This window comes from Vitis vinifera, chromosome 7 (genome assembly GCF_030704535.1).
Source record: "Vitis vinifera cultivar Pinot Noir 40024 chromosome 7, ASM3070453v1".
Lineage (NCBI taxonomy): Eukaryota > Viridiplantae > Streptophyta > Magnoliopsida > Vitales > Vitaceae > Vitis > Vitis vinifera.
Genome location: NC_081811.1, coordinates 4,017,379 through 4,159,166, shown reverse-complemented (window position 1 = coordinate 4,159,166; position 141,788 = coordinate 4,017,379). Strand labels below are relative to the sequence as shown.

The 141,788-nt window shown below is 32.8% G+C and overlaps 15 protein-coding genes and 1 pseudogene across 32 annotated transcripts; 9 read left to right on the top strand and 7 right to left on the bottom strand.

The window, feature by feature from the left end:
* Positions 1–16,322: 16,322 nt before the first annotated feature.
* On the top strand, positions 16,323–19,818 carry LOC100246965 (transcription initiation factor TFIID subunit 13). Of its 10 annotated transcripts, none has more exons than XM_003632360.4 (6): positions 16,323–16,426; positions 17,457–17,601; positions 17,691–17,728; positions 19,208–19,267; positions 19,374–19,448; positions 19,576–19,818. In XM_003632360.4, the coding sequence occupies exons 2-6, from the start codon at positions 17,499–17,501 to the stop codon at positions 19,684–19,686; spliced, it is 387 nt and encodes a 128-aa protein (XP_003632408.1). In that variant the 5' UTR covers positions 16,323–16,426; positions 17,457–17,498; the 3' UTR covers positions 19,687–19,818. The 10 variants fall into 10 exon arrangements, with proteins under 10 accessions (XP_003632408.1, XP_059593877.1, XP_059593879.1 ...); XM_002275250.4 differs by having other exon boundaries at positions 16,335–16,426; positions 17,474–17,601; XM_059737892.1 differs by having other exon boundaries at positions 16,348–16,426; positions 17,469–17,601.
* A 453-nt stretch (positions 19,819–20,271) lies between these two features.
* LOC100252105 (dnaJ protein ERDJ3B) lies at positions 20,272–27,318 on the bottom strand. The gene is made up of 10 exons (XM_002275185.4): positions 26,988–27,318; positions 26,752–26,900; positions 26,515–26,644; positions 24,320–24,431; positions 23,405–23,521; positions 23,143–23,229; positions 21,957–22,016; positions 21,798–21,875; positions 20,792–20,863; positions 20,272–20,713 (listed from the first exon to the last, which is right to left on the bottom strand). Exons 1-10 carry the CDS (start codon positions 27,059–27,061, stop codon positions 20,555–20,557), a joined length of 1,038 nt encoding a protein of 345 aa, XP_002275221.1. The 5' UTR covers positions 27,062–27,318; the 3' UTR covers positions 20,272–20,554.
* A 17,293-nt stretch (positions 27,319–44,611) lies between these two features.
* On the top strand, positions 44,612–47,041 carry MYB12 (R2R3 MYB 12 transcription factor). Its single transcript, NM_001281001.1, is given in 3 exon segments — positions 44,612–44,902; positions 45,640–45,769; positions 46,201–47,041. Coding segments are annotated over 3 exon segments (1,104 nt in total). The 5' UTR covers positions 44,612–44,769.
* An 11,672-nt stretch (positions 47,042–58,713) lies between these two features.
* Positions 58,714–62,321, top strand: LOC104879793 (uncharacterized). 2 transcript variants are annotated; one of them, XM_010653928.2, is made up of 7 exons: positions 58,714–58,847; positions 58,929–59,007; positions 60,130–60,220; positions 60,374–60,464; positions 60,611–60,693; positions 60,812–61,071; positions 61,794–62,321. In XM_010653928.2, the coding sequence occupies exons 1-7, from the start codon at positions 58,748–58,750 to the stop codon at positions 62,077–62,079; spliced, it is 990 nt and encodes a 329-aa protein (XP_010652230.1). In that variant the 5' UTR covers positions 58,714–58,747; the 3' UTR covers positions 62,080–62,321. The 2 variants fall into 2 exon arrangements, with proteins under 2 accessions (XP_010652230.1, XP_010652229.1); XM_010653927.2 differs by having other exon boundaries at positions 60,371–60,464.
* An 890-nt stretch (positions 62,322–63,211) lies between these two features.
* Positions 63,212–65,690, bottom strand: LOC100257226 (uncharacterized). 2 transcript variants are annotated; one of them, XM_002275089.4, is made up of 3 exons: positions 65,154–65,690; positions 64,721–64,818; positions 63,212–64,186 (listed from the first exon to the last, which is right to left on the bottom strand). In XM_002275089.4, the coding sequence occupies exons 1-3, from the start codon at positions 65,277–65,279 to the stop codon at positions 63,637–63,639; spliced, it is 774 nt and encodes a 257-aa protein (XP_002275125.1). In that variant the 5' UTR covers positions 65,280–65,690; the 3' UTR covers positions 63,212–63,636. The 2 variants fall into 2 exon arrangements, with proteins under 2 accessions (XP_002275125.1, XP_019076874.1); XM_019221329.2 differs by having other exon boundaries at positions 65,437–65,595.
* A 3,164-nt stretch (positions 65,691–68,854) lies between these two features.
* On the bottom strand, positions 68,855–70,408 carry LOC100262334 (uncharacterized). The gene has a single exon (XM_002275032.5). The coding sequence runs from the start codon at positions 70,265–70,267 to the stop codon at positions 69,056–69,058; it is 1,212 nt and encodes a 403-aa protein (XP_002275068.1). The 5' UTR covers positions 70,268–70,408; the 3' UTR covers positions 68,855–69,055.
* Positions 70,409–73,164: 2,756 nt separating this feature from the next.
* LOC100267493 (phosphoribosylformylglycinamidine cyclo-ligase, chloroplastic/mitochondrial-like) lies at positions 73,165–78,840 on the top strand. The gene is made up of 9 exons (XM_059737891.1): positions 73,165–73,298; positions 75,154–75,533; positions 76,894–76,988; positions 77,100–77,201; positions 77,313–77,372; positions 77,494–77,666; positions 77,791–77,893; positions 77,995–78,153; positions 78,393–78,840. Exons 2-9 carry the CDS (start codon positions 75,176–75,178, stop codon positions 78,561–78,563), a joined length of 1,221 nt encoding a protein of 406 aa, XP_059593874.1. The 5' UTR covers positions 73,165–73,298; positions 75,154–75,175; the 3' UTR covers positions 78,564–78,840.
* On the bottom strand, positions 78,807–81,172 carry LOC100243543 (uncharacterized). The gene is made up of 2 exons (XM_002269885.4): positions 80,458–81,172; positions 78,807–80,279 (listed from the first exon to the last, which is right to left on the bottom strand). Exons 1-2 carry the CDS (start codon positions 80,661–80,663, stop codon positions 78,986–78,988), a joined length of 1,500 nt encoding a protein of 499 aa, XP_002269921.1. The 5' UTR covers positions 80,664–81,172; the 3' UTR covers positions 78,807–78,985.
* Positions 81,173–81,419: 247 nt separating this feature from the next.
* LOC100248684 (uncharacterized) lies at positions 81,420–90,512 on the top strand. Of its 3 annotated transcripts, XM_002269849.4 has the most exons (22): positions 81,420–81,893; positions 82,574–82,653; positions 83,630–83,716; positions 83,808–83,858; positions 83,955–84,072; positions 84,154–84,210; positions 84,647–84,711; positions 84,893–84,976; positions 85,601–85,651; positions 85,749–85,811; positions 85,926–85,969; positions 86,366–86,435; positions 86,519–86,581; positions 87,130–87,219; positions 87,315–87,353; positions 88,108–88,257; positions 88,384–88,461; positions 88,533–88,618; positions 89,032–89,080; positions 89,184–89,264; positions 89,496–89,589; positions 90,025–90,512. In XM_002269849.4, exons 1-22 carry the CDS (start codon positions 81,776–81,778, stop codon positions 90,087–90,089), a joined length of 1,683 nt encoding a protein of 560 aa, XP_002269885.1. In that variant the 5' UTR covers positions 81,420–81,775; the 3' UTR covers positions 90,090–90,512. The 3 variants fall into 3 exon arrangements, 2 of the variants coding, with proteins under 2 accessions (XP_002269885.1, XP_059593873.1); XR_786203.3 differs by lacking the exons at positions 89,496–89,589; positions 90,025–90,512 and having other exon boundaries at positions 88,873–89,080; positions 89,184–89,258; XM_059737890.1 differs by lacking the exons at positions 89,184–89,264; positions 89,496–89,589; positions 90,025–90,512 and adding an exon at positions 88,873–88,929.
* A 209-nt stretch (positions 90,513–90,721) lies between these two features.
* LOC100245192 (uncharacterized) lies at positions 90,722–91,489 on the bottom strand. Its single transcript, XM_002274788.4, has one exon. It carries the CDS (start codon positions 91,390–91,392, stop codon positions 90,868–90,870), a length of 525 nt encoding a protein of 174 aa, XP_002274824.1. The 5' UTR covers positions 91,393–91,489; the 3' UTR covers positions 90,722–90,867.
* Positions 91,490–96,408: 4,919 nt separating this feature from the next.
* LOC104879792 (uncharacterized) lies at positions 96,409–97,533 on the top strand. The gene has a single exon (XM_010653926.1). The coding sequence runs from the start codon at positions 96,506–96,508 to the stop codon at positions 97,004–97,006; it is 501 nt and encodes a 166-aa protein (XP_010652228.1). The 5' UTR covers positions 96,409–96,505; the 3' UTR covers positions 97,007–97,533.
* Positions 97,534–98,154: 621 nt separating this feature from the next.
* Positions 98,155–98,478, bottom strand: LOC104879791 (uncharacterized). Its single transcript, XM_010653925.3, has one exon. The coding sequence runs from the start codon at positions 98,476–98,478 to the stop codon at positions 98,155–98,157; it is 324 nt and encodes a 107-aa protein (XP_010652227.1).
* A 7,918-nt stretch (positions 98,479–106,396) lies between these two features.
* LOC100264096 (protein FAR1-RELATED SEQUENCE 11) lies at positions 106,397–111,068 on the top strand. Of its 5 annotated transcripts, none has more exons than XM_010653923.3 (5): positions 106,397–106,870; positions 107,074–107,198; positions 107,970–108,977; positions 109,577–110,020; positions 110,103–111,068. In XM_010653923.3, the coding sequence occupies exons 3-5, from the start codon at positions 108,009–108,011 to the stop codon at positions 110,964–110,966; spliced, it is 2,277 nt and encodes a 758-aa protein (XP_010652225.1). In that variant the 5' UTR covers positions 106,397–106,870; positions 107,074–107,198; positions 107,970–108,008; the 3' UTR covers positions 110,967–111,068. The 5 variants fall into 5 exon arrangements, with proteins under 5 accessions (XP_010652225.1, XP_019076814.1, XP_059593872.1 ...); XM_019221269.2 differs by having other exon boundaries at positions 106,404–106,870; positions 107,059–107,198; XM_059737889.1 differs by having other exon boundaries at positions 106,411–106,675.
* Positions 111,069–115,439: 4,371 nt separating this feature from the next.
* LOC100241817 (uncharacterized) lies at positions 115,440–119,519 on the bottom strand (annotated as a pseudogene).
* A 1,216-nt stretch (positions 119,520–120,735) lies between these two features.
* On the top strand, positions 120,736–126,964 carry LOC100255493 (importin subunit alpha). Its single transcript, XM_002274386.5, has 11 exons — positions 120,736–121,078; positions 121,687–121,783; positions 121,883–121,974; positions 122,076–122,207; positions 122,349–122,534; positions 122,630–122,793; positions 122,904–122,982; positions 124,909–125,037; positions 125,293–125,420; positions 125,512–125,886; positions 126,358–126,964. The coding sequence occupies exons 1-10, from the start codon at positions 120,869–120,871 to the stop codon at positions 125,882–125,884; spliced, it is 1,590 nt and encodes a 529-aa protein (XP_002274422.1). The 5' UTR covers positions 120,736–120,868; the 3' UTR covers positions 125,885–125,886; positions 126,358–126,964.
* A 3,640-nt stretch (positions 126,965–130,604) lies between these two features.
* On the top strand, positions 130,605–133,288 carry LOC100854991 (uncharacterized). The gene is made up of 3 exons (XM_003632352.4): positions 130,605–131,346; positions 131,418–131,792; positions 132,658–133,288. Exons 1-3 carry the CDS (start codon positions 130,941–130,943, stop codon positions 133,014–133,016), a joined length of 1,140 nt encoding a protein of 379 aa, XP_003632400.1. The 5' UTR covers positions 130,605–130,940; the 3' UTR covers positions 133,017–133,288.
* The last annotated feature ends 8,500 nt before the right edge of the window (positions 133,289–141,788 follow it).

The window sequence follows — 141,788 nt, the reverse complement described above, 5'->3', positions numbered from 1 at the left end:
CTCGTCTCTTGAAGAGACGAGTTCCCATGTAAAAATAAATAAATTTTTTTTAAAAAAATATATATATCTAAGTAATCATCAGCATTTTGTCTTCCATCAATAATATTTTACAAGCTTTGCAGTTTTTGTTCCAAAAGCAGCAAGCATGTGTCTACATAGCAGCCTGCCAGAAGTCTAAAAAAAAAAATTTTCCTTAAGGGAACTCGTCTCTTCAAGAGACGAGTTACCATGGAAAAAAAAAATATATTTTTAAAAAAATTCCTAAAGGGAACTCGTCTCTTCAGTTCCCTCTTGAAGAGACGAGTTCCCATGGAATTTTTTTTTTTAAATATAATTTTTATTTAAAAAAAATCCCAAATTAAAAAAAAAAAAAAAATTCCTCAAGGGAACTCGTCTCTTCAAGAGACGAGTTCCCATGTAAAAAAATATTTTTTTAAAATATATATATATATATATTAAAAAAAAAAAATTCCTAAAGGGATGAGTTCCCATGGGGAAAAAAATATTTTTTTTTAAATATATTTTTTATTTAAAAAATAATCCCAAATTTAAAAAAAAAAAAAAAGAAATTTGCTAAAGGGAACTCGTCTCTTCAAGAGACGAGTTCCCATGGGAAAATTTTATTTTTTTTAATATATTTTTTATTTTTAAAAAAATCCCAAATTAAAAAAAAAAAAAAAAAAAAAAAAAAAAAAAAAAACAAAACAATTCCTAAGGGAACTCGTCTCTTTATGGAAAATTTTTTTTTTTAAATATATTTTTTATTTAAAAAAATCCCAAATTAAAAAAAAAAAAAAAAAAAATCAATTCCTCAAGGGAACTCGTCTCTTCAAGAGACGAGTTCCCATGGAAAAAAAATATTTTTTTTAAAAAAAATTCCCAAATAAAAGAAAAAAAAAAATTTCCTCAAGGGAACTCGTCTCTTGAAGAGACGAGTTCCTAAAATTAGTTTTTTTTTTAAAAATCTTCAAGACAATTCGTAGAGACGAGTTCCCGTGAAAAAAAAAAAAATCTCAAATTAAAAAAATATATTTTCAATGTCATTGAAGCGGCTTTTTCTGCTTAAAAATAAAATTATTTCAAACAAAAATTAGATTTTTAGGACATGAAATTTTTCAAGGAGGACCTATGTACTTTGTTATCTCAAACAAACCATGGAGGAATTGCTTTTGTTTTTTTTCTTTTTTTTTTTTAATTTTTAAATTTGGGAATTTTTTTTTTAAATAAAAAATATTTTTTTTCCCATGGGAACTCGTCTCTTCAAGAGACGAGTTCCATTCAGCAACTGTTTTTTTTTTTTTTAATAAAAAATATTTTTTTTTTCATGGAACTCGTCTCTTGAAGAGACGAGTTCTCTTGAGTAAATGGGGAATTTTTAAAAATATATATATATATTTTTTTTTTCATGGAACTCGTCTCTTGAAGAGACGAGTTCCCTTTGTTTGAAAGATGATTTTTTTTAAAAAATATATATATTTGTTTTTTCATGGAACTCGTCTCTTCAAGAGACGAGTTCCCTTTGTTTGAAAAGATGATTTTGGTTTTAAAAAAATTTATCCGTTCACCCTCTCTCCTCTCTCCTATCTCTTCTCTCTTATGTGGCAAAAACTACCATATATTTGTAATAACTTCTTCTACTACAATAATTTAAGCATAACTTTTTTAAATTACCGTACTATTAAGAAAAGTCCTACAGCTTGACCTTTTCGGAGGTGTTAATCTACGGTAAAATTATGGGATATTTGATTAAAAGGAATCACCCCAATTTTTGTAAACAAACCCTACACATATATAAATAATTGAAATATTGAAGGGTGTTTATGTCATTTTACTCTTCAAATTTATTAAAGAAATAGATTAATTTTATAATCTTTTCCTCCCTTTTTAATCAATTAATTTTAAAATTATTAGTTATTAATTATTCTATTAAAAAGATATACAATCAAAGCCTTCTATATTGATTTTGGAAATTGGCTAAAAACTTTCATTATTTTCTTATCAAAAATAAATATTTGAAAATTTGCTAAACATTATATTTAATATTTATTTTCGAATTTTTATATCTACCCAAAATTTTGAATTCCTGAATATTTTTTAAAAACTATTCCATTCATGATAAAAGTTAAAAGTGTGGAGTTTTGCTTGATTTAAAATTTATTTATCAAATGAGAAAATTTAGAAAATATAATTGTGTGCAAAGGAAAATAATAAAGTTGTGACTTATTTTATGATTTATATAAACACATTAATTGCTCAGTTATGAGACTTCGATTATTAATAATGTCAATTTTTTGAGTTCGAAAGTTTAAAAAAAAAAATTATTCGATTCATTACTAAATTTAAAAGTATCGATAATCTCACTTGATTTGTAATTTATTTACCTAATAACAAAATTTGGGAAGTATAATTATGTACAAAAGAGAAACATAAGATCACAATCCATGACATTTCCATTTTTGTTTATTGTTTTCTTATAGTGATGAAATCTATTTTAATTTTAAAATTAGTTTTAAAATTTATTAAACTTATAAATAAATTTGATATATCGAGTCTCATTTTATTTTATTTGAAATTTATTTGTATTAATGAAAAACAATAGAATCAGTCTTTTAATCCATGAAGCAATAGTAATTATTTTATTATTTTTTGAGTTCTATGTTATTTTTAAAAATTAATATACTTGTTAATGAATTTAATGTATTAACAATCCATTTAGTAGTAATTTTTTAAAGCATTTTTAGTTATTTTAACATATTAATGAAAAACAATAGAATCAGTCTTTTAATCCATGAAGCAATAGTAATTATTTTATTATTTTTTGAGTTCTATGTTATTTTTAAAAATTAATATACTTGTTAATGAATTTAATGTATTAACAATCCATTTAGTAGTAATTTTTTAAAGCATTTTTAGTTATTTTAACACTTAAAAATTTTTATCTTTTAAATATTGAAAAGGTTATAAATACTTTCTAAAATCATATATAAACAAATTCTAAGAGCGTGTTAGACAATAATTTTAGAAAGTGCTCTTAGTTTTTATAATACTTGAAAAATAAGAATTTTCAATTATTATAAAGGTTAAAAACATTTCATAAAATCATTAACAAATGTTCTATGAATCTATTTGTACAGCAATATATATATATATAAAATTACAAAAAAAGAAAGATTAATTTTTATTTATGAATTTATGATATTAATTGGATCATTATTTGAGTTTCAAAACATCTTTGAAATTTGTTAATGATTCAAATGCATTAAGTCGGGCTTAATTTGAAATTTATCTCTATAGTGAAAAAAATGTGTAAAATATTATGATCGTGTATAAAGAAACAACAAAGCCATTCATAAAGAATTTTGATGAATTTTTAAAGTTAATTAGATCGGTTTTGGGTTATGTGATTTTTTAATACTAATTGCATCGATTTTTTTATTCTTAAGTAATTTTTAAAATTTGAAATTTGATAAATCATATGTATCAAGTCTAGTTTGATTTCAAATTTGTTTTCTTAGTGAAAAATATTGACAAAAAAAGAAAAAGAAAAAAACATTTTATCAAAAAAATTTGTAATGGATAATTTTCAATATTGATGGGTGGAGAGATAATGAAATTACAAAAAAAATAATAATTGTATTATTCTTTATTTCCATTTTATGATTTTTTTAAACTTATTATTATTTTTCTCTAAACCAAAATTACTCATACAAAGCATTATTACCTTTCCTTATTTTCATCCAATTTTATCCTAAAATTTTGATTCTCCATGAAATCTAAACAAAATTGGAAAAAAAAAAAAACATATCCCAATAATTAAAAAAAAAAAAATCAAAGAATAAACTTAAGAGTGATAACTAAATAAAACTACCCAAAATATATAATAAAATGAAATTAAAATTATAAAATAATAAACTCCACGAAATTATCTTAGGAAGATTAAAATGTAATCTAAAATAAATTGTTTTATTTTTATTATTTTATAAAATAAATGGGCAAACATACTAAAAATATGAGTAGGTATACATACGTGAGTAAGAATAAAAAAAGAAAGTGTTTTACATATGAAAATTGTGATTAAAGTACTAAAATATGAGAATTATGCCTTAAATGCAAAATGAAATTAAAATATAAAATCGTAGGGACAATGTGACAGTGTATACAAATACGATTATGATTATAAGATACAAAAATTGTGACTAAAGTATGAAAAAACATAGTTAAGGTACAAAAACATAACAAAAGTATTTAGAATATAACCGATGTACAAAAAATGTAATGAGGGTTCAAACAATTTAAGTACAAAAAGATCCGAGTAAAGTATAAAAAACGTGATTAAGGTATCAAGGTATAGAGAATGTGATTAATATATAAACGTTGTGACCAATATACAAAGAAAGTAACTTTGATACCGAACAATGTGATTAAGGTACAAAAGATGTGACTTAAGTACTATTGGGATATGAAAAATATATGACAAAAATATAAAATTATAAAAATTGTATATGAGCAAAAATAATATGAATTTAACATGAAAAATATGACTATAACAGAAATCGAGGAAGAATGTATATAAAATATAAATAAATAAATAAATGCAAACATTTTTTTTATGTTGTATTAAATAAATAAGTAAGAACATATTAAATTTCGGTTGATATTAAGATAAATTATATTTAATTAATTTTTTTTAATCTTATTTTTCAATTTACCAAATTATATTAATAAAATATTTTTAAAATGACATATGACCAATAAAAAAATTGTACAAATTGTAAACTTGTTTAATTTATAGAATCATACTTATAGTCATTTTTTTTAGAAACATGAAATAAAAGCATTTTTTTTTTTTTACAAAAATGCTCTCTATCAAATTATATTTGTATTTTTTAATAAATGAAAATTATCTAGGTGATATTATACATCATCACTCAATTATACAATTTTAACTCTTTATTGAGCATATACTACTCCTACTACTACTATTATTATTCTTAAAAAAATTTGAAATGATATATCGTTATGTGGACCCCGTATTTTCGCTCGATGCTTTCCCACTCGATAGCAAACTCGCCTTTTTTATTTATTTTGTGAAAAAAAGAATGATTTTTAGAAAAAAGACTTGAAGTCCACACTGATTTTAATTTTTTTTTAAAGGGAAAACAAAATAAGAAAGAAAACCCTGTGTGATTCCTTATTTGGAAAAAATAGGCATGTGAAAAACCGAGTCGGGTTCGGGGGTCAGATTACTTATTGGGAAGGTACGGTAAAAAGATTGTAGCACCCCTCTAAATCCCTAAAAACGGGTCTCTATAAAATAAGGTGAAACAAACATGACAATTAACTAGGAAATCAATAGATACCAAAATGGTCAAATAATAAAAGAATCATATATGAGAATAAGCAAAGTGGGAGTGAGAGTGTATCTTGGCAGCAAGTAATAGTATGCTATCATGGAAAGAAAGTTAGTTCAAATATAAAATTATCACATGCATATCAAAGAGTAAGACAAAGATCAAACAATATTCATTAAACATAGCAATTGACAATCAGAAGAGATCATATGTAGGGCTCCCACCAAAGCCCAATTTATATTGCATGAATTAATCCCACAAATTACATTGTTTTGGAATTATGAAAATTGTCTTTATGCTTATTAAAAAAAAAAATCAAGGAAAACGAAAGATTATTTGAAAATCGAAGAAAATTTGTGAATTAAAAAAATATTTGAATAATGGAGTGGAATTAAAACTATTTGAAAGAAAACTGGAGTTTTGAAATTTATTTGAAAATTGAAGTCTTGAAAATTATTTGAAAATTGGGGTTTTGAAAAATAAATTTAAAAATTGGAATATTGGAAATTAAATTTTGAAAGAAATTGGAAATTTGAAAATTATTTGCCAATTGGAATTTTGAAAATTAAATTTAAGAATTAGAATGTTGAAAATTAAATTTTGAAAGCAATTAGAATTTTGAAAATTATTTAAAGATGAAATTCTTTTAAAATAAAATAATAAATAAATAAATAAATAAATGTGAAAATTGGAATTTTAGAAATTGGAAATTAAATTCGGAAATCGAAAAATAATAATAATAATAAACAAATGTGAAAACTGGAATTTTGGAAATTGGAAATTAAATTTGAAAATCGGAATTTTGAAGAATTATTTAGAGATGAATTTTTAAAAATAAATAAATAGATAAAATAATAATAATAATAATAATAAACAAATGTGAAAACTGAAATTTCGAAAATTGGAAATTAAATTTGGAAATTGGAATTTTGAAGAATTATTTAAAAATGGAATTTAAAAAAAATTGGATAAATAAATAAAATAATAATAATAACAAAAATAATAATGATTAAATAAATAAATATGGAAATTGGAATTTTGGAAATTAATTTTGAAAGAAATTGAAATTTTTTTAAAAAAATTATTTGAAAATTAGAGTTTTGAAAATTAAACTTAAGAATTGGAATTTAAAAAAAAAACTTAAATTTGGGAATTGAAACTTTGGAAAATTATTTGGGAATGGAAGTTATGAAAATTAAATTTAAAAAATAGAGTTTTGGAAAATTAAACTTGAAAATTACAAATATGGAAGTTAATTTTTGATATCAAATCATGAATAATAATAATAATAAAAAAAGGGCAGGTGGTACTTCAGCCTTCTATGTCAACATCATAGTTGTAAAAGTCATACAAGATAGGAATGCCAATTGCCTAATGAAGAAGCGAGAGATGCGCTCCAAGAGAACTGCTAATGATAAAAAGAAGACCTTCAAGGCCTTTCAAAGTTATAAATGCAACCACTAAATTTTTAATTTCTACCTCTGACACTTGGACCTCAACATTAGCTGACATATGTTTAGAGAAAACATCTAACTTTGGGGCCAATGACTTTGCCACAGGCCTACCATCAACACCAGATTCATCAAACTCTTGCCAAATGAAAAGAAAGAAGACAGAAGCAAAGAGAATCCACCCAACGAAAGAAACGAACGCTGTTGATGTACGGACATAGCTCGATTGGTGAAAAGCTTTTGAATCGCGTCTCTCTTTAAATAGCTCACAGTTGGCAAAATCCCAAACAAATGGCACTGGCGCTACTCCTCTGATCCTCACCCCGGTACTCTGTCTTTCCCATCTCCTTTCTTCCCATTGTCTAGTTTTCTTTCCCCCCAGTTTTCCTCCCATCCAGCTAGCTCTTTGGTTTCTTTTTTCTCCCAGCTTCGTTCCCTCATTTTCTCCAGTCCCATCACATTTTCTTTCTCTTCAGTTGCTCCCCGAAAATCTTGCTCTATCCATTTTCTTTTGCAGCCTCCACCTGCTCCCTGCTACCACCATGGCAAGTCACGTCTCAACCACCACGTCCATGCATGCTCGGCTCCTGCGGAAATCGGCCCTCACTCTTCCAAAAATGCTTTCAGCTCTCCCAGGATGGTGAGAAAAAAAAAAACCATTGGTCCTAAGAGAGGTTTACACATTATTATTATTTTTTACTTACCTACTAAAAAATTTGAAACGATATAATAATGATAATTATTATTACTACCTTACTACCACTAGACTATTATTTGTCGTCTATCATTACTACTATAACACCCAAATTTTTTTTAGGGATAAGTTAGGAAAATATTAATAATAAATAATAATAATTAATTAATAATAAAATATAATAAAATAAATAAAAGGAAACTAATTAATTAAACTATTATTGGTTAAAAAGTTGGAAAATAATTTTGTGATGATAGTATCTTTTTGTTATGTTTGGAGGGAGTTAGATTATTAGGGCTAAACTCTTCAAGGCTTCTAAGTGCTTTTAAGGTAAGAGAAATTAATGCAGTTGTTTTTTTTTAGAAACAAATTTTATATACATCATTTGGAAACGTTTTAAGTTATTATTCGTTTTATGCATGGATCAAATATGTTTTGCATGAAAATTATGTTTTAGAACCTTATATTTTGTTTACAATAGAGAAATGTGGAGATATTATGTTTTGAAAATTTGAATAATTGAAATATAAGTGCTTGACTCTGGTTTGTTTGACCTTTGTCAACGAAATATAATAGTTGACTTTTGACTTTTAGCCCTTGTCAATTGGATATAATAGTTGACCTTTACATTTCTTGGTGAGGAATGTAATTGATTTGGACCCCAACCTCTAGGGGTTTGGTTAAAGGTTACTAATACTAGTAGTGTTTGGTTCCATCCACCTTAAAAGAACAATTTGAGGCTTGCCACCTATTTGAAAAGTCCCACATAACTGGACATTATTTGATGTTTGATGAGCAGAGTAAATAAATGATTTGAATGTTTTGACTAAATTTGATATGAAAATGTTTGAATCAGAAATGAAAGTGTACAGTTAAAAGTTTTGAATGTATTGGCAAAACCGACTCAAAGATTTATGAAAAGAATTAGTTATAATATCTCCTATTTTGCAAGTGAACTTGAAATATTTGATCAATGGACTGCATTAATGTTCCTTATTGGGCTTTGAGCTCATTCCTATTTGTTGATTACTTTTCAAGTACTCTTAGGTCGGGGAATGGTAATCATTAGGATTTTGCTTATGATGCTATTTTTGGACCTTGTTAGCTTATAAGTTTATGTTCATTTGGATTATTTGGTTTTTGGAAGCTATTTAGATATTGAACTTTTAATTTTTTTTATGATAGTTTGAAGTTGAGATTTTGGAGATTATGAAAATTTTGTTAGCACTTGAATTGTTTGAGTTTGCAATTTATTTGGATAATGGATTTTGGTTGATGAATGCTTAGTTTTAAAGTTAAATTTTGAAGATTTTAGAATTTTGTTCCGCTACTCTGAACAGGTATTTGGTAATTGGTAACTTCTAGTTACAAGATAATCGTTTGGGTCAGGTTACACTTTAAGCCTTCAGGTTTGAGGTGTGAAGTGATCGTCATGCCCTTAGAGTGGGTATTGAGTTGTAACAAAGTGGTATCAATGCACTAGGTTATGATCTTGATGAGAACTTGTTTAGTTTACCTTTGGGAATAGATGAGTGACACATTAGTTTAAGTTTCTATTTCATTTAGTCTGATTCATTTTATTCCCTACAATTCTGATTTGCTTATTTGGCTTTTTAGTGACTAATTTAGTTATACATGTTGCTTTATAAGACACCATGCCACCAAGGAGACCTACATCTTCCCAAAACAGTTAGGCTAATGATGATATACCTCATCCACATGAGGCTTTGCCTCCTATGAGTATTGAAGGGCTTTATAGATATTTAGGGACTTTGGATGGTTTGGTTGAGCATCAGGCCAGAGTTATTGGAAGTAATGGTTAAGGACAATCCTCATCTACTAGGGATAGCTCATTTGACGACTTTAAGAAGTTGGGTCCCTTTTATTTTTCTGGTACTTCATATCCAATAGAGGCAGAGGCTTGGATTTTGAAAATAGAGAAATTCTTTGATGTCATTGATTGTTTTGAGGAGCAAAAAGCCTCTTATGCAGCATTTATGTTAGACAAATAGGCAGACCATTGGTGGCACATGACTAGGAGGCTTTTGGAGGATCAGGGGCCTATTGTTGGGAATCAGCTTAGGGAGGCTTTTTATAAGAAGTACTTTCCTAACAGTGTTTGACGACAAAAGGTGGGAGAGTTTGTCTATTTGGAACAAAGGAATTTGATTGTGGCCCAGTATGAGGCTAAGTTTACCAAACTATCATGTTTTGCCCCACAGTTGATTGCTACAGAGAAGGAAAAAATATTAAAGTTTCAGGATGGACTGAAGTCTTATCTGAAGAATAAGATATCAATTCTGAAACTTAGTGTTTATTCAGATGTGGTAGACAGAGCCCTTATTGCAGAAAAGGACAATGAAGAGGTTCACCAGTATAGGGAACAACAAAGGAAGAGAAATAGAAATGATGGTGCTCATGTTAACCAAGCATAGAAAAAGTCTATTCCAAGTAGAAATCAGAATAAAAGAAAAGTAACACAAAATTTATATGGGATTTATCCTACTTGTGGTAAGAATCATGGGGGTATGTCATGCTATAGAGAGACATGAGCTTGCTATGGTTGTAGAAAATAGGGACATATGGTTTGGGATTGTCCAGAGAATAAGAAGTTTGTATTTGGGAAGCCTAATAAGGAGAATAAAGATGATAGACAAAAGCTTAGGGCTCAAGGGCAGGTATTTGCTATGACTCATAGAGATGCTCAGGCTACTTCTGATGTGGTGACAGGTACTCTTCGAATACACACCTTATTTGTTAGAGCCTTAATTGATCTTGGTTCAACACATTTTTTTGTTTCCATATCTTTTGTTGGTTTGTTAGGTATCCTGATTGATAGCATGAACTTTGATTTATTTGTTGCTACTCATTTAGGAGATTCTATTGTGGTTAATAAAATACTTAGAGATTGTTGTGTGATGATTGGGTATAGAGAGATGACAGTTGACTTAATACTTCTTGACCTTCAGGATTTTGATATGATTTTGGGGATGGATTGGTTAGCTCCATACCATGCATCTATTGATTGTTTTGGGAAAAGAGTGACATTTAGCATTCTTGGTCAGCCTGATTTTAGTTTTGAGCTGAAGCATGTGGACAAACCACTACGTATGATCTCAGCCTTGTGAGCTAGTTCTTTGCTCAGGAAAGGTTGTCAAGGCTTTTTGGCTTATGTTGTGAATGAGGAAAATGATTTAAAGTTGGAAGACATACCCATTGTAAGGGACTATCTTGATGCCTTTCCAAAGGATCTACCTGGCTTGCCACCAGAGAGAGAAGTGGATTTCACCATTGATTTGGCACCAGGGACAACTCCTATCTCTAAGGCCCCTTACAGGATGGCACCTATGGAGCTTAAGGAGTTGAAGATTCAACTTCAGGAGTTGTTAGATAAGGGCTTCATTAGGCCTAGTGTTTCACCTTGGGGAGCTCCTATTTTATTTGTAAAGAAGAATGATGGATCTATGAAACTCTACATTGATTATAGAGAGTTGAATAAGATGACGGTGAAGAACAAGTATCTCTTTCCTCGGATTGATGATTTGTTTGATCAACTTCAAGGTGCATGTGTGTTCTCTAAGATTAATCTTAGGTCTGGTTATCATCAGTTAAGGGTTAGAAGTGAAGATGTACCCAAGACTACTTTTTGAACTAGATATGGGCATTATGAGTTTTTGGTTATGCCTTTTAGTTTGATTAATGCACCTGCTACTTTTATGGACTTAATGAATAAGGTATTCAAGCCCTATATAGATTAGTTTGTGGTGGTTTTTATTGATGATATTTTGGTGTACTCAAAGAGTAGGGAGGAACATGAGCGCCATTTGAGTAATGTATTGCAAACTCTCAAAGATAAGCAATTGTATGCTAAACTAAAGAATTGTGAGTTGTGGTTAGACAAAGTCTCTTTCATTGGGCATGTGGTGACAAATGATGACATCTTTGTTGACCTTGGAAAGGTAGATGTTGTGTCAAATTGGACGAGACCTAATACTGTGATCGAGATTCGAAGTTTCTTAGGACTGGCTGGTTATTATAGGCAGTTTATTGAGAGGTTCTCTAAGATTGCCCTACCTCTGACCAGGTTGACTAGAAATGGGTTAAGTTTGAGTGGTCTAATGATTGTGAACGTAGTTTCCAAGAGTTAAAAAACAGATTGGTGACAACTCATATTTTGATTATCCCTTCAGGCTCAAGAGGGTTTGTGGTGTATAGTGATGCCTCTTGTCAAGGTTTGGGTTGTGTTCTTATGCAACATGGGAAAGTTGTAGCTTATGTTTCTAGACAGTTGAAGCCTTATGAACGAGATTATCCTACTCATAATTTGGAGTTAGCTGCAGTGGTTTTTGCACTTAAGATCTGGAGACATTTTCTTTTTGTGAAACTTGTGAGATATTCACAGATCATAAGAGTTTGAAGTATTTATTTTCCTAAAAGGAATTGAACATGAGACAGAGGAGGTGGATTGAACTACTTAAAGACTATAACTGCATTATTCAGTATCACCCAGGAAAGGCGAATGCTATGGCTGACGCCTTGAGCAGGAAATCTATTGGTTCCTTAGCAGCTATTAGAGGTTGTCAGAGGCAATTATTGGAAGATTTGAGAAGTTTACAAGTCCATATAAGAGTTTGGACTCGAGAGCTCTTGTGGCGAACTTTAGAGTGCAGCCATATTTGGTTGGAAGAATTAAGACCCTATAAAAGAATGATATGCAATTAGTGCAACTTATGGAGGACGTTAAGAGGGGTAGTAAGCCTGACTTTGTCTAATCAGATGATGGGATTTTGAGATTTGGGATTAGACTTTGTGTCCAGAAAGATGGAGATTTAAGGAGAGAGTTATTAGAGGAAGCTCATTGTTTTAAGTTTGCGATCCACCCAGGAGGGACGAAGATGTATAGAGATTTGAAGCAAAATTATTGGTGGCCAGGTATGAAGTGGGATATTGCAAGATTTGTGGCTCAATGTTTGGTGTGCCAACAGGTGAAAGCTGAACATTAATGACCAGCAGGATTATTACAACCACTTTCTATTCTTGAATGGAAATGGGAACATATTACCATGGACTTTGTGATAGGGTTACCAAGAACCTTATGGGGTAATAATGCTAGTTGAGTAATTGTGGATCGACTAACAAAGTCTGCTCATTTTCTGCCTATGAAAGTCAATTTTTCAATGGATCGTTTGGCTTCTCTTTATATTAAGGAGATTGTGAGAATGCATGGTGTACCTGTTTCTATAGCATTTGACAAAGATCCTCGTTTCTCTTATAGATTTTGGCATAGTTTACAGAAAACATTAGGTATTAAGTTGAGTTTTAGTATTATTTTTCATCCATAGACTGATGGTCAATCAGAGAGGGTAATTAAGGTCTTGGAAGATTTGTTGAGAGCTTGTGATTTGGACCTAAAAGGTAATTGGGATGATTATTTGCCCATAGTGGAGTTTGCCTATAATAATAGTTTTCAAGCTAGCATTGGGATGACACATTTTGAGGCGTTATATGGTAGGAGATATTGATATCCTGTTTGTTGGGATGATGTTGGAGAGAAAAAACTTTTGAGGCCTGAACTTGTGCAGTTGACTGTTGAAAAGGTTTCTTTAATTAAAGAAAGATTGAAAGCAGCATAAAGTAGACAGAAGAGTTATGCTGATAATTGTAGACGAGATTTGGAGTTTAAGGTAGGTGATCATGTTTTCTTAAAAGTTTCACCTATGAAGCCTATAATGAGATTTGGAAGAAAAAAGGAAACTCAGTCCTCGTTTTGTGGGACCATTTGAGGTATTAGAAAGAGCAGACACTTTGGCTTATAAAGTGGCCTTGCCCCCAAATCTATCTAAGATTCATAATGTATTTCATGTTTCAACTTTGAGAAAATATATTTATGATCCTTCTCATGTTGTGGAGTTGGAGCCTATTTAAATTTCTGAGGACTTGACCTATGAAGAGGTACCCGTTCAAATTGTGGATATGATGGATAATTAGGTACTACGACATGCTGTTGTCAAGTTGGTAAAGGTCCAGTGGAGTAATCATAGTATCCGAGAGGCCACTTGGGAGTTAGAAGAAGAGATGAGAGAAAAACATCCTCAATTATTTCAAGACTCATGTATGTTAAGTTTAAAGGACTAAACTTTTGTTGATGAGAGAATGATGTAACGCCCAATTGTTTTTTAGGGATAAGTTAGGAAAATATTAATAATAAAAAAATTAATTAATAAATAATAAAATATAATAAAATAAATAAAGGAAAACTAATTAATTAAATTGTTATTGGTTAAGAAGTTGGAAAATAATTTTGTGATTATAGTATCTTTTTGTTATGTTAGGGGGGAGTTAGATTATTGAAGCTAAACTCTTCAAGGTTTCTAAGTGCTTTTAAGGTAAGAGAAATTAATGCAGTTGTTTTTTTTTGGAAATTTTTTTTTTATATCCATCATTTGGAAACATTTTGAGTTATTATTCGTTTTATGCATGGATCAAATATGTTTTACATGAAAAGTATGTTAGAACCTTATATTTTGTTTACAATAGAGAAATGTGGAGATATTATGTTTTGCAAATTTGAATAATTGAAATAAGTGTTTGACCCTTGTCAATGGGATATAATAGTTGACATTTACATTTCTTGGTAGGGAATGTAATTGAGTTGAACTCCAGCCTCTAGGGGTTTGGTTAGAGGTTACTAGTACTAGTAGTGTTTGGTTCCGTCCACTTTAAAAGAACAATTTGAGGCTAGCCGTCCATTTGAAAAGTCCCACCTAATTGGGCATCATTTGATGTTTGATGACCAGAGTAAATAAATGATTTGAATGTTTTGACTAAATTTGATATGAAAATGATTGAATCAGAAATAAAAGTGTACAATTAAAAGTTTTGAATGTATTGACAAAACTAACTCAAAGGTTTATGAAAATAATTAGTTATAATATCTCCTATTTTGCAAGTGAACTTGAAATATTTGATCCATGGACTGTATTAATGTTCCTTATTGGGCTTTGAGTTCATTCCTATTTGTTGATTACTTTTCAGGTACCTTTAGTTCGGGCGAGGAGTGATGGTTAGGTTGGGAAATGGTCAACATTAAGATTTTGCTTAGGATGCTATTTTTGAACCTTGTTAGCTTTTAGGTTTATGTTCATTTGGATTATTTGGTTTTTGGAAGCTATTTAGATATTGAACTTTTAATTTTTTTTTTTATGATAGTTTGAAGTTGAGATTTTGGAGATTATGAAAATTTTGTTAGCACTTGAATTGTTTGAGTTTGCAATCTATTTGGATAATTGATGCTTAGTTTTAAAGTTAAGTTTTGAAGATTTTAGAATTTTGTTCCGCTACTCTGAATAGGTATTTAATAATTGGTAATTTTCAGTTACAAGATAATTGTTTGGGTCAAGTTACACTTTACGCCTTCGGGTTTGAGGTGTAAAATGACTGTCACGTTTTTAAAAGTGGGTCTTAGGGCGTGACAACTACTATTATTATTTGTCATCGTGGTCGTCAACTACTACTATTATTTGTCATTTACCACTACTATTGCTATTATTTATCTACTACTACTACTACTTCTATTATTTATTTGCTACTACTACTACTATTTGACTTTTAAAGTCAAGATACAGGATATTTTTCATTTTCAAGTCGTCCACTATTACTATTATTTGTCTATTAAAGTCAAGATGCAAGATATTTTTCATTTTCAAGTCTACTACTACTACTATTATTTCTCTTAAGATATTTTTCATTTTCAAGTCGTTTATTACTATTACTACTATTTGTTAAAGCCAAGATATAAGATACTACTACTACTATTATTATTTGTCTGAGATATTTTTCATTTTCAAGTTGGCAATGAATAACATTTAAGTGAAGATGGGACCATACTAAAAATTGAGGATCTTCCTTTTAGGTTGGAAAGGTGTAGACCTTTAACTTGTGAGTTTAATATAGTGTATAAAGTTGGTGGGAATTGAATTCACCAACGCAATTGGGCTTTTATTTGGGCCCTAAAATTTAGGCCTTGGGCCCCACAAATGTGATAGGTCTCACTGATTTATGTACTATCATATCATCATATCCCATAATGTCGTTGGAAATTATGGGTCTAGTTTGGAGGGCCCCCAGTTGATAATATTGAAATTAATACAACATCTTAATGAATGTAATCTCCACTCAACTATTACTACCTTTTTAATTTTAATAATTTTTCAAGTGAAAAAATAGTTGAAATTAGAGAAAAAGAAAAACCTATTTTCACAAATCCAAACTTGTACAAAGCTAAATAGACTTATATGAGTCATGTTTTCATATGTTAAACCACTAATAAATTCATAGGAATAAATTGATCTTTTAGATTATATTTGATTTGGGATAAATTTGAGACAGAGAAAATAAAAGGGAAAAATAAAAATAATAAATTATTTTTATGTATTATTTTTAATTTATTTTAACCCACTTTTATATATATATTATTAAATAATATAATTTTTTAACTAATTTTAATTATATTAAATTATTTTTCGTATGCTTATGTGGTAAAATCAAGTTTAAAAAAGATAATTTTTTGACTTTTTTTTAGTACTTTTTTAGAACCAAATATAGCATTAGGGTCTGAAATTTATTTTCAGTTTGAATTCGATTAGAGCCAATTAAAAATTATAAGCTTCAAGTTCATTTTTTCTTTTTATAAAGTTGAATAAAAGAGATTTCAGATATTCAACCATGAGAAAATTACAATGGCCCAGGGTGCGCATGAGTTAAAATTGGGCTTTAGATTTTCTCTTTTTTAAAGGTGCGATTAGGCCCATTCGGAACTATGTCCCAGTTCGGTCCATAACGGGTGAAGGCCGAAGCCCCTTTAATAAAATATTTCTTAAATATGTAACGACTGGAGTCCCTTGTTGATCCCACCTCTGGCGGCAATTCAGGTAACCATCTTCTTGTCTCTCGATTTTCGATTTCGAAACCCCAACCCTAGCTGCTACTATTTATTTATTTTTTTTTTTTGAATTTGAGAGTTGTAGGTATGTTAATTGAAGTTCTTTTTTTTTTTGCTTTTCCGTGACTGTGGAACTGGATTGTCGGTCGAAAGTGGGAAGATAATCTTTGATTATTTGAATTTTGTTGAATTTAGGGCTTATGTGGATCTGCGATTGCTTATGGTTTTTTAATAAGGATAGGATTTTGTTTAAATTTTCTTAAAATTTAGTTTACGGAGTAACTCTAGGTTTCGCAAATACAAAGACAATTTCTCTGTCCAATGGGTTTGTGGGTATGGCCGTAGGAGTGGGTTCTATGAAATGTGGGAGCGGATGGTATGTGCAGGGTGTTTGATGAAATGAGTGTGAGAATTTGGATTTAATTTTATAGGGTATGTGAGTTGATGCAATTGTGTATGGTTTTGAGTTGGGCCACAGTTCATTGTGAACCGTTCTGGCAAAGTATTTGGGGGATGCAAAGGATTGAAACAGAAACTTACGAGTATAATTGCTAAAGGAAAAGAAGGTGAATAATTCATAGCAATTTTTTTAAAGAAGAATGATTGAGTCATACATGATGATTTTTGTTTCCATATTTAGAAAAAGAACTCCCCTAAAAAAAAGTGTGAATAAACTCTCTATCATTGTGGTCTAAGAGCATAATAGGAATGCAAGAGTGCAAAATTGGAATGCAAGAAGTTTCCAGCATGCAATTAAACTCTGGATTTATATTCTTATGAACTCTTATCATTATAGTTTTCATCGATGTATTAGGCAGGTCTCGATATACAAGGAGTACTATTTTTTTTTTTCACTTTTATGTTATCCCATTTTGGCTGTTGGTTGCTAAATATATACTTCTTGCATACTTGGGTTGTTCCCCCATTGTTTAGCACTTATTAATGTGAACTCTTATTTTTATGTAAAAAATAGATAAATCTGTGGGAACTTATCTTTTATTTAATTTGCGATTGACTAGTTCTTGTCATAGATCAGAAGGGGAAGTTATTGTGAATAGAAGATGAACAGCTCTTCTGCAGGACCCTCCTCAAAACCTAGAGCTGGGTCATCTCAGCCATCAGATTCTTCTTTTAAACGCAAGAGAGGAGTCTTTCAAAAAGACTGTAAGTAAAGACTTTTCTTATGCGGATTTTCTTAGATGCTTGATGTTTACATCCTTTTCTAATTTGTTTATTTTTTTTGTTTGCCACAGTACAACATATGATGTATGGTTTTGGAGATGATGCTAATGTAAGTGGCACTCTCTCTATATAATTTCTTTTTTCTTTTTTTTCCTTTCCTGAAAAATCTTATTCTTTTAGGCTATCCCTGGTTCCTGAAAAGTTTTGAGGAAAGGATAATGCAAAGGAAAAATAGAAAAAAAGAAATAAGTAAGAAAAATAATAAATTTTTTCTCTTCTTTGGTCGTTCATGAAAAAGTTAAGAGTTGAAAATGAACTTTGCCAAATCTTTCCCATATCATTTTAAGGAAAATGAGGAGGAAGCTTTTTTAGAATTTTTCCTCATATTTTCCTTAGTTTTTTTTTTCTCCTTATCTTTTCTGATGGTATCCATACATAAGAAATTTAACCTTTTCTTAATACTCTCCGAAACCAAATATACGCTTAATGAAACAAGTTTCTTGGTTTTAAACATTAATAAACACAATTATTTGGTTTGTTGTATTCTGTAATCATTAGAAGTGTTTTCTTGTAAGTTTTCAATGGTTTATTTATTTATTTAATCAATTCCTTATTCCTAATTTGATTATAATGAGTCAGAATTCAAATTTGAATTACCAACTATTAATATTTAGTGGGATCATTATCATGGCTGGTTTTATCATTTCTTTTCAGATTTAATTTATCAACATTTTGGAGATACAATTTTTGTTGTGCTGAACTGATTTACTTTTTCACGAGTTAACACGGTTTTCTTGTTGCATGATCGTGCTTCTAAGTTCCTCCACAGGCATTTAAATAAACTATGATCTAAAAAATTATATAACAAAGTATTATCATCAGTATGGTCTCTTTGTTTCAAGTGTACATGCTATTGGGAAAGGCCCCCCACCAGCACAAGCCACCACCCTACTCCAAGCTGGCTTCTTGTCCCAGTTTCCTTTGATGCTTAAATACACTAGCATTGTGGACAATTTGTGATGCATTTATTTTAGGTTTACCAAAGAGGAAAGCCTTGCTGATTCTGTGAATTCCACCTTTTTAGTTTGGGAAGTGGGCACACCAGAGTTAACATATTGATCCATGTAGCATTCTTGCTAGAATTACTATTATTTATTCTCCAATATGGACCTCTAGGAATTGATGCAGCATATTTGGAAGGATGGACCCCAAAACAAGGGCTGATGATCTTAGTTTTTCTTGGAAGTAGTTCCCCCCACTCCATTACACACACAAGAACAAAAGCAACTACACTGGATATACATGACACTCGTATCAGTATTTATGTGTTTTCATGAATGCCTTTTCAGACATCATGGACTGCTCTTTTATCTGCCGGTTTTCTGTCAAAACAAAGTTCACATGTATTCCCAATTATATTTCCAGTGCCCCTCATTGCTTAATGACTGTTTACATTAATTAGCTAATTAAGGTGATTGATATGTTGCTGTTTATGTTGTTTAGTTGATCTCTTAAGGTTTATATTCAAATTCCTTGTGTTTAGGTAAGTCTAATTTTATTTGTAAATTCCTTATGTTACATTTATCAGCCACTTCCAGAAACTGTGGCACTGTTGGAGGACATTGTTGTGGAGTATGTTACGGATTTGGTGAGCCAAACATTTCTTTATTTTTCTTGTGTGGCTCTGTACATGCATCTGCCATGAAGGGGAGAAGAATACTATTCATAACCATATATGTAATCTTCTTACACAGGTGCACAAGGCCCAGGAGACTGCATCAAAGAGGGGAAAGCTCTTAACTGAGGACTTCTTATTTTTAATGAGAAAGGTACCTTAGCCAGGGATGTTCTTTGAGAGTTTTACCTTTTCGAGAAATGACATTCATGATGTTGGTAATTGCTTCTGGTTCTAACTTCTCAATAGACCGATAACCCTCCCATTCATTGGCCATGCAGGACTTGCCAAAACTCAATCGATGTACAGAGCTGTTGTCTATGAATGAGGAGTTGAAACAAGCTAGGAAGGCTTTTGACGTAGATGAAGAGAAGTTGGCAACAATGGAGTAGAATCGGAGAAGATTAAGAACTGACATTTTATTTTAGCCTTGAAATCCTGTGGTTTGATGTCTGAGACATACATATTCCAAACCAGTGGCTGTAAAATTCCTTTTAATATTGTAAAAGCCATTTTTAAAGAGAGACCCGCGCTTATCTGAAAAGAATTAAGATTTGCATGAACTTCCTCAAATCCAGCAGGAATAAAATAAGGTGTAACTACCACTGGATAATTGCCTGACACTGATGAATACTATTGTGTTCAGTGGGACATTAATGTTAATACTAGAAATTCCTAGCTGCCCATGGAAGATTGAAGTCATGACACAACCTCTGAATAAAGATGGACCAGTCTTGAGTTTGTGTGGACGAATGATGATCGTGGTTATGCTGGGGGTGTAATCAGTCGAGGTAAACATGAGGTGAATACAACTGGAGTTCTTTGAAAAAATAGGAACAAAATACAACTAAATATTGGCTCTCAAATACGCATAAAAATTTAATGGACTAGTTCAATTATTGGTTTATAGCGAAAATGTAGCATCTTTCTGTGTGTGTATATATATATAGATATATATGATATGACCCAGAAGCACGTAAAGGCTTACAATTTGTTATATAATTAATTGGTAGAACTTGGTAAGGAAACAAATGAGTAACTATACCTCACATGGGTCAAAAATAGTATGCAAAAAGCGCCTACACACAGCAGGATTACAGCGTAGACTTCCCTAAGTAGAACGTGCTACTTCTTTCAAAATAAAAAAGGGTGGAAACTACTTGAAAAAGAAAGGAAAAATCGAAGAGAAAAGAAAAAGCCGCAAGGCAGCCTGAAGGTTTGTATAACCTCATCATGTTACAAGGGGGAAACCTATGTCCACTAACCAAGAATTTCCTGGATTTTTGTCTTCTGTTCTTCTGTCAGTGATGAAGGGAATAGAACCTCAAATGTGACATAGAGATCCCCTTTCTTTGTGCTAAAATGCAATGGCATCCCTTCCCCTTTAAACTTCCTCACTTCCTTAGGCTTAGTGATTCCCTGATCAATGAATAGTCTGGTTAGCACATAATAAGTTCATGTCATGAGAAGGCTGTTTGAAAATTTGTTCATGCTCACCTTTGACCCAATGTTTACGAGATGTTCATCAAGGTGTTTAATGGTTTTCTCAAAGCCAACAAGAGCCTGAACCTGAAAGAAAAAACACAAAGATCCAGAAATCAGCTCTAAAACAAATACACTTAAAATAAGGGGAAGACAAGAGGGTTGGAGAGGTGTAAAGAAACATGTCCATATGGTGTTCCATCATACTAGCTATAATCTGTTCATAATTAGTAGATACATTGGACCAGATATGCAAATAAACTGCATGAAAAAACCAACAATTTGTTTAATGGAAGGACAAAAGACGTCGTAACAAAAATCTCAAGGTATGTTGTTAATCACACTAGCTACAAGCCTACAACTACTAAAACAAAACTAACCCCTCCTTTCCTTTCTTCTTTTTGGCCAAATCACTAATACACTTCAAGTAAAATCCTTGAAGTCAACACCTTGGGGTTGGCTACATCCCTACTTCCCCACCATTCAGCCACAGATAAAAGAGGTTTAAAAGCAAAAGTTTAGATCTCTGTGGTAGGCAAATAGGCCTAGGCCAAAAAACTGCAGAATATGTTCCAGCATATGGTACTCAGTGAGAAAATGTTACTTTTAGAGTATGTAACAAAGACTTGGATATGAGTGTTGGTTCATGCCTAACATTGCAGCCCAAAAGTAAAATTAGTTGTCTGCTCAAAAAAAAAATAAAGCTGTAACAATAGGTGTCTTCAGCACAATATAGTGAAAAAACCTATATATAGTAGCTCAATTATGAACAACTATATATAGCTGTAATAAAAGATGTATTCAACAAGTGCAGAGTATGAATGTTGTCTGCCATTATGAAAAGATGTACATTGAGCTCAATCTAGTGAAAGAAAAGTTCAGCAACCTAACTTGAAGGAATTTGGAGTAAACATGCTGGTCTTGGATACATCACAAATATTGAGTGGCTGTCTAGCAGTGTGAACTCGGGACTACAGTAAACAATGTGCAGAGTATGAAAGTAAATTTAAATGATAGTTACCAGTGTTATAGTAACGGTTGTATGCAAGTCATTGCCTTCCCTTCTGAACTGATCATGGGGGGCTGTCCGAATACGGAACTGCACCAAATGTGGTAGTTGCTGTCAGTGCACAGTTCAAATTAGTAAGCATGGTTACAAAGCCAAAGTTGAAGATCAAACCTTCAGGTCTCCAGGTTCTCCATCTACTATAGGTTCACCATCATCATAGAAAACCACCTCCTGTAAAACGCATGGAAAATCTGATCTAAAAATCCCAAAACTTAAAAGAATAATATACTGGAGAACAGCAAACAAGTAGAGAAAACACTCTGCTTTCTAACGACTTAGAGATTATTATTTAAATACTGTCCAAGAGAAGGAAAAAAGTTAACCAATCATTTCTAGTGTTCAAGAAACACAGAATACCATTATATTTTGTGGGCCAAAGCCATCAATATACCATCTTTAGGCAACATGCCAAATTTGCTTTATTGCAAAATGTGATAACAATCTACAGTTTTCCTTGGTCCTCTGAAGCTTGACTAGTGAGTTTCTGTGTCATTAAAAAAATGCATTTTCCCCTGAATGTTTGGCAGAATAAAAGAACTGCTCTAGGTACATTTTTCAAGTTCCCAAAACCTTTACACTGCTGGCAAAGGAGTGACATATGTTAAGAGTAAAAAAACATCTAGTAGCTCTACATAAAAGTATTGAGTATGACATGAGAAACAGAACTGGGGAGGTGAAATGGGGAATTAGTTTAGAGATTGCTAAAAGCTTGGTAGGAGCTTTGTCAGAAGAGAAAAGTCTTGGAAATGTATAGCAAACCTCAATGGATCACTTTATTGGTAAGGAAACACTGGATTCAGAAGAAGGCCACCTAAAATTTCAAAGATCTGTCTCCCAATTTAAGCTGAATACACAAGTAGTATTCCCATTTATGCAACCATACAAAATAAGCTTTCAGTGTTGAAATGCAAGATAAAAATTAAGACAGAAATGAAATCATTTTGCACCAATATAGTATTGGAGCTTTATAAATCAGAGGATGAGGAGAATCTACATTTTAACTATTCTCCATCTTGAAAACATATCAAAAGCAGAATTCATTAGCCATCACAATCCAAAACTCACAGGCATGTGGAATATGGTCTTTTGTGCAATTTTTTAATGGCACACAAATGAAACAATGGCAAATAACAATGGAATTCATTAACAATCACAGTTCAAAACTCACAGGCATGTAGAATATGATCTTTAGTGCAATTCTGTAATGGCACACAAATGAAACAATGGCAAATAACAATATTGCTACACATGCAGGAAGTTGGACATTGCAATTAAGAATAGAAGGCATAAAGCTTACTTGCCCATCCTGCATCCCTTTCTCAATATCGACAGTGATGAAATACCCCTCCCTTTCATACTTCACATTTGGACATTGCTCACAGACCTGAATGATAATAGTAAAGGATGCAATAGAGTGAGTGCCACAAATATGTACAGTATTGAATAATAATGAGGATGGAAAGGAGGAGCCAAAAAAAGGGCTGCACAATGTTTAATCCTTTTAAAAATAAATAACTCATAAGAATTTCTGTTACAGAACTGCTTGAGAGGTGGAATACCTGCTCTGTCATCTGCTGGAACATCCCTGGACCAATTTGCTTGTGATAGACTTCATTCCGACAGTTACAGCGTCTCTTACCTGGGGCTGGCTTTAAAACATTTTTCTCCCTCCAAACCTAATGAATTAACATAAAAGATCACACAAATGAAGAAATCATAAAATCAATTTCTCTCATGCGAAGATAACAAAAAAACAAGAAGAAACACTGGCCCTAATTAATGTAACTCATAATAGTGTGATTCTATAATCTGCAAGTAGACTTAACAAAGATAAGACGGTAATAAAATATGCAACAAGAAAACATAACCCAACAAGGTTATTTATAGGCTTCAAGTAGATTCCTAAAAATTAATTATTATGATGCAAGTAGTGACTAATACTTGTGAGCTCTTCCAATCCATGCCAAGCTATAGGCCTTAGCAGCAATATAAGCTCACAGTTACAAATAATAAGGCCTTGTTTGGTAACTGTTCTTGAAACTGAAAAATTGTTTTTGACAATAGTTTTTGAAAACTGTTCTTTAATGTTTTATAGAAAAAATGTCTGTTTAGGAATCTAAAATATTTTAAACCTGTTTTTTATGTTTTTAAATATGTTTTAAAAATAAATTTTATATGTAGTGTTTTATTTTTAATCATTATTCATATTTGTATGGTTATTTTTTAAAATAACCTTTAGAAAACAAGTAAAAACTGAAAACAACTAAAATATGTTCTTTAAAAATACTTTGTTTTCTGTTTTAAGAACAAAAAACTGTTGTTTTCTACTTGTCAAACATGTTTTTTTAATTTTTTTTGTTCAATAAAATAGAAAACTGTTTTTAAAAACAGTTACGAACCATGACCTAAATAGTACTTTTTCCTTAGGGAGTTGGTAGAAATTTATAAATTCTCAGTCAAGACATGACTTTTACCTTTAAGGAACCCCCCATGTACAAATCTTCTAGTGTTGCATCCAATTCAACAATTACATCATCACCTCTTACAATTCTCTCTTCCTCCTCGGCTGGACCTCCACCAAAGAAACTAGAAAAACCTTCAGCTTGTTAGCAGCATCCAAGATTATTAAACTAAACTTCACAAGAAGTTGAAACATGTTATCACAACTGTATAAGAAAGTGAGACTGCCAACTAAAATGTTATGGCAGTCAAATAGATATGTGCCTAAAAGCAGAGCTGGACTCATCAATTTCACCACAAAGAAAAAGGGCTAAAAGCAAAAATAAAGCAGGTTTTGATAGGAAAATATAGGGAAAAAGTAAAGTGATAATAGATCAAAATAGAGATATTAAAATAAATGCAAAAAGATAAATAAATAAAATATATATACACACATACACATGGTAAAAGAGACATAAATATGCAAGTTTTAGTAAAAATGTCTTATAAAATGTTGAAACTTCCAAAAAATAAAAGATGACCAATAAAACCTATAAAAAAATAAAAAATGACCCATAAAGACAAATTTTTATCACATTCCCTTCTGCTTTAGAATAATATACTTTGTCTTAGTAATATGGATGCAACGGAGAATAAAGTAGATATAAATTTAAACAAACCATCTCGATCCTTAATTATATAAATATTTTTGTTTTTTAGTCCAAGCATCAGTACCCACTATTGAGACCTTCTAAGTGGAGTCTCCATGGCATAAAAATCTGGTAATTCAAAAGATCCAATGCCTAGACACATACCTATTCCCAACATCCGACATATACACCTAAGCCCATGTTGTATAGGCACCCAGTTACAATAACTATCATTACTGATATAATAGCCACATCAATGGTTTGGAAAAATCCCATGCTGGGACTAGGAATAAGATAATGTTTCTGCAATACAATTAACTTTCTTACATCCATAACCATAGCTACCCAAATCTTTTTTGATAATAACAATTATAGAACAGGAGAAACTGTCCAGTGCTTTTCATGATATCATTTCTATAATATGGTACCATCATCCATTCACGTTGTGTCAGCTTACGATAGGCAGGTTGATTATCAAGACAAGGAAAAAAAATTTAAGTTATTTTATTATAGAAAAATGCTTAATTTTGTTTCCACAACAAAGAGTAAAAATCTCATTAATATTCAAAGCCACTACACTCTTTCCTCTATTGCCTACAACAAATCTCCTACAATGAGTTATCTCTTTCTCCCTTTTTGGAGAATCCCCGACAATGTGTGCCTTAATTTCAAGAAACATAAATTAAACATTTCAAATATTCAATGAGAACTAGTTGTATTGGTTCTTTTTTTTCCTTTCTCCAATAATAGGTGTTAAAAGTCATCAAAATAATTAGATGTGGTGGGTAGAGAAACAAATGAACTAGGAAGATTACTCTCACTAGATAGGTGTAGCAAACAACTATTGCCTACAATGAGAGCTCTTTTTCTCCCTTTTTGGAGAAACTCCAACAATGTGCACCTTAATTTCAAGAAACATAAATTAAACATTTCAAATGAGCAATGAGAACTAGTTGTATTAGTTTTTTTTTTCCTATCTACAATAATAGGTTTTAAGAGTCATTCAAATAATTTGATGCAGTGGATAGAGAAACAAATGAACTAGGAAGATTACTCTCACTAAATAGATGTTGCTAATGACAATTTGCAGGTCATTTTAGATAGAAAAAGGGAAGCTGCTTGGGTTTGAGAATCATCACATAAAAGGGAATCTTAAAGTTTTATTATAATTTGAATTCAACTGATAATGTGGCACATCGTGAGTCAACCATGTGACAGTTATGGAGGCATTAGATACTTTCTCAAGAGGATAGATGATGAATTCCCAAAATTACTTTGACAAGACAAATAACCTGGTTAAACGGATATTTGTAATGCTTTGCAGGAAACTGTTGAAGGAAATACAGACTATTAGAACCAAATATAATCCCATCTTATTAATTTGAAGACCACCTAGGAATTCCCTAATCCTTGGTTTCATTCTTTTAGAAAGGAAACCATCCTCAAGCTTCTTCCTTTTCCTTCCCTCATTCCTTCCAATAACCAAACAAGGCCCTAAGTTTGCCTTTTCACTGCCAAAGAATAACTATTCATCATAATTAAGGTTTCAATAAGCACAAATAGGAGGGACCACCACTTACGAGCTAAATATGTCTTGAATGTTCATTCCACCGCCACCTCTGCCACCACTTGCGGCATGCTGTTTAAGCCCCTCTTCACCGTATCTATCGTAAATATTCCTCTTCTCGTTGTCCGAAAGCACCTCATAAGCTATCAATCAACCAGCCGTATTAAATTAATTCAAACCTCCAAAAAATACAGTCAAATAAACCATCAAACAACCAAGGACTCCAACAAAAAAAAAAATTAAAATTCACCATTGTTAATCTCGGCAAATTTCTTATTAGCCTCCTCATTTCCCTGATTCTTATCGGGATGGTACTTCAACGCCAGCTTCCTGTACGCCCTCTTGATCTGTTCATCCGAAGCACCTTTTGGAACTTGCAAAACATCATAATAGCTCTTTCTGCGACATTTCAAAATCAGCTCATTCAATCATGAATCACACACCAAAATTCATCACAGAAAAGAAAGAGAACCTGTGTTATCTCACCCTGCAATGGAGGTGATGGCAGACGCTAAACCACACAACAGGAAGAGTAGAATCGCTATTCTTCGATTCGCCATGAAGTGGATCAAAAGACGGTGAGAGAGCGAGTCTCTCAATGTAGAAATCTTAGGGTTCGTGATCAGATCTAGGGTATATGTGGAGTCTCTGCGGTTCTCTTAGGGTTAGGGTTGTATCTGTCTCTCTCTCCTCGCTTCTCCGTCTTTCTTCTTCTTCTCCCTCTCCAAACGGTTCGCAACGAGAGCGGTGAAACCAGGCAATAGAGGAGTGAGGCTTAATACGTCATCAACGACTCGGAGTCTAATTCTTCGCTACGTGGTCATCTTAAAACTGACCAATCAGAGGAGGTTTTCTCGTTGTCCTTTCCAATGGTTATGTCCCACGTGTCCTCAGCGTGTAGTCGAGGCAATTGATATTGCCAAGGGAATCTTTGCTATGTACAAGGCAAAAGCAAAAAAGGTCGAGTCATGGGTCTGGGCTTAGAAATGGGCCGTTTTACCAAATTGTTGTGTTTGGGCTGCCGAAGTGCAACGGTTTGGTCCATGGTTGGCGATTAGAAATCCTATCCTTTCTCCTACGTATGAGTGCTTTATCATAGACTAAAAAATATTATTCAAATATTAGAAAATTGTCTTTTTATTCAAGAAATTTGGTGTATCTTAAGTGAATTATATAGTGCATTTTTTGATATATTTTCTTTTATTTTTTTACTTTTAAAACTAAAAGTTTTATACAAAATATAGGAATTTGTATATAAAAAGTAAGTACTACCTTTATGAACTTGAAAACATATTTTAAAATTTAAGAAAGTAAAAAAAATTCATTTTCATAATTTTTAAAAAATTTGAAAAGAATTTTTAAAAAACATAAAATAAGGTCATGTTTGGTAACTATTTTTTAAAACGATTCTGAAAAATAGTTTTTAAAAACTATTCTTTTATGTTTTGTAAAATAAAAGTTTGTTTGAGAACTTGAAATGTTTTTAACTCATTTTAGTATTTTTTAAATATGTTTTAAAAATAATTTTTATATCTAGAGTTTTATTTTTAATCATTATGTTTGTATGATTATTTAAAAGAAATCTTGAGAACATAAAATATAAAACAATTTTCTGAATATCAAAGGTGTTTTTCAATTTTTTTTTTTGTTTTAAAAGACAAAAAACAGTTCTAAAAAATAGTTGCTAAATAAAACCTAATTTTTTATTTTTTTGTAAAAGAGTTCCTGAATTTTGTATAAAAAAATTATTTTAAAAATAAACAACATAATATCCAAGAAGCTGGACTTAATCTTAGCTGTGTTTTAAAGCCAAAATTACTTGAAAGTTACTTGGTTAGACTATGTGGTGGACTGACCGGCCGGTTCTGGTCTGGGTTGGCAGGGGCAAGCCCACTGCATTGGGCTGCTTGAAGCAATACAAGATATGATGGATTAGAGCTTGAACCTGAGGCCGTCAAATGGACGATCGAGGAAAACACCATCAGACAACTAATGCTATATTCTTAATATCTGCAGAATAATAAATAAAATAATATAATTCATTTAAAAAATATATAATAATAAATATATAGAAATATAATAGCATTTCTCTTTCATTTTCAATATATATTTTCAGATTTAAATATCATACTTATTTTATTTAATGGAATTTAAAATATTAATGCATTTTTATTTATCTATAATTTAATTTGATAATTTTAAAATAAAAAAATAAATATTATTAGTTATATATATATATATATATATATATATATATATATATATATATATATATATATATATATATTATAATTATTTTTAATCTTAATAATATAAAAATAATATATTTATACGTTACCACTCTATATTTTAACCAACCATTGTTTAACCATCAAATCTTAATCGTTAATTGATAATTTTTTCGATTCAACCATTGGTTTAGCTTTTAAAATATTATAAAATTCTATAAATATTATTTGTGTCCAAATTAATCTCGGTACATCGAATCGGAACTTTATAATCTTTATTCTCAAATTCAACAACTTCAATTTATATATATTTTCTTTAGAGAAAGTTTGTTGTTCTATTCTTCAATCATATTTGTATGAAAATCCTCTGCAAACCTTGAGGTGGATTTAAATTTGTTAAACCACATTTTTTTTCCTTTCTCTTTTATTTTATCACACTAGGCATTATTAATTTGCTTTCTTTATTTAAATTTCAAATGTTACTTAATAATTTGGAAAAAAATATCAAATAGGGAGGGTAATGTATCACTTACATCCCAACCTTGTCTCGTTTATTTATATCTATTTCAATTCCTATTCAAAAGGAAAAAATAAAGGGAGAATTATCTTTTGAGGGTAGATGGACCCCTAAATTAATAAAAGGTCCATATAACTCCTTAAATTGAGTTGAAGGATATGAAATAGTAATAGACAAATATACCCTTAAGAACACATATAAAATATTTTATAAAATTAAGTTAAATAATTTTTTTTCAATAATTTTTTTTTCAAAAATACTAAATTAAATAAAAGTAGTTTTCAAAAATATTAAATTAAATAATTTTTTTTCAAAAAAATTAAATTAAATTAAAGTATTTAAAAAAAATATTAAATTAATTTTTTTAAAAAAAAATTAAATTAAATAAATTTATTTAAAAAAAATTAAATTAAATAAAAGTATTTTTAAAAATATTAAATTACATAAAAAGTATTTTTTTTAAATATTAAATTAAATAAAAATATTTTTCAAAAATATTAATTTTTTTTCTCAAAATCAACAAATGACATTTTTGAAAATACTGAAGGATGATATCCTTCAACTCAATTTTCATACTTTCATTAGGTCTTAAGCTCAATTTAAAGAGTTATATGGACCTTTTATTAATTTGGGGGGCCATCTACCCCCAAAACATAATTCTCCCAAAAATAAATCTAATGGGATGGGCTTGAGTATAGGAAATTTCTTTATTTAAATTTCAAATGTTACTTTATAATTTGAAAAAATTATCAAATAGGGAGGGTGATGTATCACTTACATCCCAACCTTGTTTCGTTTATTTATATATATTTAAATTCATGTTCAAAAGGAAAAAATAAATCGGATGGGATGGGCTTGAGTATAGGAAATTTTCATAGTCATCTCATCCCCTATTTAAAATTTTGGAACTTTTTTTTTTTTTTTTTAAATTTTAAATTTTATTAAAAATAAATATTTTATTTATTATCCCCACAACCGCTAAAGGTAGCTGGAGCCGGGTTTTTTTCGAGGTTCTTTCTTCTCTACTTCCACTGCCACAGCCTTACTAGATAGGGGCTTTTTTTATAGATTTAGAGGTGAGTAAGGGGGTGGAGCTTGAAGAGCGAAGCGAGCCACGCTAGCCTATAAAGTTTTTCAGCAGCAAGGTACGGTCGGTCAACTATCTGTAAGCACAACTATTGAATCAGTTCTTGGTGGAAGGTTTAATGGAAATGACTCCGGTACTATTGAATCTGCTGGTATAGAATCGCTTGTTAGTGGGATTTGCGAGTGCGTCTTTTGATTAGAGTAGGGGTCACAAGAGAGCAGAGCGTACCGTCCTGCCATAGTGGCAAGTCTGTTTATAGTCGCAACTGTTGTGATGGTCAACAAGGTTGAAACTTCCAGGAAAAAACTTCGAATTGGGAGGGCGATCCTCCCGGTGAACTAATTGACCGTAGTTAAAAAGTTGAAAATGGAAAAAAAAAAAATTACTGAAAATAATATATAATCTTGGTAGTGTGTGACGGGACCAACTAAAGTTAACGAATTAGTATTTCCTCTAGTGGACCTGAGGAGACTCGAACTGGTGACCATTAGGGAGCATACCCAAGGTCGGACCAACTAAGCTACCCCTCAAGGTTAGGAGACAAAGTTGTACTTGAATCCATCCCAGATTTTTAAAAACCTTTCGAAAACATGGGATTTTGCAGGAGTAGTAGCTTTTTTTTTTTTTTTTAATGATTCCTATGACACCTATATTTCCTTGCAAATCAATTTATATACAAAAAACCAAACCACAATAATTATTCAAATCTTGAAGTTAGCTTACCGATCGGTGAATCAGACGAAGGTTCTATTCGATAGTTGATTTAGCACAATCTTGTCTTAAGCCCTTCTTTCAATTGCACGATATGTGATATTTTCTCTTATCATTACTTTCATGGTTTTCTATTCGACATTCTTATTATATTAGAAAGCTTCGGCGTCCAGTCTCCTGTTTTGGATCGCATCTCGCAAAATCAAATCTACTGGCAAAATCTCTCATTCCTCTTGGACTTTTTTTCTTAGTCAAACAAACCACTTTAAGCAAACAACTTAGGAAGACTTCTTGGCATCGGTCTCTCTTTCTCTATATATTTCTTCAAGGCGGGGAAGATAACCTGTTGTTAATGATTTCAGTGCCAATGGTTTTTTTTTAGTAAATCTAACTATTTATATTTGGATTATGGTTCCAATTCAACTACCTAGTAGTTAAGCAAGGTAGTCTTAGGCGAATGGAGACAAAGAGAAAAGCAGGTGCATCTTAGATGAAAAAAAAATAACTAATTCAATTTCACTAGCACTGGATTATTGAAAGCTTTCCTAATCTTGACCAATGGATACGAGATCACTGGATATTCCAACTGGTTGAGTTGATATGTGTAATTATAAATCCTCAACTAAAGGTACCTAATCTACTGATTTACTCTTACTATTTCTTCTATCCAATCTCTCATGTCAAAAGGACCAATGACAATGAAGGAGGAGAATGAGGAGGAGTAGATGCTAGCTTTCATTGAAGTAGGGGCAGAATCGAATGATTGTGAGATAGACAATTATCAATAACCCACCTATTTGTCCAGAAACGCACTAACTTCCCATCACCAAGAATCTATCTTATTCATAATGGAAGAACTTGCATAGTATCTCAATTTCATTAAATCCTTCTCATTAAAGACAAGGTAGGGTGGGTACATAAAAAACCTATCTCATTACCAACCCCACCTTTAAGAGTCATTTCTTTAAGTTTCCAAGTTTTCAAAAACCATACAAAATATAAAAGTTCAAGTATATCTTACTTTTAAGTTAAATATATTCTTACTTTGCCTTTTCTCCATGTATTTATTTATTATTATTATTATAAATTACCTGTCAAGATAAGAATAATATTAATACTAATACATATAAATAATATAATAATTATTTTAAAAAACAATTGTTTCATTAATTATTATTTTAAAATATATATAAATAATTTATCTAATAATATGTAACAATTTTATAAACTATTGTCTCATTCTTGTAATTGAAAAATAAAATTATTATATTTTTTATTATATAGATTTCATAAATTTTGAATTGTATAACTTTACAATATAACTATTAAGAAAATATTATAATAAAAAATTTTGTTTTGATAAGAATTAAAAAACAAAATTAAAACATGTCATAATGTATCCTAATTTTAATGCACTTATGTTGTAAGTTCAATGCACAACTTGTTGTAACAAACCTAATAGCATTAGAAGTGTTGTTTATCCTCATGTATTAGTTTTTATATCAATAGATCATCCTAATAAATTAATATTACATATCAAATGCATTCTTATTAGCAATAATTTTTAAAATAAAATTCGTCAACCTTATAAATAATAATATTAATAATAATAAAGAAATCATCTAAAAGTGTATTGTTTGAAAAATATGAAAAATATGGATGAATTAAGAACTTGAAAAAGTGGTTTCATAGGGAGTATATTTTGAAAAAAATAATCCTCAAATCATGTACTAAAACAGTAACTTTCCAAAAATACTCTACAACCGGTTGAAAGTGATAATGTAGATAACATAATGTACCACCTTATTTATCAGTCACTACCACTTTAACTTCTACATCAAATATACTACTGAAAATAATAACATTATTTTTACCTAAAACTAAAAGTAATAACGTGCGTAACTAAAAGTACCACTATTAATATCATAATGTATTAACCTATTTAGTTTTTTATTGTCATTGTTATGGTTTTGATTGTGATTATTAAGTAATATGTCAAAAAATGCACATAATGTAATTTACAAAAAACATTATTTATTAAAAAAATAATAATGATTTAAATTTTTAATTAAAGAAAAATTTGTTTTTTTTTTACATATTTAATAAAAAATTAGGTTATTTATTTATTTAAATATCAATATAATGCGATGAGAATTGTGATTTTATATTAAAAAATTTAATGCAAGCACTTTTAAAATTTTAATTTTAACTACATTCAAATATTGTTTTTAAAATTAAATACTCTTAAAGAATGAGCATTACTAATTTTTTGTAGAATGAAATTAAAGGTAAGTTAATATTTTTTTTATATTACTTTTCTATTTTTATTATTATTTTTTTAAAATTAGTTTCAACACATGTAAATAGTGTTTTTTTTAATAAAAAAATTAGTTTTTAAATTCTAGAAAATTTTTAAAAAGAAAAATATAAAAAAATGAGATCCATAATATTAAAATTATAAATATTATAAATATAAAAATATTATGAATAAGAAACAAAATAAAATATCATCTATATATATATTTCACATCAATATTATTTAAAATATTGGCATTTATTTATTCATTAGATTATTAATTATTATAGGTGAATATATTTTTATATTAAAAACTAATTTATTTTAATGCATTGATTACACATGATGTTAAAATAAAATTTAATAAAGGATATGAAAAAATAATGAATAAATGGATTGCACTGTTTAAAAATAAATTTTGCTTTTATTAATTTAGCAAATTTTCAAAAATAGGGAACAATATGAGAATTATTTTCAAAAAAAAATAATCAAAATTTAAACACAATTTTAGTAAAGATAAGTGGAATGGGGAGGGTTTACTTCTAAAAGAAGCAAAAAAAAAAAAGGAAAACGAAGGCAAAGATACTTGAATGATAAAGAGTATTGCTTTATTACAAGTACCTTTATAATTGAAGGGTAGTCTTAGAAGAATACCCAAAGTTACTATTTTAGTGCATGATTTAAGAGTTATTTTTCCCAAGATGTACTCTATGTGATTTCCTCATTTTTAAGTTCTCAATTCATCAATATTTTTCAAATAGTATACCCTTATACACGTAGCATGATAAATAGGAAAACAAAAGAAAAAAAAATAAAAAGAATGAAGGTCACGTGACATGATAAATAGTTTTGTTTTATTAGGTGAACCTTTATGTGTAACCCTACACGGCTTTAAAACACGTCTACTTGGTTAAGATGAAGTTAAGACGAACACCCCTACGGGGCCAAACAAACCTCACACCGAAGTTGGAGATCAACTCTAATACCATTTGTAATCACTCACTCCCAATCTTGTAGATATTGTCCGCTTTGGGTCCAAAGGGGCCCTCACGGCTTAAAACGCGTCTACTTGGTTAAGAGGAGCCTCTACATATATAACACTTGGATCTTTTTCCTCTATCCGATGTGGGACATCACATTATGACTAAACGGTAGTCTTGAAATAATACCCAAAGTTACTATTTTATCACATAATTTAGGGGTTATATTTATCAAAACGTACTCTCCATAATTTCCTCATTTTTAGGTTCTCAAGTCATCCATATTTTTCAAATAGTACACCTTTACACACACAACATAATAAATAGTTTTGTTTTTTTAGGTGGCACCTCAAAAGAATACCCAAAACTACTATTATAGCGTCTGATTGAAGGGTTATTTTTTCCAAAATGTACTTTCCGTAACTTTCTCATTTTTAGGTTCTTAGTTCATCCTTTCCCCTTAAAAATTCATTTTTATAAAACAGGTGAAGCTGCAATCAATAGAGCTAAGAAATAAGAATGCCAACAAAATCAACTTTATTTTTGAGCCATCCAAAAAAATTGAGACATATTCAACTTTATTTTTGAGCCATCCAAAAAAATTGAGACATATTAAGCCTATAACACCTTTTTCCATATCTGGTAGGTATATTTTGAAAATTACTTTTAAAGATAAGTTTAATCAAATCGTATACAACTTACAGCTTTTCAAAATTATTATATAGTTGAAAAAAAATAACATATTTTGATTTTATCTTTCTTTTCTATTTAATAAAAATTTTTAAAAATAAGTAATAAGTAAAAAAAAAAAAAGCTTAAAATCTAAAAAGCAAAGTGCTTTTAGCAAAAAATAAAAATAAAAATAAAAAAACAAGAGAACGAAGGTCACGTAGCATGATAAATAGTTTTGCTTTATTAGGTGAACCTTTATGACTAAACGGTAGTCTTGGAATAATACCCAAAGTTACTATTTTAGCACATAATTTAGGGGTTATATTTATCAAAATGTACTCTCCATAATTTCCTCATTTTTAGGTTCTCAAGTCATCTATATTTTTCAAATAGTACACCTTTACACACATAACATAATAAATAGTTTTGTTTTATTAGGTGGTAGTCCGTAAGAATACCCAAAACTACTATTCTAGCGTCCGAAGGGTTATTTTCTCGAAAATGCACTTTCCGTAACTTTCTCATTTTTAGGTTATCGGTTCATCCCTTCCCCTTAAAAATTCATTTTTATAAAACAGGTGAAGGTGCAATCAATAGAGCTAAGAAATAAGAATGCCAGCAAAATCAACTTTATTTTTTAGTCATCTAAAAAAGTTGAGCCAGTTTAAGCCTATAACACCTTCTCCATATCTGGTAGGTATATTTTGAAAATTACTTTTAAAGATAAGTTTAATCAAATCGTAAATAACTTATAGCTTTTCAAAATTATTATATAATTGAAAAAAAGATTTTAAACTTAGGTGTTGTTTGTTTTTTTTTTTACTAAAATTACTTTGTTTTTTAGATTTTAACCTTTTTTTTTTTTTTACTTATTACTTATTTTTTAAATTTTTGATTAAATAGAAAAAAAATGATAAAATCAAAATGTATTATTTTTTTTTCAAATACTAAAACTAATTTATTGTTTTTTATATTTTTTTTAATACTTAATAAAAATAAAATATTTAAAAAATTATTAAACATTATTTAGTTTTAAATTGTATTTAAAATTAAGTAAAAATAAATAAATGCCACCTTACTCTTTACTTTAAATAGTTTGCTTGAAACGGTTACTTGCAAAGGCATTAAATACTAAAATTGAAAAAAAAAAAATAGTTATTGTGTGAAAAAATTAAATAAAAGATTCATTAACTCAATTTATGACTCCGTCAACGAGAATTTATTTTGAGCCATAAAGCATCATTTAGTGCAATTACTCTGCACTTGCATGCCTTTTAATTATCATTGAAACTAACTACTTTTCTACTTGTAATAATTGAAACTAACTATTTTTCAACTTGTAATCTTGGATGAAATTAATTTTTGTGTCCCCTTCAACAATCATTTTAATTGAGGTCATTTGCTCATTAGTGTATTGGTTGTTTGCCGACAAATCACTTCTAAATGGGAAAAAGTTAGGTGATGTTTGTTTTTTAGTTGAATAAAAAAAATCAAAATATCTAACCTTTTTTTAATTTAATTAAATTAATTTGTTGATTTTAAGTAACATAACTAAACCGAATTTATTGAAAACAAGTTTACTTTAGTTATATTAATTGATATTAATACATTACTTTTAATCAAACAAAAAATGTTAAATATTTTGATTTTTTTTCTATTCAACTAAAAAAACAAATATTACCTTTGATTCAAAATGTCAAACTAATTGACTTTTGGGTAAAATTTAATATTTATTACTTAATGACTTTAGTTAACACTAAATTAAATTATTTTTAAGTTGTTAACTTAAAACTTATTATTTATTGATAAAATTAACTTAAAATCTATTTTAAGTTATTAAATTGATATATTTATTTTTATTAGTTGTAATTAATATTAATCATTATTAATTTTTAACTAATATTTAATTTAATTAATTTTAAAAAATAAATTTGTTTATTAAATATTCATATTTATAATATTTTACATATAAAAGGTAACATTAAAATATTACTATAAAAAACTAGTCATGCACGGGGGAGTTATGGTTGTTAAATATATTATCCATAGATATGGGTAAGTAATATAAAAAGGATTTAAAATTAAAAATAAATTAACCATTTTGACTGTAATTGAAATCATTTTAAATATTAAATTATAATAATAAGTTTTTTTACCAAACATGTTAAATCCACTTAATAACTTAAATTAAGTTATTAAGTTGACTTAACAAATACCCTCAAAGTAATATTAGGACTACAAGATAAAATAAATTGGTAAAAGAAATTGATTAATTTTAAATATTTCTTGAAATTATTTTTATTTATGGTGTCATTTCTTCTAGCTTTTTAAAAAGGAAAAAAAAAAAAAAGAAGAAGAGAATATACCATAAGAATCAAATTTATGAAGTGAGGGTCTGGTGTGGGGTCTCCCAAGCTGGCAACATTACACATGCATCCGAAAATGAAAGCGAGTTGTCACAATTATTTTACAAAAACCTTTTTCCCGTGCCTATAAAGTTATAAACCTTCTATTATTATCCACTCATCCGTATGATTTCAATTGACAGGACATGAGCGGACCGGGCTAGCTAGCTAGCTAGCCTCCAACTGTAACTCCATCCAAAAATCTTAAATAAGCCTGCATACTGAAGAGGATAAAATGTTTCCACTGAAGATAATATATATATGATGGCACATGGAAGACAAGCCACATCAATCAAATAAATCAAGCTTTGCAGTGAAGTGAAGCCAAAGAACCGTTCTTAAATCCAATTGAAATTTGATTCCTTGGAATTTTTTTTCTACTTTCCGGTGGTACCAAGATGTTGATGTGTCAGGAATCAGGATATCCTATTTGCCTGTGTTCTAGTGGAAGATTAGCCAATTAAATGCAGAGATTTTAGACACATATGTGCATCCGAATGGTCATTTTCGGTTCGACATTGACTAGAATAATTTTGTCAAATATCGATTATTATTTAGGAAAAAAATTATTTGAGATGAAACTTTTATATAATGTTTTGTTCACGAAAATTTTGAATAAAAAAAATTAAAGCTTGATAAAATATTTTTATTTCTTACTTTAAACAAAATTTATTTATTTTAATTTATTGATAAAATGATTAAATAATTTTAAAGTATAAGTTTTTAATTAGTTTTAATTATATTTGATTTTTTTTAATATTTTTTTATTTTCTTAATATTTTTTAAGAATCAAACATAATATTAAATCAGATTATTCAAAAATTTAATAGTGTTCTATTTATTCATTGTGGGATTTTCGTGTTTGTCTAGCATAAATTTTTTCTATTTGATAGACTTTAAATATCGAAACACTATTAATGAATGAAAATAAACACGTGTGAAGTTTAAAATCTTTCTAGAATTATTATGAAGTTGAAAAAGGGGTTTTAAATTTAGTTAAGCCAACGAGATTGGACTGAGTTGCACAAGGATTTCAAAATTTTGACTTTTGGAGAAGTCTAATACAGGTGGTTGACCAAACGATTGAACTGTTCAGTGTTATTAGGCTCCTCCAAGTCTTCACTTTAGGTAGTAGTGGCTAACGGATGTGGGATTAGTTGATATGACAATCATTGATTTGTCGATTTCACCTACAATGGTAATCAGTAGAAATCATTAAATACTAAGATTGGGTAGAAAATTATGTTCATCGACTACATTTTGCAAGACAGTCGTATGAAACATTCTTCTGCTCAATTTATGACTTACCTACCCTGTTTAAATCATATGTGAGAACTTATTTCGAGCATTCAAACCTCTTTTGGTGAGATTGCACCCCACTAGCTATTTTTGTTTTTTGTAGTCACTCACAAATTGTTTTAAAAATATGCCCTGAAAAATTCAATAATACTAATATCAATTAAAAGAAGTACAATGTTGTGATTATCAAATTGAAGGAATGAGAGAGATCTCTGAAGGATGGCAACATTACAAATCCATCCAAGACTGAGAGTGAAGTGTCACAATTATTTTACAAAACATTTTCTCATGCCTATGGACCTTGAATTAATGTCCTCATCCTTACAGTTTAAATGGACAAGACACATGAGTGGAGCTGGCTAGCTAGCGACCATCCAACTCCGATTTCACCAGAAATCTTCGATGCAGGAGGCCCTTGATGCTGAAGAGAATCAACAACTTGTGGAGAGGACCAGATAGATGTGATAGTGCGTCAGAGGACAAGCCACACCTACCAAAATACTCGAGCTTGACCATGATGAAATGGAGGCAAACAAATATTCTTAAGATCTGTTCAATTTGTTCAAGTGATAGATTAGTGAATGATGCAAGGATTTTGAACATATGTGCATCTAAATGGTCATCCTCAGTTTGAGCTTGGTACATATAATTTTGTTGACTATTGATTATCATTTCGGAAAAAAAAAAAAAACGAATTTTAAAGGTGAGTTGCTTATTGATTTTAAGAAGTATTTCTAATCTTTTTAACACTTTAAAATTTTTATCTTTAAATACTATTTTTTAGAATTATTGTAATCTGAATGGTATTATTTAAAAATTTATAGTCTATTTGAATATACAAAGAAAATTTAACTACAAAAATATTACTCTTATGTGATATTTGTGTAGGAAATTCATAGTTTTAAGGAATATGCTCCCACTTGATTCAAAAAATAATTTGATAAATTCCTCTAATCAAACATTATTTAGTAAGAAGAATAATCATTGATCAGTAAGACGGATATACAACTCTTCGAGAATGTATATATCATTTTGGGAATTTCAACGATTTGTTTAATCAAATACAAATTGTAATCTTGATCTCACAAATGTTTTGATTCCAACAAATAATGTAGTTAAAGCTTTAATCTGAATAATTCTTAATAAATTAGTATTAGCTATTTGTGGACTAAAGAATAAATTTTTTAGTTTTATTTATTACTTAAAGTTATTTTTTACTTTAAGTTATACCATTAAGTTATTTTATCAAACATGTTTAATTTACTTGATGACTTAAATTAAATTATTAAGTCACTTTGAATTATTAAGTTGATTTTCCAAATACCCCATAAGATAAAATTAAATAAATAATTTAATGAACAATGTAGATATATCATCATTTTTATACTATTTTATCTAATTTAGCCATGATTATGGAAATTTGCACTCAAAATGATCACATAGGTTCCATTTTTTTTTCCTTTGATAATGATCTCGATTCTTGATACATATATGCAAGTCTTACTTTTGTAAATCAAAATTCTTTTGATCACACAAACCAATGACTCAATTTTTATTTTTTTAAAGTGTGATAATTCAAATCGATCAATCCTATTTGTATCATGTCAAAACTTAAATATTTAATTGAATAGGTCATTCAAATATGACACGAATAATAATCATATTTAAAAAATAAAGTCAAATATGATTTAATTATTAATTAAATAATATATTATGTAACTCACTTAATAATTAAATTATACTTAATAATTGAGTTGAGTTAAATTTGATTTGAATCAATATAATTAACCTTTCAACTTAACATGTTTATGATTCCATTTATGTCTATGTTCAAAATCAGATTTTAAATGAGGCAAATCCTTATTATGAATGTTGAAAAAAAAAACATATTTATTAAACGAATATTAAATGTCAATACAAATTTAATTTAAATATAATTATATTTAATTCAAAACATTAAAAAATGTGTCATGTTCAAGTCATGTAAATGAATCATATTAAGCTTCGTCATCCCTAAAAAAAATTTATGAAAATATAACCTAAAAAAGTTTTGAATTAATTTCATAGTCATACTCAACAATCGGCACATAATTTGATCATCACTGACCTAATCATATTAGACAAAAACTAGAATTATATATAATATAGAAAACTTCATATAATCAAATTTACTCTTTTTTTGAAAGTAGGGACAAAAATATTTTGAAGTCTATTACATGAATTTTCAAACTCAAAGTCTTATAATAAGATAGTGATTACAACCCATAAAGTAATAAACACTTGGGCATGGACTTAGAAACCCACTATTTCCTAATGGAAATGTTGGTTCACTTCCACAACATATATATTGTATTTAGTGTGTTGAGGAACATAATAGAACATTTCGAATTGTCCTCTCACATACGAATAAAACTTTAAAAGAAATTATTTTGATTCAACCATCTCTTTCTCAATTTATCTACTTGAATAGTCTATTTTGAATATCAACTAATTATATAATATCCCTATTTTTTTTTATCTCTTTTTTGAGATTCTAAACTTTAACTGATTCCATTTCCATAATTCTATGGACTACCCAAAGTTATTATTTATTTTATTATTAATAAAGGATTTCTTATATAATTAGAATGACCCTTTTTATTTTATCTTTTTACCCTAATTATTTTCACTATCTTCTTTGTTACTCCACTTCCTTAACTATTATTTGATATTTTTTGTCTTGATTATAATTTATGATGATAAATATATCAATTTGATGATTTAAAATATATTTTAAGTTAATTTTATCAAATAACCTTAATACTTAAAATAAAAATTAAGTGATAAGTTTTAAATTAACAATTTAAAAATAATTTAACTTAAAACCAACTTAAATAATTAAATAATAATTATTAAGTTTTATCTAATACCCTATCGGTGTTATCATTAACTTAATGACAAAAGACAAAAGGTAATTTACTCTATGTGGCAAATAAAATAATATTTTATTTTAAATCTTATCAATTTGAAATTGTTATTTTTTTACCATTTCTAAATTTTATTATTATTGATTCATGAAACCACCTAGTTGATGGGTGAATAGCTAGTAGCCACAAATTTTAAGACTAAATAAAATATCTTAAATTAATAACTTTTAGATATATTTTAAATTGAATAAATTAAATCCATTATCTTCTTTACATTGCCCAAATTTAATTATATCATTTAGATTAGTCATACAAGAATTTATATAAATTCTTGATAATTCAAAATAAATTCAATAAAAAAAATCACCTATAAAAATTGCTTGAACCTATGTAGGTGCAAAATCACCTCCAAGTTTTTTGAAATTTTAGTAATTTAGATTTTGATTTTGAGGATTTTGAGATTAATGATTTAATAATGACAAAAAAATACTTTTTTTTGCCTCCTTGTGTGGTCCTTACTAGGATTATAAAAAGGGAGAATTAACCGTTAAGGTGCGCTACCCAACAAAAATGAGGGCCACAAGTCAATAAATTTGATAAGACCTTGAAGGGTAGGTTAAAATAAAAAATGTGATAATAAATTTGATAAGTAGTTTGAAGGGTAGGTTAAAAATACGATAATTCCTTTAAAAACTTTTTTTTTTTTTTTTTTTTTTTTGGTAAAAACTAAAAATGTCAAGATGCCCTTTAAGAAGCCAAAAGCAATAAGTAAAAAAAAAAACAAAAACAACTATCGATGACTAGATGAGATTTAATATGTCGTCGATGACACAGACACCAACAATGAAGATAACTTGACAATGATACAAAAGGGAAGTCTTTGATGAAAAGGGCAATATTTGGTAAAAATGGTAAAATCGTAATAGTTTATTCCCCCATTTTTTAATTTTTTTTTTTAAAAAAAATTTATAATTTTAAAATTTAATGAAATGATAAATTGGTCTTATAAAAAAATTGGACCTGAGAAATTATTATATTGACTAACCATTCCATGTAATTTTCTTTAAAATTTGTAATTTTAAAATTTAATAAAATGATAAATTGGTCTCATAAATAAATTGGGCCTTCAGAAAAATCATCATATTGAGTGACCCTTCCGATAATTTCCACCCCAACCCATCTTAATAGGTAATTCTCCCTTATAAAAAAATAGTTTCATAAGCAAAAAAAAAAAAAAAATGCTAGGATGAAATTAGAATAGGAGGTTTAAATAACTTTGGAAAATGGAATCCAATAAAGAAATAATATTTTAAATTTTTTTTCTAATTTTTTAGATTTTCCTATATTAAATTCTAACTTTATCATTTATTAACCAAATCCAAAATTTTACGTGAAAATATTAAATTCAATTTTATGGTTGTTTTAGCCCGATAAATTGTTTCTTTTGCTCAAACATGTCGATTAAGATTTAGAGATAATAAAATAGTCTTTAACAATGATGAAAAAAATTGGTAAAAATTCATAAAGTTATCATAGAAAACCTAAAAATAATTAAAAAAAAATACACATATTAAAATGTTTTTTATTAAAACCAATATATATATATATATATATATATATATATATATATATATATATATATATATATAATTTATGGTGTTTAATATTGAACTTAAAAAAAAACATTTTGTATTGCTATATCTAATTTAAATATATTTTTAAAAAATAATTTAAAATTTAAAATATTATATTTTTATATTGAATTAATGCATAAAAAATAAAATAAAATAAAAAAAGTTTTGGATAAGTATACATAATCCCTATTAATTTGAAATTTTAGTAAATATCTTTTATTATTATTATTATTATTATTATTTACATTCGATCTCGCTCAAAATTTCAAATCCATAAAAGGAAGGTATGTTTAACCAAAATTTGAAAGGTTGTATGTAAGTGAAATTAATAGTTTAAATTATTAAATAAAATAATTAAAATTAATTAATTTATTAAAAAAATTATATTATTATGCTTGAATTTAAAACAAGCACAGCATGACCCACATGGGACTAAACCCACCGCAACCACATTTTTTACTTTTTAAAGACAGGTCATGTTGGGTGCTCAAAGCCTCATTTTAATTTATAGAAAAAAAAAACGCAAATTTCATGGAGATATTTTTATCAAAAAATAAATTAATAAACAATAATTTATTTTTAATTTTTTTATATATATTAATGTTATTATTTTATATTAAAAGGACGTGAAATATTAACAATTAGCATTTAAAAAACATGTTAAAAATTATAGGATTTCAAATGTTACCATTTTTTTTTTTTAAATATCAGTTATCTTAATCTTATAATATATTTATCCAAACAAACACAATATTTAATATAAAGAAAATTCAAACGTACTTAACATTCAAATATAATGAAATTAATAAAGGCGATCAACCTCCAATCACCCACAGAAATTAAACGTCTAAATAAAGGTTCTAGTTAAAAAAATAAAAATAAAAATAAATAAATAAATAAAAATTTCTAAATTGAGCTAAACCAAAGCCGAATTCTACTGGTTCCTTAACCCCATCATTGCGGCCAAGAAAGTAGGGCTAATGAACAGAGTCAAGTATCTTACGGGAGGGTGCCCAAGATCTTTGAAAATAGAAAAACGACAAACAGAGGTAGATCAACCAATAAATGCTGAGGTGAACTGGGTTTATAATACTCGCCTGAAATATTGGAAAAAAAATGAAAAAAATAGAGCGAGAAAAGAGGAAAAACCTAAACGAAAGTTTTAGTACCCAAAGAGAGCATCAACGTGGTAGCTGCGAGTCCCACCCCATGGTACTCGTCAGAGGAGTAGCCACGACACCGTCGGAGAAACGTGGGAGTCGTGGCGGTAACAGTCACCGCAAATTCTCGCACATGACTGCCCAGGCCCACTACACTGCTGTCGCTGGCCCTTCATTTCTCTATAAAGGGAGAGCTTCGAATTCACTTCCACCTCACCTAGGCACGTATGCATGGATATACGTGTTGAAAGCTTGCTTGAGAGGGGTTCGAGTGAGTGACAAAAAGCTTTGACTTGTTGGTGGGCGGCTGACGAGGTGGTGGTGAGGGTTTTTCTTTGTCTAGATTGGCTTCCGGTGTCTGCTGGGTTTGGAAATGGGGAGAGCGCCGTGTTGTGAGAAAGTGGGGTTGAAGAAGGGTAGGTGGACGGCTGAGGAGGATGAGGTCTTGGTGAAGTACATTCAGGCTAACGGAGAAGGCTCCTGGAGGTCCTTACCCAAGAATGCAGGTGAGAAATGTGCCTACTACTAAAAAAAGGGGCAAAAAAAAAAAAGGAGAGTGGTTTTGTTCATTTTCAATCATTTGGGTGGTCATGTATGGATTTTGTTTAATTTCAGTTAGGAGTCTCATTTGAAATACCAAACCCTGAAACTCTATTAGACTTCCCTCAAATCTGGTTTAAGCGACCTATTTTTGGGTGAGGAGTGACATTCTTACATCTCAATAATCCTTACTCCAAAATAAGATTTTATTGAGCCAAATTCATGACCAATAACTTTGATATTGGTTATGTTTGGACCATGTCATTGAAAATCAATTAATATAAAGCGGAAGTAGACCAAATCTTTTTTTGATATTGGATGGTCCCTTCTCGGGTTTAACAAGAGCATTGTTCTATCCCCATAAAATGGTAAAAAATAGATATAGAAATTTAGTCACATATAATCAATCACCTCTTAATACAAATCATAACAATAAGACACAGGAAAAGAGTACAATTTTTTTTTTTTTCAAGCAAGAATTCTCATCTTTTCAAACAAATTTTAGAAGTACTAGAAATCTAATCAAATAAACTCTCACTTGATAAACCCATTTTACATTTTAGAAAGTCACAAGGCAGCTGGTTGTGTCTTGGGAAAAAGCAATTCAAATTCACGTTCAATTACAAGAATTATCGAGTTAGTTTTTTTTGGAGGGGCATGATCTTGATATTGGTTTTTATGGGTCTGTGTTTTGTTGGTGAAGGGTTACTGAGGTGTGGGAAGAGTTGCAGACTGAGATGGATTAACTACTTGAGAGCAGATTTGAAGAGAGGGAACTTCTCAGAAGAAGAAGAAGAGATCATCATAAAGCTACATGCTTCTCTTGGAAATAGGTATGTACTTCCTACGCATTTCTTCTCAATTTTCTCCTTGAAAATGACACTAGCTTCACACAGATGAAATGAAATTACATCCCAAAATGCCTCAAAATGATACCTAGTCTCGTAAAAAAAGTTAACTGTTGTTTACAGAAATAATGGGAGTACTTGAAGTCTCTCTTTCCCTCTCTCTCTCTCTCTCTCTCTCTCTCTGTTATTGCATGAGGGTTCCGGAAATGTAATGAAAAGAAGGGGTCCACGTGAAAGTATTTATTGTTACATTACTCTCAATGGGCCACAGTGTCGTAGTTAATCACTTTTCTAGAATGTCATAATATCATAGGTAAAGTTTTAATTTATAAATAAGACAATAAAAGAGAGAGAAGAATAATGGTTCTATCAAAATTACATCTGTAATTTTTTTTTGCTGTGGTTGTTACTTACAGGTGGTCTATGATAGCTGGGCAGTTACCAGGAAGAACAGACAACGAGATAAAGAATTACTGGAACTCTCACTTGAGTAGAAAAGTTCACAGCTTCAGGAGGCTTACTAATGAGGGTCCATCAATGGTTATTGATCTAGCAAAGGTAACCACAGCCCACAAGCGCAAGGTTGGCAGAACAAGCAGATGGGCCATGAAGAAGAACAGAAGCGACAAGAGTATCCGAGAAGATGTTAACAAGAGTTCCCTAGAAAAACCCAAAGGCGATGATGATGGGAATGGAGTAATAGCAGAGAAAGAGACCCGGTCTGAAACTATGACTGGGGACCTGTATGCCCAAGTCAATGAGGAGGAAAACCCAGAACTTATGGCGAGTCATCTTCTGGGATGTGGAGGGAGAATGTTTGGTGAAGGATCTGAGACTTTTGGACCATTTCGGGTGCCGGAGGTTGAGGGGTTGTGCTTCAGTGAGAACATGGAGAGTGGAGTACTGGTGGATGGAGGTGGGCTTGTGAGTAGTGGCACTGAGGAGAGGGCAAGTGGGGCTACATGTTCCAACAAAACGACACCGTTTGGTGGGGATGTGGAGGGGAGAAACTTGAGCTCAGATAATGGAGATCAGACTGTTGACCAGTGGCCCTCCTGCTCTTCCCCAACTTCATATTTTGATGACTGGAATTGGGAAAGCAGTGCTGTAAATGGGCAAGAGCTGTGGGATGAGAAGGAGGAGATGCTGTCTTGGTTATGGGAGGACAGTGATGGTGGAGAAGTGGAGTGTGAAACCTTTGGAGGAGACCTGGACTGTGAAAAACAAAATGCTATGGTCGCTTGGCTTCTTTCTTGATTTTCTTCTGCTCATGCTTTGTCCATTTTCCTAGGATTGTTGTCCAAACGCCAGAGTGTTTTTCTTCTCTTGTTTGGTTTAGAGTGTGATCTTTCCAAATTTTTGTAGCCCCATTGTGATTATTGTGCTATGTGAGAAGTAAATTAGGAGAATTAATTTCTTAGTTTTATATCATTAATCTTCTTCTAAATTCATTCTCACAATCACTTTATTACTTTATGTAGACCACTTTATATATATATATAACAAGAGGAAGTAGTAATATTACCTTTGGTTCCCCAAATAATAACTTTCTTATATTTGGTTCATTACTAGGAGAAAAACAAATATCATTAAAATTTATTTAGAAATTTTTATATTTTTAATTTATTTAATTTTTATATAATAGAGAAAAATAAGTGAAATAATTTTAAAGACCGGTTTTAAATAATTTATTAATTTTAAATCCATTTTTTATTTTCTTTCAAGTTTTCTAAGAACCAAACATATCCTAAATATTTTCATTAACTTGAAGGCTTGTTAAATTGTTTTCTTATTTGAAATCTTAAGGTAACGTTTGGTTTTCAAAAAATATAAAGAAAAAAAATATTAAGGAAAATGATTTTTTTATATTTGATTATACCAAAGGTAAATATAATTAAAATTAGTAAAAAATTTATATATTTTAAAATGATTTAATCTTTATACATACGAGTTAAATAGGTAAAGTAAATTTAAAGAAATATATAAAAATAATTTATTCATTTTACATTTTATTTTATTTTATTTTTTTTTCTCTATTTTTTTTTAATTTTCTTTTTCTTACATTTTTCTTCAAACTTTTCGAACATCATATACAATCTAATGGTTTAAAATTTTTCTTTAATCTAAATAAAAATAAATGTAAAAGTATCATTTCAACTAGTACACGTTTCAAAGGTTTTAAATGGTAATATTAAAATTATAAATATGTCATTATGAAATAAATAAATAAAATGAATTTAATTAAAAGGGTTTAACTTTTTCAAAAGTGAATTCAGACATTAGGGTATTTCGGATGAAAAACAAAATAAGACCTAACAGTCAAGAAAGATTCTTGACGTAGCCTCAAAATATTTTGATGTTGGAAAAGTAGTTGGTTGGTGCGAATCTAACTTAAATTTATGTCTTTTGTTTTTTCGTCTGCAACTTAGTGCCAGCTCATATGGGTCCAACGTTTGAAAGTAACTGCCACGAATATTATTTTAGGTTTTGTCATCAAATCATCAATCTTTATTTGATTATTTATATATATATATTAATTTTTTATTTCCATGACATACTATGCCTTTATTTGTCTCATATGTATCCTAAACTATTCGTAGATATTTGTGTGCGTACGTATGAGATTGAGATGTTCCTTCTTAATTAAAGGTTTTAAAAATGAAATATATTTTTCAATCTCAATTTCATTTTGATAAACAATCAAACATTAATTATGAATATGCTTACCAATATCATTAAAAATTAATATTTTATTATATTTACATCCTTATTTTGACTTTTTCTATCGATTAAAAAACAAACATCATCTTAGTTTGTTATCTACGATAAGTTTAGTTATATTTTTTTTATTAAAAATAAAAAAAATATATATAAAATATTAAAACTTTTAAAGGCATGTCAAAATCTAAAAATTTGAGATATTAAAAAGTTTTATATTACCACCTTCAGGATAGCTCAATTGATTAGGATGGATACAAGTGTCATTTCAATAAGTAGCACATGATCATAGATTTGAATTATGTTATTGATAATACTTTGAATTTATCTGATACTAATTGTTGCGGGACGATCAACATTTTGATTGAGTTCTCAAATTTTCAAATTTATTAAGTAAATAAATTTTGAAAAAATAAAAAGTTAAAATTTAGAACATGTTATATTATGACACCCTTTATAGAAAGGGTCTATCGGGATTTAGGGTTTTTTAAATCATATGATTGGTTAAAAGGATAAAAGATTGACATTTCATCACACAAACTCGTGAGTTCTTTTTGTAACCATGGTTGAACATTTGATTATTAAAAAATATCAAAATTGTCTTTTTTGGGTTTTTCTATCATTTCATCATTATTTTTTTTTGTAATTTTCTATTTATCTCTTTTCTTTTCTCCTATTTTATTATTTTAATTATAATTATTTACTTCACTATTTATAATTTTAATATAAATATTATTTGAATTGTTTTTAATAATAGACAATTAAGTAGAATAATACATCAAATAATAAACAATATTATTGTCATTTGAAGTGAAAAAAATTCTTAAAATTGAGAAAAATGAAAAAATTTTAGGGTATAAAGAATGTGACACATTCTTCATACCCTATTTAATTTGGAGGTTTTTTGTTTTTTATTTTTTATTTTTTATCTTTTATTTCATAATTTTCATCCATTCTAAGTGTCATTGTATGAAAAAACAATATTATTGCTTTTTGAAGTGAAAAATATTCTTAAAATTAAGAAACAAAAATTGAAGGGCATGAAAAATATAGAAATGATACCCATAATGTAAGGATTCATCAATTGCAGGTGTAAATGATATGAAAAAACAATATTATTGGTTTTGGAAGTGGAAAAAAATTCTAAAAAATGTAAACTTTAAACTATTTTATTGGTATTTAGAATCAATAAAAAAAATAAAAAATAAAAAACATTAACAAAATGAAGGGGAGATATAAGTGAAAAGTATTTTGTTCAATATCTCTATCAAATATAAGTGAAAATGTTATTATGAATGGGATTCTATATTTCTCACTTTATGGTATATTAGTGAAAATTGTACTATGAAACTATTTTATTGTCATTTCAAGTAAAAAAATAAGTCTTAAATATTTAAAAAAAAAATGGAGGGTTCCAAAAATATGGGAAGGGTATATTCTTCATACACTACTCACATATTTTTTGTATCATGTTTCAATTTTAATATTTTTTTAATCCCTAATTTTTAAAATAATTCTATCAATAATAATTTAAAATAGTTTTATTAGACTATTTTAAAGTAAAAAAATAAGTCTTAATTTTTTTTAAAAAATGTAAAAAAACAGAGAGTTCGAAAAATATGGGGAGGGTATATACCCTGCTCACATTTTTTTTTTTACCCTCTTTCCATTTTTTATTTTTTTAATTCCTAATTTTTTTTAATAATTCTATCAATAATAACATAAAATAGTATTATTAAACTATATTGTCATTTCAAGTAAAAAAAAAGTCTTAAAATTAATATATATATATATAAAAGTTCGAAAAATATGAGGAGAGTATATTCTACATACCCCACTCACTTTTTTTGTATCCTCTTTCAATTTTTAAATTTTCAATTCCTAACTTTTTAAATAATATTATCAATAATAACTTAAAATAGTATTATTAAACTATTTTATTATCATCTTAAGTTAAAAAGTAAATTTGAAAAATTAAAAAATGTAAATAATTTAGGATTAGTAAAATGTAAGTATAATACGAAAAATGTGATAAAGATCTGAAGAATATGAGGAATACATCATTAGTACCTTTGTTGCATTTTTTGTTCCAACTTTCAACTTTTAATTTTTTGAAATTAAAAATTTATTTTGGAAATACTAACTCAAAATAGTTTTAGTAATTTATTTTATTGCAATTTAAATTCAAAAAAATGTAAAACTTGGAAAATCCGAAAAAAAATACGAGGACAGTCCAATTACCCAATACCTTTGCTTTATATATGATCCAAATATTAAAATATTAGAATTTGAATACAAATACTCATTTCATATTAAAATATTACCATATTTATTTTTATCTGGAATTTAAATATTTAATAATTTGTTAAAAATAAAACAATGTAACTATTATATGTGATGAATTTTATTTTATTTTTTTGGTTAACAAATATTTTTTACAAATTTCAGATCAATTTCCTTTTTATTTTTATCCAATTCTATTTTCTATCTCAATATTTATCTTTTATTTAGTTCATATAAACCCAAAATTGTTGAGGGAGAAGAATGGAGGAAGAAAAGGCAGAAGAGAGAGAGAGAGAGTGGATAGTGAGAACCGGTTCCTCCCTTGACCGGATAAGTTGGTTTTTATTTTTCCAAATTTAAAATGGATGGCCAAGATGTAATCTTGCACATCCAACGGTTCAGAAAAGCTTCAGTAGAGTACCTCCCGTATATAACTTTCCAAAAACGAATGGACCAAAGTCCACATCAAAGTTGGAGCTGCCAACCGTGAAGGCTCAATTTGGAGTCCCGAAGTTTCCTTCAACGACAAATAAAATGGTTGAAGTAATAAATAAGGAAATAAATTTCATAGACAATAGAATCCACTTGCCTCACCAGTCACCCTCAATTTGGCCCCAAAGGCAAATTTTTGCCCCTTAGAGTACAATGCAAAATATTTATAAATCTACGACACTTTTTGTCACTTTGAAAGGTGTCTCTTGAAAAAATATTTTCTATTATTTTTATATCAATGATACATGGTCAAAAAAATTGAATTTGTATTAAAGATGTCTCTTTACCACAATTTTTATATCAATAACACCGGTTAAAAATTTTGAATTTACATTAAAAATATTTCTTTAATAAACACTTTTGTTGATGCCTCGCGTCTTTGATGATCCACGTAGTTGCCAGATGGGTGGACGCGTGATTTCAACTTATACAGGTTCTTGATCCAGTCGTTATACCTGCAAGAAGGCATCCGGACAGGGTGTCCGGACGCACCCTCCGATGGTTTTGTTAGCCATGGTCAGAGAAAGGAATATAAATCAGTTGGCTTTTTACCAGGTATTAGGAGGTTTAATAAGGGATCCCCTTCTTCTTCGTGCGAAGACATATATATACAGCTTCAGGGGTACTGTTCCTCTCATTAATGGCGAGGAGATATTTTATGTTTGTCATGATGACATTCGGAGGTAGCATGGTCATCGCCACCCTACTGGCGGCTGTCAGAAACCGTGGTAGGTGATGCTACTGTCTAGATATCGTGGGAAGTGATCATGTAGAATGATCGTGGGAAGTGACTTGTTGTCACCTCGACCCGTCCTTTCACTCTGCAGATGATGAGACGTGGGCCATGGCTGGTTGTCGTGATAGCGTGTAAGACTCGCTTTACTTTTATTGATGATCCGGACGATTATATCCGAGTGGCACATGCTAATTGCCCGGATGCATTGTGGAGCGGATGCATTATGAAGGTTGTCCGGATGTCTGTGCTCTGCCAGTGTCGTTTGCTTTTTCTTGGATAGGAGAAGCTAAAACGTCTTTTGCCTTTCCATAAGGTGGTCCGGATAGGAGAACTGCCTCATGCATATCTTTAGGGGAATCCGGATGGTGGTGGTTCGGATAATGATGCGTGTCACGTGTCACTGTGAGGTGCGTGCCACGTGTTTCCCAGAGGGAGGGGTCCCTACAACTTTTTATAATTTTACAAAATCGAATTAATATTAAAAGTGTCTTTTAAAGAGATACTTTTTACAATTTTCATATCAATTGCATAATAAAAAAATTGAATTTATACTAAACATGTCTTTTTAAGACACACTTTTTACAATTTCATAAAATTAAATTTATATTAAAAGTGTCTCTTCAAAGACATCTTCAACAATTCTTGTATCTGTCATCCATTGAAATAATTGAATTATATACTAAAAGTGTATTTTCAAAAGAAACATTTCATAATTCCATAAAATTAAATTTATATTAAAAAATTTTCCTTCAAGAGTCACTTTTACATATAAATTTAATTTTTTTGATAGGTGACTGATATAAAAATTATAGAAAGTGTTTATTCAAAATATATATTTAGTATAAATTTAATTTTGTGAAATTATAGAAACGCCTTCAATGAAAATTTAATTTTTTTTCACTGTATGACTGATATGAAAATTATCGAAGATGTCTTTTCAAAAAATACTTTATTATAAATTTGATTTTATGGTAATGTGGAAATGATATTTATTTAGTATAAATTCAAATTTTTTTAACGTGTATGACTAATAAAAAAATTATGGAAAAGTATATTTTGAAAAGACATGTTTAACATAAATTCAATTTTATGGAATTATAAAAGATATATCTACTTTTAGTATAAATTTAATTTTTTTTAATATGTATGATTGATATGAAAAATATAGAAGATGTCTCTTTAAGAAACACCTTTTAAAGTGATAAAAAGTATTATAGATTTATCAATATTTTTATAACTACCATATTTTAAGAATTTTTTTTCAAATTACCATCTTTTAAGAATTATTATTTTTAAATAGCTGTACAAGTAAAAACAAAAGCCCGTTAAGCCCACCACTTGGGTCCTAGGGGGTTTGGGGTCTAGAGCCTTCACCAATCGATTTGGCCACTTACTCTTCCTTCACCCACTTTTCAATGAAGTTGACACACCACTTACTGCACTTGTAAGGACCATTTTCTCTCCGGTGCCCTGCTCTGTCCTCCTCTATGTCCTCTTTAAGTCCTACACTTCATTTTTTATTTTATTTATTTTATTATTTTTTTATGAAACATTTTATTAAAAAAAAGAAAAAGTTAATTTCACTCACTACCTGATAGTCTGATACACTCCTTCCCATTTTGTAACATGGGTTAGAAAAACACTGTTTATTAGAAGTTTGTCAAAGTGTTTTCGAAGTTACTATTTTTCTTTTTGTTTTAAAAAGTAAAAAATTGTTTTCAAAAAGAATTTTCAAACAAAGCTAAGATTCTGTTTGATAAGTTTTCTTTTTCTTTTTTGAAAAACAACTCTCAAAAAATAATTTATAAGAATTATTCTTAAAAATAGTTTAATAATAGGATCTATCGTTTCAAATATGTTTCGTTTTCCACTTACAAATTTAATTCAATTATTTTTCCAAACAAAATTCTGCTTCAAAACTCAAGTATAAAAAATGATTTTTTTTCTCACATATTCTTCGTGAATATGCTTATATACAATATAAAAGTTGTATTTCTCATTTTTTTTTAGTCCTTATTTAGAGCACTTTATAAAAAAATAAATGAAAAATTTTCAATTTATTTTTAAAAAATAATCAAAATTTTAGAATAAATTCTAATTTTTTTAATAAAAAATTATTAAATGTGCTCTTTTTCAATTCTATCCCTATTTTTCTCATCTCCATTTTTCTCTTGAGATATTTTACTCTATGGTCTATTAATGGTGATGTATATCTTTCTTCTGTCTTGTATCCAAGCAAACCGTCCACATTTATTACATAGTTGCAGCTACAATTGGTCATCATGATTGTTACTTTGGCGAGTTCATGGTCCATGCTAATGTCCTTCCTTGTTTTATTTAATTTTTTAGGTAGGTTAAGTGATAGGAATAAATATCAACAAGGGAAAATGAGTTAGGGGAGAAAAATAATGTAAGAATCAAATATTAGGTTTTCTAGTGAGATTGAAAAAAAAAATGCCATTTGAGTATTTTGTATGTGTTTGTTTTGAACAATAACAAAAATAAAATTAATAAAAAAGTGGGTTTATTAGGAGAAAATTAGGCCTAAATAGGAATTCTATATTTAGATGGTGTTTATTTTTTGTTAAATAAAAAAAGTTCTTGAAAGTAACATGTTAATATCGGTCAATGTAACTAAACTGAATTTATTAATGACAAGTTTAATTATTTTGGTTGATATTAAAAGATTACATTTAATTGAATAAAAAAAATTAAATATTTTGATTTTTTTATGCAACTAAAAACTAAACACCACCTTACCTCCGTACTAAATCTTATATATATACATATAAGATTTCTACTAGTCCTAGATCATTCTATAACTTCATTAATGGATTGATGGAGGACACTTCAAAGTTCAAATATTTGATCATTAGGTGAGCTGGTTGGTTGGGTGCATAAATTTTGCTTGTGATTGATTTCAACTTGTTTTTTAGTATTTAATGTCAATTTTTCTTTTTAATTAGTATCTATCATGTTTGTTGTAAAACATCACGAGTATATGTCCTTAAGATGTCAAGTTTGGTCCCCTCCATGTTTTGATTCATTAGGGAAAGAAAATGAAAGAGGAAAAGTCTAAGGAAAGAAAAAATAAAGAAAAATAAAAAATAGATTTAATATTAATAAAACATTTTTATATGTTTTCTCAAATTCTGACTTATTTTTATTTATTATATAAAGATTAAAAAATTTAAAAATATATAAATTTTTAATTATATTTTAATTTTTTTTATAGTGAAATCAAATATAAGAAAATTATTTTTTAAAATATTTTTTTCTTCCCTCAATACTTTTTAGGAACTAAACAAAGCCTTAGGCGCTTAGTATTTGGTTGACCAGCCTTGCTTCGTTAATTTATTACTATAAGAAATATTTCTTACAAAATAAATGAATAAATAAATAAAAGCAATAGAGAGAGGATGACAACACTCAAAAAATAAGAGGTTTTCGTTTTTCCAACAATGTTCATGAGAGGAAAATGGAGCACTTTATTTATAAACTTAATTGGATAGAGTTCCCTATCAAATAACTTTACGACGAATGATGAGAGCTCTCATTAGATAGCCTCTCACAAGAGTGGCTCCATTTGACAATTTTCTTAGCAAAGGGCTACCTAGGTCTACACTTTGGATGACTCTCATCAAATAATAAAATTCATCATCTTTCACTCATAATCGGTAAAACAATAAATGTGAAGCCTCACTTATCAATCTCTTCGTCATCTTGATTTATATTAGCTGATAAATCATGTAACCTTTGTGCACATGAAAGAAAATTGAAAGTACTATACTAAATCTCACAGAGACTAGCATGGTTCATCCCAATATGTCTTGATATGCCTTAGATCCATTGAGTCATATCGAATTAAGTATCTCTAATCCCTCTAAAAAAGATTTCATAATCATGCTTTGAATCAAACATGCGATATAAGTTGTCTACAACGGCTATAAGACAAGAATGCAACGCTAAATGGTCTTACCCTCACCCTCATGACATTCAACTTTGGCTTCATTGTTTTCCTAGTAATATTCTTTTATGTCACATCTAATCATGACCATAGATATAGATAACATACTAGAGTAGCATTTACTAAATCTCTACGTCATGATATAATCAAGGGTTTCATAGTGCATAAAAGTGATCATAAAAATGTATAAGAATAACTCACATGGTAAGGAAGTAGAAATTCAAGTGATATGAATGTATATATTAAAATAACCAATTAATGCAAATGAAATATAAAAATAAACTTGATACATAAATAAATAAATTTATTAATGAATCAACTGTTTGTTACATCGTGTCATACTTTCCAAGGTTCTATCTCAAGGTTGCCGCCTTTCTTGATAAGAGTATTAATGGGTTTGCGACTTTGATTGTTAGAATCATCTCTGTCATTTCCGATTAATAGGATGTCATGAATATTCAAATATAAGATTAATATCTATCCTTGGACCATTTAACATACATATAGTGGTTTTCTTTTACCATTATAAACCCATTAGTGATAGTGGTTAAATCAAATCTAATATACCACAATCTAGATGATTGTTTTAGACCATAAATGAACTTTTGGAGTTTGTAAACTTTACGCCACAAGACCAATCAATCAATTCCTATAGATCTCTCGATTTCTTTCTTTATTGAGAAATATAAATTTAACACCATTTAGTACAATTCCAAATTCAAGCATTTGACAATGCCATAATATCTAGAATAAGATGAAATAAGGTGAATGTCACTATAGATAAGAAGTTCCTCATAGTCTATACCCCCTACTGCATCCTCCATTTGGGTGCATTCTTTTACCAAAAGTCAAGCCTTATACATCTCTATTGAACCATCTATTTCGCTTTTATCTTTAAAAACTTATTCATTCACAATCGTCTTATCCTCTAATGATATTCTAGCTAAATGAGGCAAACCTCATTAACGATACAAGGTTTTATCATAGTTTACACTCTTCCTCTAGGTGTATTCTTTTGCTACAAATCAAACCTCGTACCTCTCTGTTAAATCATTTATCTTGCTTTTAACCTTTAAAAACCTACTTATTCGTTTTTTCCCTTAGTGAAAGATCAATTAACTCCTAAATGAAGTTCTTCCTCATAAACTTCATCACCTTTTATCACTGTAACTCTTTATTTTCCATAAGTAGAAGATGAGAAAGCATCTTTATACCTTTTAGTCTTACCATTTTATGGAGCACACATGAAAGTTCCCCCCTCCACCTCCCAAATTTCAAAACAACGATGAAGAATAGTTCCACGTTTACTTCTACACACTAGTGGATCATGTGAATCATCATCTAATATACTCCCATTAGGTGGTATGTCACAATCCAAACACAAGCTCCTATTAGTTAAGTCACTCTCAACATTAATAAGTGATAGATTTTTTTGGATTTTGTTCCTTTTTTTATTATAGGCACCAGATTTTTAACATGCCCTCTCAAACATAATGAACATGCATGACTAAAACATCGACATCAATGTGACATATGTACTCCACCCTTTGTTTAGAAGAAATTTAAAATGACTTTTTTTTTTTTATCCTTTTTACATCTTCTTTTACTTTTGTTTGTATTCTATCTTTAATTACATTAGTCTTTTGCTCTACCAATGTTTTTATTAATATATATATGTGTGTGTAATTTAACTATATTTGTTAATTTAAATTCATTTAAAGCTTTGATTTATGTAGAATTTTCAACAAAAAAAAAAAGTATATGATGTAGACAATTGAAATTTATTTCTCCCTTCCTTTTTTTTTTTTTTTTTTGTGTGTGTGATGTTTTAGATGATTTGGATGATTAAAAAAAAACTTACTCTTATTTTTTAAACTTAGAGAATAGATTGCATGTGGAAAACAAAGAAAATGCAAGATATAATGGATAATTATGTTTATTTTAGTATATATATAAAATAATCCATATAATCAACAAACTAATATAAAAAAATTTAATTTAATTTTTTCATTTTTATGTATACTTAAAATAAAAATTAAAAATTAATATTTATCAAATATATAAAAATTGAGAAATAAACTTTTCCTAATATAAATTCTCACTTCTATTTTAAGAGGAAAAAAAATAATATATATATATATTTAATAACTAAAAATGTAAATATTATGAAGTAACAATTAAATACTACTTTAATTGAAATAAAGAAAAAGTTAGGTGTTGAAAAAAATAAATGTAGGAAAAAATTTTCGTTTTTTTAATAGAAAATAATAAAAATTCATATTAAATAAAAAAATTATACAAAAATATTTAGGTTTTTAATCTCAACCTTTGGCATTAAAATTAGATTTTATCTATATTATTTTTAATATTAAATATTTAGTAATTAGGGTTATTCAATAATTCTCAACAATTTTTCCAAAGACTTTACAATTTTTATTAGTTTTAGTCATCTTATAATTTTCAAGTTAATCCAATTTAATACTACTAATTGAATTTCTCAAAAAGAATATTTAAAAATATTATTTATTTCCATAAACTAAAATGAACATTTTTTTCTAAATCCTTTTCATTAGGACGTGGGACAGGTAGCCCTTAGGCTATATTTGTTTTTCATAAATTATTTTTTAAATAATATTAATTCATTTCATTGAGGTTATAAATTATTTTTTAGAAAATTAAATTTACATAAAAATTTACTTTATTATCAATCCGTTGATGTGAAATCTTGAACCCCTTGAGTCTAAACGACGTCGTTTAGATCTTCTCTATGCATTTCCAAATGCCCAGGGCGCCCACCTCTGACGCTATTGGAGTAGTGACTATGCTGAGGGTGAGAGTTTTAGCTTCAAGCTCCACGCTTTTCACAGGTTAAAAATCACCATACAAACCCTAAACTTAACCCTTTTTTTTTTGTGGGTTTTGATTCTGAGGTGTGGTTATTTTCACAGGTGAACACAAATTCATTTCTACATCCATTTCTGTGAAACCAGAGCTTGCTTTGTTTAATGGAAATGGTCATACTAGTAGGTCAGTCTCAGAGCCAATTTCTACAAGTTTCGTTTATTTACTTGATATTTATTTCAAAAAAAAAAATTGGGGTTTATTTTATGTTTTCGTTGTATTGCTAAACCCGGGGATCAAGATTAGGGTTTTGATTTTCTTTTTTGGCACAATGTCCCGGAGTTTTATGATGTTTTCCCCCCTTGTAGTTGACGGAATGGAAATTGGGTTGAGGGGGAAAAGGGGAATTCTGATGGCAGATATGATTTCCATCTATATTTTTTTGTTTAAAAAAAAGAAAAATCTTGACAATTTTGATTCAAATTTTAAATTTATTTGCAGACTTTTTCAAGGTTCTGAACCCCTTTTTTGGCCCAAATTGATCTTGAGAACTTTGATTTGAGGTGTCTGTCTGAATTGGAGTTGTGTTGATCAGTCATAACTAGTTTGTGAAGGATGGTAATTATGATGGCTAATTGATAGTAACTATCAAACATATAGTTCGGTTTTTTTATCATTAGTCCCAATGGCCTGGGAACTTACTACTACCGAAGATTGCTATGAGGTCAACATTTCTTGTATGGGAATGGTGACTAGAATCTAGAATTCAAATTACAAAAAACCTTAAAGAAGAAAGCTCATTTGAAACTTAAAGAATGAAAACCATAAAAAGGGAAGGAAAAAAAAACACACACACAAAGGAAAAGAGTTTGAAACTAGGCTAGCATAGAAGCATGGTTTTCTGAATGGGATATTTTCAGAAATATTTGAGGATGCATTTTTGCTTTTCCACAGTTGGATTTGTCTGATGATTTCACCATCACTTCTCTATTCTGCACTTCCAATTCTGTTGTAAGATAAATCTTAACATATGGGCACAATTTTATTTATTTATTTATTTATTTTTATGATTGATATCATTAGTATCACTTAGTGACTTCATTTCAAGTATCCGGTTTTGGAAAAAACTAGTCCTTTTGCAGTTCCTTGAAAAGTTCATTATGCTAAATGTTATTGGGGTATGCCTGTAAATCTTGGTGTTATGTGACTATGACCACATTTTCTGTTTGAAGTATTCCAAGTACCTTCGGCAATAAAATAATTCTGGTTGAAATGTTAGAAGAATAATAGTCCTATGATGGATGACAGATGGAATGCTGGAACCACTCATTTTATCAACTCATTCTCTAAGACGAGTCTAGTCGTGAAGTTAATGACAGAAAAGCTGGAACCCTTCATGGTATTCATACTGTGTGCCAACTTGACTCCTTTTTTCCCGCTCCAAACTCAGTTTCATACTTCCCGTGTTATCCTTTCATTTGTTTCTTTGAACAGTCATAATAAAATATATTAAATGAATCTAATGATATTGAGCTTAAATCTATACTAGAAGCAGAAAAATGATCCTGCTAGAAAGGCTTCATCTGGCACATGTTTGCCTGCAGAAAGCAGCCCCTACTTGAAGAGCAATCTTCTAAAACAGGGTAAACCTTCCCTAGCTCTTGGTCTGAAACTTGAAAACTCATGTGGTGCTTCAAAATTCAATATTAACAATGAGAATGTTTCTAATTGCAAAAGTTTGAGCTCTATTGAGAATATACTTTCCATAATCACCTTTCCTGGCTGACAGAGGGAATTTCAGCGTCTGGAAAGATCTCAAATGCATTTGTAAAGAATGTGCCAACCCAACTTGAATCCTGTGATGTATTAGAGGTAGATAACAGTTTATTTGGGGTCCTACTTTATTTATTTATTCATTTATCTTTGTAACTTTCTCTATGACATTCTTACATGTGGATTCCTAATAAATGTGTTATGTGAATGCCACAAGAGCCCAGAATCAAGTACAAGAGCAACTTCAGTTGGCGGGACCACGGTAACAGGAATTCATCTTCCAATCCGTCCTATGCATGCTTCAGAGACTGTAACCATTAGAATTAGCAACATAAGCACAAAGACAGCAGATGCCATGATACACTCAATATGCAAGTCAGTTGGTCCTTTGGAGGGGTTGCTGAGGAAAAAAGCGAGTGAAGTCAAAGCTTTTTTTATTGTGAAGAACAACTTAGACCCACAAAGCATACTTGAACAGTAAGAAACACATGCCATCTTGTACATTTAATCATATCTTGTTGCATTCATGGTTATTTTTCCATCCAGACATGTTCTGTGTTCTGTTGTAGTTGTTGATTCCGCATATCCTACTATTCTTTCTCATATTAAAAAATCATGCCGATGGCAAAATGAAGATAAAGAGTGAAAGGTGACCCGGCAAAGGCTGCCTGGAATTGTTATTGTTATTACCTTGCTTGTTGGCCAGGAACAGTTGGTGGGCTTTTCATGTCATTTCACTGCCGCATCTGCCAATGCCTTGGTTATCTGCAAGGGATGGAGTTTTCTGCCATTTATACTTTCCTAACTCAAAAAGGAATGTATGCTTATCAAACGAACATTGTAGGGGATTCTTGGTTAAATAGGTTGGTAAAAGAATATTAGTCTTACATAGGAATTCCCTAAATAGGACTGGATCTTATCCTACTCCATGCTTACTAGTTTTGGAATTCCTTTGGGTTGTTTTTTTTTCCCTGGTTATTCCTACAAAATTGGTGTAGAAAGTCTTTTGAGTGTTGTTGCAGTAGATGTTCTTCACATGTTAGTGGATCCATTTTTCAATATAGACTCTTTTATCATGTTTTACATAAATCAATGACACTCATCATTTTCATACTGATTTGCATACACTTCTGCATACATTAATGAATTATTTGTTAAAAACCACTAATTAAACTGAAAAATCGCTCCTATATTGTTAGATTGGACTGCAAGATTGTCGATAAATGCCAATGGTCAGCTTGTGTCTCAACTGAGGACTCCGGCTCTGCTCCAATGACCATCAAGGACAACAGTCAATGCAAGCTGGACGACAGGCAATGCAAACTTGGGGACCAGATCAGCAGCAGTATTGCTGATGTGAAGAGGCAAATCTTAAGGGAATTTCTTATGAAGAAATTATACCTCGAAGACTTGGAGAATCTGCATGTGTCCTTAGTACACCTTGAAAATCACCCAAACAAATTTGGTAAGTCATCCAAAAATTGACTGAGTTGCATTTATGTTTAGGTATTGCAGAGGAGGAAAAAGTCAAAGAGTAAAGTGTAAACATGCCTGCTTCTCGGGTTACTATTCAATTAGCTCTGATTTTAATGGTCATTATAGGGAGATTTTACTTGACAAATGGATGCTGAAATCCAGGATGTATTGTAGAATAGAGGAGCATATTGCTTCGGTTGTGTCCGGATCAGATTTCAAATGAATCAACTGATCGCTTCTAATGAGAAAAACCAGTGCAGAAATGGCCCCAAACAGAAGAGTTTCCCATGGGCCAAGTTTATTTCAGGCAGGAGAACAAAAATGTGTCTGCAGCTTACCAGTTGATTCTCAGCCCATAAATGAAATGCTTGTTTTTGGTTGACACGCTGAAGGTGGGTTAGTTTACAGGTTCAAGTTGGTGTTAGTGCGGTAGCAAGAATTTTACAAAATTTAAGAGTCTACTTGGGAACAATTTCAAATTTTCAAAAACTATTCTTAAAAAATAATTTTTAATAACAATTTTGAGATGATATATGCAATTGGATATATTATATTATATTTATATTTAGTTTATAAAATAAAAATTATAATATAATAGAACCCTACATCATTACGATCCATTTTTCTCATCAATCTCTGTGTTGCCCTGCTTTTCAGGTGTGTGAATGGGGCTGTATGGAGAAAGGGTTTTGAGCCAAAATAATATGTTTGAAAAATAATCCACAAAATAAACCTTCTCCCACAATAATTTTCAAACTAATACATCTTGCCCACTTTGACAAGTACATGAACTGAGATTTTTATTTTTTTAATCACAAAATCATAATTAGTAATTATGATTTTAATACTTTATTTTTAAATATAAAACCGTAGTGGATGACTACGACTTTAAATCTGAGTTTAAAACCGACGGTTTTAAGCTTGACATTATTTCAATAATTAAAATCTAGGCTAGTATTTGAGCATCAAGTTAGGATGCTTGGGTGCATAAATTGTCCTGAAAAACATCATCAAGTTTCGTTACGAATCTAAATGAATGATCAGTGATCAGTAGCTTCTATAACCGTTCATTGGCTGCCATCATTCGAGGCCGAATGTGGCTTTGAGTTCTGCCGAAGAAACAATTACTCACACAAAAAAATCCAGTAACTGAATCAATGAATCTTATTGCGTTTGTTCAAGACTCAAAAGTTCAGTAAGACAAAATCTCAGCAATTCTGTTTCCTCAACCTCTCCTGGAACCTTAAGACAAAGAAGCTACGGCTCGTGTTAATTTTCTTTTTCTATTGAAAGCAAAGACTCCGAGCGATGAAATATAACTCAAAACCAGTTAGAGAGCTGTAATATGGTTTTGTTTTGTAGCGTCTCTTGTCTTCAAACAAAAATTCTCATATGGAATGGCTTGAGTCAGATCTCAGATGTATCAGAAAAACACCAGAGGATTACAACAAAGGTGTCAATCATCAAAATCACACACATAATCCTTCAGAAAATTTTGGCTGTCAAGGTAAGCCACTGGTCTTTCCTTCACATAGCCAACAAACACTTCCCAACCCATTTCCTTCCTCAATCCCCAGGCTCCTCACCTTTCAAATTCATATTCAAGACCCTGCATGACTTTTCTCGGTTAAATTCATGCTCTGAGATACCCATTGAAGAACACTCTTCAATACGATAGTCCCTCTCATCCACTAAGCAAGGCCGCTCCTCGGTTTCCATGTTCCGCACGGCCTCTTGCCCTGCACTAAATGGCAATTCAAAGACTGAAGGGCCCGGAGGCTGCGCCCTCATCTGCACGGACCTCAACAATGCGGCCCTCCTCAAGTCAGCTGAGTGGCATATATCACTAGGCGATGATGGGAACCGGCCCTCAGAATCTGACCCACGTTGCCGAGGCTGTGCACATGCTACAGCAGCAAGGGTACATCCATGTGAAGGGCATGCTGTGGTTCCAGATGAAGATAGGGCACTAAATGGTCTTTGATACCTGTGAGGAGAAACTGGACTAGTGGGCAGACTGTCTGTTTGTGACGAGGAAATGTTTATTGGAATTTCACAGTATCTGTTGTCATCTGAATCTTCAGACATTGGTGAATATTGTAAGGACATATCATCCCTGAAAGCACAGAGGAAACACTAAGAAAAAAAATTAGGCCCCCAAAACAATTTTCCACTAGAAAATATTCCAATAAAATCTATGAAGATTCACGTGGTAGCAGGGAATCCAAAGTGGAAGAGAAGGTTAGAAAACCCAGAATGGGACTTCATGCTCTTGCTCCAAATCCATATCTAGGAAGCCAACATACTTGCTGGAAATTTACTTGTAAATATTTTCTTGGTTTCATGCACTGGGTACACCAACTCTTTCTTAGCAAATTCCAACGACTAATCCTTCATACAACCAAAATTAAATCTGCAGCAGGGTCTGATCTCCACAGACCTGGAGTTTTTTGGGTTTTTTTTCCTTATAAGAATAAGACACATGAAACTTAGATCTAATTTCTTGAGAAAATTTTGGCCATGGGGGAGCATTAACTATTTGAACTAAACCCATACTTGATTAGTCAAAATAACCATGAATCGTTTAATGAGAAGAATATTCAATTGCAACCAAAAAATGAAAAAAAAAAAAATTAAAAGCAAAATTCACCTGAGATAAAACATGGTTTCAGACCTGGCTGGAGATTCCATGAGATTTTCATGGAGTGGGTCTCCTACTGTTAATCCATTCAAGCTAGAAGCCATTATCTGCACCACAAGCAAAACTTCATGAAACCCAAGTCCCTAAATGCAAAAATACTGAAATTGAAAACCACCCCACCCCCCCCCCCCCCCCACCCCACAAAAAAAAAAAAATAAGGGGGAAAAGAAAAAGGCACGAGAATCCAGAAGAGAGAGAACCCTAAGACCATTAATGGCAGAAAGTGAAGAGGAAGCTTGTTCTTGAAGCAAGTTAATTGGAAACCCATTACACCCAATCATTGAAGAAACACAAAATTTAATGACAGAATCCAGAAATGAAGACATAACCAGAAAAATACTTGAAAAAATAAAGGAGAAATGTCAAAAATGAGAAAGAGAACCTCGCTGAGATAACGCTTGTGAGAGTGGAGATTATCAAGATAAACCTCATCTTCTGGATCTCTGCTTCTCTTCCCACTCGGCGACGACGACGACGAGGGCGAGGGCGAGTTCGATTCCGAACCCATGTGATGATAATTGGATTTTTCAAAATTAAAAGAATTGCCCAGAAATTAAAATTAAAATAAATAAAATAAATAAAACCCAAAGAAGCCTCTTCAAAAAAAAACAATTCTTCCCCTTTTTTAAAATTTTTCTGAAGAAATCAATGATGTAACAACTCACAGGAAAAGAAGCAAGCTGCCTGGTTGGGGTTTGGGAACGGCACAGATGAGCATTGCTACCGAAAGCGACGGTGCACAGTACGATCTAGGGGCGCACTTGTTACCGTGGGACAGGGACGGGTTCGAACCGGGCAAGAATGGGCCCGCACGAGAGTGGGTTTTGTTATTTCTGTGGCCAAAAAAGGCCCATCTGAGACGGCGAGTATGGCTTCTCTTTTGTACTTCAGCGAGTGGGGTGGATTAGGGAGCTGTTCCGTACTTCTGTGAGCGCAGGTCTATGGGCCTAGGAACGACGTCGTTTAACTGCATCATTTCGACACTTTTTTTTTTCAGCCTAATTTTTATCCTCTTTTTTAACCCCTCTAAGCTTAGGTAATTACTGATACACCTAAAATCTTTGTATTCTTAATAACCCTTAGAAAAGGGGGACTTTTGGGAAGAATGATTCTAAGATAAAGAGGTATATTTTTTTTGCAATAACAAATTATTAGAGGATAATTTTGTGAAAGCCATGTTTGAAAAGTCCACTTGACCATCATCTTTAAGTAAAACAAATAACGTTAATAATCTGATTATTTTATTTGGTTTGGTGCTCAAAATAAAATAAGTACAGGGCGTGACAAAGGCATTGGTTGGAAAGCGAGAGGGAGAAATAAGTATGAGATGAGATGAGACATGTCAACCTCAACAGGATGCTGAGAATATTTAAGAAATTGTAAAGACGAGATAAAAAGACCAGGACCTCATCGACTTAGCGCCTTCCAAAACAAACATTATAGAGTTGATAAAAAAGTGTTTCTGATTTGTCTTGATGGGTGTGGACGAATCCTCCAACAGTCACTTCGAAGGAAAGGGCCCTCATGCTCCATGCCGATCCATTCATCCTTTTGGTACGCCTTTTCCTATAAAAGCTTCTCCTTTACTATGCCATTTGGGATATTTGGATGCCTCTCTTTCTCATGCCTAGCCAGCCATGCCTAAGCCCATTTGTGTGTTAAAAGTCCCAGGTGAGATTACAGTTGAAACTTGAAACCCATTATCTATCAACTGAGAACTTGCAGTTGAAGAATTTCTTGTGACACTGCATTTTGCGAGGTAATAAGGCATCACTTCAACTTTATCTTCTTCCGGTCAAATACTTTCAACATCAAGCTTAAGAATACCTTTGACGACACTTATAAAAATACTTATAAAGGAAAATAAAACTTACATCTTACAATAAAATTAATACAATTTAGAACTCCATTGGTAGTGATTAGAGCGTTTTTAATCTTTTTAATACTTAAAAATTTTTATCATTTAAATATTAAAAAAACTAGAAACGATTCTTAAAAAAAATCCCAAAAAAAAATAAAAATCCTTCAATTAAAAACGCTTTAAATAAAAAGACTCCCAACCCACTCTTGACTATCAGAAAGCATTCTGTTTTTAATATATAGAAGCTCTCATGCATAAACAATCATAGAGTAGATATTGATTAATTTAGGAAACAACCCCACTAACACGGGATTCATGGATGAAGCCATGAACAAAGCAAGGTCAATGAAAGGAATCCAGGATGCATTACACCATTAGAGAAGCACTCCATATGGTAATACTAATACATATATCCTGTGACTAAATTATTGAACTACGACACATGCAACTATCTTCAGGACCATCGGTAGATGGCAATGTACCAGGACAAGATTGAAACTGTAGATATGAGACCCAAGGTTAAGGTCAGGGACTTGACCCCATCCCGAAACAGCTATTCCACAGTCATTAACCCCAGGGTCAATACCTTACAGCCCTATGTAACTTAGTTACGTGAGTGTTTATTCTAGCTATATTTGATATAGAGCCTAGAGGGGTAAAGTTGGCCCTACATTCTATGCTACACGGCTCTGAGAGCCCATGAACAATGATGAAGAAGAGGACCCACTATCCCCAACCTCCACCTACTCTCTCTCCATTCCCCTCTCTTGTGCTACAAATCAAGTCGATACAAAAGCCCAAAAGAGAAGGGGACCCATGTCAGATTCCAGCAGGATTCCTCTGAGATGCCCCTAAACATGCTACAAATGCTAGAAAACAGCTTTAATGATAGAGGATCTTAATGCTAAATAAAGTCTCCCAGCAATCTTACAATCTCCCAGTTCCATAGGGCACACTTATCCACCAATGCTCACTTTCCCTTTATCCATACAACCTTTCTGCCCCATGTCCACTCTGATGATGCCTTGCCATGACACTCTCCCTCCTACACGGAGATATAAAGCAAAAGGTTAAAGCCCCAGCCTTGGTCCCCAAGTTCTCCAACCTCCTACAGTATGAGGGTCAAATAATACAAATTTAATATCTTAAAAAGTAAAAAATGAGTTGCAACAGCATGGGATCTTCTTATGGTCCCGAACTGTGATAGTGATGAATATGATGATAATCCACAAAATAGGTCCCCAGGATCCAAGCCCCTCAATCCAATGCGAGGCAACGCACTTGTTAGGGCTGAGAAACCGACTAAAAAGGTCACACACAAAATCTTTGATGAGTGGTCAGATCTACACCTAACAAGGAATTCAGGCACCCATGTGGGTCAGATCATTGGCTCTCAAATCCAACGTGACAAGGGAAATTAAATACTGGGAGACCACAGCTCACCTAACAAAACAGTCATGTGGATTCAGCAGTTCTCAAGCAAGAAACAAATTTGTGGGGCTAAGGATATGATATTATTATCACACAAATGGGTTAATTGGGTCCCATAATAAGAAACCCAAACTTCAACTCTCTTCCCAATGTAGGGTCCAGTTGAGTACACTAAGAGTCACATAAATATGATGAAAAGGTCAAAATAATTGTGGGTGTTATTATTTGAGGCCCCAATCTGGGAAAATGAATGAGCAAATCATGCAACTAAATGATATCTTATCAATAATCAAACACCATCAACACCAATTACGGATACAAGGAAGACCAAAAGGCTAATTATTGGAGATAGATCATTGGGACAGTAATTACAATGGACTAAGAAATAAAATATCAAATGAAAAAATCGTGTCCTTAGGCCGTGAAATGTGTGAAAAGCTTGGTAGATTATTAGCCCAGTGGCCGCACAACTCATCAGACATTATGTCCTGTTTGCTCAATATTGAGACATGATGTCTAACGCTGTTCAGGACCAGAGAACCTAAACCCCAATTGCAAAAGTAGGATGTACTAGCCATAATTTTCTATTGAAGAATAACATGCTTAGCACATCAGCCAAGAGAAATAAAATAATAATAATTTTAACAATGAGAACAGTTACTCTCATGAGTTGGACTTCATTTCCAACTTCACATCACAGATTCACAGCCAGAGCGGCTGAGAAAGAATGGAAACTGAAATAAGCGCTTCACATTTGAACAAATGAAATATGCATTTAACGTAGGAAAAAATGACGAGTCAAATGCAGATCATATGCATAGAGGCCAATAATTTCATCAGTTGATGAAGCAAAACCAGCAATGGCGGTTCATACATAGCTCATCTGCTGTACAGAAATATTAAGATCTGCTAAAAATTACATAGAAGAAGATATAAATTAATGGGGAATGCAAAAGCTATACATAAATGAGCTCTCTCCTTCTCTAATCACTCTACCTGGAAGACACTGGGTTCAATGTTCTGGTGAGTCCATTGAGTGCACCGTATCCTTTGGAACTGAACCCCAAGCACCCCAGTAGTCCCTGCCTGTACGGCAAAAACGTTCTCTTCTTCATTTCCTCCGCTTGAGCTCTATTAGCAGTGTAATGCAGCTCGTGAGGCGACGGAGGTACACGCCGTTTTGCAGCAACGCCGTTGGTTGGCTTTCCCGAACCTGATTTTTTGGTGGAAGCTTGTTTGCTTCCCTTTTGCCTCTGCTTCCCTTTCTCTTTCTCTTTCTGAGCCTCCGCCGCTGCAGATGGCGCCGTTTGAGGTTTCTCGTCTGTTGAAGAAGAGAATGGAAGAGAAGTTGAAGAGAGTTTTTTTTCTTTTGAGGGCGAGAAGGAGATCGAAGACCAGAACTTCTCTTTGCTATTCCCTCTCCCTTCGCTTTTGCTTCTGTACAAAAGGTCCTTCAGAAATACCCATTTCTTCGAATTCCTACCGGACGATGATGATCTCGAGGACGAAGCGGAGCCAGACGGTGTCGTTTCCGTGGACGGAGTATCAGTCTTTTCACACTCCAGCTCCTCGGAGTCTAATGCGCGCTCGTTAACCTCCTCCTGCTCTCCGCGAACAGGCTCTTCGTGCCACTCGAACGCTGCGTTTCGCAAAGGCGACATAGATCTGGCTTTTCTGTGCATAGATCTGTTGCGCAATCTCAGATCTCTCCCTCTCACCACCGACCTCTCGCGTTTCTCAAACTCTTCACCATCCTTGCTCTCCTCGTCCTCCTCTTCACCTTCAAGATCCATTAACGGCGCCAAGATCTGCGGCCTCTGTAAGTGAGACGACAGCTTCATCGGCCTGATCTGGCCATTCAAGAACAACTCATCCGCCGAACTCATCGATCCCGATGGCCCCTTCCCGTCCGACGAAAACCTCGAAGAGAATTCGAACTCGAACGATCCGGACTCGGACGAACTGACCACGAACCCCGAGTCGCACGCCGCCACCGCCTTCGACGACAGCACGAAATGCATTGGACTCGCCGGCGCACTGTAGAAGTAGCCTGTCGGCCCTCGCCCGGGGCTCGACGGCGCACTGACGTACGGAGTCGAGCAGGTGCTGTCGATGTCTTCACTGAAACGATAAGTTTCGTTCGTATCAACTGGTTCACCATCGTTGAGGTCGGGTTCACCATTGTTAGGGTTTTGAAGCACCATTCTGAGAGAGAATGAAGGTTGAGTTCTGACTTGGCTTGTTGGACACGCAATTATTTTACGCAGAGAGTGAGCTCTGCGAACGATGAGAGTGAGTGAATATAAGCTCAGGCAGTTTTGTCATGCTGTCATGTTTTTCCCTCCTTTTAAATCATCCAGAGTCGCCTTGTTTCATAACGTCAATAACTCGTCTATTTTTAGGCTTCGGTGATGACATTACCCATTTAACCTTGTAGGTGTAACCTTTAAAGTAGTGAAATTACCGTGCTACCCTTGGAAGCAAATTCTAAGTAGATTTCGCGTAGCTATAGCCTATAGGTTATTAATGAAAAAAAAAGTTTAATTAATTAATTTTTGTTATAATTATCATTTATCGATGGCAATAGAGAAAAAAAGAATACAATAAGTAAAGAAATAAAATAATAATAATAATAATTTCTTAAAATATCATAATACATTGAATATGGTACCCAAAAAAATAAGCGTGGATAGGAAAGTCCTACGACTCACGCCAACAAAATGACAAATGCGGAGAAGAATAAGGTTAGAAAGGGAAAAAGTGTAAAGTGGAGGGGCATAATTGGGGAATAGTAAAAGAGGAAAGAGAGAGGATGTTGGGATTACAAAGCACGTGATGTCAGCAGTGAGGAAGGTGAGGGGAGACGTGGCGGCACGTGCCTGGTTCGTCTCCCCATACCCTGCTATTTAAATTAGTTTCCCATGCCTCTGACTTTGTCCATTATTGGTTTCTCTCCACTTCTCCTCTCCTACGCTTCTCTTCATTTAATGCAAAATGGGTCGGATCCGGTGCGAACAATTTGGGCCACGGGACCGAACAATTGGGCCGCATCTTCTGGACGGCTCCCTCCTATGTCTTTGTGGGCCTGTCTTCTATTATAAAATTTTCCTGCAATTTAGAAATAACATATTTCTCAAAGTCGACAAAAATAATATTTTAAATATGGTTAATAATATGAAAAAACCTTTAATATTGAAGATGTACAACACAAAAAAAAAAATGTAGTATTAATTGGAGATTGAATATTTATCATTCAATTAAAAGAGAAAAATATTGGCAAAGGAAAAAACCTATGAGACTAAAAGAAGGAAAAAAGTTTTGTCAAATTAATATATTTAATGCAATTTTTTATTTTATAAATATAAAAATATTTTTAATTATGACAATAATATATTCCAGGTGGGGACAAGGTAGAGAATGGGTCCCACCATGTCTCGTATTCGAGTTTTTATAGTTTTCCCCAGCCCCTATTAATACCTCGTCCTCACCCTAGAAGGATTTTTTGTCATCCCTTAGACTAAGGTGCTAAGGTATAAATGTGGTTTGGGTACAAGTAACTTGACGAAAAATATAAATAAGGTACAGAGAGTTGAATTGGTAAGAAAAAAAGTAACCTATTTAGGCAAAAAGTGATTTATGTACGAGGTATAAAAGAGGTGATCGATTATGAAGAATTTGATTTATGTATTAAAATATAATAATATAATTTCGACATCAATGTCGAAAAAACATCATCGGATATTAAGATACAGATAATATGATAGTGATATAAAGAATATGATATTTGTAACCAAAAAAGTGTCTTAATCGTTAAAGTCAAAATAATATGACCTCGGTGCTAAGAATGTATAAAAAAAGTGTAGATATAAAAAATAGATGCTAAGTAAAATTAAAGTAATCTACTTGTTACGATATGAAAATAATAATTCAAATGTTAAGATGCTAATAATGTGATATTGGGATAAATAATGTAATATCGGTACTATATTACAAAAAATATGACCTAAGTAAGTACAAATAATATAAGTGTAAAAAAATGTTACAATATTATGATACAAAAAAAAGTAATCTGGGTATTATTGTACAAATAGGTACAAAAAGTTTGACCAAATATGAAGAATCTAATTTATGAAAAATATAACCAATATATGAAAAATGTTATTAAGGTATTAATCAAAGAAAAATGTGATATAAATACAAAAATATGACTATGGTACAAAAATGTATCAATAAAATATGAATAAATGACTAAGTAGTATTAAGGTATGAAAAATATAATAGTATAAATAATATAATTAAAATATAAAAATATAATAAATATATGAAAAATGTCATTAGGGTATTAATCAGAGAAAAATGTGATATAAATGCGAAAAATATGACTATGGTACAAAAAAGTATTAATAAATTATGAATAAACAAGACTAAGGTATTAAGGTATGAAAAATATAATAATATAAAGAATATAATTAAAATATAATAAATATATAAAAAAATGTGACTAAAGTATCAAGGAATAAATAATATAATTAATATAGGATTGACTTATAAAAAATATCACTAAGGAATAAAACAAATGTAACTAAGATAAGAAAAAATGGAACAATGGCATCAAGGTATGCATTTTGTCAATTGTATGATTAAAGTACAAATGGATAAAAAAATGTATAAAATAAATATATAAAAACAAATAAGTAATTCTAAATTAAATTAAAATTTATAGTATAAATATGTCGTTGCAAATATCATATTACAACTATTAATCAAAACCCCCTTCATTTAATTAAATTTTAAAATCGAAAACATAAATTTGGAGCAATGACCCCTTTTTTTTTTTAATAAAAATACTTTTCAACAATTTTTTAATTTTTATTTCACATTGAGTATTTTTTAAATAAAAGTTTTAAGGGTAAAAAATAATACATTTATTATTTAGAATATTTTTCTAAATATGGGTGTAATTTTTAATATATGTAAAACATTTTTCTAAATATGGGTATTATGGCATTCTTTTAATTAAATATTTTTATATATTTTTATATAAAAACCATTATTAATTAATTAAAAAGTAAAAAGAAAGAGAGGGAGAGAAAAAGAAAAAACAAAAAATAAAAGGAAAGAAAGAGGGAAAAAGCCACCATTTCTTCTTTTTAACCCTCGGTCTCTACTCCTTTTCCACCGGCGCCGACGACTCCGTCCTTGTCGAGGCCAGGCTCTGCAGACCCTGCACCTAGAGTAAGTTTTCTCTTTCTTATTGCATTGAGTTTTTATGAGAACTTGTCTTTTGAGTTTTCTGGGATTTTAGTTTGGTGGCTGGGAGAGTGGGTTCTAATATCTTAAAGGGTTACTGTGCTTCACAATCATAAAAAGCTGAGCGAAAGCCCAGTCCTGGAGAAGTAGGTTGGGTGTTGGTGGAGGGTTATTGAGGCTCAGAGGAAGTCCTGCCACTTGGGTGATTCTGGATTAGGCGGGGGCGGCAAACTCCTGGGCAAATGTTGGGACGCCCATGCTGGCTTAGAAAAGGAAGACGAGGAAGAACTAGACAAGACCTAGTGTTAACCAAGGAGATTTACAGATGGTTGTGGACATGTGAGAAGAGCAGAGATAACAAATTTATAGAGTGAGGCCTCCCACTCCCGTGCAGGGCCAACCCCATTTGATAGTTTCAGTGATGGTGAAATGCCCACTGTAGAATTCAAATTCCTGCAGTAAAAATTAATGTGTGGAGAACACCGTGGGGCTTTTGGATTGATATTGCCTTTTTCAAATTTCCATTTTCTGTTCTTCCTCTCTTTCTCGGTTTTCTTCTCCATACATGTTGGATCCTTGCTTTTGTCATATGTTTATCATATCTTGAGAGCATGAGTTTTTGAAATATGTTTAAGAAAATTGACATTCTTGGACCATTTTGGGTTTCAATGTTTGGCTCAAATATCTTATGATTTTTTGTAATTAATCAAAGATGAAGCCGTGAATAACAGCTTTTGTATTCAGAGCCCATATAGTTTTTTGCATTGTGGATATGCTGTGTGTTAATACTGTGCTATGAAAGACTTGGTTGAGGGAATGGGTCTGAAATTTTTGATGATCTAAATAGAAATTGAATAATACCTGTTGTCCTTAGTGTGATAAGGTTTCCTCTTGAAAGCTTCAAATTTCCATTTTTCTAGGCAGTATAGTTGCATTTTTTGCACATAATTTCTATTCCATTAATCGGACTTCTAGTTATGCTGTTTGGTGGTAACAGACCAATGATGGTTTCTGACTGAATTGAAACTATGTGCAAACAATTCCATTTTAAAAATGAGGTTTTCAAACTGTTGAACTAGAATTCCAAACAAAGTACAGTGTTTTTTCCTCAACTCAATACACCCTATTACACAATACTTACTTTGATAGGGCTTTGGTCTATCATGTTTGTCGAAACCTGTAGTCTAGACAGTGTGGTTCTTTTCCGAGTTGACTATTGGCTTAGAATGAGTTGTCCATCCATTTGGCTGTTGGGTTTTATGTTTGTGAATCTGGTTTGGTTCATATATTGACTCTTAAGAAAGTTGGAGCATTTGTTTTCTAGTTTGCAGGTATTTTCCAATGATATTTGTGCATGTTACATGGATTCTATTACGTAAATGATGAGTGTGAATGTTTGGCCATTTTTATGAATTTGAGTCATGTTATTGATTTTTACTTTTAGGATTGATATTTCTAGGTGATTAACATCTTAAATACCTATTTTGTTGTTTTCCTTGGGAATGTGGTCTAGTTATACATTACCTTGAATTTTAGATGCAAATTCACAAGTATTGTTAATCCAAATCAGACATATATCATAAGAAATTAGGAATTCAATCTCTTTCATGATATGTGTATACCAGATATATCACTCATTTTTCAGGATGTTTTTACCAAATGTTTTTGTGACTGCATATTTGTTAAATCAAACTATCATTCTGTATGGTAGTTGTAACATGGCCCATTTCCATAAGGTGCCAATCTAATGAAAACATTGTCTCATAACTCATCATCTGATTTCATGATATGTGCTAGCTGTTTGCTTACTTCTTTTTCTGTGTTCTCTATGTCCTCCCAGTATTTTTGATTTCCTTGTCAGCATGACCTCGAGCTTGAGAGCAAACACAGAGCTATCCCAATGTTTTGCATCTTCTGTTAGACCCTATGACCAGAAGGCCTATGTCACCCAACAGTATCCATGCAAAGGCACAAAAAATTGCTTTTCAAAGAGGTTTTCACTGCTAAGGATGGCTGCAGGAAAAGTGGCAGCAAGAAGAACAAGGAACACTAGCCTTATATCCTCGATGTCAAAGAATAATTATGGTGAAAGTGCTGACATGGCTGATAGTCTTACATATAAGGATGCTGGTGTTGACATAGATGCTGGCTCAGAACTAGTTAAAAGAATTGCAAAGATGGCTCCAGGGATTGGTGGCTTTGGAGGTCTTTTCCCTCTTGGTATGTTACTCTGTGGTTTCATTATTTTCTTCACTATGGACTAAAATTCTTGAATATTGAAAGAATTGAATTTCATCCCTACTCTGATACATTTTCTAACCATTATTGTTGAGAATAGCAATTATAAAATTCTTGGCAGCAATGGCTTTCACCTTGAAGTATATGGTGAAATACTTTTTATTTTCTTTTTGTCCTATGGATGCAGTACTTACTTATTATACTAAATAAAAGTACTTAGGATTTTTTTTGTGCCATGACTTGACATTACATTTACAGACTTAAAAAATTAGGAGTTTACAATAGAAATACCTTGAACCTAATATGACATTTCCCAATTAAATTTGACTTGCCGCTGCACGAAAACAACAGGCAGCAATGACTATGTTCTCATTGTGTTTTTTATGGTTAACTTGAATAGTGCTTCTTGAGTATCTCTTGCATGTAATCATCACATTGGGAGTGTGAGGATGATAATCGAAGCTAGCATGGGAGTTTTGATGGTTGAGCTATCCAGGCCCTTAAGACCTGGCTATGGTGCTAAGAAATTGGGGTGGGGATGTGAGAGGTTCTAAGCTAAATTCCCAAGAGGGACTAAAAAAAGGGGAAAAGAAAGAAAAAGAAAAAAAAAGTTATCTATGGAGGAAAAAATATTGTGCAAGGTGTGTCATGTCATGAAAGTTTGGATATGCCTTGTCATTTTTGGATATTACCTTATATTCTTGTGTGTTTACAGTAGACCATTAGCAAAAATATTCAAGATGTTTGTATGAATTTTTTATGTTCATAAAAGGTTTCAAGGACACTACAGTTTTCACCGTCCTTAGGGTTCTTAAGTGGCCCATGTACTTTCTTTACAAATTTCGTCATTGTTGTCTTAAACCATTTTAGCACTAATGTAGTCTGTAAGACAGAAGACAAGTTTTAAGCTGTATAGTATTCCACAAATAATGTCAGCTTTAGATGTCAAGAAATTTATTGAGTAGCTGTCTATGCATGTTAGGTCTGCTCATGTTCACCCTTATAACTTTCCAAATCTCAAGTAGCCTATTGAAGATTCTCTGATATGGTATACTAACATTATTGAATTCAAATTCTTCCATGTCTTTCTAGCTCTTTTATTTTATTTTCCCTCTGAATTTAGAGTGTGTCAAATCAATCCTGTAAGTTATCCTGATTGATTTTGGCATGAGGGTACCCCTTTTTTGCACTAGGTATATGTCATAGAAACTATTGTTAATCGTGGATGATTGATGCTTATCTTGTCTTATATAACTTTCCCTTTTTTTGGGAAGCGAAATTTGTATGTTATCTAAATCTGGTTGTCTGCAAGTTTTTTATGTTCACCATATCTTATGAACAGGTGACTCATACCTTGTTGCTGGTACTGATGGTGTGGGAACTAAACTCAAGCTTGCATTTGAAACTGGAATCCATGAAACTATTGGGATTGATCTGGTAAAATTTCAAATGAAAATTTGCTATATTCATATATTTATTGTTCTCAATTGGAGTGTTTTTGTTTTCTATTAATAATTGGCTTTGGTTTCCTAATGCATTCTGTTCCAGGTTGCGATGAGTGTGAATGACATAGTTACCTCTGGGGCTAAACCATTGTTTTTTCTTGATTACTTTGCCACAAGCCACCTTGATGTTGACCTTGCTGAGAAGGTAGCAGACAGTTATGCATAAATTTAGCTTTTCTTGGATTCATCATATCACAACTAACCACATATGGTGAAGCATGGTTAATTTATTCTTTTTCTTTTCATGCCTATTCAGGTTATAAAAGGAATTGTTGATGGTTGCCAACAATCTGACTGCGTTCTTCTTGGGGGAGAGGTATTCCAAACTTTGGCCCTCATTGCTTTTCTTTTCACTTTTATTTTGATTTAAAATTTGGTGAGCTATTTATTATGGAGGTTATAAACTTAGGTTTTGCTCACTGGACTGTATTTTTCAGACAGCAGAGATGCCAGATTTCTATGCAGACGGTGAATATGACCTCAGTGGTTTTGCGGTTGGTGTGGTAAAAAAGGATTCAGTTATTGATGGGAAAAATATTGTTCCTGGAGATGTCCTCATCGGTCTGCTATCTAGTGGAGTTCATTCCAATGGTTTTTCTCTTGTTAGAAGGTTAGTCATTGTACCCTTTATTTCATTAAATCAATGGTGAACTCTGCAGTGGGTTTATTTCAAGCCCCTCTAACATTGATGTACATCGAGATCTTTGCTGACAGATACTGGCCTGTCTTTACAGGGTTCTGTCCAGAAGTGGCCTTTCTCTGAAGGACCAACTTCCTGGTGAGGCTATTACATTAGGTGAAGCTTTGATGGCCCCAACTGTCATTTATGTTAAGCAGGTCATTCATCGATGCGCTGCTTTCACATTATTATGTTCTATGTTGTCTTGTTCATTGGATAATTGATTGCAGAATGTCTCTTCTTTTTTCTGTCAAAGCAGGTGCTTGATTTTATCAGCAAGGGAGGGGTGAAGGGGATAGCGCACATCACAGGTGGCGGTTTTACTGACAACATACCTCGAGTATTTCCCAAAGGCCTTGGAGCTGTGATCTATAAGGACTCCTGGGAAGTCCCATCTGTATTCAAATGGATCCAAGAGGTAAGAAGACCATCTTCAGTTGAACTTCATGAATGCCCGATGAACCTTCTTCCATAAAACAAGACAGATTTCCTTCATTTTGGCAATTATCAGTTTCAGCTTTAGAAAATAACAATGGATCATATCAATGGCTAAATCAAGATGAACTAGTTATTTCCTTGATCACACAGCTATTCTTTAATAATCTGTCTTTGAAAACACTTGCTGGTTTAATCCTCCTATTTATTTATGTTTCTTAGGCTGGCCAAATAGAGGATGCTGAGATGAGGCGGACATTCAATATGGGTATTGGGATGGTTCTGGTTGTCAGTCCAGAGGCATCTCTCAGAATACTTGGAGATGGAAATGGAGCTTATACAGCATACAAAATCGGAGAGGTTGCAGTTGGTGAAGGAGTGAGATATGGCTGAAAAAAAAACTCAAAAGCAGTACACCTGCTACCCTGAGATACTCCTTTTGCATCTGTTCAATGAGATAAAATATAAAGTTGAGTTGTGGCTCATCTTTTTGCTGTTCTTCCTCTTAACAATTTTGATATTTAAACTTCTCAGATGCAGTGGACTAGATTCATAAGGCCATGCAGATTATGTTGTAATGTATATTGACTTTGGCTCAAATGTTCTTTACTAATGGCTGAGTTTCAATGATTATCTTATGGTTCCATAGATATGGAATCGATTTCATTAATGATTTACTTCTCCATTCATCATTTTCATTGCCAGCAATGTAGGGCTCCAATTAACTATCTTTAATAAAAACAATTAGCAAAAATTAACATCAGTTTCCAGTTAGAAAACCCTAAGTCATTACATATTGCATTCAAGCAATTAGTTCATCTTCTTTTCCCATGCTGGTGGTAGCTTTCAGGTCCTGATTTCATCATTCTCTTCCTGTAGTTCCCAGCAGAATTTGCTCCCTTCTTCATATTGCACTGTCCTTCTGCTCTCTCACCATCACCAGCTTCTTCCATGGAGGGTGCGAATCGTCCAGCGTCTCTCTGGCATTCTGTCTCGTTTTCCTTTTTTTCCTGGTACATCTCTCTTCTAGTTAACTTTACCATTCTGCTGCCTGAATTGTTATGTTGCCGTTGCTGCTGCTGCTGTCTCTGCTGTGCAGCTCCATTGGAAGGCGGGTTCATCAGCCTCCTGCCAACTCCACCATTTCTTGCATGATCATCAACATATGGTGGCCTTTTCTCATGAATGAGAAGGGTTTCTCTCCTTTGCTGTGCAGCTCCATTGGAAGGCGGGTTCATCAGCCTCCTGCCAACTCCACCATTTCTTGCATGATCTTCAACAGATGGTGGCCTTTTCTCATGAATGAGAAGGGTTTCTCTCCTTTGCTGTGCAGCTCCATTGGAAGGCGGGTTCATCAGCCTTCTGCCAACTCCACCATTTCTTGCATGATCATCAACAGATGGTGGCCTTTTCTCATGAATGAGAAGGGCTTCTCTCCTTTCATTTACCAGTGGCCAACATCCTGAACTATGGTTCATGAACTTCCTTCTGTTATAATCAGCGTCTGCATCTCGCCTTTCCTCACAAGCCACTGATTTTCCCAAGTTTCTCCCACAATGTAGTGCCTCCATCCATGGACGCCTCAACTCTACCCCACTGGATCTTCTTACACCGAAATCGAACTCTGTGTATTCCCTCTCCCATCCAACAAGAGAGTTATGTGCGCCAAACTGGTCATCATAGTGGTGAATGTGCTCCTCAATGCCCAGCCCGCTGGAGTTATAAAATTGCGTCGTCTGGGGTTCATGAAACATCATCTCTCTTCCCGCCTCATTGCTATTCTTGTACAGAAAATCAATGTGATTCCTATACCGAAACTTCCTATCCTCGCTATCCAATCTATAGGAGTTGTGATATGCCTCCTCTGATAAACAGGCCAAGACATTTCTAGTTTGATATCTTGGTGGGGGACCAACAAATACTCCACCCATCTGCTTCTGGGGAGTCATAAAACCCCCTGAAACTTCCCTTCTGTTAAACCCCGGATCTCTAATTTCAGATTTTGATTGCAGACTTCTGCCTGAGGAAATCTCCTGTTTTTTGTTGGCAGCCCGGGCCGAATATGCAGGGTTGTTTTCTTTAAGAGGCTTCTCCACCGGAGTTTCATATCTACAGAAGTTGCAGCGTTAGTAACAAAGCAAAACATCAAACACCATAGACACATATAAGAACAAAGGTTGATTTTTCCCCCCTCTTTTCCCAACATTTTCTCAGCAACCGAACGTGCAAACAACAAAATACTATGAGAAAAGAGTTGCATTCGAATTCAAGCATGAAAAACAACTACCGTGTATTGGAGGGTTGGTGAAGATCTTGGTCGAGTTTTCGCCAATCGATCCCTTTCTCTTGGAGAACGACTTCTCTAGGCCTTGCAGAGCCAAAAGGATTTGGTCTCTGCCTTTCATGGGTTCTAATTCTAGCTTCTTCCTCTTCTTTTTCAACCTCATCCGCCCAGGAAAATGCAGATTCAATCTTCGTTTCACCTCCCACCATTCTGATCTCCCTCTCTGTTCGCTTTCTCCCTCAACGGCTCATTTCAAATTTGAAATTCAAATCTTGGGGCTTTACCAAGGAAGGTAGTTATACACCTATACCATTTTAGTTTCCTGTGAAATAGAACTACAATTGCCAGCTGGCATAGTGAATGCGTGCCTCGTGATGAGGGTAGTTTAGTAAATTAGACTTGACAGTTGGCATTGGGTCAGAGTCACAATTTTGTTTCCTTTGGTTTCTCAACAACCAAACAAGTATAATTTGTGGGATTTCTCATTTATGATTGTGTCCGTTGATTCAAATTATTTTCCTCAAACCCATCTCCAAATAAAAAGACAGCCTAAGTGCCCAAAAAAATGCCATTGCCACTGCCACTGCCATTTGCCATCACATGCTGAAAACCAAAAAGGGAATCGTCTAATGCCCACATTGGACCCTTTAATATTCTTCCCCAATTGAAACATCAAGCATAATCACCAACCACTTAGTAGAAAAAAACGAACCCAAACAAAAAGAGAGAATAATAATTCAGTGGCGCAGCGACCAAAACCCTGAAAAAGCAAAACAAATCTAGACATATGTGGAGAATATATGCAACCCCCTTGCCATTAAGAATTTGGGCACGTTAATGTGTTATCTTTGACATATATACACCAATCGTATCATATTAAGTATACATCCTCGAGTCTTATTTATTTATATTTTTATATTTTATATTAAATTAAGAATATTCATCTTGGATATGCTTTTTTTTTTTTTTTAAATGGTTTTTTTCATATACAGTTTATATTATTTTCCTATAAAAAAAAGTCTTGATAAATCACCTAAATTTTGGTTGGTGTTACAATCAATAACTAATTATAAATTTATAATTACATGGTGGGTAGTTTGGCCTCACTATTCCGAAACAGCACCGCCGCCTAAACTTTAAAATTATATGTTCAGCACCGCTATTTTAGTAAATCTCACGGGGCGGTTACAAAGGAAAAACAGGCAGAACTTTCGCCCCAGGCTTCTTGTCAATCCGAGTGAAACTGTTTTTCCCGCTCAGGCATTAACACAAACACCCGGTGTTCACTAGGCAGTCCTGGGTGTTGGGCGTTTGAGAGAGAATGAAGTACGTGTTGGTGACGGGAGGAGTCGTCAGTGGACTCGGCAAAGGAGTGACGGCGAGCAGTGTAGGCGTCGTTCTCAAAGCTTGTGGCCTTCGCGTTACTTCCATTAAAATAGGTTCGTTTCGTTGCTTTGCGATATTGAAGTTGTTTGGCTTCTCTCTTTCTCTCTCTAAATATTTATTTTATTTATTTATGTTTTTGTATGTTGTTCATTTTTTTAAGTTAATTTTTAGATTTTGATATCTGGGTTAGTGGTATTTTGATCATATATGTGGGCTGTGTTTAACTGGGGACAATAATTTTCATTGACAAAGTTTGGCAATTTGGGATTTTGTTGAAAATATTTTGATATTCAAGTGTTCTGATCATTTGTTTTATGGAGTTCAGTTGCCTTGAGAATCTTTTGTTTTTCTAGTTTCTGATATCTTTCTTTATGGCGTCTTGTTAAATCTGGATATCTTTCCTGATTATTGGTCTTCCTATGCTTTGGGGTTGAGATTAGTGTTGGTCAGCTTGGTCTTGGATATATATAGTATGGAAAGGCTCTTTCACTTCTTTCTGGTTGCAATTGTATTTTTCTGAGATTGTGACCAGTTTTGTTTGGTTATGTTATGAATAAGTGCTTCTACATATGGATATATTTATCCATTTTAATCATCAATCACTTGTTTATCTGTCAATTGAATATTTTTTTTTTTTACCATAGTTTTCTTTAATCATTTCAAACTTTAATATTGAAGACAATTCAGATTTTTGCTCGGCTGGTGAATTTAGCAATGACTTTCTTTATTGCAGATCCTTACTTGAACAGGGATGCTGGTACAATGTCCCCGTTTGAACATGGGGAGGTTTTTGTTCTTGATGATGGTGGAGAGGTTTCCATTTCATTCGCATTTATCCTTACTTTTATTTAAATTTACATAGAAAGAAATTTTGATTACTTGAGAATAACCTCACCTCCAATCTGAATAGCTAATAATTGCATGAGCTACAGTCTATTAATCAATATAATAAAAAAGTTCTCCATGATAACAAATGTAGAAAATACTTCTCTCCAACTTCTTGTGATGTACACTCATGCATACATAAAGCACTCATCCATGCACACTCTGCCAAAGTAGTTGTATATCTACCCAAGACAATTAAAGATTGTGATTCATATTTTATCAAAATTCCATCTGGGAAAAAGTCCTATATCATTTATTCAATTTATTTGATGGATATGCATTAGGAGTTGAATCCTTCACGTGTAACATATCAATTTGACTTGCCAAGGTTTATTTAGTGTGTATTCTTCTAAATTTCACATATGGGTTTGGATACTGCTGAATGATGAAAATGTTTGATGTAGCCAACCACAAGGAGTTAGCATTAAATATTTGTGGAGTTGAGTTGGGTCAAGTATCAATCATCCATTTCTAGCAAAAGCATCAAGGAAGAGCAATTGCTACAATAAAGTTGAATTTGGCCTACTACCACCATCTGTTTCTGGAAGATTTATTGATTTTAAGTAGCACTGTCCTTTACCATTTGGTCAACATTGTGATTCTGTCTTTAGGTTCATTTGGTCTTACTGTCTGATAGAGTTGATAATTTAACATGTTGCTTGAGTGATAATGATTCTTTAGTAAGTTGTTTTAGGAGTGTCTTGTATATGGTCCCTAATCTTAAAGCATGAGTTTTTCAACAACGTTTTTGGTGACACATGGTGCAGAAATGATCAGATCAAATCCAAGAGTTGTTATGCTTAATAAATAAAATACCACAAGTAGTTGTTCATTGACAATTTCTTCTTCCAGTTGAGCTTCAATACCAGCATTTCATAATTTCTTCATGGTTTGCTCTTAAAAGGTTGATTTAGACTTGGGTAACTATGAGAGGTTCCTGGATGTGACTCTTACAAAAGATAACAACATTACCACAGGAAAAATATATCAGGTGCGTAATTTATTTGTTCTAGATGTCAATATATCAACTTTCTCATCTATAGTTTGTTTTGATATGATCAGTCTGTTATGTTTTGTGTCAGTCTGTCCTTGAGAAAGAACGAAGAGGAGATTATCTTGGAAAGACTGTCCAGGTGGTGCTATATGCATAACTGTTTTGTAATTCTTATTTCACAATGTACATGGAGACTACTGCTCACTACAATGCTGCATCCTTGATTGGATTCCAGGTGGTTCCACATGTGACAGATGCCATTAAGAATTGGATTGAATCAGTCTCTGTCATTCCTGTGGATGGAAAAGAGGGACCAGCAGATGTGTGTGTGATAGAGTTGGGAGGGACTGTTGGTAAACAAAGAGACACCTGGTGATCTGAAACACTTCTCTTAAATTTTATGTTCTTGAGTAATTTGTATTTTTTATTCTTAGGTGACATTGAATCAATGCCATTCATCGAGGCTTTGCGACAATTATTATTTTCAGTCGGTAAGGTTGCATTATTTGATATTTTTCTAAGTGATGTTAATTGCTTCATGAATTGTTTCTGTTTGTGGGATCCTGTGTTCTCATTTGCTTGCTTGTCTTTGTGATGCTAACCTGTGGCGACATCTTCTGAATGAACTGAATTAATATTTTTGACTGGATATCTTATAAACATGTGTGCATCATTAAATTCAGATTTTGGCCAGATATCTTAAAAAAATGATAGCATCGTTGAACTTAATTGAATTATTTATTATGTGATTGTTGCCCATGTGAGTATGGAGCTATTCTATGAGGGTCACAATATAATAAGTTAATGGAAATTCTGAACCGAGTGTGAAACTGTTTATCAGGTTTGTTTTTGCTTCCGTGCCAGAGCTATGAGTTCTCATTATGTTCTATGGTATTTGCTCATGTTACTTTTCAATTTCCTCCTCAGGACAAGATAACTTTTGCCTCATTCATGTGAGCCTTATACCTGTACTGGGTGTTGTGGGAGAGCAAGTAATTTTCCATAAATTTATACTTAATTTGAACCTGCATCCTAAATTCAAGCTTTTTTTTTTTATGTTCTAGATAATAGATTGTATTGCAAAAAGCTAAGTTATTTTTGTTTCTTGAACTGGAGGTTTCTTTTGGTTGAGAATAACCCTCTCTCTCTCTCTCTCTCTTACTCCCCACCTAGAAAACAAAGCCTACACAACATAGCGTGCGGGAATTGAGAGCATTAGGCCTGACTCCTCATCTGTTGGCATGTCGTTCTGCTCAGGTATGTTATTTTCTCTGCTTTCCTTCCTGTATGCATGCAAGAGATTGTTGAGGGTGTCTTTCCTTTGGAAATTGAATTTCTCTATCACAAGTTCTAGTGATGGTCATGTAAGGTACACTAATTCTGTTTAATTTTCATGAAACAACTAACATCACTCTAAATGAATGTAGCAACTTTGGCTGAGGAGTCTTTTTAGTCAATCTGATCCAGTTCCATCAAGTTGGGTTTGATTCACCAGTCATGTTAGTATAATTTTGTATATATTAGTAGTTGGGAAAATGATTGGTGCAAGCCTAGCTGTAGTGGACATTTGATTGATGGTTATTCGGTTGAATCAGTTTCATTGTTTTCCAAGCATCTTCTAATCTTCATTCTATACCTTGCATGCACACAATTTTCATTTGTTTTTGTTGTTGCAAAATGGCAAGTGTTTCATCAATGGTGATTTTTTTACTTTCTCATTTTCGTCCCCCTGTTTTACCAGGTTAGTAATAAGTTTGATTAGTTCTAAAACTTATTGTTGCTTAGCTTTCATCTTTTTATTTTTGCTTGCTGCTCCTCCACTACTGCTAGTTTGCTAGAATGCAAGGAATTAAATAAATGCCTTTTGGTTATGTATTGCAGCCTTTATTGGAAACTACAAAGGAGAAACTTTCACAGTTTTGCCATGTTCCAGTAAGTTATTATCATTGAAAAATTGATTTGTGACCTTAGTGTTGAATTCTATTCTCACGGGGTGAGGGATTTTTCTTTCTGCTATCGTTTCTCATAGGTTGGTAACATTCTCAATATCCATGATGTTCCAAACATTTGGCATGTTCCTCTTTTGCTTCGGGTGAGTTTAACAATAATTCTCTGCTTTCTGTAATTCTTGATTGCTTCTGATCTGTTGCCTTCAACAATTTTATGTTCTTTACCTATGTTTCTGATGTGTTACTTCTGTTTCCAGAACCAAAATGCTCATAATTCCATTCTAAAACAGCTAAATCTTAGGTGAGGTTTTGTGTTAATTTCTTTTCCTTCTAACTTCGAAGGTTTAAATTTTGAGATCAGAGAAATGCTCAGGTTCAGCCAGTCCAAGTTCTTTTGAAAGTTTAATGGGACTGAGGCACTTCATTAGTTTGATTCTGGCGGTCACTGACTGTTTTGAGTTTGATAAACTTTTTTCAACCAACTATATGACTTTGGCAGTCCCTGATAAAAAAAATAAAAATAAAAAATGACTTTAGCAGTCATGGATCATATGCGATAGTAATCATGCTGGAACTACTGCATGTAGTAATTTTTTTGGCTGCCTATAAAACAGAATGGGTCAATAATCTTGAAACAAGATATTGAATACAGGGAGATTGCTTATGTTAACTGACTGGTTATTAAGTTTGGTTTCAGCAAGGCTACACCTCCTGATTTACAAGAATGGACGAAGAGGGCAGAGAATTTTGATAGTCTCACAAATTCTGTTAGTGCTTTTAGCATTTAATTCTCTATTTTGGGAAATTTTTTTCCTGTTATTGACATATGAAGTGATGCTGCTTTTTGTAGGTGAGAATTGCAATGGTTGGGAAGTATGTTGGTCTGACAGATTCATATCTGTCTGTTGTGAAGGTCTGATGACACTTTAAATTCATGCTTAGTGTGAATAAGAGGACAATGAATATCATTTGTTGGGCTGTGATTTAAAATACCAATGGGTGACTTGATTTACAAATTAAAATTTTTTCTAACTGAAAAATTTGCTAATGAATATAAGATGCCAATATATAGATGATTTTATCTGATTTTCAGTTCCTAATTATCTGTGTATAATACAAAACCTGTTTTTGAAGTTTTTACAGAAAATTTTCTGAGTTTTTATATACACTAGGTTAATATCATACCACAATGCACTGCTCATAATTGTGTGTTTTCACTTAGGCTGGGTTATTTGGAAGGCATCAATTACATGCCATGTGTACGGCGAGATCATTATGATTAACCTAACTTACAAACTGAACTTTCATTTTCTATTATGAAAAATATTTGCCTGTTGAATCAGCTTAATATAATTATTTCTTCATTCAAAACTGAAGAAGGCAAAAGTTGCTTTGGTTGCTCCGAGTATGATCTCTAACATACAAGCTATCTTGCATCATTATGCCTCATTTTGTGTGCAGGCCCTTCTGCATGCTTGCATTGCATGTTCTTTGAAGCCATCAGTGGACTGGATTGCAGCTTCTGATCTTGAAGATGATAGTGCAGTATTGGTATTGAGCTCTTACAAGTTGCATTATTGGAGAGATTTATGTTACATCTCTAGTGAAGAGTTTGTCTTATTGTAAATATTTTGTTCCTCCTACAGACACCAGAAGCTCATGCTACTGCATGGAAGACTCTAAGGGTAAGCTTTTACATTAGATATATTTTTTCTCGTCATCCATGTGTTCTTGCTCTGAACGGCCCTACCTTTTTCTAAAGAGTCTTTATGTTTTGTTCATCACCTGTGTAGCATGGTGGTGATGACATGCATAAAAAAACTGTTTGCAAAAGCCTTCTGAAGCAGAACAACTGGTTGAGCTGCCAGAACTATCGAAACTCATGTGCCTGGGTTTTGATACCATCCTGATTTGGGGTAGACCAGATTACTAGATTACCAGAAAAATATGTTCTTCAGATGATTATGGGTTTTGCATATTATTATTTTGGATAGCTATATTAGTTTCTGTTTGAATTTATGTAACAACCATTCACATAATTTTTCTTTTTGTGGACTTTCTAGTAACAAAATGTTTTGGTTGGCCTGACAGCTGAACCACTTCATTGATTTAGCTCATACTGATTCCTGGTTAAAGATTTGTTGAATTAAATAGATTTATCAATTGCTCATCACTATTTTTATGTTTCTTTTCTAGTTTATGCTTTTCTATTCTTAGCACTTCTCTTTTCCTCTCAATTCTCAAGTGGTCGAACTGAAATTGTGTCCTCTGTTTGAACTGGTGTTCATTTCTCTTATTTAATGTACTTTGCAATTTAGGGATCAAGAAATGAAAGACAATGAAAGTTTTCCTCTTTTCTTTTTTACTTTTAATGTTTTTCTTTTCAAATTAAGATGGAGATAATTGTTCAAGATGTCGCTGAAAAAGCTATATTTGCAGAATGCAGCATGTGTCCTGGTTCCAGGAGGCTTTGGTGATCGTGGTGTGAAAGGAATGATATTGGCTGCAAAGTATGCCAGAGAGAATAATGTTCCTTATCTTGGGATTTGCTTGGGCATGCAGATTTCTGTGATTGAGTTTGCTAGATCTGTAAGCAACCTTCCTTTCAAATATGTATTTCCTTTTGATATTCATCAGGCCATATATTTGTTGTAGTTTGATCACCTATCAAAAAAAAAAATTATATATTTGTTGTACTTTGATCACATGTTTTAGGTTTTGGGCATGGAAAGGGCCAATAGTGAAGAGTTTGACACCCAGACACCTGATCGTGTTGTAATGTTCATGCCAGAGGTATGGTCATCTTAGCATTTCTCAAATTTCTTCTGTTCCATGGTTATCATCATTTTTACATCCTTGTGCAGGGTTCAACAACGCATATGGGAAGCACCATGAGACTAGGATCTCGAAGAACACTGTTCCAGACTCCTGATTGTATTACTGCAAAACTGTATGTGATTGAACTTTTCAGTCCACGTAGTCTAAAAAATATTACAAAAAACTTCCATGGACTGCAAAATACAATTACACATCAATGCTTTCTTCTTCTTTTTTTCCTTGGATATATTTACACAAACTTAGAACCTTTCCCGTTCCTACCCCAATCCTTGCCCAATAAGTCAGGTTAGGGGCTGATTGCATAAATCATTTAACTGAACTGTAATGCTTATTATCTTCTTCGTGATATGTGGATGTTTGTCCAAGCATATGGAGTCCTGGATGACTAATCTCATGGACCAATCTGAGGCTGCTTATGACAGAGCTGAGTCCATTAAATCACTGCTCAAATTTTATAGAATTAAGAATATATTGATGCTGAGATTTTCATGAATGCATGCTTATATAGTTTCTGTTTAATATCAGGTACCATAATTCAGAGTACGTGGATGAGCGGCATCGACATAGATATGAGGTTAGTTATGGAATCTGGTTGAGTGAAGAAATGATGTCCTGTGGGCATATTATCTTATTGTTCAGATGGCATAATATTCTTACCCGAGACATGAGTGGTGCAGGTGAACCCACATATGGTTGGTGTTCTAGAAGAAGGTGGCCTGAAGTTTGTAGGGAAAGATGAAAGTGGACAAAGAATGGAGGTTGGTTGTCAAAATCAGCTCTGCTTAAGCTCACATGAGCTTAAGGATCTGCCGGAATCAAATTGTTTAGTTTCAAGAGTTTGCTCTTAAAAGTTTCGTTTTTCATTTTGGTTGTGGTGAATCCATATCTGATGTTTGAGCTCACTGGGCTTCACCCTCTCCAAAATGCTAATTTTCTGCTAAGGTACTAGCCGAGTTTCAAAGTTTCACTTCCTTTCTCTTCTTTTGCAGATTTTAGAGCTTCCCAGTCATCCATTCTATGTGGGCGTGCAATTTCATCCAGAATTTAAGTCACGGCCTGGGAGGCCGTCAGCTCTCTTTCTAGGTATGCATTGATACAAGTGGTGAGCCTAAAATTTCTCATTAAACCAACCATTCTAAATCCAGAACCATCCATTTCCCATGATAAGGTAATGGGTGCTGTTTCTAAAGTTTTAATTGATTTTTGAGATTGAAACTGAGAGCATTGGGATTGGTGCTCTTGTTGGTCGTGTTTGAATGTCGTACTGTCAAGTTCTGTTCTGTTTTAAGGTGCTGATGTGGATGTTTTATGCAAAGTTCCAGTTTGTGAAAACATAAAAATACAATCTTATAGATGCTCTGAAAACCTTATGCAACATTTAATAGGCTGACTGAATTTCCATGCAACATCTAAAAACTTCAGAACTAAATGGTTGCCAACTTTGGGTTAGTTCTTCAAGTATTAGCCTTAATTAAATGTCTATTTATCATCTAAACACCTGTGATATTGCAACTGTAGGTTTTATATTGGCTGCAATTGGGCAGTTGGAAGCATATCTTAGCCAGCATCAGAATGGCAGTTAATACAAAATTTGCTGTCTTAATGCTCCCAAAGAAGCAATTCTTAAGTGCTGGACTAGTGTTCGATGGAAAAAATTTAAGCAACTACCAAAGACAGGAGAAATTTGTCATATTGCCAGGCTTGTGGCCCAGTTGAATCAGCACTAGGCTCACCATATCTATGGATTAACAGTATCATCTTTTCCTGAACTCTATCCCTAACCTTTGGGCATACAAAAATGCTTGATGCTTCATAGTGAGAATTGCAAATCGGGGCTTACAAAAGGGTTCTTTAACCAGTCCCCATATAGAGCCAAACTGCAAAATTCTGTAGGCTCCTTGTTGCACTTCTAAACTGTTGTGACTGTTTGCTCAAAGCTGACTCTGGTTATATTTTATGTCTTTGTTTACTGAAAACATTTATTTATTTTGTTCTTGGTCTCTTCACATGGGCTGATAGTCATTTTTTTTCTTCTTATGGAGTTGATTAGCATGCTGTCAGCAATAAGTTTTCAGGGTATTTATATTCATTATTCAAAGCTTCTTGAAAGAGGGGTGTGAGATTAAACCCTGTGCTGTTTGATAGATCAGAATGGAGCCCAAGGCGCCATCCATTTCTGGTAGGAACTTTCTTTTGGACTGAGAATCACAAAACATCAATACAATCATTCTTTTGAATCAATAAATTCTCAGTGCTTATTTATAATATTGCAAAAAGCTCAATGGAAGCTTCCGGTATTTACAAAATGCCGCAATGCCTCTTATACGAAAAAAAATATGGAGCGAAACTCGAGCTTAATCCTCAGCTTGTGCCTCTGTTTAGCATCTCATTGTACTGCAAATATGAGATCTGTCTCTGCAGCTTCATCTGAGCATAGAACTTAGCTATGAACTCCTCCGCCTTCACATCAATCCCTTCTTCCTCTTCACAGCCCCCACAACCACAGTCTTCTTCATCTCCCCCCATCAAGAAACTCTTCCTTGCCTCTTCCCCATCCCCAACTTCACCGCCATCGTCGCCATTGAACTCGAAATCATAATCAAAATCCACCTGCGGATTTATGCATGGGATGTGAGGCATCTTGAATCTCATCGACCCTGGACGATGCATCTTCACATGGAAAATGGGGGTGTCGTCAAACGACAGTTCGCGCTCTCCGTAATGGATCGAGTCGTGCCTGGAGTTCCCCAGCTTTTTCAAGAACTTGGGCACCAGCCTCAGCTCCATCATCAAACTCCTCTTGAACACCCCTCCTTTCCGCGCCCATAACAACACTAACCGCAGAAGGTTCCATGCCCTACGACCAAGTTGGCGTTCTCTCTTCATCCTTTTCAACTAGTAATGGCAAAAGAAAACAGATTATGCTGTTTGGGTAGCGAGAAAATTTTTAGTTTGATAGGTTTTCAGATATTGAGAAATGAGAGGACAAGAGGGGTATATATATTATATATGGAGAGGGGGTGTGTTTGAAAAGATTGAAGAAGTGGGCGGTGAGGCTGGTGGGGGGGCAAACGGCTGTACGCGGTAGAGAGTAGCTGGGTTCGTTTTAGTTTTCTTGCGGCTTTTCCCAAATGCACCCATGTTCTGTTTCTAGATTGTGGATTTACACTAGGGCATTTTGGTCAACATGGGAAAAAATGGACCCACAGGTACATGAAATCAACAAATTTTTGTTTTGTCTGTATTATATATGTTGAGAAGCGAAAGAGAATCCTATAAACCGTGTACTGGAAGCTTGCTTATAATAAGAAGGTTCATTTTTTTTTTTTTCTTATTTTTTAAAAATGATTGAATATTACATATTAAAAAATGAAAATGAGATGAGTAATAATCAAATGATCTGAGAAGACGACCCCAGAGGTCAATGGAGAGTGAAGCAATGTGGTGCATGATCTGAGTTGGATACCACTCAGATGGATTGACTCTTGGTTCGCCACCATGGGACTTTTGGCTCAGTCTCGGTTTAACTCATTTTTGAACTTCTCACACTCCCCACAGCCTGGTATGTGCTGTACCTATCAAAATCAATGCCTCCTAGGGTGTTTGTGTTTTTTTTTTTTAAAGCAATTTGCTTTTTAAATGATATATAGTTTGTTTTTTTATTTTTTATGATTTATTATAAATTTTTTATTGAATAAAAAAAAAATATTTTTTAATTTTAATATTTAATAAAAATAAAATATTATAAAAATAAACAAACCTAATATTTAATACTATTAAATATTAAAGTTCTATTTAAAATTAAATAAAAAAAATCAAACAATTTATTTTAAATTTTAGATTGTGTGTTTTTATATTTTTTTTATGATTTATTATGAATTATTTTAAAATTTTGAAAATTAGAATAAATTAAATATTTCTTAAATAACCTATTTTTATGACTATTTCTATTAAGTAAATCCTTTTTTTTTTTTTTCTTTCAAGGGACAGTTTTGCACATGCTATGTCCATTGCAGATGCGATGTTAGCTCAATCCAAGCTAGACAGTGGGAAACCGAAAAGTCCTGGTTCCTTTTGAATGGTGAAGTTTGCCATGAGATTTGGCAAGAGGACCAGAAGAAACCAATCATGAGTAGTAATTTATCATTGAATGAGCAAAGGTCTACTTGCTTGCCCTACAATTAATACACCAATTCTGTATAAAGCAATTCATCAAACAGTTGGAGTGAACTGGCTCCCACCAATTCATGGGTCCTACCTTGGTAACTTGTAAAGATGGAGGGTGAGCCCCCTCCGTTTTACAACTTGTCATATAGCTCATGCCAATGGTACCGTTAACTTTTGGATTGGATTGAGAAACTTCCAAAAATTCAAACTTTCATAACTTGGTTAATGGGAAATGGGCTGCCAAACACATCAAGTGAAGCAATTAGCTGGCAGCTGAGAAAAAACCAAAAACAAAAAAAAAAAAAAATGAATTTCTAATCTTAAAAATAGGAAAAAGAAAAAATAATTAAAGCTGTGTTCGGGTATACAAGGAAAAAAAATAAAAAATAAAAAATTTAAATTTAAATATAATAAATTATTTTATATATTAATTTAAATTCATTTCATTAATTTTAATTCTTTTAAATATAACATAAAAAATAAATAAATTGTTATTTCTTTGTATCTTAACTTCCCTAGGCGGGCAAATCTTGAAATTTTCAGGTCCAAATTTCTAAGTAGATGCAAGGCAATTTCTGAGAAAAACAGTTGTGGTTAATTTTTCTTTTAAGGAAATGATTTTGCGTGGAAAACGAGTAGGGATGTGTTGTGATGGCCTCAACCTCTTTTGTGGGACCCAATTTTAATCACCAATGAAACCGCGGCGGCCGAGCTCACACTCTTCTCACGCTGTTTGCATGGTCTTCCTAACCCTTGACCCACCTTTATTTCTGATTTTTGTTAAAAAATAAATATAAAAGAAATCATATTTTTTTATAATTTATTTTATTTTTATATTGAACTCGTATTTTCAGTATATTAATGTTTATAGTATTAAAACATGCCGAGGCTAATTATTATCTTAATAGTAAGAGTATTTTTAAAATTTTAAGCATGATTTAATTGTTCTATTTTTATTATGTTTAAGGTAATCAATTTTTAGAGTAAAAGTTTTATTCTTTTTGGCTATCGAGAGAGGTAGAAAAACGTTAAAAGAAAAACTTAAAGACTAAAGATTTAGACATTCTGTCGTACTCTTTTTTTTTATTATAGTAAAAATCTGTAATAATTATAAATAGACGTAATTCTTATATTAAGAGTAAATCACTATAAATCTCATATATTTTAATACTTTATTTTTCGTGTTGATTTATTATTACTTTTAGAAAATAGAATTAGGGTGTTTTAATCATAACATGAACTATATAATAGTTTCTTGGTCTCACCATAAAAGATAATTAGATGTATATTTTTATTGCCATCATTTTCTTGGTACATTTGTTTCTCACTTTAATGAACAAACATAGAAATAATGATATAAATTACATTTTTCTTACCCAAAATATTGATTATTCTATTAACAAGTCATAATATAAATTAAATTTTTCTTAAATAAAATAATAATTATTCTGGCAACAAGTCATATCCCTTGCCTTTTCACTGGAATGAAAAATTCCTATTAATTTGGAAAAATAAAATAAATCCGAATTTGATATTTTTTAAAAATAAAAAAATTAACGTATTAATTTTAATGATGAAACATATATTGTAATTATAAATCTATATAATTGAAGGTACCATATGGCGACAAGTATTAATTTAATTTTTTTATAACATTTTCTGAGCAACCAAACATGATTAAAAATCTTAATTATTATTAAATTATCATTTTTTAAACTAATTAAATATTTAATCATATAAAATTTTATCATGACAGCAAATATTGATATTTTGGCATATTGGAAATATGTTAAACTATTAGTTTTGGAATAAAAATAAAAATAAATATAACAATTAATTTTATAAATGTTTTTAACACAAAAAAATAAATAAATTTGACATTATTAAGATATTAATAAAAGAAACAAATTAATACTTAACAAAATTTAGATACTAATAAAAGAATCCTTCTAAGCACTTAATTATATTCATATTTATTTAAATTTAAGTCCTTTTTTTTTTTATATAAAAATGAAAGCATTTGAAAGTCTTGAAAGAGCCTTGAACATCTTGAAGAGCATTCAAAAGCTACCTTGGAGGACATTCAAACATCCTCCCGGATAATCGAATGTCCCTTCAAGGCATTCAAACACTAGCTCATCTGATTCATTATTTTAAACCTATTTTATGAAATTTAAACCTGTTTTTAGTATTTTACAGGTGTACTTTTACAAAATTAAATTTAAAATTGTTTTCCAAAATGATATCTTTAGTATAAATAAATATATGAATTCAATGAATTATAATAAGGAATAAAATCGTAAAAATATAGTCACTGTTTTACCTAAAATACTCTATCTTAAATCTTTCAAGAATGATCTCAAAAGAACTTGTTGACAAAAAAAAAAAAGTATTTAATCCGTTAGCGGTAGCATAAGGTCAAAGTGTCCAGTAAGGAGCATGAGGTGCTTTATCAATAACATGAAAAAATAATGTAGATGCTAACTAGTATAAGTGTTAGAAAATGAGTAAATACATTAAATAAGTAAATGAATTTAACATTTTTCGGAAACCTAAAAGCCTTCCCCAATCGATAGAAAGAGAGACTTTGACTATTTTTCGAAAATGTTAGTTCTTGAATTCTAGCATTTAAATCATTAAAACCTTATTTTCCTCTTTTCGTTGTGATAGAGTCAAATATAATTCAATTCGCAATCATAGTAGGAAGTGACGAATTTATTTTTAAGAAAATTATGATTTCATAAGACTCGATTTTGTTACTTCTTCCATTCTCTATTTATTTATTTATTTTCCTTTTATTTTTTTTTATTTTTCTTATGGATTAACCAAGGTATGACTTACAATAAGATCTAGAGGAATACATGCACTCAAATAATGCGTTGGTTTTATTTATTCTTAAAATTGAATGATGTTTAATCACTATTATTGTAACTGTTGAGATAATTAAAATATTGACAAAAACTACAAATTTTGGGAATATAAGAACTTTAAAAACCAACATTGTTGAAGTTTTTTTAGATAACACATAAGTTTATTTTTAAATATTTTTATTATTTAATTTTTATCACATTCCATATGACTTAAAATTTATTCAAATTTTTGATAAAAAAACAATATGGAATAATGTAAAAATTTTATTTCTTTGTCACGTTTGTCCTTTTCCACCGCATAGAATTTATTGAACTAACAAATAATTTTTATGATATTTTGTTATTTTAATAATTTATTATTTGTTTAATTTAGAGGTTGTTGACTCCCATGATTAAATGTGATCATTGAAAGTTGTCACAACTCACAAAAGACCGGTTCAACGGCTCATCTGTTTTCCGTTTTTTATAAAATTTCCACACATCCCGAGAAGTTTACGGAAGCAAAAGAATGGCAGCCGTCAGAATAGCTGTAAGCCTGTAACCCGAAACAGAAGCTCCGTCGCTCTTCCACGGTTCCACCTCTTCCTTTGCCTAAAACACCGCTCCCCACGTCGTCTTACTCTCCCATACATTTAGCACTCTATTTTCTGATCTTATTACATCATTGCCACTCAATAATTTGCAAAATTGCAATTTTACCCTTATGAATATCAAACTCGTTGTCTGTAACTCAGATGGTACACATTCATCGACCTCTAGCAAAGCCCAGCTATGGAGGGTAATTTAGTTATTTCAAATAATTCCGCGAAATATGATGCGCCAGCTCCCTATAAAAGGCAGAAGGTGAAAGGAATACGATGCCACGAAGATCTCTCCGTGTCTCGCCCTGCTTTCTGCAGGGAGAGGCGTGAGGGGCCAATTTCAAAACAACAAAACACAATTGAATTCAATTTTGATTTGAAATGGAAGATCAAGCTGCCATGAAGGCCATTGTGCCCCAACCCACTAAGAAACCCACAAAGAAGCGTGGGCCAATGTCTATTTTCAAGGCAGCCTTGTTCATGGTACGACGTAATCACAGCAAAAAGAAAGCTCCGGTGGCTGTCGACGTCGCCTCCAACGCCATGAAGCTCGTCGGCTCCATGCGCCCTCTCCACCTCCAGGAGAGCAACTCCCCGCCTCAGCCCCGCATCCATGTCTCCATCTCCATGGACAACTTCCAGGACGTCTACCCGCCGCCCATCTCCCCCAGCGCCGCCTCTTCCTCCGGCAGTTCCATCGACGGCATGAGCCGCTACGCCTCCGCTCAGAACCTCCAAGAACTCGGCCGCTCCGACGACGACGATGTCTGGGGTGACGGTGGAGACGAAATGATCGACATCAAGGCCAAGGAGTTCATCGCTCAGTTCTACGCGCAGATGAGGCTTGAACGCTTGGATTCCTTCAAACGTGCCACGGGCTAATACACGTAAATTCATGCATGCATGAGGGCGCACGTACGTCGGTTTCAAGTCTATTTTTTCCTTTTTCTTTTTTTCTTTTTTTAATTCTCTCTTATTTCCAATTTTACACTTTTCAAGCCAATGGGGTTAAGTAACTTAAGTTTCACTTGTCTGATGAGAAATGAAGAAGTACGAGGACGAAGAAATTAAGGGGAGAAATAAAGAAGAAAAAATAAAAATAAAGCAAAAGCAGATATCTCTGGGTTCGTGCTATTTCAGAAATAAATTATATTATTTAATTATTTATTTAAACTTTTTTGTAATTTGTAGGATTTGTTTCTTCTAATGAAAGAAAGAACATTAGGCTGGGGAAGCCGTATAATGTGAGGCTGGATTTTTCCCCTCATTTTCTTGGGCTTTATTTTTTATTTTTTATTTCCTTTCTCTGTATATTTTTCCATTTGTCTCCTCTTACTTTTTCTGTTCTGTTCTCATGCATTTTCATGCGGACATCAGAATTGAATAAATATTTTATGGAATTTTAGCAATCGTTGGTGATGATTGCTCAATTTACTATTACTGGTTTGGGCTGAATGGAGGTTTTTGTGTGGAGTTTGGATTGAAGAACATCAACAGAGCCTGGACGGTCGTAGGGTTAATTTCTAGATTAAATTTATACAAATTGGGAATTAATTTTTTCATTAATCAGAATTTAAGAAAAAAAAATACAACAAAATATGTAATAATATGGAATTTATAACTTCAATAAATTTAAAATCACCACGCAAATGAATTCATAAGAAAATCATTCTTATTTAATAAAATTAAGAACAATTTTATATCCAATTTCGTCATCATCAACACAAAATAGTAATTTTTGTTTTTTTTTTTCAAAATAATCTCTTGAATTTTAACCAATCCCAGTTAAAACATGGTCACAAACAATTTCCACAAAACCCAGCCATCGGCCCTAATTACATGAGTACCCCTAAATCATACCCTCTTCTTCCTATCATGACTGTCACTCGGAGGATATTTTCGTAATTTCGAATCAATCCCATCTTCTAGTTCTAGCTAATTTCCACTACGGTTCCGACCTTGCCACGTCATCTCCGGGACCACCGGAGCGGAGTTCAGCCAACGTGGCACGACCGCACCAACTCTAATGCCTAGTAGCCATGAATAATCTCATGGCACTTGTTCTTGAACCAGCGAAGCCCTTTCCTCAGAGAAGACTTTACCTTACCTTCAACAGTATAAACCTTGTACTTCGCGATCCGCTTTCGCCTCCTCATATCCGGATCGCCGAAGTCCCAGGGCTTCGCCGCCGACGAGCCGTGGTTCACACTCTCCCCTCGCGGTGGAACCGGCCGTAGATCGGGCGAGTGAGGCCCCGCCATGTACGTCTGACCGTTGCTGAAGTTCTTCCCGCTCACAATCCCCGGCCTCCGGTCCACGCCGGAGAACCGGTGACCCGACGTGGACTGATCCATTACTCTCTGTCTCAACCTTTTTGAATCGACAGAGAGCGAACGAAGAGAGAAATTAGGGTTTTTATCATTTTATGCGAGGTCTGTCGCCTGAGTTATGTTTGGGCTATTGGGCTTTTCGGTAAAATATTGAGGCCCAGAAAGAAACTTCAGTCTATTAGCTGTAATGTTTTGTGATCCGTGCTGGTGGTCTCTGCACTCGATGATATTCCCTTTAAAAAAATAATAATAATAAATTAATCAATTAATTAAAATTCGGCCTTTAATATAATAAAAATTTAAAAGTCTCCCAATTTATATTCGACAGATCTCGAGACACATTAATAAAAGCGGTGGCATTGATTGAATATTATTGTGGTAATCCCATATGGTAAATTATAATCCACCCACCAAATCTCTCTTCCTACCTTTTTTTTTTCCTTTTTTTCTAAATAAAATTAAAAATACCTAAAAAAAAAAAGGTAAAAATACTCATACCTATCAATCCTTAGTGCTAATTTTTTTTTTCCTTTTCTTGCAGTTTTTCTTAATTTTTTTAATGGTTTTCCAAATAAAAAAATAAGGGAGGAAAAGGAAAGAAAAGAAAAAATGGAGATATTTTTATTGCATATGTGATATTATTTGTAAAAAAAAGAAAAAGAAAATATGGTAAGTATAAAAAAGGTTTAAAAAAGGGTAATATAGTAATTTACTCGATGTTTCATAACATTTATTCTTGACAAAATGAAATTTTCATTTCCAAAAGATGAATGAATGCCCAAACTTGTTAATTGAAACATACATCGAATGCATACAAATTAAAGGAGTTAAAAACAAATTGAAAATTCTTTTCTTAATGTTCAAATTATTGAGTCTCTACAAGTGTAGAGGGAGTTGTTTGCACGTGGTGATGTCAAGGGTGTTTAATTAACTCATCGTGAGTTTCGCTTTGAAACTATCAAAATGAGTTGCGAGTGGATTTTATTTCACCCTGTCCATATTTAATTAGTTGAATATAACGTGAAGTAAAATAAAAAATATATATTAAGTCGTATCTTATATTTGATTGATAATAGAATAAAATAAATTATTCAATATTTATTATATTTTATATTTAATTAAATATAAAATAAGATAACTAATGAAATATATTATTTATCATTTTTTTTATATATGTTATATATGAGATATGTTAATATAAAATATACATATTCCATGTATCATAAATTTATATTTTTTTTTACGAATATTTTATTTTTTTATGAACTCATTTTGTAAAATAATTTTTTATTATAAATTAAATTTAAGGTTAAAAAAAAAAACTAAAAAAATATTTATAAAATAATACTAATATATAATATATAAATTAATTTTATATATTGAATAATATATTATAATTTTTTTATTTATAAAATTTAAATATTTTAAACATAAATATTCTTAAACATAAGAGAAAAATCATTTTTTAAATAGAAAATATTATAATATGATATAATTTTTATTTTAAATATTGAAAAATAACAGGAAAAATTGTCTTTAGACTCAAAAATTAAGATTTGTCCAATAAAAATTACATAATTGATGAGGATGATATAAAATATGAAGATACTAATATACCCTTCAAAACTATTTTCTACCGTAATATTAGAAACTTTTTTATCTTAATTTTTTTAATAATTATTCTGAGAATTTATTATTTTTAGAAAACTAATTTTTTTATAAATATATCATTAAAAAAAATAAATTTGACATATTTTTAGTTATTTTTTATATACACAATTTTAAAAATATATATTTTTCAAGATGTTTGATTTTTAAATAATAATAATTTATTTTTATTTTTTGAAAAAGGGTGTATTTTTTTCCAAATCACTAAATTATATTAAATTTTATTGAGGTTGACAAAACGAATAAAATTTAAATTAATATTTTTTTTACTTTTTTTTTTTCCATAGTCAATAAAGGTCATTTTTTGAAAGATAAAAAATTCATATCCTTCTTCTTAATTTTCACACTTTTTCTAGGTCTTGGGCTTAAATAATGAACTTTTATGGACCAAAATTTAATTTTTAAGCCCAACTAGATCTAAAACACAATTATCCCAAAATAATATATATTTTGTATTAGTTTTTTTATTTATTTATTTCACAAATTAATTATAACATAAATAACATATTCCATTGGATAAACAATTTTAGGATATTATGTCAAATTGTCAATTGGATATAATATCAAAGAGTAGTATATCTCGTTGGAAATTATATTGTAAGATATGTATTTCCTATTTAATGAAATATGATATCTTAGAATATATATATTCTATCATATCTAATCTTGTCAACTAAATGTAGCCTAAAAAAAATAAACTATTAAAAATAAAATAAAAACATTGCAAAAAAATAGCTTTAAACATACAAAAAATCATATTGTTGAAACCTACTAAAATGATTCAGCAACAGTCCAAAAAGTTATACTTAAATTTTTTTGGATTTATGCTTATTTTTAATTTTGAAAAGCATTCGTTTGTTTATTATGCCCTTTTTCATTTTTGGGTCGCTAGGTATTCACCAAGTCTTTTCTTATTTGAACATTGCCCTTAAACTTAATTTAAAGCTCTATGGAATAACGGCCTTTGGGGACTATTACCATACTTTGGCATCTTCGTGCTATCTTGTGCTCAAGTCATAGAAGTCAATTTTCTTGTCAATTTTATGGTTTTATTGTCTTGTTTTGGTTTTTTTGGTGTTGGATTTTTTTTATACATGCATGGATATGCATTATTTGATTCAGCCTGTCACTTCACTATATGAGTTTTTCTGCTCAAAGTTGTATGTCTTTTTTTAGCTTCCTTACATCCAAATCATTGAATATTAGAGAGGAAATTTTGCCTACTCACTGATAACCATATGTTGATAAATGTCATAATCATAAATTGATACACATCTGTAATGATCAAATAAAAATTTGGTACAATACTAGAGAGGAAATTTTGTCTGCTTAATAACTATATGTTGATAAATGTCGAATCATAAATTGAAACATATCTTTAATGGTCAAATAAAAATTTGTTATGTACCACAAAATCGATATTACAAGACACTTACGGCAAATAAAAAGACATGACATTAACTATATGTTGATAAATGTCAAATCATAAATTGATACACATCTTTAATGGCCAAGTAAAATTTTGGTACAATACTAGAGAGGAAATTTTCCCTACTTACTAATAATTGATAAATGTCTAATCATAAATTGATATATATCTTTAATGGTCAAATAAAATTTTTCCATGTACCACAAAATTGATAGTACAAGACACTTATGACAAATAAAAATATATGACATTAATTGTATGTTGATAAATGTCTAATAATAAATTGATACACATTTTTAATGGTCAAATAAAATTTTGGTACAATATTAGAGATGAAATTTTGCCTACTTATGATAACATATGTTGATAAATGTGGAATCATAAATTGATACATATCTTTAATGGTCAAATAAAAATTTGTTATGTACCACAAAATTGGTAGAACAAGACACTTATGACAAATAAAAAGACATGACATTAACCATATGTTGATAAATGCCGAATCATAAATTGATACACGTATTTAATGGTCAAATAAAAATTTATTATGTACCACAAAATTAATAGTACAATAAACTTATGACAAATAAAAAGACATGACATTAAATGTTTTAAATAATATAATAACACATGCTTAAAATCTAATCCTCTCTATATTATTGGGCCCAAAGTAATCCTTATAACTTTAAAACATATTTCGAAGATTAAGAGAAGCATATATATATATATATATATATACATATAACATCAAAAAATGTGTCCCTTATATGGGACATTATATGTTATGCCATATAATGCAAACAAAGAAGGAATTGAAGAATTGTATTATGATGAAATATAAAATAAATAAACATTTTCTATAAATAAATATAGATGTAGTTATCAAAATAATAATAATTATATACCTCTTGAAAATTAAGGGATAATACCAAGAGGATTTCTCAATCCTTTTGAATATAGACCACTTCAAATTTCACATTCAAGGAGATGTGGGAAGAGATCCGAGTCTCTAATTTGAAGATTTCACAAAGATTTGAAGATTTTTAAGTCTTACAATTTGAAGAATTTATTTGATGATTTGAGGACTTTGATTATAGAAATATATGGTCTTATTTGAAGATTTATTGAAAATTATTTATTTTCTTATGGAAACCCCTTTTTATTCAAAATTATGCATTAAAATGCTTGAAAAGAATAAGAGATTATTTTCAATATGATTTTATCATATTTTTTTTTTTATGAAATGCTTTGGAGAGTTGGAAATAAGTTTGGATCCAAAGATTTTCAAACCGGGCAACCTTTCAAGTCATTGTTGAATCCTTAAAACAACTTGACAAATGATGAAACAAAAAAAATCCGAGTAAATGTAAAGAAAAAACAATAGTTGAACCGCATCTTAAAAAGTTGTGCTATAAAAATTGTTCAACTTATGACAATTATTTATCTCATTACAAGAAAGAAAAATGAAGCAAAAACATTTTTTACAAGACATATGATGATGTTTATGTAAATTATTATTTTGTAACTTGTCATAATATGTTTTAAGTGTCATTTTCTATAGATATAAACCTTGATGCCTAGAAAAAACACTATTTTTTTTTTTTTTTTTTTTTTATCAAACTTAAACGCTTGTTGAGTTTCATTATTTTTAAGAATTTGCCATATACAGTCGATGTTAAAGCTCATGCACAAAAATAGGAGAAATATGTGAGTTGTATAGGTTGAATTGAAATAAAAGTATTTTAAAAAAATATATATATAATATTTTTAAAGAATATTTTTTTATTGTTTTCATTTATTTTTTAAAAATTATTTTATATAAATATGATGAATGATTAAAAATAAACATAAAATATAAATCTTTATTTTTAGAGCCTATTTAAAAACATAAAAAATAAGTTAAAATATTTTAAATTTTTAAACATACTTTTATTTTCCAAAACAATTTTAAAAATTTGTTCTCAAAAATTATTTTTGAAAATATTTTCTAAACAAGGCTTAAATGTTTTTAATAGATTAGAATCATCCAATATCTCAAATGAAAAGCCAAATTTTCTACGTGTATATTGATAGATATAGAGGATCCTATGAAAGGAATATTATTATTTTGGATATTCCATGAATGACTCCTTATTCCAAAACATTCACAATAGAAGAGTGCTAGTTGATAAGAGTGATTTCTAAAACAAAAAAGGGTAATTTCTGTAAGGGCTGAGAATATGTCCAAAATGACGTGGGCACAGATCCGAAAGGACAGGACAGCCACGTGGAACATGGGAGGAGGGGGGCCTCCCCCAAAGCCACTTGTCATGTTCTCGGCGCAGAATATACAGTTGGCAGTTTTAATTAGAGGGTCTAAAAGAATACTTCTGTACAAGAGAGAATTCTATTCACAGTTAAATGACAGTTAGTGGTTATTTAACTGTTTGTGTACCATGCGACAGTTCATTACTCCAAAGAAGCACGTAGTTTTCGGGTCGTTTTGGTTGGGCAAATGAATCCAGACAATGCTTTCATTTCCAACAGGTGGTCAGCCATGATGGTGGAGTGTGAACCACTGGTTAACTTGCAGCAGGGATTGAAAATCTTCATTTGCCTTTATACCAAACAGACAACCGTCCAAATTAATTTGATAAGCCTCGGCCCATCCAGTTCATTCCCTAATTATAATGCTGCCCCATCACACATTCTATGGAAAAATGTCTGATTGTCTTTATTGCTTCTTATGTTGGACAAACTTACAGCTTTGCTATGTCCATTTCCATTTAGATTATGCTTCACCCACCCACCCACCCACTCAAATCATCTTTCACTTGCGTTAAGAATCATTGTAAAGTGCTTTTGAGTAATTAAAACTTTCATTTTTCCAGAGTTATTTTAAGTATGGTTTGTTTATTCATTTTTAGTTTTTGAGTCGTATAAAATTACATAATAAGTTAAATTTTGAAAGATGGACTTAATAATGTTAAGTGTTTTAAATTGTATAAATATTCTGATTTAAAAAATACCTAAGTTTATGGCAATAAACTAACTTTCTTTTCAGGCGGGGACATCAGTATGTTGGCAGTCTATATACTGATTAGAAAATTTCACTTTTTTTTTTTGACAAATACCAAGGTCCATCCAACCACGGTAGAATGGAGTCATATCAGTGTGACCATAAGATAAAAATCTTTTAGTTAATTGACCTATGTGAAGTGGGCATTCGAGTAACTACAATGAAGCAAACAATCGACATCTAGTTACAGAAACCACTTGTACTCGACAGCTATACGAATCATTCATGCAAAAAATAACTAAAAAACGATCATGTTAATGTGAATATGATCTCATTCAAAATCCCGAAGAATATTTTTTAGTTATACATTAAATCAATGAGAACACGATACGTAACAAGTTGTATAACTATATATATAAAAGAAAGTTTTAAAATAGGGCAAACGAACACAGAATACCAATACTATGCACTTGAGTATTTTCTCGATCTTGTCATTATAGTTAAAAACAACAAAAATATGGAAAATCCCACAAATATACATATCTAATGATGTTTAATCATGCATGAAATAACCTTTGTATCTTGAGGTAAGATCGGAGGAAGTTACCTCGTAATTCTGAATTTTTATGACAATCCATCCAAACCATAGCTTTCTAAACAGACACTCGACTTGTTTGTTAATGTAAAATGGTATAGATTGTTATTAGTTTTGCTGTCAACATCATACAACACTGGGCAAAATTACTTTCTAGGAAAGTCTAGGAACGTTAGCAAGATTGGCCCACCAGAATTCTCTTTGAAAAGTTGAAAGTAGCAAACAGTCATATGTTGGGGTTTTGTGCTTCTAAGCATGCTCACTTATGAGCACAGCTGGCCCAAGTTATTTAATTCTCTTTCTATATATATATATTTTTTAAATTTATTATTAAAAAATAAATGTAAAAGTATTATATTTTGTTTACCTTATATATTTGAAAAATAATTAATTTAAAAAAAAATTAAAAGATCTAGTCAAAGAAGTTAATTAAGCAATACTACGAAACTTTTCTCAATTGTATGCTTTGAATGATCAGTGGCCTACCACCCCAGTTATCAATACTAGACTACTATCTCTCTGAAGCAAAAAGTTGCAGAAGCTTACAGAACAATAACAGTAGAAACAATATGTTACCGTCAACTTTTGGAACGGGGACATGAAAAGATAGTCATGGACCCGAGTTTTGTTGGGATGGGTCGGTAAAAATTGGAACTGGACAACCTCTCAAGATTGCCAAATCTTTCAGATGGCCCTCAAGTCCTTATCTAATGAAGACAATCAAGACCTTGTTATGAGCTTTGTTCGATATAGCACTATACATATTAGAGTTCATATATAGAAACTTATGTTTCAAATTTATTCATCGAAGGTATTTCTTACCATTACTTAGTCAAAAGGATAAATATGATAAAAGCTAAAAAAAATAAAGGGATTTTTGGAAAATTGAATCTCAGCCGTTCAATTTTCGCTACCAGGTTTTATTGATATTTTTCGGGAAAAAAAAGGCAAAAAATAGCCTCTATCAAACTTCCTTCCTGATTTTATGTTTTGCCCCTTCCCAAAACCCAATTTTGTGGCTGATTTTCTCCAAAATTGGCCATTTTTTTAATCGTTTGTCTAGCCTTTGCAAATTGGGAACAAAATTTGGGACAGAACCAATGTCAGTTTTAGGTACTGGGCTAATGAAGTTGGGTTGGTGGGCCCATGGCCTAGCCGAACAGGCTCCTACAAAATTTTAAGAAACTTAAGCCCAAGCTCAATTCTAAGCCCAAACCGTTTGCTTGTGGTGATCACACATCCCTGATGTAAGCAATGCCTTATCCCATTAACGTGAGCCTCGGACCCGGCGCATTTTAACAATTTGGCGAACGCGCTACCCTGGCCGTCCGGCACCTGAAATTCGAAACATTCAGGGATTAGGGTTCGTCTGACTTACGCCACACTGCTCACAATACACCCATCAATATGGGCCGTTGATTCCAAGTGCCCACAGCACCGCTCGAATCTGATGGCCGTGCCTTGTTGGACCAACCAAAACTCCCCGGATCAGAAGTAAGTGCATGACCACAATCGGACGGCTGATAATCGAGTATGTGCTCTCGATAACCCCGTGTCTCCTCCAGGCGCACAATAGCTCATATCCGATATAAACTCTATCCTCCTCCATGGATGCGCATTACTCACTCCTCCCCAATCTCTCCTCCTGTTCAGCAAGTTTTCTATGAATTTTTTGAAATCCTAGTTGCGTTCTTCAGATTTCTCAGCTATTTCTCTCTCACCTCTGGTACTTAATTTTCTCGCTTATTTTCCTTCATTTTCTCGTCAATCGTTGATTCGGTTTCATGTTCATGACAAATTTTCTCGTTATTATGGTTAATCTCTTCGTTTTCATATGCATTATTATTTTATGTTAGGGTCAACCTTTTATTCATATTTTTGGACTGAATTAGATGACTGTTGACCTGTGATTAGATCACATTGACGCAGATTTTCGAATGATCGTTTTATTTTATGGAAAATCTTTCTCGGAAAGATCGGAATGAAGAATTGGGAGTTTTTAGGGTTTCAACTGATCTGGAGATAAAGCATTTGTACTGGACTTCGTCGCTCCAGTGAGTTTATTTGATCGATTTAGCTTTCTGTTAACTTATTGGATTCGCAGATTGTCATGTTAACCAATATATGTATCCACACAAAGCAACTATGAACACATTATCGTGAAGAGGACTGGTGATACAATTCTCGAAAATTTTGGTTATAAACACCGGTGAAAAGTGCTTGCATATGCATTATGGTGAAATGTGAACTCCAATTTTATGTTGCTAAGCTTGGGGTTTAGCTTGAAAGATACTTTCTGTGGTAGGTCTCTGTTTTTTATTTTATTAACTCCTCAAAGAGAGGGGGCCTTCATCTCTCTTACATACACGAAAAAGGAAATGGGATCCACTATCAGATGGGGTCCTTTATCACCCTAGCCACAAAAAGAGTTTCAGTTGGATCAGTTTGCCTGTACTTTTTACATGCTGTTTTTCTTCTAAACACTCACAGAAGTTCATCATATGTCAAAATAATTTTATCTAAATCATGGAAAATCAAATGCATAAAATGGATAAACAAAGCTTCTTCTTCTTCTTCTTCTTCTTCTTCTTTTGATATACTTGCAGTTTATTCCTATGGGATGGTTTTTTCAAATCTTTTTTTGGTGATATGAAAAATTAAATGAGGTCCAGTAAAGTGGCGAATTGTGAACAGAAGTGAAGCTGAGCTAATTGCACTTCTTATTATGGTTTGTGGAAGATGCTAGTAAATTTATCTGGCATGCTAAACTATGCACCTCATGGACATTCTGGTTTTTTTATTGAACATTTTGAAATTGTGGGCAGGTGTGGCATCTTCAGTTTCATGTCTTGAAAGTGGAAGCAATGTCTGATTTAACAAGTATAGTGAAAGAAACTTCTGAGAATGGTACAGATCTGTCTCCAGATGATATTGGCTCCATTGAGGAAATGCCTGAGGACACAATCTTGTCGCAACAAACTTCTGTGAACCTTGTACCTTTTATTGGCCAGAGATTTGTTTCACAAGATGCTGCTTATGAATTTTATTGCAGCTTTGCAAAGCAATGTGGCTTTTCAATCAGACGCCATCGAACTCGAGGAAAAGATGGTGTAGGTAGGGGAATTACTAGAAGGGATTTTACTTGCCATCGTGGTGGCTATCCACAGCTGAAGCCATCAGATGATGGAAAGCTGCAAAGGAACCGAAAATCATCACGTTGCGGGTGTCAGGCATATATGAGAATTGTTAAAAGGGCAGATTTTGATGTCCCTGAATGGCGGATTACTGGCTTTAGCAACATCCACAACCATGAACTCTTGAAATCAAATGAGGTGCAGCTACTTCCTGCCTACTGCACCATGTCTGCTGATGACAAGAGTCGAATATGCATGTTTGCAAAAGCGGGGATGTCAGTGCGACAAATGTTAAGATTAATGGAGCTAGAGAAGGGTGTTAAGCTCGGCTGTTTACCATTCACGGAATTAGATGTGAGAAACCTGTTACAGTCCTTTAGAAATGTGGATCGAGATAATGATGCAATTGAACTTCTTAAGATGTGCAAGGATAAGAAGGATAAGGATCCCAACTTCAAATATGACTTCAAGATAGATGCCAACAATAGGTTGGAGCATATTGCCTGGTCATATGGTTCATCTATTCGATCATATGAGGCTTTTGGAGATACCATAATATTTGACACAACCCACCGTTTGGATGCATATGATATGCTTCTTGGGATTTGGATTGGAGTGGACAATCATGGAATGAACTGTTTCTTTGGTTGTGTTTTCCTACAGGATGAAAATATGCAGTCCTTTTCCTGGGCATTAAAGGTGAGTAGGTATATGAGTATTTGTAGTATGTTTGAATATTGTTGTTGTTCTTATTATTAGTATTATTATTATTATTTATCTCTTAATATTGTCCATATGGTCCTAGTAGTAATCATTCAAGATCATTTAATTTTTTAAACCCCTAGCTTTTGTTTAAAAAGAAGATTGAGCTTTATGCCTTGTTGTGGCTTGGGGTAATACTAAATGAAAGGGGTGTGATGCTCAGAGCCACAGTGAGATTCACAAATGCTTTGCCCCAAGGCTTCCTTAAAACTAGCACCCGTTTGACTCATAAAGTAATAAAGGATAGGATTTTTGCTACAATGGGAACTCTACATCAGCTCTTTCTGCTGAAGATACAAGATTGGTCTGGATGGAAAACATATTAAGATTTATGACAGAAAAGAATTTAATTATGGTTTCTAATTGCAATAAATTTCTTATATGCATGAGTTTGCAGTAGAATTTATGACCTGATTTACTCATGTAATTTCAGGGTGATGGCATGGAAGACCAAATTACCAACAATTCCTCCCAAATTATTAGTTTATGTCTCAGATTTGTTTCCTTTTTTTATTTTGTGTTTCTTTTTTTGACAGACATTCTTGGGTTTCATGAACGGAAAGTCTCCACAAACAATTTTAACTGACCAAAACATGTGGCTCAAAGAAGCACTTGCTATTGAAATGCCAAATACCAAACATGCTTTTTGCATTTGGCATATCATTGCAAGGTTCTCAGATTGGTTTTCTGCACCACTTGGGTCTCAATATGATAAATGGAAAGCTGAATTCCATCGGCTCTACGAGTTGTACTCAGTGGAGGATTTTGAAGTAGGATGGAGGAAGATGGTTGATACATATGGACTACATGGAAATCGACACATTGTCAGTTTATATGCATTACGTTCATTTTGGGCGCTGCCATTTTTGAGAAGTTCCTTCTTTGCTGGGATGACAAGTACATTTCAATCAGAATCTGTAACTGCTTATATCCAACGGTTTTTGAGTGCACAATCTCAGATTGATAACTTTGTAGAGCAGGTAAAAAACCACCACTCTCTTTTTCTATGTGATCATGGGTTAATTTTATAAAGCTTACCTTGTTTCAACTTTCTCCTCATAGGTGGCTGCTATTGTTGATTTTAAAGATCAAACAGGGGCAAAACTAAAGATGCAGCAGAAGGTCCAGAAAGTCTCCCTCAAAACGGGTTCTCCTATTGAGTCCCATGCTGCTACTGTGCTTACACCATATGCCTTCTGTAAATTACAGGAGGAGCTTTTGTCAGCCCCAAAGTATGCATCTTTAATGTTAGATGAAAATTATTTCATTGTGAGACACCATACAGAAATGGATGGAGGGTGCAAAGTGCTTTGGGTCCCTCATGATGAGTTCATTAGCTGTAGTTGCCATGAGTTTGACTTTTCAGGCATCCTTTGTAGACATGTCCTTCGTGTTCTTTCAATAAACAACTGTTTTCATATTCCAGACCGATATCTACCTGCCCGCTGGCGTGATCTCTGCTCATCTATGACTAGGCCCTTCCAGGTGTCTACTTCAAGGGAACATGGAGGGAAGATCCACTTATTACAGTCCATGGTTTCAACACTTATTGCAGAATCAGTGGAGACAGAGCAACGGCTTGATGTTTCTTGTGATCAAATTTCGATGGTGTTGTCTCGTATCAAGGAATTTCCTGGACCAGCACATGGTGCTAATGATATTTCATACAATAGCCCTTCTGACTCATTGATTCTTCCAGAAGTTGAAGATTCTGATAGTATGATTCACAGTTTTAATGTGGGAAATCCTCATCATTCTATAACTCTGGGAAAGCTGAAAGAGAGAAGACATAGAGATGGGGTAGATATCTACAGGAAACGGAGACGTTGCTCTGTGCCTTGCTGTGGGCAGTTTGGACATGATGCAACTGATTGTCCAATGATAGGAGGTGATGATTTGAATGGAGATGGGTTAGGATTCTTGTAGGTAAATTGCTGGAGCTTGTTAGATGTATAAAAGCAATAGCTATATTGTGGCCTATATTCATACATCATCAATATTAGAAATTTTCTGTCTTTCCTGAAGCAATCCTACTTTATTCCCGATTTTTCTCTTTTGCAGAATGATCTCTCTAACATTCTATTAACATCAATGAGATCTTCCATTATGGAGAGTAGAACAGTTATACCACTCTCTGTTAGCCTTTTAATGATATATGGACTTCAGTAAGAAAATACTGTGGCTTGTTTTGTAAGTATGAATCAAGGAAGCCATTTCTGTAACTGAATCAAAGAGCTGATTTCAATCTCATTTTAGGACAAACTAAATTTCTTGCTTAGCCAGTCTTTATCTGTGCATCGATTACTTCTTGTGCATTTTTATAGTTGCCAAGTTTGCATTTGGTTCAGTATGAACTTGATTAGTATTCATTGCTGTCTGGCTGAATTGAGTTCATGAAGTTAATTGACCACTAGTTTGTTTATGTTACAGTACATTCTGTCGTAGGCTGGGGAGCCAGTTTTCTAACTTTACAGCAGTTGATTGTAATATCATGAGGCTAATTCATCCAATGTGTTTTCTTGGATCTTCGCAGAGAAAATGTGTTTTCTTGACCATGTTACTTTGTGATTCATTTGCACTAGATAATTATTTCACCTGAGAAATTCGTTTCTACTCCATTGTTGGGTTCAGTTATATGAGACCTTGAATTCATCGTTTTTTGGATGCTGAAGTTGTAGATGTAATTATTATGTTATGCGCTTCAAGTTGCTTTGGATGAGAACCATGAAATCACAATGGGGGCATGTATTTGTTCTGGATAAATGAACTGATTCTGATATTCCTCTAACCTAATGTCAAATATAGCCTATGTTATGTCTAGTTCAATTCCACTTTTTATTGGCACATTCCTATGCAGGACAGTACTGTGAATTGATTTTTTGGCTTTGTTGTTCAGAGGCAGAGTTTTTAGTTGGAAGAAAGAAAAAAAAAGATACAAACATAGGTATGCAGAAACATTGACGATAATGTTTTCACCTGTTGAGGTAATTGTCTGATTAAATTCAAGCTCGGGGAACTGCAATCCCAAACACTTTTGGATCTTATTCAGGTAGTTTGTGTTACTTTCTTATATATGTATATTGCATTCTTATGATGCCTGCTCCATTCTTAAACGGGAACCAACCCAATCTCCTCCTCCCTGCTTTTTTTTGGTGGATCATGTTCGGGTATTTTGCAGTCTTATGGTGCTGAGTGATTACAGAAAACTTCTGGAATAAACTAAACATTTTCATGATTGATGTTTACTAGGTTCAGGATGGAACTGCTACTAGATCTTGCAAGTTTGCATGGCTCCATGAAGCAATATGCAGGAATGTAATTATTCTCTCACTCTAATTTCTCTTGTTGTGGCTTCTTTGTTAAGGGTGCTCCTGTATTTGCTTGGGAATATAAATGTGTGCAGGGTGGTGTACTTTACTAGACGGTTATCTTCTTTTTGCGTTCATCACTTTATCCTTGTGATGAAGTTTTTGCATTAGATTTTAAATTGAACTGAATTTTCTTTTCTTCCTTCAGTACGAAAGGAGAAGCTAAACCCACCTTTCTTGTGACTGTTGCAGCTCATTTTGTCACACTCATACATACATCCTAAATTAGTCTATGATTCTTTAGATTGCTTGGTAGCCGTCTGATATTATTGCTTCTGACTTTCCTGGATATACTAAGGTGGAAATCTACTTCATATCCATTCTGAAGTATGGTTCTTTTGATTCTTTGCTGGAAATTCCTACATTCTTTGATGTTTTCCTTGTTTGGCAATCCTTCCATGGAGTTGAGTCGGTGACCCTGTCTTAGTAGACAGTTTTCTTTATCAGAAGACATTTATTTTCAAATGGCGAGAAAGCATATTGTGAGATAAACATGGATGATTTTGGTTTTATATGGTACAAGAAAGGTAGCTTAAAGGGCATGATTCCTTTTGGGGGCACAACATCTGATGATAAACTTACACACTGGAAACATAAGTTGGATAAGAGTCTTGAGGTAGCAAAATGGTTTATTCCCGGAAGGGGAGTGCTTGTTGAACTATTTTAAAACTATGAGGTTAACGAGCATCTTTGGTAGGAAGAAATTAAGTTTTCAAACGCCCATCATATATTCTTTTTTCTTGTCTTCTCATTAGGACAAAATAGAAAAAAACTAATGTACTAATTACTAAATTCCTAATCTCTATCTTTGAAAGTGCATTAAAAAATCTAAATGTACATGTGGCATGATTTGATTGGTTACACTTGCTACAGGTGAACACTAAAACATAAGAGAATTTATTATTTAATTATCATTATTTTCGGGTAGTAGATGTTTGCAAATTATGAGCCGTTGTTTAATGTGAGCGTGGAAAGCATTGGGAAACCTACTAGCGAAGGCCCAAGGATGGTATTGAGAGAATCCTTAAACTCCATTTTGGGGGCCGTGGCGATGGGCCAGAGTATTTTGTCTCTACAAAACAAGATCTTGGGGGTCAGGGTTGGCTTAGGGCTCTGTTAACTATGATTGGCTTTGGGACTAATTGCCTATTTTGTGTTGCCCACTCACCACCGAAAAGTCACTATGCCTTTCTTTGTTATCATCCCCACTTTTCCCACTAGTCAACTTTATGAACTTCTCCCCTCTGTCTAAAATACCCTTTATATCCAATGAGCCATGGGCTGAGTGGGGAAACATCATACTTAAAAAACCAATCCAGTTTCCTAGTATAGAGTACCATTGTTGTTAGTGGTCCAAAAACCATACGGTAGAGGCTAGCCCTACGGCAAGAAGATCGAACAATGAGCCAAGGAGAGACGTTCCTGAAACTTGTTATTTCTATTCTGGTGGAGGATGGCACAACTGCCAAAACCAGTAAATGAGTTTATAAAGAATCAACGCTTTAATTCTAACCCAATTGACAATATAAATAAAATAAAAAATGATTTTGATAGGAATGAAATTCCATTTATCAATAGGATTTTAATTAATGTTTATGTTTTCATTAGATTTCTATGATTAATTTTTATTTATTAAATAATATTATTTTTCTTAATAATATTATTTTAACTAAAAATAAAATTTCTAAATGATGTTCTTTTAAAATCAAAGAAAAAATATTTCAAATTATATGCAAAGGTATTGTTGTCAAATTTTTTTCTATCACATTCCCATCATTACCAAATTTTGAAATAAAAATAAATAAACATTTTGATATTACATTTCTACGTTCATCCAAATATAAGAATTGAAATCATTAAATTCATTTATCTTGAAAAAGAAATAAAAATGAAAACAAAATATCTGTTTCTATTTTCTATTCTCACGTATCAAACATGACATTAGGGCACATTTTGGTAAGTTAAAAAGGGAATGGCAATTATAAACTATTTGATCATGTTTGGTACAAGAGAAAAGAGAGTAAGAATGAATATTTTTTTTTTTCATTCATTTCTTGAATAACTTTAATGATTTCCATTTATAATGCCATTGATAACACACATTGAAATGAAAACAAATAATGATTTCAACTCTTTTAGGCATATCTAGATATAAAAATTGTAATTTCTAAATTCATTCACATTTAAGAAAAAAATATAAATATAAACAAAATATTCATTTTTACTTTTCACTCCCATGTACCAAACATGTCTTTTATAAACCAAAAAGGAATGACAATAAAAAATGACAATGTAGATATGATATAAGAATTTACACGCATGAATCAAATCACGGGCAAGTGTAGAGGTGGACCGAATCGTTTGTCAAGCTATTGCTCTCTTGTTCCCTCAAGCCATGGAATAAGACATCGATTTCTCAATAAGATGAATGCACGATGGACTACTCTAAAAAAACATACAATTTTGATAAACTAGTACAGCTTTCGAAAATAATGATCATCCAGGACCTTATATCACTCACAAAACTAACTACTCGGCAGAGTAGAAAGAGAAATACCAAGTTGAAACCTTGCAGCCAAAGCATAAATGATAAGAGGGTCCATTCCTATTCACTGGAGTCAAGAGTAACATTGCGAGCTTTCTAAGATTTCTAACACCTAGTGCTCCTGCCCTGATGCACATCTAGCTCTAGATGTACAATGCGCATACGATATAACTCGTAGGCTGCTGCCACTTACGGGCCCAAACCCAAACCCAAACCCTCAAAAAGCAAGAGCTCCGACATTTAATGTAGCTTTGGTTGTATTACATGAATTATGGCTGTCTAGAAACTGTTTTTAAAAAACAAATTTTTGTTGTTTTAGAATGGAAAACAGTTTTTCAAGTAACAAACGTTTTTGATAAACTTTTTACCAAAAATAGTTTTTTGATACCAACACTCTGTAGGTGGTGATGGTGATGCTCTTTCTATAACCCATCATCCTGGTACATGAAGTAAAATGTTTTGTTCCCTACACCTATTCATCATACCTTCTCTGAAACTTAAGAGTAAAGTTTTTATTAAACTTGGTTTGCCTGTATACTAACTCAATTTTGAAGCTACGTACAGAAAGCAAATATCCTTTTTAGTAAGCTTAAAATAGCTTGAGTCGACCTCTAGCATCCGAGAAGCCAGCAATTTTTTGTGCAGCAGCAGCTAAAGTAGCATCGCTCTTGCAGAAAGCAAATCTGATATATCTCTGCTGATAGCTAAGATCAGCTGGGGGTCTTTTATCTGAAGGTGGCATCGTATGAAAAAAACGACATCCTGGTACAGCCACCACCCCGGCTTGTTTTATCGATTCCTTAATGAATTCTACCTGAGAAAACAAAAGGGAAAAAAGTAGCATGGAACTCAGCATTTCTTCCATCAAAGTAAATAAATGGCATGAGATTTAGGAAAACTCAAACCCCAAATAGAGCATCTTCAAACAAACTCAAGAAGGATTACATCAAAATAAAAGTATCTATGCCTTAGTTTCAAACCGTTACAAAAAGGATAATAGTTGAAGTCAATCATACTGACATGCCAAACCAAAATTCACTTCTTATGACGAGTAGGTTAGCTGTTATAAATTACACAAACAAGCTTGTGAAGAGGGCTCTTACATCAGAAAGTAGGCAACTCTCAGGAAGCTCTGCAAATACAAAGACTGAACCCTGAGGTTTGAACTGAATCCGGAAACCAACCCCAGCAAGCATCTTGATAATAAAATCTCTTTTGGATTCGTAATCCTGAGCATTGATGGAATAAACATGTTGATGATGCTACATGTTATTTAGATGTATAAGCAATCAAATTTGATGAAACAGGAATTTAAAAAATTGATTCATGGATCCTACGCTTCTCAATAATTCAAAGTACTCTGGTGGAATTCTCAAAGCAGTCACAACAGCCTCCTGAAATGGTGCTGGAGCACAATCTGTAATCCTAGTATGGATATTTCTAATCGTCGAGGCAATGCAAGCTGAAGCAATGGCCCATCCAACCCTCCAACCTGATAGACAACACACCAACAGTGAAGCAGTGTGATTTGAACATGGCAAAATAATTAGCTGATGCCAAGGTAAAGACAATGAGTACAAGGATAGACTCCTTCAACAAAACATGAGAACAAAAGTTTTGGACAATGAAGATGTGATAATAGTCCGCTTTTGCATTCCTGGAAGTGAGACGAGGGTTACATGTTTTTCTTTGTAAAATGTTATATACTCGTACACCTGCAAAAGAATAAATAAGGAAAAAAAAATCCAAAATCCATCCAAAGGCTTAGGAAACAAGATTGGGGGGAAAATATTTTCCAACTTCCTAATGTATTCAAGTTTTTTTTGTTCATTAACAGTTTCAGTCAAAAAAAAAAAAAAAAGCCATTTCATCAAGAAGCCTGTTCAGTGAGGGATGATAGAGCTGGCTTGATTGGGGAAAAAGCAAAAATTCTACCATATAAAGATGTTTAGGGTGTTAATATTGATGATAGAATTAGGATGTGGTAGCCCAAAATCTGTTGGGGAAATGAGGAGGGAAACGCTTTATTCATTTCATAATTACAGTTTGTAACATGAAATATGAAATTAGTGCTCTAAAGTTTGAAATTAATACATTCAACTTTATATGTATATTAACACTACAGAATAAAAAGTAGAGAAATGAAGGGAGTACAAGGGTAACTCTGATATCATGTACTAACTAGTCTGTTGAATGATGCTCCTATTCAATAAGAACAAGCAGAATGATTACCATACTTCATCTGTTATAGCTAGGCAATCCTTGGTGAGGGAAGCTCTAGCAATGATCTCTCCAACTCATCCTTGGTGAAAACTTTTCCAGTTGGATTGTGAGGACTGTGGTATTCCATATCAGTACATTTCAATAAGATAAGAAAATTTAATTATTTCTTTAATAGTTTGATAGACAATTCAAATATTGTTCTCCACAAGGCAAAATGATTTAACTAGCATTCAAGGAACCTGCTGTCTTGATTCCATAGAGTTTTCGGTGATAGTTAATGATACAAACCAAAACCTATATGAGTTTTTAAATTAAGCAAATTTCAGCTGGCTCATTCAAGTATCCAACTGCTTATAAAACTAAAATACAATGTCATAAGCAAAGTACTACTAAACAGTCATGGAGACTAAACAAATATATTCATTGATTAGCCAAATTCAGTGCAGGTTTCATGTAGATGATGCACATAAGCAAGAAAATATCGTGGTCAAAAGCTTCATGCTAAGTTGATAGTTCTTCATATAATGATAATTGGGAATTTCCTAACCTGTTCAATATTATAGCTTTTGTTTTGACAGTAAAAGGCTTCATAAGCTTTGTTAGGATCCGATGTCCAGTGAGGTGGGTCAAGATCCACACATACCTGCCATTATCAATTTTTCGATGAGAGTAAATACTAGGGGACATCACCTGCTCATGGTTTACTTCAAGGCTAACTAACTCAAAATAGAGTCAAACTCCTTGGTAAATGATAAGAAGAAACATACCGGGATTCCTCCTGCCATGGTGATACATCCTCCATACGTTTCATATGAAGGGTCAAAGAGTATAACTTCATCACCCGGGTCAATTACTGTTCCAACAGAGCCAGCAACAAAAAAACATATGAACCAAACAATGGAACCCATATCAAATAAATATCAACTTAAGACACTAAAGCAATATTTTAAACAGGTAATGGAAAAGAACAAGCATACATGCAAACACCGCAGCTGCAAATGCCTCAGTCTGGCCACTGCAAATAGCAATATCAGTAAGAGGGTCAACATCTAAACCATGCATTTCTTTCATTTTCCTTGCTAAGTTGTCACAAATTCCTTGCACATGCCTGTGAATTAATAAAGTTTATTACAATTCAAAATAGGACAGAATTTTCCCAGAAACTGGCTTTTCTGAACAAAAAGAAAGAAAAGAAAGGCAATAATCTTGACAACAGTGTATGTTTCCTCACCCTGTGTTGGGCTAATTTTCCCTAATGCTACATTTGGTTGATGAGAACTTGGGAAAATTGAAGAAAAGGAAATTCAAAGCCTCAAATTTCTTTCTCGAAGTCTTCCACAACTAAAACAGCAGAAAGAGTAAAGACATTAAATACTCCGTTTGTTTGCTGAGAAAGTGGACAAAAACAAAAAGAAAATGAAAATTGAGACCTCAAAATTCTGGCTTTGGATCCTGGGAAAATGAAATACTCAACTCAACTTCCATAACTCAAACATTAGAAATATTACACACATTAATGCTCTGTTCGGTTGCTGAGAAACGCTGAACTGAAATAAAAGACAACGAAAATTGAAACCTCAAAATTCTCCATCTGGGTTCCAAGAAAATGAGACAGCACAACAATTAAGCTTTTTGACGTTTACTTATCCTCAAATTCTCGGCAACCAAATAGAGTCTATGCCGAATACATGCGAAGAAGTTGAATACAAGACAACCGCACCAACCTGTACTGGTTGACGTCAGAGAGAATGGCTGAAACAGCGGCGTTTTTTACTTGGGAAGGTGCTGGTGAAGGGAATTAAGCTGAATTCCCAACCTGATATAAACAAAAAAAATAAATAAATCATCACACACACAAAACAATATTTACGTGATTCAAAAATTTGCTTACGTTGTTACAGGAATATCACTATTATCAGGGAAGAATACAATAGTATAACTTTGGGCTGCAATATTTTCTCTCTACATAAAATACGACAACAACACCACACAAAAAAACCCTAATTACAAAAGGCGGTTTCACAATGGGCTAATCGGGCCCAAAAACTTTTTCCCAGGGGCAGCAACGCTTCGACTTGGGCTTATTGGCCAAAGCCTTCGCTTCATGGACTAAGCCTCAGTAAATCTCCAATTAAAAAATCAGGCAATATTATTCGGATCGGGTTGTCAAATCGGATAAAATAAAACTAGGCTCCACAAAGTCCGACACTGGGAAGTCGGGGAGACTTCGGCAAGGTTGATGGAGTTGCATCGAGCTAGATGCGAGAGCTCTTGAATGGGTGAGGGAGTTAGGGTCTTCGCAGCTGAAGAAAGCTTCTTCTCCATCTCCAGCTCCAACTCCATTTCTCTCTTTCGTTATCCTCCAAATTCCAACGACCCCTTCACTCATAAGAAAATGGGTTAGTCTACTCCAATGGGTTTTGGATTTATGGAAAATGTCTCAATGCCCAATTTTCAAAAGCATCCATGGTTGGTGGCCCAACTCGTAAGATAGTGGGCCTAAACCCAAAAGTTTTACGGGCTTTTTAAATTGATATATATATATATATATATATATGATTTTAAAATATTATCATTACTTTCAATTGTTACTTTTGACCTACTAAAAAACATTAATTTTTTTTCTAACATATGATATATGTTTTAAAAAAATTCTTAAAAACATTAAAAAAAAAAAAAGATAATGGAATTTTCAATTAAAAGACTATTTTCAAGAATATTTTTTTTAAAAAAATGGTTGTATTCGAAAAGTGTTTTTGAAAATAAATTTGATTTTTTTAAAATTATAATTTATTATTTTATAAAACAAAAATCTGTTTAGAAATTTGAATTGTCATTCAACTTATTTTTTTATATTTTTAAATATGTTTTAAAAATATTTTATATTTAATATTTTTTTATATTTATATCATTATCTTTTAAAACAATGAAAATAATTTTAAGATGTTTTTTAAAACTATTATATTTTCCTTTTTTTTTTTTAGGAAAATGTAAGTTTTGACTCACTAATTTAAAAAAATACATATATAAAAAAAGGAATCCCAATTTTTATAAATGAGTTTTATCTTCATCAATTTAAAAATATTTTAAAATATATATACACTTTTATAATTATTTTATTTGATCATATTAAATAAAATTGTCAAAAATTTAATTGGATAAAAGTATCTTACAAATAAATATATTATAAAATTTTTATTTATATAATATGATATACAAATCATTTTAGAAGAATTATTCAATAATAAAATTGAATAAATATTCTGATATCAACAATAAAATAAGAAATTTTAAAAATTAAAAATACAATTAAAACCAAATAAACTTTAAAAAAAAAAAAAAAAAGTCACTCCTATTTCATTGCAAGTGAAAACTTGGACGAATTTGGACCTTTATACAAGGCCCATAAACCCGGTCCAAGGCTTAGTCAATAAGTAATTCCCTCACGTCTAAATTCAAAATCAGTGGCATTTTCCGAAAATAAATTCTGAACCAAGCCTCTTTCCACACCTAGTGGTTGTTGAATCCGAAACCGCTATAAATCATTCTCTCCCATGCGGGTCCTATCTTACAAAATCCAAATCCCCCTCTCTTCCGCTCTCATTCCTCTCAGAAACCCTTCGCCACTCGCCTCCATTGATCACCGATCATCAATCTCCGGCGCTATCGGTGATTTTTCTTGATCGGCAGCCATGTCTCTGAGGCCTAGCGCCAGAACCGAGGTTCGGCGGAACCGGTACAAGGTCGCCGTCGATGCAGAGGAAGGCCGTAGGAGGAGAGAAGACAACTTAGTCGAGATCCGAAAGAATAAGAGAGAAGAGAGCTTGCAGAAGAAGAGGCGCGAGGGCCTTCAAGCGCAGCAGTTCACCACTCCCGTCAGTGCTTCAACCTTCGAGAGGAAGGTAACGTACACGATAATTAGGGTTCTGATCCGATTGATTAAATTGATATTGTTGATCATTGGATTTGTAGTGTACTATTCTCTAAATCTAATGTGTACTCTGGTTGCGGTGGAAGCGTCGGGGAAACGAGAGATTGAAATTTTTGAACTGTAATTTTTTATTTTTGAGGAGAACAGAGGCTCTACAGCTTTAGCGAAATAGTTTTAAACTCGAATTTACGAATTTGAATCTCTCGTGTTTGGAACCAGAGAAGTGATTCCTTTATTATAATGACTTAATTCGAATCCAAAACAGCGCCAAATCCATATTTTTATTTTCTTTTTGTTCTGTTTGGTGCTGTGGCTTGTGAGGACATTGGAATTGAATAGCAAGTGACTGTTTGATTTTTCATGATTTGGGACCATGAAGAACCCAGAAAACAAATCCACTGACCTAATATAACTATTTGCAACTAAAAGAACATAAAGATTTAGAATTTTGTTTATTTTTCTTATGTTTCTTGATGAATTGGGATAGGCTTCTGTCGAGAATAAATTGTATGGATTTGAGTTGCCCATCAGGTCTGGTGCTCATTTTGTTGTATTTTATGTGTGTTAATCCGGTTGCAGTTAGAAAGTCTTCCCGCGATGGTTGCAGGTGTTTGGTCAGAGGATAGCAACTTACAGCTCGAGGCAACCACTTATTTCCGAAAACTGCTTTCAATAGGTTGGATTTGTCTTTCAAGAAGTTATAATTCTCCTTTTAACTTTGGTTATCTTTGAGCGATTGGTAGCTTTGCTTTCTCACTCTAATTTTGTTCATCAGAACGCAGTCCTCCAATCAATGAAGTTATACAATCTGGTGTTGTTCCTCGCTTGGTTGAGTTCCTTGGCAGGGATGACTTCCCACAGCTTCAGGTTTGAACTAGGCTGTTTATTCCTGTTTTTAGATCCATTTAAATGAAGCATTTATATGCTCCTCTTTTGTTTTGTTATTTACTGATTTGAATTTTATTTAGTTTGAGGCTGCTTGGGCTCTCACAAACATTGCTTCTGGAACATCAGAAAACACCAAGGTTGTAATAGATCATGGAGCAGTTCCGATTTTTGTGAAGCTTCTTGGTTCCCAAAATGATGATGTCCGTGAACAGGTATATATTAAAACAGATGACAGGTTCATCCCCGCATGTTTTCTTGATGTGTTTGCATTGCAGCTCAGTCAGTTGTCAAATAGTTCATTGCCTATAAGTGATGAGGAATTTGAGCTTTTTAGTTTTGCCTTTTTTCTGTAGGCTGTATGGGCATTAGGAAATGTTGCTGGTGACTCACCCAAATGTCGAGATCTTGTCCTTGGCCATGGGGCCTTGATGCCTTTGATGGCTCAATTCAATGAGCATGCAAAACTTTCTATGTTGAGAAATGCAACATGGACATTGTCAAATTTCTGCAGGGGCAAGCCACAGCCTCAATTTGAGCAGGTTAGACTCTTAAGATGCTCTATTGGGTTTGAATGCTAGTTTTTTTAAACTGACAGATCTTGCTAAGTTTCTGATGTATTCAATTTATTGAGTAGACAAAGCCTGCCCTCCCAGCTCTTGAACGTCTTATACATTCAAATGATGAAGAAGTCCTTACTGACGCATGTTGGGCACTATCATATCTTTCTGATGGTACCAATGATAAAATTCAAGCTGTTATTGAAGCCGGTGTTTGTCCCCGACTTGTTGAACTGTTACTGTGAGTATTATAATTCTTGTAGATAAGTTTATTTCCCCCCTTTAGTTGTGTAGATATTTCTTCATCAGCTGTCTGTGAGATCTGAATTTTATATTATTATGATTTTGTAGTCACCCATCTCCCTCAGTCCTCATTCCTGCCCTTCGCACAGTTGGAAATATTGTTACTGGGGATGATATCCAAACTCAGGTACTATACACTTTCATTGTTCTACAAATTTATTTCCTTTTCAATTTTATTCTTGGGATTTTCTTATTTTTGGGTCGTAGTTGAACCACAATCTGGTGGTGTGAACAACGGCCTTGATTCATTGGTTCATCAATTTAATACATGAAAATCTTCATGGCAATGATGCTAGAAGTGCCTTCTAAAACCACTACTAAATGGACTCTAAGAAAGCTATTAGTTGAAATGATTTTTATTTGGATTTGCCAAATTTAATGGTCTGTGACTGACATATGAATTTAGTACCCTTTCATACTATGCTAGTATTTAATCACCTTCTTTTCCCTATTTATATTTTCTGTGTGCTTATGAAGGGGAACAAAAAAATACTATTCTAGGACTTAAATGGGCTTGGGTCCCCAGCACATCATTCTTGTCATTTGTTGTCACCATCCTGGAGTTTATCCTAAGTTCTTTATTCTTGCTTATGCTTTATAATTCCTCCTTGGGCTATGAAAATTGTGCAGAATAGGATGTATTATATTTAACCGACATATTCTGCTGTTGTATTTAATTGCCTAGAATATAATGCTCTTACTCATAAGGAATTTGGGGCAATAGTCCAGCAAAAACTTATCTTTTAAAAAGTGTGAATACTGAACAAAGTATTTCTTTATAGGAAGAGGAAATATAACACCCATATCATTTGCATTCAGAAAATAAAATACAAGAATAACAACTAAAATAGACAAAGCCTCAAGATAATCACTTGATGGAAAAAAGAACCAAGAATGGCAACAATTTTCTTTTAATGCAGAATGAAAGACAAATGAGCATGTTAACTTCTGAAATTCAAAAAGGCACTCATTCACTATACTTTAGGGCTGCAACTTGAGCGGGTTGGTTGGACTGATAACTAAGCCGAGCCTAACCCCACCCAAATTAAAGAAAAATTAGCCCAACCTCAAACCAACCCGACATCTAACTCAAGACACTTAGTTCAAGCTCAACCCAACCTCATTTCTTTAAGCTCAAGTTGGTTGGATTAGACTTAGGTTGGTTAGGTTGCATAATTCAAAATCCATCTATAATGTTTTTTTTTTTAAACTTTTTTTTATATATATTTATATGAAAATTTAAATAGTAAATAGGACAAAATTTCAAAATAGCAATAAAAATGTTAATATAAACTTATATATCTTTCTAAAAATGTATATATAAAATATAGTATGTTTTGATATTTTTTCTTAAAAATCTAAAAGAAAAATGTATATTATTATATAGGATAATACACATTATAAATATTGTAAAAACATTAAATCGGGTTTGGGTTAGCCTCAGCTTGTTTGAACCTTGGCTTGAGCCCAACTTAAATTGAGATAGGGTGGAAAAAACATAACCTAAGTCCAACCTGAGTATTGAAAATGATTGTCTAAGCCATTCCAAACATCAGGATGGGTTTGGGCTACCCTCCCAGGTTGTTACCCCTACTATACTCAAAATAAACTACCCAGTGGCGTCTCACTTCTCTGGATGTCCCAGTTTCTTGTCTGGGTTTGTATTGGATACCTTGTAACTCTTCTTTGAAATATATTTAAGTCTCTTCTACTGCTTTCATATTTAAATTACAAGCAAAGAGCTCCTTTATTTTAGTTATAATGTTTGCCTATCCAAAAAAAAAAAAGAAAAGCAAAGAACTGCACATTTCTTTTTCCTCTCCCTCTCCTCTCCCCCCCCCCCCCCCCCCCCCCCCACCCTATCTTTCTGACACACTTATGTATAGGAATACACCATGCATATATGTTTGTCTCTGCATATGTAAAACCTTAGAAGAATATGTTGACAATGTTGGACATTGCTACTGAAACGACATTTTTTTTTATGTTTCTACATGCCCTAGTTGTGCATCCTGAACAAAAGTTTGATGCTTCCAATCTTTCCTCTTTTCAGTGTATTATAAACTATGGAGCTCTTCCTTGCCTTTTGAACCTGTTGTCACATAATTACAAGAAAAGCATCAAGAAGGAGGCTTGCTGGACCATCTCAAACATCACAGCTGGAAATAAAGATCAGATACAGGTGAGCAGTAGATTCATCTGTGGCAAACAAACTGTGCTTCATGATTTTAAGGATATAAGGCTTCTTGATTCTTATTTGCCGCCCTTATTTTGCTGATTGTTATATCTATTGATGCTCAACATCTGAGCTTTTTGGATGACGATTTTAATTTTTTTTTGTTATTATTATTATTATTTTTTTGACTTTTAAAGTTTTATTCTTTTATGTATCTGTTGAGAGGAATGATACTAGTGGAATGTGTTTTGAAATATGCAGTCTGTAATTGAGGCTGGCATCATTCCTCCCCTTATCTATCTGCTTCAAAATGCTGAATTTGAGATCAAGAAAGAGGCTGCTTGGGCCATTTCAAATGCTACTTCTGGTGGAACCCATGATCAAATAAAGTATATATATTTTTCAATGTCTAATCTTTTTAGTGATGCTTTTTCTTTACCTCTTAAATTTAAGGTTTGATTCTTCATCCATGTCATGCAGGCTCTTGGTGAGCCAGGGTTGTATTAAGCCATTATGTGATCTTCTTATCTGTCCCGACCCAAGAATTGTCACTGTCTGCTTGGAAGGCCTTGAGAACATTCTGAAAGTTGGGGAAGCTGATAAGAGCTTGGGACACACTGATGTGAACCAGTTTGCTCAAGCTATTGATGACGCTGATGGGTTGGAAAAGATTGAAAATCTTCAGAGCCATGACAACACTGAGATATATGAGAAGGCAGTGAAGATTCTTGAGACATACTGGTTGGAGGAGGATGAGGAGCCATTGCCTCCAGGTGATGCTTCCCAATCTGAATTCCATTTTGGTGGCAATGACCATCCTCCTGTTCCTCCTGGTGGATTCAACTTTGGTTGAAGGTATGCACTCATACTACTTCATTTGTTGGTGAGAGGTACAATTGTCAAGCAACATGTATTCTGGCTGACCCTGGTCAGCATCTTTAGTAAATGCCTGGTGACAATGGGTCAATTTGGAATTAGGGTTCCCTTATTGGAGTGGATGGTGATCTACTCGGTTGTCACCTATTCATCATTTTGAAACTATTGTCAGGTTTGGGCAAGTTTTAGTTTTTTAGAGTTGCATTTAGTCCATTGTATTTGTGATTACTTGTATCTATTCCTTTTGACAATCATGTTGAAGAGCATACATGCCATGCAAGTAAGAATGCAACAAGGGTTAGGCTTAAGGCCAGTTATAGTTGGGTTAGAGTTGTGTCTAATCAAGTCAGTCCTGCTGCACGAGATCAACCATCTGTTTTGTTATGGCAGTAAATAGTGATAATAGTGGATTGGTAACATTGCTCATGACCTGCTTTTGAAAAATTGCAGGACATTCAGATGGCAGTGGAATGAAGCTCAAAGTCCAGGTTTTGGGGTGGCGAATTAATTTTTGAGGTCATGGAGGGGCATCTCATTGTCGTCTTTGGTTCTTTGGGTTCTGGTCGGTGCAAGATGGAGGTGGTGTGGGTGGAGAGATGCTGGAGTCTGTTTGCTCTCTTGCAGTACTTGAATAAAAGTCGGGCTGTGCTATATCATGAGTGGGTTACATGGTAGATGATGAGGACTGTTTGGGGATCTTTGCCATTGCAAATGAATCTAGTCTCTTTTCCTTCTTCCTTTTGTTGCTTATTCTTTCTACCGTGGTATAGCGGATACAACTTCTTATGGTTATTTCTGTTTCAATCCATGGTTTATAGACAGAGCGCAATAAGGGGGAAAAAAGATATAACATTTGGTCATGGTTCTCTTTTTTTTTTACTTTTTATCCCTTCCCTTCCTTTTTTTATAGTTGGGGGAGGAAGTAAATACATGTTCTGTTTTGGTTTTCTGGGTGGGCGAAGCATTATTATTGCTGCATTAAAGATTTTGTTACCTTCTGATGGAATTGATATGTTTTATGCACAGAGATATATATTTGTTTTGTTCTCTTTTCTAAGATGGATATGTATTTGTTTTGTTCTCTTTTCTAATCTTTTATATCGATTTGAATCTCTTTTCTAATCTCTGGGGTAATAAAACCCAGCAGGCTGCATACGCAGAGTTTGATCTTTATATTGAAGACTCCACATAGCGCCAAGTTGAAAGCATGCTTTGTATTGGCACGCTTTGTGTAATGAAAGCTTCTAAAAGTTTATTTATTTTAAATTTTTAATACTTTGAAAAAAGGGAAAAGTTTCAAATAACCACTTGAAAAAGATTCCTTGAGTTATAATTAGTTTTCTATTTTTTGTTTAATTTATTAAAATATCTAAATACAGGTGATGGTTGATAAAATATGATTTTAAATTAAATTATGTTTAAATTTTATTTTCAGGTGTAAAAGTTGTTTGATAAAATTTACCTAATTTTTCTTTTAATTAGTAAATTAATATATTATTTTTATCAATATTGAGGAATGAGACTATAAAGAAAAAACAAATGATAATTAAGATTTAGAAAAGTTATTTATTTTAATTTTGAATTATAACATTAAGTTATTTTAATAACGTATATGTTAATTAATCAAATATATTTCATAAGATAATTAAAAATCAAAGCCCAAGCATGGAAGCATCCGATGGATTTTCATTTGCCATCGGTGTCAACTGCATCTTTCCATGGAGTGACATATTGTGAAACGGCAATATTGTGGAAAGGCATCAGTGAGCAGGAGCAACTCTAAAGCAGAAGCAGCAACGATGTTTCTCCTGCTTCCTTCAAAGGGAAGTTTTTTTCTTATTTTGTTTAGGGTTTTTTTTTTTCATTATTATTATTATTATTATTATTATCTTTTTATTTTGTTTTTATTTATTTATTTATGTATATCAAAAGACAGAAGTTCCATAGATTGGCATCCAGTGTTTTGGATGTCATTCTTAAAAGGAATTATGAGCTTCTATGAAACTGGTTTTATTTCTTTTCTTTCTTCTTAAAAACAAAAAACTATTTTCAGATTAATATGTTTGATACTTCTTCTATAGAAAACAATTTTTTAAAAATAGGATTTTTTTTGGAACATTATTTTAATTAATTTTAGTTTTTTTTTTTTTTTGCATATTTTTATGAGTTATTTTAAACAATAAAACATCATAAATAAAATTTATTTTTAAAAAATATTTAAAAATATAAAAAAACATGTTAACATCATTTTTTTAAGTTCTTAAATAAAAAAATATCATAAATTAAAAAGAGTTCATTTCTCCTTTATCCGGGAACTTATGAGTCAAAAACTCTCACACCGAGGTCGGGGATCGACTCTGATATGGTTCCTAACCGTTTAATATGACTCACTACTAACCGTGTAAATATTATCCGATTTAAACTCAAAGAGGCTTTCACGGCTGCATGATTAAGAGGAGTTCATACTTATATAGCGTCAAAAACTTTCCCCCATATTTGATGTAGGATGTAACAAGTAAACTTAATAACATTTATGTAATTATTGAGTTTTGGGCCAAAATAGCAAAAAAAAAAAAAATTTTAATCCTAAAATTGCCACAAATTCATGTTTAAGGTAGTCATTTTGTTATCGTGGAGAAGTCACTTCATTTTAATTTAATATATATATATATATATTGAAACTGCATTTTACAAATGCTAAAATGCCGTTTTAGTCAAATATAGTTTCATTTTTGAACTTTTTACACGTTTAGCTTCACACTTTCATATTATTTTTTATTATTTTATTTATTCATATAACTTTATTATTTTAAAATTATCAATTTATTGATAAATAAAATAATAATTTATTATTATTATTATTGTTAAAAATTTATCTACTTTTTAATTTAAATATATAGATGGATAAATGTTTTAAAATAATAATAAATTATTATCTTAAAATAACGATGTAAATAAATAAGATAAGATAAAAAAAAATATAAAAGAATGAATCTACAAATGTAAAAGTTCAAAAATGAAACATACAACAAATGTGATTTCAATTCAAAAAATCTGAAATTATATTTTGATAAATCCAGTTTCAATTTAAAAATAAATAAATAAATAAAATTTTTAAATAAATAAATAAATAAAATGAAATCGCTCTTGTTATTGAAATGACCACTTTGGCACTTTAAACATTAGCTCATTAAAAATAGGTGATGGTTTATTTATTTATTTAATTTTTAAAATTTATTAAAATATCTAAATACAGGTCATGGTTGATAAAATATGATTTTAAGTTAAATTATGTTTAAATTTTATTTTCAAGTGTAAAAGTTATTTGATAAAATTTGCCTAATTTTTCTTTTAATTAGTAAATTAATATATTATTTTTATCAATATTGAGGGACGAGATTATAAAGAAAAAACAAATGATAATTAAGATTTAGAAAAGTTATTTATTTTAATTTTGAATTATAATATTAAGTTATTTTAATAACATATATATTAATTTATTAAATTAATTAATCAAATATATTTTATAAAATAATTAAAAATCAAAGCCCAAGCATGGAAGCATCAGTGGGATTTCCATTTGGCTTCGGTGTCAACTGCATCATTCCATTTGCCATCGGTGTCAACTTCATCTTTCCATTTGCCATCGGTGATGTTTCTCCTGCTTCCTTCAAAGGGAAGTTTTTTTCTTATTTTGTTTTGGTGTTTTTTTTTTTTTTTTTTTTTCTAATTATTTTTATATTTTGTTTATTTTTTATTTATGTATGTCAAAAAGTCGTTTCTTCACAGGAGTTCCATAGATTCGCATCGGGTGTTTCGTATTTGTCAAATATAATTAGTTTCATATTTTTATATATTTTTAATGATTTTATTTTTTATTTTCTTATTTATTCATATAATTTTATTATTTTAAAATTATTAATTTATTAATAATAAAATGGTAATTTATTATTATTATTATTATTAAAAATTTATCTACTTTTAAGTTTAAATATATAGATAGATAAATTTTTAAAAATAATAATAAATTATTGTCTTAAAATAATGAATTTATATGAATAAATAAAATAAAATAAAAAATAAAATCACAAAAATAATATAAATTAATAATTTTATTTATTAATTTCTTTTAACCTCCTCAGAAAAGACAGAGCTGCATGGCAAATTTCAATTAGATTACTCAAAAGTCATAACGAGAAACAGCTGAAAGAAAAAGAAGCTGATCGTTTTGCTCTGTCCATTGACTCAATTTTCCCTTCCGTCCATCCTTCAATCAACATCCTGTTGGTGCCATGGAGTGACACCTGTAAAAGCAGGGTGGGCATTAAGGAAGTCTTCGTCTCCAAGCCTCTGTATTTCCACCCGCTGACAAGTTTAGAGGGGAAAAAGAAAAAGATGAGAGCGTACTGTTCTTGCCCATGGCCCCATGCTGTCTACCAGGGAGGAAAGTTCCTGGATCTTTCTTTTTCTCCTATGCTTTTTCATTTTCTTTTAACTATTATTTTTTTAAAAAAATACCCTTTTATAATATCCCTAATCTATTAATTAGTAATGTTTTGTGAGTAGCATTTGGAAGAAAAAAAGTTCAAAAAAAAAATCTAAAATGTTTATCTGAAACCATAATGAAAATACAAGAAGAGAATTTATTTTCTTTCACTTTCCCTCAATTTCTTTCCTATGTACTGGCCTCAACCTTTCTAACTGCAGAAGGTCTCTTAGCACCAGTGGAGGATTTTACAATCATGATAAGCTTTCACACCATGGCAGCATGCAGTTACCAGAATGTGAATACCTCCAACTAGTTATTTGGTATTAAGAAAAGTTTCTTTTTTTTTCTCTCTCTCTTTTTTTAAAGGGTATTTCCATAAAAATAAAAGGGAGGAGAAAGTACAGGAGCATAGGAAAGTGCTAGCAGGCTTCTTCTCCAAGAGCACGGCAAGTTTATCGCCGGTGTTTCCAACCCTTTTATTTCCATCGCCTACCGTTCCCTTGAGGACATAATTCTATGCAACAGTGCGAACAAGTAAGAAGGGATGAAAAGCCAGTTCTCTTCCACCTATGAGGATGACTATGAGTCGTTGATGCTGGTATACTGTTGGTGGAGATCAGCCGTGACGTTTGGTGAAGCTGCAAAGTTCAAAGTTGAGCTCCCCAACGTCTCAACCCTCACACCCACACTCAAATTACTTAGGGAGTTGGAGAGGTTGGCCTTAATGGCCAGGGAAGGGCTCAGTGAGCTTAGACAGAAGCTTGTTTCGTATCGCTCTGGTGATTTCTGGGTGCCCACTGGTGGGATGAAGAGGGAAGATATGGATATTCCGCCTGTTATCACAATTCTCTTGGTGGGTTTCTCTGGTTCCGGCAAGAGCTCGCTTGTCAACCTTATGTACAGTGTTTTAGGCCGCTCTGGACTCATCCCCTTTGCAACAACTTCATCTGGTAAGTCAATTGGTTATGGTATACATTATGATGATTTCAAAATCTAAGTGGGGTTTGTTTTTTATTTGCAGAGAACTCTGCCAAATGCACCACAAAGTTCATGGAAGAGCACAATGTTTTGAGGTCAATGCAAAGTGGGTTCTGCGTGTATGATTCAAGGGGTTTGGATTATGATTTGATGGGAGAGTCTATTGAAGAAGTGTCTGAGTGGATGACTAACGGAGTCCACCATAACCAGCTCTGCTTGAGAACAGGGGACAATCTGATGTCTGAAGAAGAATTATCAGAGGTTCCGGGATCGTCTTCAAAGTTCACGCCGAGGAAAGTGAACTGTGCCATGGTAGTTGTCAACATTGCAGAGATCTTTAAGTCTTTGAAAAAGGGTGATTGGAAGCCATTAGAGGCCACAAGAGAGCTGTTCCGCTGTCCAGCCTTGAAGAAGTGCAGTAAGTTTGTCCTCGTTATCTCTGTTTCTTAGTAGATTCCATCAAACACATATTCGTGCTAGTTTGTTTCCACTTGAATTTGGTACATTTAAACGTTAGATCATCATCACCGTGGAGCAGATGGTTCCAAGGGCTGGTGGATGCCGTTCATTTCAAATCACTGTTGGCCCCAAAAGGCCTTGTGATCATGGGACCGTGGGATTGTTTTCTTTCTTGTCCCACTTGACCATCCATCAACTCTTGGTGCTTGTACTACACCCTATAACATTACGGATCACATGCCACACAGTCATGATTCCGTTCTTCTTGTACATTTTCTAAATTATATGCTTGGGGACATGCCCATGAGTAAGGAGAATTCGAAGTCAGTAAGGGGAGTTTTAGGTTTGCCAAACGGGCTGTTAGGATCAAGGACTTGGCCATCTCTTCTGAAAATTAGCTTTGACCCATCCACAAAAGGCACCATCTTGGGGCCTTCACTCGGCTTATAACGGGGTAACCATCTCCAGCCTTACACACTCATCCACCGCCGTAGCTTTCCACTGGTAGGAGGATGGGGACCCTACTTCTCATGACTGTCACTTACCTATCTGAGATCTGATTGTAATGCTTAAAGCTTAATTAGCCTTAATAATCAAGATTTAACGTTTAGAAACAACAAGCTTCATCGAAGATTTTTCGGCTGAATCAAATCCTCTTTATTGTACTGAAATTTTCAGTAGTTTTGGGCCATAATTAACATTGAACCAAGTAAAAATTCTACTACTTTGCCCTTTTCATGAAGCCCATTGTACCCAATGTGCAGTATGATTCTGAACCAAACTATATCTTAAAACCCAATTCACATTATCAACTGTGGGTGCAGATGAGAATCCTATCTTGATCATGACACACGGGGACCTGTTATCCACGGAGGAGAGGATCAAAATCAGGCTCACACTCTGTGAATTTCTTGGGATATCAGAGACCACTGGAGTGTACGACATTGTGTGCCTCACAGAGTATGGATTTCTAGCCGATGAATCTGATCCTGTCACATCCTACGCATTGTCTGAAGCTGTTTACAGGGCATTGCTCATCTCAGACAGAGGCCACATCCCAAAGAGAAGCATCCTGGACTGGACGCTCCTCGCATTGGCATTGCTCATGTGCTATCTGGCTGCTTTCTTCGAATTTCTGGCCGAGTTTTTCTCCAAACTTGGCCAGAAAAAGAAAAAACTCTAAAATCTCTTCAACCTTGACCTTGAGGAAGCATTTGGGCTACATATATATATATAGTCTCTGTATTGGAAGTAAACTAATGTATTCTTTTCCTCAAGTGTTTAAAAATGATTAATGAGCCAAATAATGTAGCCGTTGGGCTGTAATCTGAGATGTGTATCCTCATTTGAACGAAGATGGGGAAGCTTATCCTGTAACTATATATGTATATTAGTTGTAAACGTGCTTATGTTAATGAAAATTTGATCAATTTAATGTAAATTAAATTAGTTTCATAGTGCAATCTGCAATGAGATGAGCTCCTTAAGAGTCCAAAATTTTGAAAAATGTTCCTGTTGGTGCACAACCTTTCCAGACCTGATGACTATTCAAGGCACTAGACTGCCTCAAGTGCAACCTTCTCTTTTGATATGTGCCTTTGTTTTTCTGCCTGGATCAAAACTTGTCTTTTCCCTTCTTCTTCTTCCCCTTTTATAGGGCTTCCAAGCCATCACCTGGCTAGTTGAGTACATCAACTTTCTCCTAAGGAAGTGGTGTGTTGATAGGCCACGACGATCTGAGAGGGGCCATAAACCAAATCCCAAATATTTGGGATGAGTGGGAACGTGAAGAACAGTTGGACTTGGACTGGGTGGTGGCAGTTGAGAGTCCTACGTGCAGAAGGAAATGGGTCATCCGTAGTGAGAGTTTTCCGTCATTTTTATTTCCGTTTGTTATGCTCGTTTGTACGTGGCTTTGCTTATTTAAAGCAGCCAATGCTTTCGTTAAAGAGGAGTATTTTATTTGCAATCAAATTGTGGTTCGTTTCTCACCCGAAGAGAAAACAAAGTATCTTAGCCTTATACTCTGAGTTTGGGACCTATCATTTGGTATCAGAGCCAGTCTTATGGGAACCAACAAGGAGCGAATTGAGCACTTGGAGACTGGACTCGGTGTAGTTCAGGAAGAACTATAGCGAATGGAGTTGGGTATGATCGACAAACTCCACCATCTGGAGGAAGCTCTCAATCGACTTTCGAACATGTTGCTTGCTAATCCGGAGTCCTCAAATCAAGGCAATTCCCACCGAGAAAACCAAAATGGAGGTCGGCAGATCGTCTCGTCCAAATCAGCCAAGCTAGAATTTCCACGCTTCTCTGGAGACGATCCAACGGAGTGGTTCAATCGGGTGGAACAATTCTTTGACTACCAGAGTACTGCAGAAAATCAAAAGGTTCCCATGGCTGCTTACCACCTTGAAGGGGAGGCCAACCAATGGTGGCAGTGGCTTCACAGGACGTTAAAGGAAGAAGGACACGTGATTTCGTGGGAGAAATTCGAAGAGGAATTATGGGCTCGCTTCGGACCATCAGGATGCGAAGACTTTGATGAAGCTCTCTCAAGGATCAAGCAACTGGGAACTTTGAGGGACTACCAGCGCGAGTTTGAAAAGCTCGGCAACAGGGTCCAAGGATGGACTCAGAAAGCATTGGTGGGGACATTCATGGGTGGCTTGAAAGCTGAAATAGTGGATGCGATTCGGATGTTTAAGCCACAGTCGCTCAAAGAGGTCATTAACTTGGCACGGATGAGGGACGATCAAATCGCACGGCAAAGAAGGTTCATGTGGTTACCACCTGTGAGAGCTCCGATAGCTCTTCCACAAGCCACTCGTGTAGATCCTGCTATACCTGCGAAACCCATTAAAAGTTTGTCTTGGGAAGAAATGCAGAGGAAAAGAGCACAAGGTCTCTGTTTCAACTGCAATGAACGTTTTACAGCAGGCCATAGATGTCAAAAACCGCAGCTCTTACTCTTGAAGGGGCATGAGGGTAATGTAGATTGTGGGAACGGTACTGATCAACAAACATGGGAAGATGACCACGGTGGAGAGGCAGCAGAGGTGCAGGAACATGAACCTAAACTAGAGATCACCTTGCACGCACTAACAGGATGGACAGCACCGAAAACCATGCGGGTAACAGCGAAAATGGGTCCCCATGAAGTAATGGTTTTGATTGACAGCGGATCGACACACAACTTCATCAGCAACCGTTTGGCAAACAAGCTCAGGTTGCCAGTCATACCTACGGAGACATTCCCTGTCTGGGTGGCCAACGGAGAAAGACTAAAGTGTCAGGGGCGTTACGATAAGGTACGGGTAGAATTACAAGGTACCGAATTCTACCTCACCCTTTTCTCTCTACCCTTATCAGGTCTTGATCTTGTCCTCGGCGTTCAATGGCTTGAAATGCTGGGATCTGTGGTTTGTAACTGGAAACAGTTGACCATGGATTTTATTTGGGAAAATCAAGACCGAAGGCTGCAAGGAGTGGACGTGCAAACCATTCAGTCCGCTTCATCAGAAGAAATATTGAAGGAGTTTCGCCAAAGGCATGCGCTATTTGCTGTGTGTTTCCAACCAACCATGGAAACCGCACCAGCTGATGCACCAACTAAAGTTACCCAGCAAAGTATGCAGAGGTTGTTGAAAGAGTATGAGGACGTGTTCCAGGAGCCCTCAAGTTTACCACCTGTACGTGAAGTGGATCATTGTATTACGCTAAAGGAGGGAACCGAGCCAATTAAGGTCCGACCGTACAGGTATGCCCACTTTCAGAAAGCAGAAATCGAGAAACAGGTCCAAGAAATGTTAGATTCGGGGCTCATTCGTCCGAGCACCAGTCTTTTCTCATCACCGGTACTACTCGTGAAAAAAAAAGATGGCAGTTGGCGATTTTGTACAGACTACCGTACACTTAACATCGCCACCATCAAGGATCGTTTTCCCATTCCGACAGTGGATGATATGTTGGAAGAATTATATGGCGCCACTTACTTCACCAAATTTGATCTGAGGGCCGGCTATCATCAAGTAAGAGTAAATCCTTCCGATGTTATTAAAACTGCTTTCCGTACTCATAACGGCCATTACGAATATCTCGTAATGCCTTTTGGCCTTTGTAACGCACCCTCGACATTTCAGGCCATCATGAACTCAATATTTCGACCCTACCTTCGAAAATTCATTTTGGTCTTTTTTGATGATATTTTGGTGTATAGTCCCACTTGGGATGAGCATATGGTGCATGTTAGAAAAACATTGGAGACCTTGCGACAACACCAATTTTTTGCCAAGGCAAGCAAATGCGTGTTTGGCCAACAGGAACTGGAGTACTTGGGGCACATTGTCACACATCAAGGAGTGAAGGTTGATAACAGTAAAATTGCAGCCATGGTCGCATGGCCACACCCCACTAATATTTCTGAGTTACGTGGTTTTTTAGGCTTAACAGGGTATTACAGGAAGTTTGTTCAAAACTACGGCATCATAGCGCGACCCCTAACCAACCTGCTCAAAAAGGGAAAGTTTGCATGGAATGATGAAGCCGAAGCAGCCTTTCTGGCTCTCAAACAAGCAATGACAACCACTCCAACGTTAGCTATGCCTAATTTCAATGACTCCTTCACCATTGAAACTGATGCATCTGGGGAAGGGATTGGCGCAGTTTTATCACAGCAAGGCAGGCCTATAGCGTTTATGAGTCGAGCATTGGGGGTTACAAAAAAATCTTGGTCAACCTACGCCAAGGAAATGCTTGCAATTGTGGAGGCCATACGCCTATGGCGTCCTTATCTACTAGGAAAAAAATTCTTCATTCTCACCGACCAGCGTAGCTTGAAATATTTCTTGGAGCAGCGTGTATCTACGCCAGAACAACAGAAATGGGTAGTCAAGCTAATGGGCTATGATTATGAGATTATTTACCGCCCAGGCCGCGAGAATTCAGCAGCGGATGCCCTCTCACGCAAGTCCGGTAGTCCAGCTCTTCTCCATCTTCATGTGCCAGTGGTGACCGTATGGGATGAGATTAAAAAAGCTTATGAAGGAGACTCTTACGTCCAATCTCTAACTCGAATGGCTAATGCTCAACTAGAAGGGTCGTATGCATGGCGTAATGGGCTGCTCTTCTTTAAAGGGAGAGTCGTCATTCCTTCTCATGCTGCCTTACGGACGAAACTACTCCATGAAATGCACAATACAAAAATAGGAGGACATTCTGGGGTTTTGCGGACATTCAAGAAATTGGCCCAACAATTCTACTGGCCAAAAATGTACCAGGCGGTGCAAGAGTATATCAAGAAATGTGAAACTTGCCAGAAGGTTAAGTCTGAAACAATGCCTCCAGCTGGGCTCCTACAGCCGTTACCCATTCCATGTCAAGTGTGGGATGACATCACCTTAGACTTCATTGAAGGACTACCGACATCCCACGGGAAGGACACGATCTTAGTAGTTGTCGACCGTTTGAGTAAGTCTGCACATTTTCTAGCCTTAACTCATCCTTTTACTGCTAAAATCGTGGCTGAAAGGTTTGTAGAAGGAGTTATTAAATTGCATGGACTACCCAAGTCTATCATCAGCGATCGGGACCCCATCTTTATCAGCAAATTCTGGCAGGAGTTCTTTCAAATGTCGGGAACCAAGCTACAACTCAGCTCTGCCTACCACCCACAGACGGACGGACAAACAGAAGTTGTCAATCGCTGTGTTGAGCAATACCTCCGGAGTATGGTTCATCAGTGGCCACGCAAGTGGAGCAACTACCTTCCATGGGCTGAGCTCTGGTACAATACAACGTATCATGCGTCCACGGGAATGACCCCTTTTCAGGCACTATATGGACGACTACCTCCTCAAATTCCCAATTACCATAATGGGATGTCTCCGGTGCATGAAGTAGACCAAAGTCTAGAGGCTAGAGATGAAATGCTGCGTCAACTCAAAATTAATCTGGAGACTTCCATTAATCGCATGAAGCAGATTGCGGATCAAAAACGTCGGGATGTTTCCTTCGAAGTTGGTGATCTGGTGTTTCTTAAATTGCACCCCTACAGACAACAGACAGCCTTCAAACGAGCCCACCAGAAGCTAGCTAGTCGCTTCTACGGACCATATCCAGTGATACAAAAGATTGGGGTCGTCGCATACAAACTTCAACTGCCGGAAGGAGCCCGCATTCATCCTGTCTTCCACGTATCACTCTTAAAAAATTTCGTGGGAGAACTTGCAGAACCTTCACAGGAGCTGCCGCCAGTTAATGAGGAAGGGGCTGTTATACTCGAACCTCAGCATATACTGAACACTCGTTGGGTCAAACGGGGGAATAAATTTGAAGAAGAAAATCTGATCCAGTGGAAGCATCTACCAGTCGAGGACGCCACATGGGAGACTACCCAATCTTTGCTGGAACGTTTTCCTCCTATGGACCTTGGGGACAAGCGTCCACTTCATGGGGGGGGGGGGGGGGGGTATTGATAGGCCACGACGATCTGAGAGGGGCCATAAACCAAATCCCAAATATTTGGGATGAGTGGGAACGTGAAGAACAGTTGGACTTGGACTGGGTGGTGGCAGTTGAGAGTCCTACGTGCAGAAGGAAATGGGTCATCCGTAGTGAGAGTTTTCCGTCATTTTTATTTCCGTTTGTTATGCTCGTTTGTACGTGGCTTTGCTTATTTAAAGCAGCCAATGCTTTCGTTAAAGAGGAGTATTTTATTTGCAATCAAATTGTGGTTCGTTTCTCACCCGAAGAGAAAACAAAGTATCTTAGCCTTATACTCTGAGTTTGGGACCTATCATGTGTCAAGAGGGTGAACGTCAAAGGTTGTGTGGCATCCACGGTTGGGTGGACGGAACCCGTGTCAAGTGGTGAGTGGTTGACCCCTTCGGTACTTGCTACCAACAAGACAGGTTAGAGCTTTGCTTCGAGACCTGCTCTTCATATCAATCTTGTCACAACCCCTTGTTCCTCATACCAATCTTGTCACCATCCTTTGTTCCTCACACCAATCTTGTCACCGCTCCTCATTCCTTGGACCAATCTTGTTACAACCCTTGGTGTCTATGAGCATGAGTCAGGGTACAAGTCGGTACGTTACTCCTAGGGACCATATACGTTCAACTCTCCTGGATCGACTAGTGGGGGGTCCAGGGAGATCCAGACTTTGATTTTCTGGGCATCCTACCTCGGTGGGTGACCCATAGTGGCTGTCTTTTGGGGTGAGGTAGTGTCGTCCTCTTTTAGTTAGCGGTTTACCAACCTGGCTTTGAGAATCGTCGCATTTGGAGAGATCTATCCGGATTGTGTGATTTTGGTTATCCTTTCGGCAAAGGCTTTGGTTCTATGGGGGTTACCAGCCACTTGAACGGGTGGGCGGACCCATGGGTTGGACACCAATTAAGTTTGGTACCTCCAGTTCCTTTTATTGTCTTTATCAAATTTTGCTTTATTTTTTTGTAAAAGATGTTTTTGAAAATTTTACTTTTGAGGTTCCATTGTGTAAATGATTTTTTATAATTAGTCAAATTGATGATTGAATTGTCATCGAATCATTGACGAGGTAAAGGGTAAATATATACAAGTAATTATAAAAAATTAAGAATATATTTTGTTCAAAATTTTAATAATATTTCATCTTATCAAATTAAATTATTATAAGGAAAAATATAAATATATTAATTTTTTAATTTTATTTAGATGTTAAAAAATTATATATCTTATTATTTTATAATTTTAAATATTATTACATTATTTAATTTATATTATTTTCATACTATCTTATAAAGATAAATGTACATTTAAAAATTTATGTTTATTTAAGAATTTAAATTAATGAAACTAAAATATGCTTTTATTAAATATTTGTGTGCATCAATTTATATAATTTCATAAATCACTCACTAGCCTTCATCTCCTTTAACTTTTCTACACCCCATCTACAGTGACAACTTACACAAACTTGATTTCCTTGAATCACAGAAGGGTTAGAGTTGACCACAAGCTTAGTGCAAAAGATCGCCCCTTAGCAAGTGATTCGGCCTATCGGAGATGTCGATTTTGGACAGGATCAATGTGCAGCAGCCCCTTTGCCCCTATCGACTCGTACATAAACATCTAGTTTGATCCGGTACACGATTTGATTGCTGGTTCAGAGAGTTCAATTTTAGTTTGACATGTGATCGGACTATAAATGGAAATCTGATTAGGCCATAAGTGATTGGGCCTATTGGAGATGTCCATTTTGAGCAAAATTAATATGTACCCATTTGGCCCATTGGTTCACACATAACCGTTCTGTTTTATCCGGTTGACGGTTTGACCGTTGATTTTAACGGTTCAATTCCCATTTTACATGTGGAGAGATTAAAAGTGGAAACTAGGGGTTTGTGAGGTTGCTGTTTTTTAAAACTATTTTAAAAAATAGTTTTTGAGAACAGTTTTATATGTTTTCAAAAAAAAATATTTTTAAGAACTGAATTCTAGAAAACAATTTTTGTTATGAAAAAAAAATATTTGGTTGAATTAATAAAAAAGTTTTTAAAAATAAATAAAATAAAAAACATGTTTGAAAGTTGTTTTTTTAATTAATAAAGTATTTCATTTTGAAAATTTTATACCAATTATAATTTTCTTAAATAAATGATAATTTTGTAATAATGTGTAAGAATATTAATTTAAATAATTTAAAGAAAAAAAATGGTTTGCGGGTGGGGGTGTGGTGTTTGGGTAGAGTTCACCTTCGTGAAAACATAAAAAGTAGCTAAAAAACTCAAAAAAAAAAAAAAAAACATGGAAAACAATTTATTATTTGAATAATGAAAAAACAAAAAAACATATTTTTATTATTCTCAAAAAAGTGGTTTTTGAGAACAAAAAAAAAAAAAAAAAAAACATACCCCCTTTCCCCAAACATGTTTTTAGTGTTTTTTATTTCTAAGAAAAGAAAACAATTCTTGAAAATAATAACCAAACACGCCCTAAAAATTTTTAGGGGCAAAATAGCCTTTTTATAGAAAAATAAATATATAAGGATTTAACCTTTGTAAAACTCATGTAATAACCTTTTTATAAAAAGATAAATATATAAGGTTTAATTTTTGTAAAACTTATGTATAAACTTGTAGGAGTGACGTCATAACTTTTTTTTTTTCAAAATTTAATTTAAAGTCTTAATTATCAACTAAGGTTTTATTTTTTAACTGAATTTTAATTGTGAATCGAAGTTTCATTTTTTAATTAAAATGATAAAGATGATGGAAAAGGGGAAAATAAACTAAAAGAAAAAAAAGAAAAGGGGAACTTGAAGGTCGTCGGTTAAGTCAATTGTGATGTGTCGAGGGGCTTTTGTGTTCTATTCCTCCCATGTTACCTCTTGTCCGATCTCACTCGACTTCTCTCTCTTTCACAACACATTGACTTATTTGGATTGTGTGATTTGTTTGGTTGTCAAGAAAATTAATGAAAACACACACTGCCCCTGTTCACTTAGATACACTGCCTCTTTCCTCAATTTCTAGAACAAAATTGAAGTGTTGTGTAGGTGGAGAATTTAAAATTTAATGGTCCCACCTCTACACCCTCCACCTAGAAAATTTAAAATTTATCCAAAAAATTCCTACAATTTAATGGCAAACATGTCTTCGTCAAGCCACATGTTTGGACAACATCATAGCCCATGGCAAATATTTCAAAGTATGAGTTGGTATTAGGCATTAGATGATAAGTTCACAAAGCATAAGTCAATATTACACATTAGAGAATAAGTTTACATATTCAATGACCTCTTGTGATGGTTGTAATAATATTGTGGTCATAACCCTCGAAGCATGAAGCTTACATTTGTAAATGGTTGTAATAATATTGTGGTCATAACCCTCGAAGCATGAAGCTCACATTTGTAAAATAACATATTAGTCGAAGTACTAACATTATTAGAGATACCAAACTAACA

Bases quoted from the DNA above. Each gene is read 5' to 3' on its own strand.
- LOC100257226 (XM_002275089.4), bottom strand. From the start codon at position 65,279: ATGGGTTCGGAATCGAACTCGCCCTCGCCCTCGTCGTCGTCGTCGCCG. The intron at 64,819-65,153 runs GTTCTCTTTCTC...CTTGTGGTGCAG, and splicing joins ACAAGCGTTATCTCAGCGAG to ATAATGGCTTCTAGCTTGAA. The intron at 64,187-64,720 runs GTGAATTTTGCT...CTGTGCTTTCAG, and splicing joins GAAACCATGTTTTATCTCAG to GGATGATATGTCCTTACAAT.
- LOC100248684 (XM_002269849.4), top strand. From the start codon at position 81,776: ATGAAGTACGTGTTGGTGACGGGAGGAGTCGTCAGTGGACTCGGCAAA. The intron at 84,712-84,892 runs GTAATTTTCCAT...CTCCCCACCTAG, and splicing joins TGGGTGTTGTGGGAGAGCAA to AAAACAAAGCCTACACAACA. The intron at 85,970-86,365 runs GTGAGGTTTTGT...GTTTGGTTTCAG, and splicing joins CTAAAACAGCTAAATCTTAG to CAAGGCTACACCTCCTGATT.
- LOC104879793 (XM_010653927.2), top strand. From the start codon at position 58,748: ATGCATTTCCAAATGCCCAGGGCGCCCACCTCTGACGCTATTGGAGTA. The intron at 60,221-60,370 runs GTATTCATACTG...AATCTATACTAG, and splicing joins AAAAGCTGGAACCCTTCATG to AAGCAGAAAAATGATCCTGC. The intron at 60,694-60,811 runs GTAGATAACAGT...GAATGCCACAAG, and splicing joins AATCCTGTGATGTATTAGAG to AGCCCAGAATCAAGTACAAG.
- LOC104879792 (XM_010653926.1), top strand. From the start codon at position 96,506: ATGGAAGATCAAGCTGCCATGAAGGCCATTGTGCCCCAACCCACTAAG.
- LOC100243543 (XM_002269885.4), bottom strand. From the start codon at position 80,663: ATGGTGGGAGGTGAAACGAAGATTGAATCTGCATTTTCCTGGGCGGAT. The intron at 80,280-80,457 runs GTAGTTGTTTTT...CAACTTCTGTAG, and splicing joins CACCAACCCTCCAATACACG to ATATGAAACTCCGGTGGAGA.
- LOC100262334 (XM_002275032.5), bottom strand. From the start codon at position 70,267: ATGGTGCTTCAAAACCCTAACAATGGTGAACCCGACCTCAACGATGGT.
- LOC100245192 (XM_002274788.4), bottom strand. From the start codon at position 91,392: ATGAAGAGAGAACGCCAACTTGGTCGTAGGGCATGGAACCTTCTGCGG.
- LOC100854991 (XM_003632352.4), top strand. From the start codon at position 130,941: ATGAAAAGCCAGTTCTCTTCCACCTATGAGGATGACTATGAGTCGTTG. The intron at 131,347-131,417 runs GTAAGTCAATTG...TTTTATTTGCAG, and splicing joins CTTTGCAACAACTTCATCTG to AGAACTCTGCCAAATGCACC. The intron at 131,793-132,657 runs GTAAGTTTGTCC...CTGTGGGTGCAG, and splicing joins TCCAGCCTTGAAGAAGTGCA to ATGAGAATCCTATCTTGATC.
- LOC104879791 (XM_010653925.3), bottom strand. From the start codon at position 98,478: ATGGATCAGTCCACGTCGGGTCACCGGTTCTCCGGCGTGGACCGGAGG.
- LOC100255493 (XM_002274386.5), top strand. From the start codon at position 120,869: ATGTCTCTGAGGCCTAGCGCCAGAACCGAGGTTCGGCGGAACCGGTAC. The intron at 121,079-121,686 runs GTAACGTACACG...ATCCGGTTGCAG, and splicing joins CTTCAACCTTCGAGAGGAAG to TTAGAAAGTCTTCCCGCGAT. The intron at 121,975-122,075 runs GTTTGAACTAGG...AATTTTATTTAG, and splicing joins ATGACTTCCCACAGCTTCAG to TTTGAGGCTGCTTGGGCTCT.
- LOC100267493 (XM_059737891.1), top strand. From the start codon at position 75,176: ATGACCTCGAGCTTGAGAGCAAACACAGAGCTATCCCAATGTTTTGCA. The intron at 77,202-77,312 runs GTAGCAGACAGT...ATGCCTATTCAG, and splicing joins ATGTTGACCTTGCTGAGAAG to GTTATAAAAGGAATTGTTGA. The intron at 77,373-77,493 runs GTATTCCAAACT...TGTATTTTTCAG, and splicing joins GCGTTCTTCTTGGGGGAGAG to ACAGCAGAGATGCCAGATTT.
- LOC100252105 (XM_002275185.4), bottom strand. From the start codon at position 27,061: ATGGCGAATCGAAGAATAGCGATTCTACTCTTCCTGTTGTGTGGTTTA. The intron at 23,522-24,319 runs GTAAAAGTCATG...TTAATTCATTAG, and splicing joins ACATGGGGGGTTCCTTAAAG to GTTTGGAGGGAGAAAAATGT. The intron at 23,230-23,404 runs GTATTCCACCTC...ATTATCATTCAG, and splicing joins TCCAGCAGATGACAGAGCAG to GTCTGTGAGCAATGTCCAAA.
- LOC100246965 (XM_003632360.4), top strand. From the start codon at position 17,499: ATGAACAGCTCTTCTGCAGGACCCTCCTCAAAACCTAGAGCTGGGTCA. The intron at 17,729-19,207 runs GTAAGTGGCACT...TACATTTATCAG, and splicing joins GTTTTGGAGATGATGCTAAT to CCACTTCCAGAAACTGTGGC. The intron at 19,449-19,575 runs GTACCTTAGCCA...TTGGCCATGCAG, and splicing joins TCTTATTTTTAATGAGAAAG to GACTTGCCAAAACTCAATCG.
- LOC100264096 (XM_010653923.3), top strand. From the start codon at position 108,009: ATGTCTGATTTAACAAGTATAGTGAAAGAAACTTCTGAGAATGGTACA. The intron at 108,978-109,576 runs GTGAGTAGGTAT...TTTTTTTGACAG, and splicing joins CCTTTTCCTGGGCATTAAAG to ACATTCTTGGGTTTCATGAA. The intron at 110,021-110,102 runs GTAAAAAACCAC...TTCTCCTCATAG, and splicing joins TTGATAACTTTGTAGAGCAG to GTGGCTGCTATTGTTGATTT.